This window comes from Callorhinus ursinus, unplaced genomic scaffold (genome assembly GCF_003265705.2).
Source record: "Callorhinus ursinus isolate GAN/ISIS: 27379988/994484 unplaced genomic scaffold, GSC_fseal_2.0 scaffold24, whole genome shotgun sequence".
NCBI classification, from domain to species: domain Eukaryota; kingdom Metazoa; phylum Chordata; class Mammalia; order Carnivora; family Otariidae; genus Callorhinus; species Callorhinus ursinus.
Genome location: NW_027397086.1, coordinates 27,539,622 through 27,683,800, shown reverse-complemented (window position 1 = coordinate 27,683,800; position 144,179 = coordinate 27,539,622). Strand labels below are relative to the sequence as shown.

The following is a 144,179-nucleotide window of genomic DNA, read 5'->3' as shown; positions in this document are numbered from 1 at the left end:
AAATAAATAAATAAAATCTTTAAAAAATGTTTGGCATACAGTACAATAGCATTTACAAGAAGAAGCCAGAAGTAATTTCTGTTATAAATCCTCTGTCAAAGGAGAAGTTTTAGATAGTAGAACAGCTAGATGTGATTAGTAAAAAATGCAAACGGCAAGCAGGTTAGTTTCAACATATATTCCACAAATATGTGTCAAGTGCCTTCTGTGTACCAGGCCCTCTTCAGTTTGCTGGGGCTACAGTAATGACCAGATCCGATCATCTGCTTTTGACATTTCACCTGGAACTACTTAACCTCTAGGTTAAACCTGTGTGTGGGCCTTACGTGGTCTGATGTGCTGAGATCACTTTATTCTGTTGCAGTGTTCTCTCTCATTGGCCAGTTGCACCACCAGCTTCATAAATAATCAGAATATACCATGTATGTGTATTTGGCAGAGAACTGTGTAAATCAGGTTGCAGGAAAACCATCATAGCCGCAGAGCTATGATGGACAGCCAGTGCTGGATAGGACTTTAGAGAACACCCACTTTAGCTTTATAATTTAGAGATGAGAAACCAACAGGGAGTAAAGGGGACTTGGCTAATGTCACCCATTTGATGTCAGAGTTGAGAGCAGTGCCCTTTGAGTTCCTAGATGGGATAGTGGGGAAGGCTTGAGGGCACCTCATAGGAGAGCCTCTTGACCATGAGAAGGTTCGGAAGAGATGTTGAAAACAAATGAGGAAGCTTTGCTTTTAGGTCCTCCTGTGTTAGTGGAAACCCAGGAAGCCCCCACTTTTGCTCTGAGCCACAATTTCCTCATTTATAAGAGGATTGGACTTTTAGTTGTTTGTTTTTTTTAAGATTTTATTTATTTGAGAGTGAGCGAGCGAGCATGGGGGGAGGGGCAGTGGGAGAAGCAGACTCCCTGCTGTGCAGGGAGCCCGACGTGGGGCTTGATCCCAGGACCCTGGGACATGACCTGAGCCCAAGGCAGACACTTAACCATCTGAGCCACCCAGGCGCCCCCTGGACTTTTCATTTTAACATGTTAGGATCAATGTCGCTTCGAGAAAATGTTGTTTTGGGGATTCTGAGTCAGGGAACAGTCAACAGGCCAGGATAAGAAATGGCTTTTCACCTCTTGAGAGCAAAATGGGTCACCCATAACGTGTTGCCTTCAGCTCACTCACACACCGCTATGCGTTCTTTCTCTCCGCCTTTCCCAAGTCCTGGTCTTCCTTTGCTCCAATGCTAAGTCTAATTCCAGTCTATTCTAATGGGAATTAAGGTTCTTAATCTAGATGCCCCCAACCCTGGAGTAGTGTACCCTGGGCACATCTCTGTCACAATGTTTATCACCCCGCCTTGTCACCAGCCTGCTCTCCAAGATGCTGTACTGTGTTAGGTCTTCATTGGACTGTGACCTCCTTGATCCTAAGGAATACCCCTCTCTGTGGTTCCTGCGCAGGGTGGGAGCTCCTGGATCCTCTGCTTCTTCTGGATGCCTCCCCCCCATGTGGACACATACACACGTCCTGGTAATTCCTCAATTTGAAATAGTCTCTTGTGTGCTCCTCCTGTCCATTAACATTGCCACCACTCAGCATCGAGGCCCTTCTCAATTATTTATCTGAATGATCTCCTTCAACTCTGTGTTCATATCCTATACATTCTTAAAGATCTAGCTCAGATGTCCTCTTGTTCACGAAGAATGCAAATTACGCTCTTCCTCCTCTGCCCAAGGTGCTTTGTCCTCTTTTGTGGTGTCTGTTTCAGCGTGCTTCCCTTGTAGTTAGCAGTGTGTGCAGGCCAGCTCGCTTTCCAGGCTATCACGTTCAGCTCGTTTTTGTGTCTCCCACATAGTCTAGGACAGTACAGAGCCTTTGGCAGTTTCATGACACATCTGTTGAATTGTGCATCTATGCAGCGAGAGCCAGTAAGTATCTTGAGTATGTCTTGTAGATAGACCACTAGGGTATTTTTGGAAGTGTTTTTTTTTTTAAGATTTTTATTTATTTATTTGAGAGAGAGAGGGAGAGAGAGAGAGAGCCCGAGCGGAGGGAAAGGCAGAGGGAGAGAGACAGGTCGACTCCACACTGACCGTAGAACCCGACACGGGGCCAGTCCCAGGACTCCGAGGTCGTGACCTGAGCCAAAATCAAGAGTCGGACGCTTAATCAGCTGAGCCACCTAGGCGCCCCGGAAGCTGTTTAATATGGGTGGGACGGGTAGGAAGAACTAAAATTTATTGAAGCTTTAGTCTGTGCTTCTTCTTTACTCAAATTGCAGGGTAGTTGTGCAGATGGAGTAAGACTAGTAGGAGGTTGTGGCCTTATTTTACAGATGAAGCACTGGAGGTTAATTGATTTGGCCAAAGTCACAAGGCTCGGTGAGTGCTGAAGTCAGGATTTGAGCCCAGGTTTTCTGCATTTCTTGGTTCACTTCACTTCACTTCATGAGCAGGAATTCATTAAGGTTTAAAAGATCCTGACACCTGCCCCAGGTCTCAGCACTACCCATCTCCAGTCACGGTTCCTGTTCTGAGTACTGACTTCAAAGAACTCCTTTTCCATAAAAGGCAATAAAAGTAAAATCTGGCCAACTTGCTCTAGTCTTTGCTCAAATTTTAGGACTTAGATTGACCCTTGGTGGACTTAAAATATCATTAGATGGTGTATTAGTCAGCCTGGGCTGCCATAATAAAATACCAGAGACTAGATGGCTTAAACATCAGAAGTGCACTCCTCATAGTTCTGGAGGCTGGTAAGTCCAAGATCAAGGTGCCGGCAAGGTAAGTTTCATTCTGAGTGAAGCTGCCTCTCTAGGCTCGTAGCTTACTGCCGGCCCTCTGTGTGCTCACGGGACCTCTTTGTGAGCCCTTGGGAAGACGGAGAGGGGAGAGGGCAGGAAGGAAGGAGGGAGAGATGAAGGGAAAGGGAATGTTCTCTGACGTCTCTTATAAGGACCCTAAATCCTCTTGAATCAGGGCCCCACCTTCATCACCTTATTTAACCTTAATTACTTCCTTAAAGACCCAGTCTCTCAGTACAGTCATCCCAGGGATCAGGACTTCAACATACGAATTTTGGGGGTGTGCAAGCATTCAGTCCATAACAGATGGGTTTTTGTTTTAAAGTGGTATCAGATGTACTTACTACAGTCTCTGGTGGTTTAGTCAGTGTTAGTGTTTGGGAAATTGTGCTGTTTCCTCTGTTCTTTTTTGGTATTGGGTTCATGCTCTTACTTAGTCCTGTCTCTGAGTCTTTGCCTGGCCCAAGGGGAGTTTTCATTGCATTTGGATTTTGTTATTTTTTTTGACCATTTTTACTTTAATGCAGCTTTTGATGTACAGACTGTTATCAGGTATGATACTCATTCTGTGCATGATAGGCAGTTTGATGCCTATATCAGAATGTATTCATTCATTAAATGTTTAATGAAGGCCCATGACTGTGAGGGTCACTGGGCTGTTAGTTGAACCACAACTTGCTTTAGGACTGGTAGCACTGTTGTCTAGCACAACAGTGGACAGAAAAGATGATCTGTATTGAGCAGAGTTGAGGGGCGGGGAAGGCCCGTCTTTCTCTAACAAAAGCTGATGCAGCAGGAAAGGCTTATTATGTTGTCATCTATAACCAGTTATGGACATTGCTGGGTAGTTTTAAGCTAGAATGTGCTTTCTGGCCTCAAAGTTTCTATTAACAAGCTTCGCCTGGAGATCTCTTTGAGAAGTGTTTGTTTACTTAGGACTGTCAGGTGCTCAAGCAGAATGTCAGTGTTCCCCTGAGGCATGGACCATCTTGAAGCTATGTATCATCTCAACAGTACTTCTCAAACATACATTCTTATCAGATCAACAGCAGAAATTATTTCAGAGCTCTGGTTAGAAAGAGAGTGGTTCACCTTGGGGCGGGGTGGCTGTGGGCCCTAGGTTTGAGACATGGAGGCTGAGGTGATGGGGGGAGGTGAGGGGAAGAGCGAAGAGCCGCCAAAAGGAGATGGACAGAAGCAGGAACAGCTCCTCATAAGTAGCTCTACCCTAGGAGCTTTCCCTGCTGACAGATTGCTGATTGACATGTAATTTGAGCAGGGACAGGAGCGGCAACCAGGTCCCAAAAAGGAGAGCTAAGCAGGGTGAGGACATTGGATCTGGGTTTGAATCTGGTTCTGCCACTTACGTTTTGTGTGGCCACAGGCAGGTTACTGAGCCTCACTTTTCTGACCTGAGAAATGGAATTGGTTAGTGGGAATGAACAGCTTACTTCATGAGGCTGTTGGGAATCCATAGGGGACCTTTTGGGTACACTGCGTCATACCAGAATTCTTTTATAGCCCTGCAGAATGCAACCACATGGCCCAGCGACACCTACTGTTCTACAAAATTAAGCAAAGTAAATTGGTAACTCTGGATTTACTTAGCTAGTGATTAAATAACAGTTTAGTTAATAGGCTATTAATGGTCCCCAGGTGTTGGTAATTCTGAGTATTTGCTTTTGAGAGCAGTCGGTACTTTAATAAAGTTTTTTTTTTTAGCAGAAAATACTGTAGTGTAACAAATGGGGTCTCGGGGACTATTTTTGGGAGGATTAAATGATATAGTGCATATTAAGCACTTAGTATAGCGTCTGACCCACAGTAAGGACTCAATAAAGGTTATCTGCTATTGTTAACGGCAGTTACTAGAGACTCAACTGGTCACACGGGTCAATATACTCTCCACGAGGTCACCACCACCTGGTGGCAGCGAGTGGTACTGCATACATTGTAAGGTAGAATCATTTAATTGCTTGAAATTAATTCCATGGAATTTCAGCTCCACCAAGTATCACAGGGACTTTGTTCAGAATGTGACTTATTTGCCTGAGAGCAGGAATTCATATTTCGTTAAACAGTGAAGTGACATTTTTCACCTTCATAGTTGGCATAGAATAAAAAAAATGTTAATAGCACCACTAAACGAAGTAGGGAAACAGAAGTGCTCATGCGCTATTAGTAGGAATGTGAATTGGTACACCATTTCTGGAGGACAGATGGTGATGTAACAGAAGTCTTAAGTGATTCGTCTTTTGTCTTTTCTAGGAATTTATCTTGAAGTAAAGTTAGAAAAAAAATCTAGAAAGAAAAAGTATATAAATAAATAAATACATAGAAATAGCATTGCCTATATTGGAAAAACATAGGGAACAATTCCTTTTTCATTTGCGAATCAGATTTCTCAATCTTTATAGCAATGATTTTTTTTTAAGATTTTATTTATTTAAGGGGGTGAGAGAGAGAGAGAGCACACGAGTGGAGGAGGAGGGGTGAGGGGCAGAGGGAGAAGCAGACTCCACGCTGAGCAGGGAGCCTGATGCGGGGCTCTATCCCAGGACCCAGAGATCATGACCTGAGCCGAAGGCAGACCCTTAACTGACTGAGCCACCCAGGTGCCCCTTTATAGCAATGATTCTTAAAAAGAGTGAGAGTGTAAGGGAAGGTAGGCATATTGACATCTCCTGGTGCAGAGGAGCTGGGATGGGAGGATCAGAATTTGTTCTAGAATCTGTGTCGTTTAAGAACATTCAGTTGGGCATAGATATCTTGGTAGAGTTAGAAATAGTACAGAAGAGCTGTATTGTAGCAGGTGTATAGTAATAAATTTCTGTTTAGGGAATGTTGATTTATAGGGAATAAGAATATTGATGAATGCAAAAAATTTTGGACCTTTGGGGAAGAAGGGGCCTGGATTGGGTAATTGTAGGGACATTAGACCAGTATGATTGAAATACAGGCCTGGGACTTTAGGGGTGCAGAGATATATACCCAAAGATAAATTTCTCCTTGTTTAGCTTTGTCCAAGACCTGAGGGTCAAAGAGCCTTGACATATATCTAAATCTCTTGATCTCTGATAACTGATATTCCCCACAGTGAGTGTGGGGCAGGGTACCTGGTATTCGGAGACACTAGTCACATGAGTACTTCATTCTAACCTTAACTTTGGGGATGAGGTGGTGCACAGTGAGAGACCCTAATTGGGTTCTCTTGCCTTCATGGAAAGCCCATGCTCCTTGGCCTCAATCTCAAGGCTCTCTGATATCGCCTGGTCCTCTCCAGCTGCAGGTCTAACAGATTTCAGCTCTTCACAACTATAGTAACCCCTCCCCGGGCATAGTATGCGAATAGCTGGCTTGTAATAGTGTGATTTTAAATTAGTATACCATTTATTTAAAAGTCACAGCCTTTTCCCCTAACTTTTTATTGTGGAACTTTTCAAACATACACAAAGATGGAGAGAATAATTTAATGAATGTTTGTGTACCTGTCACCCTTGTTGATGTTCAAATGTTTCAAGTTGGTGCCTTTCAAGTTGGTTCCTAATTCTTTTGATATGAGTTGATCAGTTTTAAATGGACTGCATCATCAGTATCTTGATGCTTACCTGTTATTCCAAAAAATCAGAAGCTTTGGAAAATATAAGGACTGATGTGTTGGCCCTTTCCACAAAGGGAAACATGCAACACTCATTTTATTGCTGTATTCAGTGTTGCTTAGTGACATTCTTGCCAGAATGTATTTGAGAGATTAATTGCATAGGAAACTTCCTGTGATTAAGAGATGTGGGAAACACGTGGGGTCACAAAACGCACATAGGTTCAGGGGAGTAAGACATTTACTAAGCATTTTTTGTGTGAAAGATGCTGGCTCAGTACTGGGGAGGATGGTAAGATGACCTAAGGAAGTCATGGTTGTTGAGTAGTTTGGAATCACCCAAGGTGAGAGCCCAAGAGATAGTTGTGAAATGATACTGAGAATACTAGGGTATTTGAACTGCTAGCGGCAGCAGATTGTAGAACACAGGTTACCAGAGAGTGAGGACAGAGGTGGGGGAAATGGGAAGATAATAGACAAAGGGTCCAAAGTTGCAGTTACGTAGGATGAACAAGTCTATGTCTATAGAGAATAATACTGTATCGAATACTGGAAATATGCTGAGAGAGTAGGTTCCAGGTGCTCTTAGCACACACACAAAGATGGGAACTGTGTTGGGGTACCTGGCAGCTCATCGGTAGAACATGTGATTTTTGATCTTGGGGTTGTAAGTTCAAGCCCCACATTAGGTGTAGAGATTACTTAAAAAATAAAATCTTTCAAAAGAAAAAAGGTAACTATGCGAGGAGATGATACGTTAATTAGCTTGACTGTAGTAATAATTTCATTATGTATATGGCTATCAAATTAAATTTAGGTATATTAAATATATTTTTCTTTTTTTAAAGATTTATTTATTTATTTTAGAGAGAGGGTGGGCAGAGGGAGAGGGGGAGGGAGAGGGAGAGAGAATCCCAAGCAGACTCCCCACTGAGCAGGGAGCCTGACATGGGGCTTGATCGCATGATCCTGAGATCACGACCTGAGCCGAAATCAAGAGTTGGATCTCGAGCGACTGCACCACCCAGGCGCCCTTACATATATATTTTTAAACTAAATATATTAAAAGGTATGTAGACTTATTCTTAAAATGGAGAAATATAGTATTTCAAAAATTATAATATATAATTGATAACTTATTATATGTGAACAAAGACTTTAAAGGAATATCCGTAATAAAAATGAATATTTGGTGTGTTAAAAAAAATACCAGATTATGGGGATAGTCTAGATTCTTGACCCCCCAAGGTGCCATCTTTGTGATCTTGGAAAGTCTACTTACTGGCCCTTAGTTCCCTCAATTGAGAAAAGGGCTGTTGGCCCTTTCACCTCTGAAATTGTATGAATTATTTACATGGGACTGTACACGTAAAAGTGGCCCTCAGACCTTAGGGATCACAGACTCCAAGCCCTCATTTTAAAGATGAAGAAACAGGTTCCTCTAGGAGCATGGCCCTGTCCAAGGTCACAGACATAGTGATGGAAATGTCAGGTCTTTTGGGGTGATTTCTTGATGATTCTGAAATCTCAGTGCTTATGTTATCCATCCCATTTGGTTACACTGGCTTTTCTTGTCCTCAGCTGTGACAAAACTTTGAGAAAGCTGTTTAGTTGAAAAGCTGCCTAACATTATGAATGTGGGGAATGATCAGTTCTCTGACATTGAGCAGAAATAAATGAACAAAGTAAGAGTTCCTTTTAGATGTTCAACTTTTCTTTTTTGCGGTTACATACAAGATATTCTCAGAATGGCCAAGACCTACAATAAAGGACCTGCTTGAAAATCTTCTTTGAAGTAAAACCCCACTTCTAGTGACCTTCTGAACGTTTTTCCTGAGACTATCCTAATTCAGCATTAATGGGAGAGAAAGTCCTGCGTTTCAGGCAAGGGAATCATGTCAGGGATTAAGCTGACGTGATTTGCGGCCATTTTCCTTGCTGGAGTTAGTAATGATTGTTCCAAACTTCCTTTTCAGGATCGCTAACAGCCAGGAGAAATAGAGTGGAAAATGCAAAACAACGAAATCATAAAACCTGCCAAATACTTCTCGGAATTGGAAAAGAGCATCCTGCTTGCTTTGGTAGAAAAGTACAAATATGTGCTGGAATGCAAGAAAAGCGACGCGCGAACTATTGCACTCAAGCAGCGCACCTGGCAGGCGCTTGCGCACGAATACAACTCTCAGCCGAGCGTGTCACTGCGGGATTTCAAGCAGCTGAAGAAGTGCTGGGAGAACATCAAGGCTCGGACCAAAAAGATTATGGCCCATGAGAGGAGAGAGAAGGTGAAACGGAGCGTCAGCCCTCTTCTGAGCACCCACGTCCTGGGGAAGGAGAAGATCGCCAACATGCTGCCGGAGCAGCTGTACTTCCTGCAGAGCCCTCCCGAAGAGGAGCCCGAATACCACCCTGACAGCGCGGCCCCAGGTATTGGCTCCTGAGGCCAGCCTGCGTGCGTGTTCTCACCGGGTACCTGCTGGGCGTGTTCGTTTTACAGTCTCTTAATTCTGAGGGTGTTTATTAAAGAGAAGCTCTCATGTCAAACTTGATTCTTCCCAATTCAAAATCTGCAGGTTATCCAGAACAGGCTAGTCCTAGAAGTACAGAACGACAAAAGGCCTTGTTGCTATCCTTGTTCTCGAGGTCTCTCTCGCCTTTATCATGAAGAATAAAGGAAAGATAAGGGGCTGTGTTAATATAGTTACGAATGAAGTACCTCAGTTGCTTATCTCAACCTATGTCATCTCTATTAAAGAGAATTTCTTTGAATATTTATATTCATTCATTCAATCTTATTTTTTTTGTTTTTGTTTTTAAAGATTTTATTTATTTATGAGAGAGGGAGAGAGAGAGAGAGAGAGAGAGAGAGAGAGAGAGAGAAGCAGAGGGAGAAGCAGGCTCCCAAGGGGCAGGGAGCCCGATGCGGGACTCGATCCCAGGACCCTGGGATCATGACCTGAGCCGAAGGCAGATGCTTAACCATCTGAGCCACCCAGGCGCCCTCAATCTTACTATTTTTAAGACTTTATTTATTTGACAGGAAGAGAGAGAGAGAGGGCTCACAAGCAGGGGGAGCGGCAGAGGGAGAGGGGAAGCAGACTCTGTGCTGAATAGGGAGCCCGATGTGGGGCTCGATCCCAGGACCCTGAGATCATGACCTAAGCCGAAATCAAGAGTCGGGTGCTTAACTGACTGAGCCACCCAGGCGCCCCGTCACTCAAACTTATTTTTTACAAAAACTGTTTTTTAGGACCTATTATGCGCAAGTCACTCAGAGGCCACATTAAAATAGTGAACTATTTCAAACTTGAGAATTAAGTACTAAGACAAATATAGCAAACATCTGTTCGCATTTACCCAGATTAAAAACCAGCATTTCGACCCATTATAATATTGTGATCCACAGTTTTGGTTTGTGGCACTCTAGCAAAGTTGAGAAATTCTGGGAAAAATTCATTTTAGTTTAATATATTTTCATTGAAAACAAGAAAAAATACAGAATTTTTAGGGAAGGAAAAGACTGTCATGGAATCAAGGGTGTTGTGTGTCATATGATTATCATAGCTTGGAAAGGTTGGAATGAAGGGGCTGTTGAAATGTCTCTAGGCAAGGGGAGGGTGGTAATGTGTATAGATAAATTGCCAATAATTCTTGCCTCCTTTAAGGTAGGAATGGCCAGTTTACATAATGATTCATTGTAGTTTGCAGAAGACCCACCTTAAAGCAGAGGAATATTCCTGGGGAGGCCAGAGGGCTGCTCCAAGGACCCAGCAAGCATTTGCTTAGGAAAACCATGAACTTTGGCTTGCAGGAGGAGAAATTAGTGTCCCCAAACTAGATTGAGCTTTGTGGGAGTGGTTAGTTATAAATGACAAGAAACTATCTAAAACCAAGAATGTTATCCATATAGAGTGAAAAAGATAATAATAATAACCAAGTGAACCAAATACATGTTTTCAATTAGCACATTTTTTTTGCACTGTAGGCAGATCATCCTAGGAAGCGACATTATAATCAAAAATCTGTTTGCTGATCATTTGACCAAGATTAAGCACAGGGAGCCATTTGGATGACCATAGTGTCATGAACCTCACGTATTGTTTTCCAGTGTAGAAACCCTGCGTGAGTTTTGATTCTTGAGTTCCCAAGCCAGGGTACCTCCCAGTAGACAGTGTTGATATGGACACTGTCCCCTCTCTCTCTTACCCTTCCTTGTTAACTTCTGTTGTGGATGGGACCCTCTGCTAATTGACAGCATCCATCTCCTGGCCTCAGAGTCATTCATGCTTCGTGGGCAGTGAAGGGAGCAGTGCTGAGGGAGGGAGGCAGGTGAATCAGCAGGGCTGTTTTTCGAATTGCTCAGTTCCCTGGGAGATGTTGCTGAGGAAGATGCTGGGATAGACTGCTTTCAGTTAACATTGCAAATCTTTGATCTGGACTATTGTGTATCAGTTTCATAGGGTTATTCTAAGGGGATAGTCTTATTTCCCCATTTTCAAATTCTAGAGTAGGATCAAGCAAATTCATTACAAAAACTTTTTTCTTTCTTTTCAGAGGAAATGATGTAATTCATCTACTCATAAACATAATTTATAATTTCCAGCAAGAAGGGAATAAATATGGATTCTCAGTGTCCTTCTGTGGTGACATTTCTAGAGACTCATACTTGTAAAAGAGATTGATTAAATTGATTAAATTGTGTGTACCTATATGACATGGGAGACTTCTCTTTTTGCTGGTGATGACCAAAGCACAGCCTATGCTGACTATTCCTGTTTCTAGGTCACATCTGGAGGGCGGTGGAGAACCTTGGTGCTTTGTCAGTTGGGAAGTGTGTCCAAAGTAATCTGTTAACACTAGTAGTTAAGGTACTAGAACTCTCTTTATACATTAAAACAGCCTTGAGGTTACCTCATTTTGTATTTCAACTTACTTTCGAGAAAGAGGAAGAAAGCTGTAATTGTCAGTTATCCCTTCTGGGTCTTGGTGGGGGAAAAAGCTGAAAACTTGCAATAGGATATGGCTTTCATTTTGTGGTGTGTATTTTGTTTGACACATAGACTGTGTGTGTGCGCGTGTGTGTGTGTGTGCGCATGCTTTAATTTAGTATCTCTAACCCTGTGCTGTCTAATACAGTAGCCACAAGCCACAAGAGACTAGTAAGCACTTGAAAATGTGGATAGACTGAATTGAGATATGCTCTAAGTATACACACTGTATCATTAAGACTTAATACCAAGAAGAGAATGGAAAATCTTACTAATAATTTTTATTTTGATTACATGTTGAAAAGATAATACTTTAAATATATTGGTTAAAATATATTATTAAAATTAATTTCACCTCCATTTACTTTTTTAAGGTGGCTATGAGAAAATTTTGAATTACAGAAGTAGCTGGTATTATATTTCTATTGGACAGTGCTGTTCTAACACCTTACAGAGTGCCTGTTACAGAGTTAGGTGATTAGAGATTTGTTGAAATTTGTTGAACAGGATGGAGCCTGGCAGTATTCCACTAGAGGCCTCCCTCCAACTATTTCTTGTGTGAGATGGTTTCAGCTGTGTCATCTTGATCACCGTCCTCTGGATATTCTTAGCTTTGTCCATGACTTTCTTGAGATGTGCATCTGTATTTTTGAACACATAGTCTTAAAATTTAACACTAAGGAATGCATTTGCAAAAAACCCAGCATTTTCCCCTTAAATATATTGAAACAATTTGTATCCTATCAATTTATATTATGTGGTCATTTGGCTAACCGGTCTTTCCCATTATCTTGGGGGAACAGGTTTGCAGAACAAACTAAGGGAGCCAACAAAATGTGCTAGGGGTGGGAAGGAGGTTAAGCTGACCAAATGTCAAATACAGTTAAGAAAACTAAGCTTTCAAAAAAAAAAAACAAAACTAAGCTTTCAAGTAGTATTCAACTATCTTAAGAGAACTTATATATAATTTCATATGCTATTATATAATAGCTATTATTTCTCTATTATAAAGCTACAAGCAAATAATGCAAACATGGGTACACAAAACTATAATTAAATAATGTAAATATTTATTAATAAATTCATTATTAATCACTTTTTAATCCAATCCTCTTCTTTTGGGGTGGGAACTCCAGTACAGAGACTGAGTTATACTTCTGGTCATGGCACATTAACATCACTGGGCTGTGAAAAGCCCCTTTTTTGTGTTACTTATATGTTAATTCCCTTGTTATTTATCACCGTTAACCACGTTCATTCTTTTCTTCTGCCTCCTAATCATTCCAGTGTACTTATGTATTCTCTCACATGTTCTTGAGAGCAGACTTTGGTGTTTTGAGTGCATGTATTTTAAATTTACATAGAGTGAAAATTGTGCTATAGATACCATTCCTTTTTTTTGGCTGTTTTTCATTTAGAATTTTTAAAAAAGACTATTTAGGGGAGGCAGGGGGAGAGGGAGAGAGAGAATCTCCAGCAGACTCCCTACTGAGTGCAGAGCCCATCATGGGGCTCAGTCCCACGACCCTGAGATCCATGACCTGAACTGAAATCAAGAGTCAGATGCTTAACCAACTGAGCCACCCAGGCACCCTTCATTTAGAATGTTTTTAAGATCTAGTCCCATTTCAGTGTGTAAATCTAATTTGTTTGTCTTAGTTGACGCACGATACTCTGTAGTATGCACTCACTGCATCTTGTTTACCCAGTCAGTCCTCTTTCCTTTGTTGTGTGGAGAAGGGCTGGGGTTCGGCCTGTACACAGTTTCCTTTCCATCCGTATACTGCCACAGTAGATATTTCCTGCTGATATTAAACTTACTCCAATTGCCCAAGTTGAAGAATACCTCTTTGAGTGTTCTCTGCTCCCGGGAAAGCCCTTAGGCCTTCTGATCCATTTTGTACAAGATTGAGTTGTTTTCTACTTTGGGTGGCTTTGTTTTACCTGTGAGAGAGATTACATGGTGTGTGTTTGCAGGAGGTTACCATTCCCAGGATCGTCTTTCCAATTAAGAGAAGATTCTCCCCATCTGAACACTAGCTTCCATTCATTGAAGCTAATATTTGTTTGAAAGTTAATTAACTACTCCATCAGGCTCCTCTAGTTTTAAGCCCCAGCTTCTGCCAGAGTTTTCTTAAGAGGCCGGGATTTTTTTTTTCTTCAAAACTTATGTTAGCACACATTCAAACTAAAAAAGGATAGTTTGAAAGTAGGGTCATTTCTCTGCTCCCAGACATGACCATGCTTGTCTTCATGTTCACAGCTCTATAGAGACAAATTTGGAGATCAAAATTTGGAATAGGTGCCCATATTCCCAATAATAGAGCCTTTTGTGGGCACCTGGGTGGCTCAGTTGGTTAAGCAACTGCCTTCGGCTCAGGTCATGATCCTGGAGTCCCGGGATCGAGTCCCACATCGGGCTCCCTGCTCAGCAGGGAGTCTGCTTCTCCCTCTGACCCTCTTCCCTCTCGTGCTCTCTATCTCTCATTCTCTCTCTCTCAAATAAATAAATAAAATCTTTAAAAAAAATAATAGAGCCTTTTGTAGTGGATACGACTTGGAGGCAGCATTTTTAAGATGCATAAGTGATCAGCTGGGCAAGTGAAGTAGAGAGAGGCTGGGTGTTGTAGTAGTTGAGCTTGGATTTTGGAGTCATGCAAGACCTGGATTAGAGTCCTGGTTCTTTCAATTAGCCAAATGACTTTGGATATTGTGTTTGGTTTTCTATAATAATACCTCCCCCTCAGAAGGTTGTCTTACAACCTTAAATGAGGTGATGGGCTGCAAAGCACTAGCCTCGTGCCTGGTTCGCTACTCAGAAAATGGTAGCTGCCTTCATCATCATCATCATCATCATCATCATCAGACTCCTAAAGCCTGGAATAGTTGAGATTAAAAATGAGAATTTAGAAACGGGGAGAGATGAGCAGCATCATGAAGGCATGAACTTTTTTTTTTTTAATCTAAAAGATTTTATTTATTTGACAGACACAGCGAGAGAGGGAACACAAGCAGGGGGAAGTGGGAGAGGGAGAAGCAGGCTTCCCGCTGAGCAGGGAGCCCGATGTGGGGCTCAATCCCAGGACCCTGGGATCATGACCTGAGCCAAAGGCAGACGCTCAGCTTAATGACTGAGCCACCCGAGGGCATGCACTTCCGAGATTTAGAAGAGCATACAAAGCTCTCCTCTGGAAGGGAATCACGGAAAAAAGAGGCTAGAGGTATCAAAAAATGTCTGTGTCCAGCCTTCAAAGAAGACACTTTCAGATCTAGGACTAGATGGGAAGCAGATGAGGTAATCCTCTTTACAGTTGTTTACATCTGAGGGACCCTATTCTTAGGGCGAAGCCTTTCCCATTCCCTTATCCTGTGCCTTGGCTCTCCACTCAGAACACTGTCCTGTCTACACAGTTGTGCTGGGTTCAGTGACCCACTGAGACCAGTTCATTCCCACACATTTCTGACATGGCCAGCAGTGTCCAAGCCCTGTAGTGGGTTCTCCGCAGGGATGAGTAAGAGCCAGGTTCTGTCTTCAAAGTGTTCAGAGACCCGAAGGGGAGGTAGTTAAGCCACCAGTTTTAACAAGTGCTCTGCCAGAGGTAGGCTCAGGAGGCAGCAGGAGAGTGAAGGAAGGACAGCTAATTAAGGCCACAGCCCTCGGAGTTGGGAAAGATTCCTAGGCAGACATCTTCACTATCTTCTGGATGACACAGAGGTACTTTTTTTTTTTTTTTAAGATTTTATTTATTTATTTAATTGACAGAGAGAGAGACAGTGAGAGAGGGAACACAAGCAGGGGGAGTGGGAGAGGGAGAAGCAGGCTTCCTGCTGAGCAGGGAGCCCGACGCGGGCTGATCCCAAGACCCTGGGGCCATGACCTGAGCCGAAGGCAGACGCTTAACGACTGAGCCACCCAGGCGCCCCAACACAGAAGTACTTTTAACCTTCTCTTTCAGAAGCGAGACTTCTACCTTTCCTTTAATCTTAATTAGGGACTGGTTATGGTTGTTACCTAACCCCTTGGAGTGAAATAATCTAAACAGTAGCCATTTTCCTTTTATTAACAGAGTATTACGAGTTAGGTTTCCCCCAGTAGCCGTTAACATTCCCGGCATCCCATCTTCTGGAATAATGGAGTGGACGTAATAATGTAATCAAGTCCGTTAATAAATTGATATTATTTTTCTCCAAGGAGACAATTCTCATTATTGGAAACATAAAGCTTCCCAAGAAAGTCTTGGAGTCACAGCAGGAAGACCCCATGGGTTAGTGGAGTTAGTGTCTTCCTTATTGAAACTCCTTAATTGATAAAATGTCATGGCCCCATAAAAATACTAGTGCAAACGTATAAGCTCTTCTCCCTTTGTGTTCAGAGCTTCGGCCAATAAGTATTTACTAGGCATCCTCTGTGTACCAAGCAAAATAATTGGTGCCCAAGGATAAAAGAATGAAAAGAAATGAATAAGGCATGGTCCCAAAGTAATACTGGGATGCGGTAAGTGCCATAACCGTAGAGTACTTGTAGAGAAAGGAGAGATCTGGGGTTTCACGGATCCTGAACAAAGTACGGGTTGGGGGGAGGCTGAAAAGGAGAGTCTGGAGTAAGAGCACAGGTTTGAGCAGGTGTGGGGTCTGGGGTGGGGAGGGAAGACAGATGAATAGTTAGCCCAGCCTCAGGCTGAAGGAACAGAGACAGAATTGTGAAAAAGAGCTTGGCCTTTATTTTTTAAATATTTTAAAAGGTTTTATTTGTTTATTAGAGCGAGCACAAGTAGGGGGTAGGAGCAGAGGGAGAAGCAGACTCCCCTCTGAGTGGGAAGCCTAATGCACACTCGATCCCAGGACCCTGGGATCATGACCTGAGCCAAAGGCAGATGCTTAACTGACTGAGCCACCCAGGTGCCCCATTTTTTTTTTTTTTTTAAAGAGAGCATGGCCTTTAAAGAATGTGAAGTTTATGGTAGGATTGTAGGACGCCCAGGGTATTTTGAAGAGTAAGTCAAGAAGGATAAAGAAAGGCCAGAACCAGATTATGAGTGTTACTTAGGGTGCAATGAAAACAGAGCCAAAGATGGGAACCCCAGGGGAATATTAAAGGTGTGAGGAGGAGTGGGTGAAGCAAGAGTCTGAGTCCTGGAAGGAGGGTCGAGAAGGAGCAATCAGAGGGGAGGTGCCGAAAACTGAGCAGAGAGCCATGGTACAGAAGCTAATAAATTTCAAGGATTGTCAAGTGCTAGGGAGAGGTTACATAAGAGGGGCCCTGAAAAGTGTCTTTGAGATCTGAATATTGACCCCTAGATGGCAGTGCTAGAGGTAACAGCCAGATATCTGAGATTGCAGATGAATGGTGTGCTAGGAGGTTAGGCAGGGGAATGTAGACTCCCCTTTCTGGAACATCTGTAAGATGGCTATCCAGGGTTAAGACCTGTGACCAGGAAACAGAGCAGCGGGACCCCCGTGGAGATTGAACATAATACAACTTCACAGCTGGATGAGAGACTGAGAGAGGGCGATCAGACTGAGGGAGAACTTAATCTGAAAACCCACTGTTGGCCTCGAGTGTGGTCTTCTGCTTACTCTGAGTTGTGCACCCTTCCGTTAAGAACTTGGATCAACCTAACAAGGTCTCCAGTTCTTTATCAGCACAGTCTCGGACCACTGTTCCCGGAGTTCACAGTTATAGACATGACAGGACAAAACCCTTTATCATGACTTTTGAAGGGAACGTTGGTTTTAATTTGAGGGTTTTTCAAAATCCAGGCATGGTGCCCGTAGACATGCAGGCCAGTGCAGACGCCGTTTTGGCTCCATCCTGTGACGGGGGACCTGTCATTTGAAATAGGATCGATTTACTCTCTGCCTGTAAAATCTTTGAACGTATGTTTTCTGCTACTGTTTTTCAGAATCATTTGCTGTTTCAAATAGAGAACTGTGCGATGATGAGAAAGAGTTCATACATTTTCCAGTGTGTGAGGGGACCTCTCAACCTGAACCCTCGTGTTCAGCTGTCAGAATCACAGCCAATAAACACTACAGGAGCAAAACCTCTCAGGAAGGTGCTTTAAAAAAGATGCATGAGGAAGAACACCATCAACAAATGTCCATCTTACAGCTGCAGCTGATACAAATGAACGAGGTGCATGTGGCCAAAATCCAGCAGATAGAGCGGGAGTGTGAGATGGCAGAGGAGGAGCACAGGATAAAAATGGAAGTTCTCAATAAAAAGAAGATGTATTGGGAAAGAAAACTGCAAACTTTCACCAAGGAGTGGCCTGTCTCCTCATTTAACCGGCCCTTTCCCAATTCACCCTAAGACTGCGGGGGCGGCTCCCCTGTAACCGATCCGGAACGTGAACTCGCGGTCAGGAACTCGTAACAGAGCTACAACTAGGAAACTTAGAGCAGTAGTAGTCTCGTATTTAAGAATACATTCAGGTGAACAGCCGCACCCTGTGTCCCCCGTCAGTGGCAAACAAGCTGTTCCAGTCTCCTGAAAATGATCCCTTCCAGTGCTAGAATTCTGAATGTAATGTATCTTAATTAGAATTCATACAAGAACCATGTACGAGTGTTGTTGTTGTATTTTTTTAATCAGATTGCAAGTGTGACTATTAAGAAGTGTGGCTGTTTTTTTTTTGTGGTTTTTTTTTTTTTAAGTAGACAGCAGAACTTTTCTATCCAAATGAACAGGCTGCTGTTGAAAGCGGGTGAAAGACCTGGGAGGCCGCACGTTGCTTCTGCGGTGGTGGGGCTGTTGCTCAGAGCTCGCTGGAGGTCTTTAGGGGACCTCCCTGAGAGCCACGCACACAGCACCTCTTATTTTTTTGTTTTGTTTTTGTTTTCCAGTGGCGTTCTTTGAGTGGCTTTCCCGATTTTAAACAGTCCAGTATTTGGAAGGATATTTTCTAATGTGGTTCATAAGCTGCCTTTGAAGCCCTTTCCCCAAATAGTGGCTCCAGCAGTGGTGCTTTGGTGGAACTAAAGCTGTAACTGCTTTGAGGGAGACACGTTCATTTAGATTTCTATGATCTGTCATGTCGCTTTTATTAAAAGATAAGACTTGCAATTTTATAGTCACACAGCATATGTTTTTTAAAGGTGCTGCCTCCCCCACTCTGCTCGTTTTTTGCTTTCCCTCTGTAGTGTCCTCCCAACTTTGTGCTACTGAGTTAATGGTGCCCTGTTTTTAATCTCCAGCCACCTAGGGAAAGGCCCTTCCTTCACCGTGCTCATGGTGCTACCCAACAGTAATGCTGTGTAGTTTGCATTGCACAGTTAGCACTGGGCTTCTTAAGAACCCATTACCAACATATTCGGAAATATGGATGGGCAAATGGATATTTTGGTTGAGTTGTGATAGAGCTTCTCCTGTAGCCTAGTGTTAAAAACAGTTCTGGGATGTTGGGCACGGCAGTTGCTGGAACAAGCAAAGTGACACCATGTGCCAAGGCAGGTCAGCAGTTTCTGAGTGTGAAATGTCAAGGCCGTGTGGTGGGGAAAGAGAAGTATGTGTGGCAGAGGCTATGTCGGGAGTGTAGGGCTAGGAGTCAGGGCCTGAATTCTGATCGTGGCTCTGCCTCAACTTGCTATGTGACCTGGGGTAACTCCTTTGAATCCGTGGCTCTGGTCTTTCCTGTCCAAACGACAAGGGAGTCGGTCTGGATAATGTTCCGAATCTGCTACAACTCCTTGACTGTGGTATGGTATGGTCTGCATAGCCTTGGATGGGTACCGCTAGTATCACAGTTGTCCAGAGGGTATGGGTCAACAGGGAAGAATTGATTACTGCATTGGCTCAGCTTCCAGCCCTCATAATTTTGGAATTTGGGTCCTGGGGACTGTAAGTTCAGTAAGATAAACATACACATGTTATTGATGCACTGCATAAAACTTAAGTGGATATCAGTTTATTCTCTCCTCTGATATTTTAAATATCTTAGAGGAACCAGTGATTTGAAGGAAAGGTGTGAAGACTAATCTTTGAAAGGAAGGATCCTTCTGAAAGGATTTCTGTTCTTTGTTTAGTTTTTACCAAATGGACCCTTTAGACAAGACACATCTGGATAAAGTCCCAAGCTTAAATGGTTTATGGGAGACAGGACTTGACCTTCATGCCCTCCCACTCCCTCCGGATTAGGGCAGGGAAGAGCAGGCCCTCAACACAGATGTGAACTGAGAAGTTTTGCTTTGCTGCACCTACTGATCCATCTGGAAATCTTGTTAATATGCGGCTTCTAGAGTGGGACCTGAGATTTTGTATTTCTTACAAGCCCCCAGGTTATGCCAGTTCTGCCTGCCTGGTCACCACACTTCTGTGTAGCAAGGTTTCAGAGGACTCTCTGAAGTTTTTACTTCTTCTCTCCCCCCGCCCCAAATTGGGTTAGGTATACTTTGTGTACAGCAGTGTGCCCGATATCCTCTCTCAGAATTTATCACTTAAGCACACAACCATGCAGAACACAACACAAAACATGCTCACTCACATAACAAAACTATAAAAACATGGAACTGATTCCTAACCAAATAAAGGATAATGAAACCAGAAGCCTAAAGCACCTTGCTCTACTGTTAATGGTATTTATGAGTTTATAACAGTAGTTTTCAACCTGGGCTATGCATTAGAAATAGTATTTTATAAATAATTAGTCCCACCTGGTCCCACTCCCAGAAGATTCTGATTCTGTTAACCTGGGCTGGGGCCTGGTTCTGTACATTTTTTGAAAACTTTATTGGAGATTACATCATTGGGACTGAGAACTAGTGGTGTAGAGCTCACAGATATGTCTCGTTTGATCCTTAATCTTGTGAGGTCATGCAAAAGTGAGGAAATGATGCTCAGAAGAATCATCTGGTACCAAACCAGTAGCTAGTAAACGGCAAAGCAGAAGCTCAGTCCCAGGTCTCTCGACTCCAAAACAAATAGTCCCACCTGTCTGCCCGTCCCATCCCTCAAAGTTATATCAAGGATTTGTTTTATCCTGAGAGCCAGATCACACCTATAGTGTACTTTGGTGTCCCCATTCATGGACAGGTACATGTTCATTTCACTGTTGAGCAGCTCCTTGCCTGAGGTGGAAATGCAAAAGCATTTCTTGGTAGGTGCTTTAGGGAACAGACAAATTTTAAGACTGTTCACCATCCCCCACCCGGCCAAATCATGGACACAGCCCAGTAAGGGAGGTGAGACTTGTACACAGCTGTCCTGTATGCCATTAGTGCATGTCTTCAAGTGCATCTGCAGCTCAGAGCAAATGGCACTTCCTTCAGGAGGAAGGAAGACTTCCTGGAGGAGGAGCATCTGAGCTAAGTTCTTTAGCGCTGGCATTTGGACAGGCGCGGATTCAGAAAGAGGAGAACCTTTGCTAGACGCAAGGTCCTGTTGAAGATTCAAGATGATGAGACCTATAACCGGGCGGCAGTGAGAACATGGTGAATTTCCAAATTGGGCAGTGGCATGACCAACACTGTGCTCCAGGAGGAAGGTGAGAAGGTGCAACTGAGTTCAGAGAGGACTGGAGCCCAGAAGATGAGGTAGGAGGCTCTGGCCCTGGTTCGGACGAGATGATAGGAGGATCTAGAGGAGGCTGTAGTCAGACTGAGGGAGACCAATCGTGAAGGGCACTGCAGAGGTGGAATCTGTCAGCCTTGGCAGTTGATTGCTTTTGTGGGAGAGGAGGGGCGAGGTGTTAAAGCTAGACGCCTGAAAGAATAATGTTGCTGGTTGAAATAAAGGCAGAAAGGATGCATTTCTGGCTCTGACCCAACCCAGGAGAGGCCGAGAGATGAACGAATGCTGTTGCCTGCCACTCAGCCTCCAACGCGAGCGGCTCCACCCATCTCTGCTTTGCTTGTCCCCTCTTTGCTCTGACTTCTGCCTAGCTTCTCCCTGTCCATCCAACACTTTAGCCCCTCCTTGGGTCCTTGTCAGCCCCCTCATTTGGTGCTGCCTCTGCCCCCAGTACCTCCCTTGCAGCGGGTGGTGCATGTCACCATCTCTTAAAATGGCTTTGCGCTAGAAAGATCAGAAAAGGTTCTTTCCTTAGTGTCCCATGTTGTATAAAGGGGCATTGGCTGATAGGGGCTGGCAATCCCCATGTATGCCTATCACAGACCCTTTACAAAAGTCAAACATGGAATCCTACCCTGTTGTGCAGCAAAATTTTAGGGGATGTTTTAGGAATTTTGCAGAGAGAATCTTAAAATGCATTGGCTTTTTTTTTTTTTTTTTTTTAGAAGAAGAAGAAAGAGAATAGAGGGAGGGGCGCCTGGGTGGCTCAGTCATTGGGTGTCTGCCTTCAGCTCAGGTCATGGTCCCAGGGTCCTGGGATTGAGCCCCGCATCGGGCTTCCTGCTCTGCGGGGAGTCTGCTTCTCCCTCTCCCACTCCCCCTGCTTGTGTTCCCTCTCTTGCTGTGTCTCTGTCAAATAAATAAATAAAATCTTAAAAAAAAAAAAAAGGAAAGAGAATAGAGGGAGAGAGGTTGTGTGGTGGCCCAGTGCATTTGAATTGTCAACAGCCTCTGCGGTGTCAGGTCAATTACATCAGCACTTGGTCTGGACCAGGGGAAAGGAATGGCTCTGCCTCCTGGGAATGTCAGAAGGACCTGATAATTTTATTTGGCAAAGCCACCAGGAGTGGTTCTGTAATGTCATTGCTAAGAATTACCCTTTTAATAGCATTTCTGGGTGTCTGAGCTTTTCAGATGGAGTGACACTTCTTTTTTGCCGTGGGTTTCCTTTGTGTTGGGCTGCTTCCAGCCGGTCCTCCTGTTTTTCCTCACCCTTGCATTGATATCAGTTCATATTTTCTGTCTCTTGCCTTCCCGGCCCTGTTTGTCCAGCCCCTCCTGCACCCACAACAGCTCCCATGCTCCCCTGTTTTAGAGGTGGAGTCATGTGAGAACCTGTGTGAGGGAAACACCTGCCAAAGGGCAGCACATTCAACATCTGGTATCAACAAGGTAGAGCGTAGCCTTAGACTAGCCAAACTATGGACAACCTGCTTCCAGGCTGCATCTGCTACTTTTGTGTTGGTGGGACTCAGAAGTCATGGGAAAGATCACCAGTGATCCGTGACAGCAACAAATTCTTTTCCTAATCGTGCCATATATTATGCCCTTCAACACAATTTACTAGTCTTTGCCTCCATTTCTCCATCTGTGAAAGTGGTGTAATACTTATCTACCTCCCTTAAATGTTGTGAAGATTAGTCTATGTTAGTAAAGCACTTTTGAAATAAAGAGTGATGTAAAGCATTTTAACATTGTTGTCATTGTGATGTGGATGCCCTCCTGTAGAGAAACTGCCTTCTAGGGCAAGTACCCCAGGTATACTGTGGTTTAGGCACACCCAGTATAGAGAACTTCCATAATGGATCCAAGAGTGGGATTATTTTCTTTGTGAAAAATTTCAACATGACATTTTCTTCAACAGCCCTTTGGTGCATTTAGAATGAGATTCAATTTATAGAAGAGTGACTGAAGTAAGATTTTTAAAGAACATATCTATTGAACCTCCATTACCCACTATAACTGTTGGGTTTGCAAGCTGATTGTTACCCTAACAGTGCAGTTTATCATCACTGGGTAGAAAACTTCTAATCCTACATTCTCCAGATATCCAGATTATGTGTGAAGGTTTTCTCACTGTTGCCACTCCTTGGAATGAACAGAATGGTGATCCTGCTGTTTCTGAATGAGAGGATCAGAAACTCTAGTTTTACTTGGAAAATGCTCTCAGAGCACTGTGCGCGTGCGTGCGTGTGTGTGTGTGTGTGTGTGTGTGTGTGTGTGTGATTAACCATGTACCTTCATTAAAGCGCTCAGAGTGGGAAGTTCTCTATCCATAAACATGGACTCCCTTTCTTAACTCCTGGTGACTGCCAAGAGCTTTAATTGGGTTCTGGTTTCAGTTTTCTTTTTATGGGTTTGCTGGGGGGAAAAATTCCAAACCCTGTTATTTGGGAAGTTGGTTCTTTTTGGTAAAAAGGGTACTTGTTACAGAGAAAATACTGTAAGTAGACATAAAAGTTAAGGTTTCAGTTTTTTGTCCCATTTTCTGGTTCAGCTTCCAGAGTAACCAAGAAGTAAGCTCAGAGGTTGGCGCTGTGCTGGTGAGGTGCATATGGATCTAGATTCTTTTTTTTTTTAATATTTTATTTATTTATTCATGAGAGACAGAGGAGGAGAGAGAGAGGGAGAGAGAGAGAGAGAGAGAAGCAGAGGGAGAAGCAGGCTCCCAAGGAGCAGGGAGCCCGATGCGGGACTTGATCCCAGGACCCTGGGATCATGACCTGAGCCGAAGGCAGACGCTTAACCATCTGAGCCACCCAGGCGCCCATGGATCTAGATTCTTACCCTTGAGTCTCCAAGAGTATCTTTGGATGGGCTAGTATTAGATCCTCTGCAGGACTGGAGGGTGGTCAGTCCAGCCACTCAACCACTGGGAAGTCTGGGGGGTAGCTGGGCAGATCTACTCTAATGTGGTCACTCTGAGCCCCAGGCTGAAGGGGCAGGAGCTATTCTTCAGGGGAAGATCTTCAGATCTTCTCATTGTGATGGCAGAAGTACAAGAAGACAAGCCCAACTGTGGAAGCACATATCAAATTTTAGTGTTAAATCTGCTAATATTTCCTCGGCCAAAGTCAAGGGGAGGAAAGTAGACGTCCTCCTAAGAAGGTGAGGGGAAGGGATGAATATTTTGAACAACAATCTAATCTGCCACAGTGTCAAAGGGAACCCATGGAATACGAAGGAGTTGAAGTCACAGAACAGAGCATCTAGGAAGAAATACATCCCTGTTTTTCATCTTCTCCTGAGGCACCCCTTCCTTCGTTTCTCTTTTGGGGGAGAAGGCTTTAAAACAGTGATGATAATAAGTAATAGGGATGTTGGATTAAATGAGTAGTATGTGTTTAGTTCTGTGCATTTAGAACAGAGCCTGGCACATAAACACTAAGTTTTAGCCATTATTTTTTCTCTCTCAAGTTTATATGGCTTCTAAATGGGGCCATAGAGATTTGAACTCAAGTGGCCTGGCGCTGGACCTCATGCTTTTAAGAATCACAGTACACACGGGGCGCCTGGCCGGCTCAGTCAGAGGAGCATGCAACTCTTGATCTCGGAGTTGTGAGTTCGAGCTTTGAGTGCAGAGATTACTTAAAAATAAAAAAATCATAAAAGAATCATAATAGACTTTCTGTTCAGAGCCTGTGTTCAAATCTTAGTTTTGCAGAGTGTGACCTCCTGAATATCAGACTAATCATCTGTATAATATCCCAATAATGTCCCAAGATTGCTATGATTATATGAGAATACGAATATGGAAGAGCCATATAAACTATAAAATTAAAAGTTAAAGAAAGTCCCTAAAACTCTCTTCTGATATTCTGTGTTCCAAGAGAATCTTAGACTCTCTTCTGACATCACAGAACTTCATCTTAGTTTCTCCTTCCAGCCTCCCCTCTCCGACACCGACACTCCCTGAGTACACTCATCAGTCTCTGTTTCAGAGCCTGGCTCAGTGCATTACTTCCATTGATCTCTCTAGCTGGAGTGCTGCCAGCCTCTCTACAACTCCTTCCCATCACCTATGCTGCTGAAGTGTCACCCATTCTTCAAAGTCAAATGACACAAGGACACACTCCTGAAACCTGGGCTGTGGTCCCAGGTTTGCTGGTAACTCATCATATGAGTGAGGACAAGTTACTAGGTCTTTCTCAGTATTAATTTCCTTGTTTGTAAAATAAGGATGTTGGAGGAGAGGATTTCTAAATTCCCTTCCCCTGTTCTCATTAGTCTAATTCTCATGTTAAACTAATCTCTTCAATTTACTGCATGTAACCCAAATTTTCAATTTAGCATTCTCTTTAACAGATAACCTGCACATAAATGGAATTCAAATACTGCATCCAAGGTTGAAAGCTCCATTTGTAAAAGTTACTGATATTAGGATAATGATTGTACTTAAATTCTTTCTAAAACAATCTAAGTACAGGGGCGCCTGGGTGGCTCAGTTGTTGAGCGTCTGCCTTCGGCTCAGGTCGTGATCTCAGGGTCCTGGGATGGAGCCCCGCATCGGGCTCCCTGCTCTGCGGGAAGCCTGCTTCTCTCTCTCCCACTCCACCTGCTTGTGTTCCCTCTCTCGCTGTCTTCTCTCTCTGTCACATAAATAAATAAAAATAAAAAAATCTTAAAAGAAATAAAAATAAAACAATCTAAGTACAGTCAATACCAGAGCTTCTATATAATGGTCACAAAAGGGTTGCTGCTGCCCAAAATGTAATTTTCCCAACAAAATGTAATTCGGTACTGTTTCCTTTAGCTTTCAAGTTGCCCAATTCTATAGATGATAGAATACTTCTATTTTACAAATTGCCCTCTTCTAAGGCAATAATGTGTAGACTTTTGCATATGTTTTTAAAATTCCTATCAGTTGATTTCGGGAGATGACATCCCTTGTAAAACCAGGCGTGTCTGAAACCTACTTCAAGTGAAGGAAGGAAGGGAGTTAGCATTTATTGGACATATTCTGTGGGTCTAGGCACATTTGTATATTATTTCATTTAATTCTTAAAGTACTCTGCAGGAATAGGTAATATCTTCTGTATTTTATTTTTTTTAAAGATTTATTTATTTGAGCGGGGGAGGGGCAGAGGGAGAGGAAGAGAGAGAATCTCAAGCAGACTCTCTGCTGAGCACGGAACCCGACGCGGGGCTTGATCTCAAGACCCTGATATCATCACCTGAGCTGAAACCAAGAGTCAGATGCTCAGCCATCTGAGCCACCCAGGTGCTGCTCATCTATATTTTGAATGAAATGAAGATTGGAGAGGTTAAGTGATTTGTTAAAATCATATACCTTAACTGTACACTTAAAAATGGTTAAAATGGGGGATGCCTAGGTGGCTCAGTCAGTTAAGCATCTGCCTTCAGCTCTGGTCATGATCTCAGGGTCCTAGGATTTAGACCCTCGTGGGCTCCCTGCTCAGTGGGGAGTCTGTCCCTCTCCCTCTGCCCCTCCCCCAATTCATGCACGTGCTCTCTCTCTCTCTCTCTCAAATAAATGAATAGTCTTTTAAAAATGGTTAAAATGGGGGCGCCTGGTGGCTCAGTCAGTTAAGCGTCTTTCAGCTCAGGTCATGACCCAGGGTCCTGGGATGGAGCCCCACATCGGGCTCCCTGCTCATCAGGGAGCCTGCTTCTCCCTCTCCCCCCTGCTTGTGCTCTCTCTTGCTATCTCTCTTTCTCTCTCAAATAAATAAGTCTTTAAAAAATATAAAATAAAATATAAATAAAAATAAAATGATTAAAATGGTAAATTTTATGTCAGCACAATAAAAAAGAAAAACCAATTACATAACTAGTAAATAGCGCAACTGGGTTTAGATACCTCAGTATGCTTTGATTAGTCTATTTACAGCATGGGAGAAAATAAGCAACTTTGGTTATGTTTATCAAATATCTGCCGCCAGTGAGGAGACAGAAACAAAGAGAAGCAGAGAGAAGAGCTAAATAAGGTTAAAGGTGTCAGCAACAGCAAGGGTGGTAGCCCAGTTCTGTCGGCCAGCAAGCTGAGAATCAGGACCAAGGCAAGAAAGAGAGGTCACCATGTAGATTAGTGTTTCCCAGATATTAATGTGCATGGGAATCACCTGAGCATCTTGTTGAAATTGCGTTCTGATTCAGTAAGTCTGGGGTGGAGACAGATTTTGTATTGCTAACAAGCTCCCAGGTGCTAGTGATGTTGCTGGTCCATGGACCAAACATTGAATAGCAAGGATTTTAGATCATAGTAACCTCCATGACAGCTCTCTTAAGTGTGGTTTTCAGATCCCTCACACCAGAGAATCTGGGGGTGTCCTCACAAAGCAAATTCTGGGCCCAACCCAGACCTACTGAATCAGAATCCCTGCAGGCTGGACTGGAAATCTACACTTTTAACAAGTTGCTTGTTAGGTATAATAAAATTCCAGAACCACTGCTAATAGGACATCACCATGGCGTGATAACACAAATCACTTCACATGCATACTCGTTTCCAGTTGATAAAGCCTTTTCACATCCTGTTTCTCCTGTACCTGTACAGCAGGATGATGATGGCAGTACCATTAGCCCCACAGTGCTGACAAGGAATCTAACATACCCTGTGGTTAAGTGCTGGACCCAAAGGTCCTCTGACTCCTAGAAAAGTGTTCTTTTTATTATTTTGTGGCTCTCTCTCCCACTTTACCATATCTTCACTTATACTCCTATACAAATTAGAAGTTCTTTTATGTCTAAAAAGCTTTGCAGAGCAATTTTCTTGCTATGATGCTTTTAAAGATTTCAATCTAATTTAATTTAGCACATTAAGAAGCACAGTTTATGCTTATAAGCATAAAGCTACCCAAGGTCATGGCAAAAAAACATGTTTGGTGAAGTAATGAAGAAATAGACTGCATTGAGTTTTTTTAAAAATCTTTTTTTTTTTTACTCTCCACCTAGATTTACCAATTGTTAACAGCTTTTCTCTCTTTCAAGCACTTGAAAGCTGCAGATATTATGACATTTTGCCCCTAAATTATTCAGCATGCATGGACTAAGGATAAGAATATGCTCCTACATTACCACAATCCTATTATCACACCTAAGAAAATTGATATTAACTCAATAATATCATCTATGTGTAGTCTACATTCAAATTTCTCTAGTTGCCTTAAAATGTTTTTTATTGCTGTTGATTTTCTTAGAGTCAATCAAGGTTTATTACATTTGGTTGTTTTTGTCTTTTTAGTCTAATTTAATCTAGAACTAACTTCTCTTTTTTTGTTTTTTCATGACATTAAATTTCTTTTAAAGTCCAGGCCTTGTCAATGTGCCTCACATGCTGGATTTATTTGATTACTTCCTCATGATTAGATTCAGGTTAAGCCTCTTTGGCAAGACTATCATGTCGATAATGTCATGTACTTCTTATTACATAATTTTGGGAGTCACGTGGTCGAAAGCTGCCCCACCATTGGGGAAGCTAAATTTGATCACTTGGTGAAGACAATATCTGCTAGATCTCTCCAGTGTAAAGTTATTTTTTTTCACTCACAGTTAATAACTTATCTGTGGGTTGATACTTTAACACTCTGAATATTCTGTCCCCAACACACTTCCACCCAATGGTTTTAGCATCCATAAATGATCATCACTCTGATTAGTTATTTCATGGGGAGGGCAAAATTATGATTAAATCAGTCTTGACCATTTGCCAGCATTCATATGGAAAGAAGGTATGCCAGATCTGAGAAAAATCTGAATTTAGTTCACACTGGCTACTCAGAGAGCAAAGGGTCCCCTTTGCCCCAACCTTTGTATGGAGCTATCTTCCTTAGAACTCTTCTGCTGGAGGTGCGTAGTAAGAGGGGTAGTTTTTTCTTTTTTTCCCCCCGCCAATGTTAATAAATGCCCACCTGAGAGAAAGGGCTCCTAACTTCCTTCTCCTAAGCACTCCTGCTTCAGGTTGCTTCTCTGGTCTCTGCCTCTGGTGCTATGGATCTCTCCTGGGAAAAACACATGTTTTCTCTCCCCTTAACATCTGTGACCACTCTTCCCAAATCTGACCCCAAATTTCTCTGTAGTAGGGACTTGGCCAGTAATCTGGCTACGAGGGAAGGCCAGGGTACTTGATTTGAAGCAGTGTCTATTACATATATTGCATGTTTTAGATCAGTTAAAAAAAAGTAACTTTGTATAAAAGATAGGGAGAATGCAATTGCCCACATCAACGATGGTGACGAAGATTGGGGTAGAAAGGCTAAGGGGGAGCTGATGGGGATCACAGTGGGGCCATAGCTGCCTTAAGCTACCTTTTGACCCAGCCACTCCCCCGCCACCATCCCCACTGCACCCCTACCTTCCTTTCTCTTTGGAGAACATCAAAGCCAGGATCCAGGAATTTCCTCGATATCTCAATACCGTATCTACAAACGCACACTCAAGTCAGCCTATATTCTCTCTACCTTCCCTCTTATTGCAAAGAAAGTGTCTTCTCTTGAGTCAATCCCTCCAGTCTCTGCTTTGAATTCCACCCCTTCCTGTCTTCTCAAGTATCTTGAAATCATCCTCATCCTACTACTGATTATCTTTTACCCTGTGTTGGGTATTCAACTGCCCCCACCCCACTGGATCTTTATCATCATTGGTTTTTTGTTTTGTCTTGTTGTGTTTTTTGGAAGAGAGAGAGGGAGTGTGAGGGGGCAGGGAAGGGCAGAGGGAGAGGGAGAGAATCTTAAGCACACTCCATGTTCAGTGTGAGCCCAACCCCGACACAGGACTAGATCTCATGACCCTGAGATCATGACCTGAGTCGAAACCAAGAGTTGGATGCTTAACTGACTGAGCCACCCAGGTGCCCCATCATCATCGTTTAAATATTGTACAGTCTCATCTTAAAAAGTCCCTCTTCCACACAAAGTCACCTCTAGCTTTGTTTCTCTTCACAGCCAAGCTGTCTAAATGTTCTGTATTCACTTCCTACTGCCTACTTATGTCTCAACGTGCTCTAATCTGGATTCTACCCTTACCACTTTACCATTTAACAGGCTCTTGCTAAGATCACTGAGGACTTCAAGTGGATATATCCATTGGAGACTGTTTAGTACTCATATTGCTTGATTGTTCAGCAGCATTTGACTAGTTGACCACATCCTGCTTCTTGAAACACTTTTTGTGTTTCCCCATTTTCCTCCTAATTTTCTGGCAGTTCTTTCATAGTTCCTTCCACTGGAGTTCCTCAGGGCTTCTGCCTAGGCCTTCTTCTCATTTCATAGTATCTCCTACACTTTTAAGTCATCACACCCACTTCCATGACTTCAATTAATTTATCCTCTAATGACTCCCACACTTCTATGTCCAGTGTAAATCTCTTAAGAACACCAGACTTACAAATCCACTGGCTCGATACAGATGCCTCACTGGCCACTCAGACTCAGTGAGCCTATAACTGAACTCATCATCCTCTCTCCAAACCTGCTTCTTCTTCAGAAATGGCTATTTTAGTAAATGCCACTGAACCAAGGGATAACCCTGGCTTGACACTTTCTTCCCACATCTAGTCAGTCACCAAATTCTGTTGATTTCCCCCCTTAATCTAGTTCATTTACTTGTTCCCGTCTTCCCTAGTCCAAGCCACCATCATCACTCACCTAGACCACTGCAATAGCTCTCCCATGGTTTTCTCAGGTACACGGTGCTTTTCTAGTCCACTCTGTACACTGCAGCCCAAGTGATTTTTTTCAATAGTATCCCTGAGATATAACTAACATACCTTACGGTTCACACCTTTAACTAAGTGATCTTTTTAAAAACACAAATCTGAGCAGGAAATTTCCTGTTTATAATCTTAGGATGGATTCTTGTTCTGGCTTGAAAGGCCCCATGTGATCTGGCCTGTGCTTCCCAAAGTCTCCAACCTCATTCTTCACGTCATTTGCCTCCTCACTTTCCAAAGCTTCAGCCACAGCTGCCTTCTCTGCTTCTAAACTTGCCATATTCTTTCATTGTTACATGTTGAACTTTCTTCATGGAATACTGTTCCCTTTCTACCCCCTTCCAATTCTTCAGTCTTCCAGCCTTAGCTTACATATCACTTCTTTGGAGAAGCTTTCCTTGATACCCTCCACCCCTGGTGTGTGAGGGATCCCTGTCTGATGCTTTCACACATGCTTTGCAAAAACCCTTCACAACTGTAATTGTTTGTTTAAACAACTGACTCCCTGTCAGACTACAGGACAGGGACTGTGTCTGTCTTGTTCACCTGTGCATCCTCAGTGGCTAACGTGGTTGCCTGGCACATAACAGGCAATCTCTAAATACTGGTGAATGAATGTGGGATGAATGGAGTTATGTCACCACTCTCCATACCCTGCCCTGCTCCCTGCTCCCACTGTTGTTGAAACCACCACTACCAGAGCTGTCCTAAGTCTCCTCATGATTGCTCTGTGTTGAGAGAAACAGCTTCAGAATGTGGTCTTTGTTTCACTTTTATAAATTCCTTAATTAGGAACCCAGGCTAAGTGCCAAGTCCAACTGTATTGACCCTGATACAGAGTCCCGAGGCCATCAGACTGTAGGAAATAATTTTCAACTAAGAGCCAAGGAAGAAGAATTAGAAAACGGTTGACTCCATTTAAGCTCACACGTACACATACAGATGAGTTGCTATATACAGTGCATAGATACATACATGTAACTGTGCATGTACAAACACAGAGCCCAGCTGTCACACTCAAATATGCATACATATGCACTCTCACAGAGGCAACCTGATATATATTCATTCCTTACATACATACACAGAGAGTAAAATGACATATGCTTGGCACTTTTGCATGTGTACAGAGGCAAGCTGATATACTTACTACATATGTACACACACAGGCAAATGACATATGTTCCGTACATATGTATACATACAGAGGCAAGCTGACGTACTTAAATATACAGTGGTAAAATTACGTTCTTTAACTCCACTGGACTCACTCTAATTCCTCTATGTACTTAGCTCTTTGCTTTATCTCTCTTTCATGCTGCTTAGCTCAGTGGATGCCATTCTTAAGTTCCCCGACTCTTGGCTGTAACCTCGTGTCCTTCCCTTTGACCCACCTGGCTATTCGTCACCACTTTTCCTCCCAGTAGCTTGACTGCTTCTCCCCATCAGCAGGCTGCCCTCCTGCAGGTCTCTCTAGCAACCAGCCAGCTCACACGAACTGTTTTGACTGCCGACTTTAACTCTTTGAGTTTTGTTTTAGATCATAGGCTTTCGCATCAGACAGACCTTGACTTGAGTACCAGTCTCACTGCCTACTCACTGTGTCACCTTAGGCCGATTATTCAACCTCTCCAAATCTCAGTTTTCTCAGCTACAGAATGAGGGTAATAATAGCACCTTCCTTATTAGGCTTTTGGGAACATGACATTAGATAATACACATGAAGCTCTTAGCCTAGTATATAAATGCAGTTAATGGCTACTACCACTAATAATAGCACTTATTATGTGCTTACTTTGCCACTACTTTTCCTACCCAACTATTTACTGAGTACTTACAATGTACAAAGCATGATTCCAAGTATTTTACCCATACAAACCCAATTTATCCTTACAATAACCCTATGAAGCAGATAGAAATTTTATTTCCATGTTACAGATTATGAAACTGAGGCAGAGAGAAGTTAAGTAACTTGCCCAAGGTCATAGCTAACAAGTGACAGAGTTAAGATGCAAAATCAGATCGTTTGGTTCCAGAGCTTACACTCTTAATTACTATGCTATACCTCTTACTACCATTTATGTGTGATTGTCTTTGTCAGAGAAGGTATTTCTTTGGTACAATCCTTTATGAGTTAAACCCTTGGAGAAATTTTTGAATTGCAGCTGAAAATTTCCATTTGCTGAAAGATGGAGAAAAATCTTTATTCTGTATTCAGAGCAATACTGAACAATTGAATGACAAGAAGACCTGCAGGAAAAACCCGGCAATGCCTCCTCAGTCTCCCTACCCACTCATAGGGACTGTTTGGGTGAAATGCTTTTCAAATTGGCAGAATTACAGTGGTGAAGCCTGTTCTTCTCCAGGCAGAGTGAGGCTACTTCTCTGGATTCCCATAGCACTTTTTGTTCAGATAGATATCTGTAACCCTTGCCTCTTTGGCTTCTGCCCATCTACGTAATTGAGGACCATTAAGGGGATGTGGGTAACAATCATAGTGCTTTCAACCAGAGTAGTAATTACAAGCAATGTAATCACATTACTGTAATCCCTGATTGATCACAAGAAGACAAAAGTCTCCTGATACGCTGGCAGGGGGCTCAGGATTGTTTGTGCACACTCCTTGGTGGCCGCCGTCCTAGTGGTGACAAACTTTGCTCCATTTTGTATCAGATGATGACGCTTCTCTAGCAGCTGGCTCATGTTAGTGATGTGGTGGAGCTCTAGAGTCAGAGTCTGGTGACTCCAACTTTCTAGCTTTGTGGTTTGAGTTGTCACTTAACCTCATAAACCCCAGTTTCCTGTTACAAAGTGAAAATAATGCCTACCAACAGGGTGGGTGGGAAGATTAGTGACAACAAATACGAAGTGGCTGGCAATACCTGGGATGTGGTAGGTCTTCAGTGAGTTATAGTTGCTATTATTATGGCCTGATCCAACAATTATTCTCTCCTACCAGTATTATTGTTATGGGGTCTTTTCACTAGACTATAAGTTTCTTTTTTTTTTTTTTTTTAAGATTTTATTTATTTGACGGAGAGAGACACAGCGAGAACAGGAACACAAGCGGGGGAGTGGGAGAGGGAGAAGCAGGCTTCCTGCCAAGCAGGGAGCCCGATGCAGGGCTTGATCCCAGGACCCTGAGATCACGACCGGAGCAGAAGACAGGCGCTTAATGACTGAGCCACCCAGGTGCCCTTAGACTATAAGTTTCATGAGAAGCAGGGACTTTGTTTTGCTCACTGCTGTTTCTCTGCATCTAGAACAGTGCCTCCATCATAGTAGGTCCTCAGTAAATATTTGTTGAATCAATGAATGACATTTAAAACAAGCTGACCTTGTTCTCTGTCTTTACCACACTGGCTGGCATTCAGACCCTTTTTTTTTTTTTTTAAACATTTTATTTATTTTTTGACAGAGAGAGACACAGCGAGAGAGGGAACACAAGCAGGGGGAGTGGGAGAGGGAGAAGCAGGCTCCCTGCTGAGCGGAGAGCCCGATGTGGGGCTCGATCCCAGGACCCTGGGACCATGACCTGAGCCGAAGGCAGACGCTTAACGACTGAGCCACCCAGGCGCCCAGACCCTTTTTACTCATAGGCATTTGCTCAGGATATTCCCTCTACCTGGAACACTCTCTTCACTTAGTTAACTTCTACTCAACCTTCTGATCTTAGACAAGTGTCACTGTAACAGGTAAACCTCTGACCTTTCCCTTCATAGCATTTATCAACATTGTTGCAATTTCACTTTTATTTGTAAAATTGGTAAATATTTGACAGTAGACTTCCATCAGGACAGGAACCAGGTCTGTTGTGCTCGCCATTGTATTTTCAGGGAGGAGTAGGAGTTGAGTACAAACTTCCTAAATGAATGAATGACTTCACTCATTCTTTCCATTTTTTGAAAAGACTGCTTACTCTAGGAAGGGGGGGTCCAATTTCTCAAGATGGGCCAGAGGTCAATCCCAGGCTTGTGTCAGTCCTGAATCATAAATCATTCCAGGTTTCTGGACTGAGCTCAAGTGCTGTGACTCTCTCCTACCAGGGCCAATTTGTCAGTCCCCAAATTGTCTCATTATCATTTATCAGGGCTTCATTATGCAGCTAGACCCTGCAGCAGGAGGTCCAGAAAAGCCAGAATTTTGGCCAGCCTGTGAGTGTGGAGTAGGAGTAGGATTTGCCATTTACTCCTCCTCCGCCCCCATGCTCCATTTCTATTTGGTGTTTATCACACTGAGGTGTAATTGTTAATTTTCAGAGGTCCTCTCACTCTCCCCCCAAGACAGCAAGGCAGAATTATCTCTTGCCCCCCAAGGCTACTGTGGTGCCTAGCATACAGTGGATGCTCACAAAGATTTCTTGAAGGAATGCAATGTTTTCCATGAACTAAGCCTTACTGAAGACAAAAATTGACTCATAAGAGAGGGCACTACCTTTTGCTTTTAAAAAGTTTAAAAAAAAATTTAAATCTGTGCCAATAAACATCTTTTTTTAAAAGATTTTATTTATTTATTTGACAGAGAGAATGAGTGAGAGAGGGAACACAAGCAGGGGGAGTGTGAGAAGGAGAAGCAGGCCTCCTGCCGAGCAGGGAGCCTGATGTGGGGCTCCATCCAGGACCCTGGGATCATGACCTGAGCCGAAGGCAGATGCTTAATGACTGAGCCACTCAGGCGCCCCAATAAACCTCTTTTTGAGTTAATTTGGGTTGGGTTTTCTGTTACTTAGAACTGAAAACATTCTTTTTTTTTTTTTTTTAAATAGAGAGAGGGAGGCATGGGAGAGAGGCAGAGGGAGAGAGAGAGAATCTTAAGCTGGCTCCACACCTAGTGCAGAGCCTGACCTGGGGTTCGATCCTACAGCCCTGAGATCATGACCTGAGCTGAAATCAAGAGTAGAACGCTTAACCCACTGAGCCACCCAGCTGTCCCAGAACTGAAAACATTCTGTCAGAGCATAAAATAATGGCATTCAAGTAGAAGATTTCTGATAGATCATTGTTCAAAAATATTCACTCCCTATTCACTCCCTCTCACTCACCTCCAGAAGAATAGAGTTCCCTACCCCTTTTCTTTGGGTTCACCTATGAGACTTGATTTAGTCAGTGGGATGTTAGCAGACATGTACAAGCAGGGGTATGAAAAATGCTTGCACAGTTGGGCATGCCCCCCTGAACCACTGCCAACTTCATAAGAGTTCCCCCTGGGCAGCTGCTGTCCCTTCAGTTGGGGCCCCCAAAGAATAATACTGGAGAAGATCAGAGCTCAACCTGCACACAGGAGTGAAGCCCAGCTGGACCTCCAGCTTGAGGCAGAGCCATTCAGCCAAGCCTAGCCTAGATTCATCAACCCCCAGACCTGTGAGAAATGAATGCTTATTGTGGCACACTGCTAAGGATTTATGGTTGGCTGTTATGGAGCAATAACTGACTGATCAACGTTAGGTCAGGGGTTTCCAAACTGTCAGTGCATCTGAGTTACTAGAGAACTTTAATATAAATAAGAGGTACTTGAGCACCCTCTCCCTCCAAGCATGTCTGGAGTGGTGTTCACAAATCTACATTCTTTTAAAACTTTATGGGTGAGGGTGACTGGGTGGCTCAGTTGTTAAGCGTCTGCCTCCAGCTGGGGTCATGATCCCAGGGTCCTGGAATCGAGCCCCGCGTCGGGCTCCCTGCTCAGCGGGAAGGCTGCTTCTCCCTCTCCTGCCCCCCCTGCTTGTGTTCCCTCTCTCGCTGTCTCTGTCAAATAAATAAATAAAAAAAATCTTAAAAAAAAAAAAAAGAGTATGGGACTCGCTACATGAAAATCACCCAGAGGGTTTTTTTTTTTTTTTAAGATTTTATTTATTTATTTGACAGAGAGAGAGAGACAGCGAGAGAGGGAACACAAGCAGGGGGAGCCGGAGAGGGAGAAGCAGGCTTCCCGCTGAGCGGGGGGAGCCCGACGCGGGGCTCGATTCCAGGACCCTGGGATCATGACCTGAGCTGAAGGCAGATGCTTAACAACTGAGCCACCCAGGCGCCCCAGTCCCATACTCTTTTGCTATCTAACATTTTGGGGTCACCAATATTAAAGCATGTGATGGGGGTTGTATTAGATGACCAGTAAAATCTTCTTTCCTCTCTGAGACTGGATGATTGAAGTCAGAGAAATCCTATTTCTGAAGTAGAGTCCTTTTCAATTTGACAACTTTTGAGAAATCTGAGCTGAATTTTTCCTATCTAATTCGGAGAAAGATGCAGATGTAAATTAATTTGTGATTTATGGCTACAGGGTTTTTGCTTTTTATTTAAAGTTTGTCTCTTCTTAGTATTTCTGCTTGGGCTATGGTTAGCAATCAAATGAAAATTAAAGGCAGAATACTGAGGAGTGGGAGAGCCAAGTCAGAGGGCGGGAAAGAAGCATAGAAGTCAAGATGAGCAGAGAAGCTGTTGAAGAAATGCTCTAAGAAGGAGCCTTTAGCTGTGGCTTAGCAGTAAGAACCCCGGATCACACCTGAATCAGAAGCCAAAAGCTGAATTTTCATTGTCACAATTGCCATGCCACTGCTAACAGTTTAGAGGTTTGAGGCAAATCTTAACAAAATGTTAACATATGAATTTATATAAAAAGCACGTTGAAAATATAATTTAAAAGAAAATAGTTTTAAATTATAACAACAAAAATTTTCATTGAAAAAAATTCAGACAATACAGAAAATATAAAGGAGAAGTGCCAATTACTCAAAAGCCCACGTTTCAGAGATAGTCACAGTTAATATATAGCTGTATATTCTTCTTGACTTCTTTCTTAGGGATGTATACACACACACACATATATATTTTAGAAATATAGGATTTTCTTTTTTTAAAAGATTTTATTTATTTATTTGACAGAGAGACACAGCGAGAGAGAGAGAGAGAGAGAGAGAGAGAGAGAGAGAGAGAGAGAGAACACAAGCAGGGGGAGTGGGAGAGGGAGAAGCAGGCTTCCCGCTGAGCAGGGAGCTGGACGTGGGGCTCGATCCCAGGACCCCGGGATCATGACCTGAGCCGAAGGCAGACGCTTAAAGACTGAGCCACCCAGGCGCCCCAGGTTTTGTTAATTCTTTAAACTATTGTTAATCATGTTCAGGAAAAAAAATCTTGTGGTTTTAATCTGCCTTTTATTACTAGTGGGTTTAAATGTCTTTTCATATATATATATAGTCTGTATTTTATGTTAAAAATGACAAGTCAGTTTCTCATTTTTCTGTTATGTCAACTTTTTCTTCCTGATTTATATTCTTTATATTAAGTATATTGTCTCTTATTCACATTGAAAATATTTTCCCTGATGTGGTTCTGCTTGTGGTGGCTTTTCACGCATTTTAAAATTTTGAGTCAAATTTATCAATTTTTCAATGAGATTAAAAAAATTCCAAGGTGAGAAGCAGCATAATCTATGAAAAAGGCAGAGGACCTTCGAACAATTCAGTCCAGAATCTTACTGCCTGAGGCTGGGTCTCATCTATCATGATGTGATAGGAAGAGCACTGGACTGGGAGTCAGATCACTTTACCTCTCTGGGTCCCAACTTCCTCATCTGTGGAATGGGGAGAAGTATGAAAACTCCTTTGCAGGGCTGTAAAAAAGAATTGGAGAGAATGCTCATAAAGAGCTTCGTCTAGGTCTTGCATATGGCAAATCCTGTCTCTGTATTAGTTGTTATTAGTGGGAATGGGCAATGTAGACTTTTTAAAACCGTATTTTAAATTCAGTTGGTGTATGTAAGAAAGGGGTGGGGGCGAGGAGCCTAGAAATTTAGCCATTTACCTCATCTCTAAGAATTGCACAGTTGGGAGTCGGAACTTGGGTTCCAATTCGAGTCCTGTCCATTTCTTGGTATGCGACCTTGGGACAAGTCACCTTCACCTCTCCGCGGCTCAATTTCTTCACCCAGAAAATAGATGTATAATTGACCACCTGCCCTTCTTTCCCAGCCCGGCTGCTGGGCGAAGGAAATGCTTCAAAACCACTTGCAAAGGGCGGCAAAAATGTCTGTCAGGGTAGTGCCTACGGAGCATCCCCAGCGCCCGCCAGCCCCCCGCGGCCCAGCAGAGGAGCGCCCGCGACCCCCGCCCTCGGCGCTCCCGCCCCGCCGCAGGAACAATAGCTCCCCCGGAGGCGGCGCCGGCCGCGGGCGGGGGCGGAGCTGCCGACGCGGGCGCTGGGGGTGTGCGCGGGGCGGGGTCGCAGCCACCCCTCCCGCCCGCGGCTCTGTCACGCGCCCCTCACCGGGCGGGCCGGGGTCTTTGTGACGCGGTGGCGACAGCCGCGGACACAAAGGGAAGGCGAGCGGCGAGTGAGGGGCTGGGCCTGCCCCCGCCCCGCGACCCTCGCCCGCCGCGCGCGCGCCCGTTCACGCCCCCAGCCTCGGTCTCCCCCCTACGCGGGCTCGCACCCTCGCGCGCACCCTCGCGCGCCCGCGACCCTCGCACGCGCCCGGACTCTCCGACTCCGTCCCGAGCGCGGCGGGCCGGGGCCTGGCGGGCGCTGCGGGTGGGACCGGGATGCTGAGGGGCTGCTCCCGGGCGCAGCGGCGCGGCTGCTAGGAGGCGCCGAGGCAGCGGCGGGGCTCCGGGCGCGCGGCTGGATGCCCCGGGCCTGCGGGTCCCTGTGCTTCCCGCCGTCCAGGGGCGCTAGCCATGGGCGCCGCGGCCGCTGAGGCGCCGCTTCGGCTGCCAGCCGCGCCCCCGCTTGCCTTCTGCTGCTACACGTCGGTGCTTCTGCTCTTCGCCTTCTCTCTGCCCGGGAGCCGCGCGTCCAACCAGCCCCCGGGTGGCGGCAGCGGCGGCGGCGGCGGCGGCGGCGGGGACTGTCCCGGTGGCAAAGGCAAGAGCATCAACTGCTCAGGTAGGAGCGGCCGGAGCCCGCCCCTGCGGCCCCTCCCTCCCTCTCTCCGCTGCCGCCGCCACCGCCGCCGCCGCCCTCCCCGTCCTGGTGGCCGCGCTGGGAAAGGCCCGGGCGCGGGGCTCCAGGAGAGCCGGGCCCGGCGGGGAGCGAGGGCGGAGGGCAGGGCGCGAGCGTGCCTTGCGGGCTCGGGGCCCGGCGTTGGGCATGGGGAGTGGCCGTGCGTGCGACCATGTGTGTCGAGTGTCTGGGCGAGAGCGGCCCCGCGTGCGGTGAGGTGGTGGGGACGGGACCCGGCGAGGCGGCGGAAGCCGGCCGGGGCTCCTGCTGTGACCGTGGGTGTGCACGCGGGAGCGCTTGTTTGTGTTGTGAAGGCTCAGGGGAGGCAGGGATTGTGTGTGTGTGTGTGTGTGTGAGAGAGAGAGAGAGAGAGAGACAGAGACAGAGACAGAGACAGAGACGGTGAGGGGCTGGGGCGGGGGGAGCCGAGCATGAGAGCGAAGGGAGTGACCATGTGCTGGGGAGGTTCTTAGGACACTGGGGTCTTGGAGGGATCCTGTGGGTAAAGGGAACGGGTGGCCCAGAGGACGTGGATTGACTGTGGTAGAAGTGACCCTGTGTGTGTGTATGTCCTTTGGGTTCAGAGGTGGACTCTGGGGACTTGGAGTGACCAGCGGGGTCTTGGATGTCAGTAGGGAAAAGTCTCGGGGCCCAGAAAATGACCCTGTGTATTTGTGCGTTCTGCATGGGGCTCGGGATATAGGGGGTATGCACTGAGGAAGAAGGATGGAAGTCCTGGAGTGAAACCCGTTTGTGTCCATTCAGAGAGAGGGAGTTAGGGTGTCATCCTGTGTAGGGTTTGGGTATAGAAAGAGGTAATTAGATCTTAGGAAGTGCCTCTGTGTAGCTAGGTGTGACCCTGGGTTTTTAAGGTGGTGTGGAAATAGGGAACCGGGTCAAAGATAATGATCCTGTGCGCGTGTTTGTATGTTTTGCGGGAGGGCCTGGAGACTGGCAGCAACGGGAGCAAGGGAGTGACCTCTCCTCTTCTACAAGCCCCCCCACCCCCCGCGCTCTTGGAAACAAAGAGCCTGCTGGGGCTCTAATGGAAGTGATTGGCGGTGAGGGTATCTGGGCAGTAAAGTTCCTTCTTCCTTTCAAAAGGGGTCCCAGAGAAGCCCTGGGGCAAGGAGAAGCTTCCAGGTCTGATTTAGGGGTGGGTGGGTCCTCCTGGAGCTGGCCTAGCAGATGGTAGTGATCATAAGCCACAGCCTTGCTAACTTACCCTTTTATCAATTCTTAATTCTCCACTTGTCTTCTGTAAACCAAGGGGGCGGAAGAAGAGGCGTGGTGGGGAGGTGGGAGGGGAGGGGGGGAAAAGGGGATGGGCTTCGGGCCCCGGGGGGATCCGCTGGCCTGCCAGCCGGACAACCTTTGTACCCTTGGGCTGTTGAAGGGGCATTGTTTCTGGGGGAGTGAGGAGGGAGCAGGAGGGAGCAGGAGGGCCTCAGCACAGATGCTGCCCTATGTGAAGAAAACCTTTGGCTTGCTCTTTAGATTTCAAGTTGTAAAATCTCTTAGTAATTTTCATAATGGTGTATTTTATAATGGGGGAGGGATTTTGAGCACTGTAAACAATGGCATGGCCATTAAAAGCTTTTCCGTCCATGTAGTAACTTTCACTTTATTTTTCTAATGTTAAGTGGGATATGGGATAATGCTTTTAATAAATAATCACATTCATGGTTAAGAATAAAAATCATTTGTATATTGGAGTACCTTTTTGTAGCAAATACTTGTTGTTATCAAACTTGTAAGTGATCACACCATGTCAAAATATTTTACTGGCTAATGTGCTGTGATTATTTGTTCTTGCTAAGCTAATTTGTCCTTAGCAAAATACAGTGTGTGTTGATGGATGTTTTTGTGTATGTTTTCTAATTCTTTAGTGCAAAGTACAACTTTTAAGAAGGGACACAGAGGGCTGAAAACCCACATGGTGTAGGAAAAGAGGACTCATTTGGAGATCATGGTGCTTGCTAAGTAGCTGTGCTATTTGGAGCAAGTTAATTTTTCTGAATTACCTCTTCCATTAAGAAAGGGACTTGAATTTGATAATATCTAGCCTTTCAAGGACATATTGATATACATGTCAATAAATTAGGCTTATCAAATAAAATGTTTTCTAATGCTAAGATTCATGTGAATAACTCTGGGTCTAAACCTAGAATTTTGGGGCACCTGCGTGGCTTAGTTAAGCATCTGTCTGCCTTTGGCTCAGGTCATGATCCCAGGGGTCCTGGGATTGAGCCCCGAATCAAACTACCTGATCAGTGGGGGAGTCCGCTTTTCCCTCTCCCTCTCTCCCTGCTCTAGCTCTCTCACTCTCAAATAAATGAAATCTTTAAAAAAAATAAAGCTAGAGTTTTAACTAAAACTCTATTTGTTAATATTTGTAGATTCTTGTTATAGCTGTTTCTGGGATGAAAATCCAGGAGTGATTCATATGGAAAAAGATAATTTTTTAAGAACTATAGTGTGTATCTATTAATGCATCTTGAGATTTTTACATAGATTTTTTTTTTGTAGTCGCTTTTATTACCCAGGTATTTCCCACATAAACTGAAGTTTATTCCTTTATTCCTATATTTGAGTTTCAAAATCTAAATGCTGGCCTTGACTTTGTTAATTAAAAAAATTTTTTTTAAATTCAATTTAATTAACATATATTGTATTATTAGTTTCAAGGTAGAATTTAGTGATTCATCAGTAACACACAATACCCAGTGCTCATTACTTCAAGATTACTTCAAGTGCCCTCCTTAATGCCCATCACCCAGTTACCCCATCCCCTACCCACCACCCCTCCAGCAACCCTCAGTTTGTTTCTTATAGTTAAGTTCCTGTTAATTTTCATTTTTATTTTTGAATCATCATTTCAGCCTCCTCTGACCTTTCTGGAGTCTGACTCTGTCAGGCTTTGTGTGTTTTGGTCACTCACAGCATTGTGGCCCTTGCAAATCTAAAGAGCAGGTCTATGGCTTTATTAAATTAATAGAAGTCTAGATCATGGAAAAGGATGAAACTCTGATATTTTACTAGAGACTTCCTAGTGAATTGGTTGATGTTGCTACATTAATCAACCAGATGTTCAACCAGCTATGCATTCTCCTTATAGAGTTTAACAGATTTTTGAACTTCTGCTGTTCAACATTTTCCCATTTTGTTCACTAGCCTATTATTTAAAGATTCTGTCAGATCATCTTGTTAGAATCGGTTATGTATATGTCTGTATCATTCTCCTTTTTTCCATTTTAGTAATCCTATCTAATAGCAAGTGTTGTATAATCTGCCTTAATAAAGAGCCCAAGTGGCTTTTACTTTTATGGCAAGTTTACCCCTAGATGTTTTCCTGGATTGGCATTTGTCCTTTTTTGAAAATTGAGCATGCATTCCTTCATTGAGCATGCATTCCATCCTCTCTTTTGTTTCTTAAATTCCACATATAAGTGAGATCATATGGTAATTGTCTTTCTCTGACTACTCAGCCATCAAAAAAAATGAAATCTTGCCATTTGCAACTGTGTAGATGGAACTAGAGGGTATTATGCTAAGCGAAATAAGTCAGTCAGAATGCAGATTCTTTTGAACTAGCTCTGTATTCTGTTACTATCCTTTCTTCATTCTACTTACCTGAGATCTTAGCTTCCTTTTATCAGAGTTCTACCCTTCAAGATCAAGCTCCTGATGAAGATTACCAAAGCAAAGAAGAAGCTGAATGGGTCTGTATTTGTCCTTATCATCTCTTGATATTATAACATCTTCCCAAAGCAGTGAGTCCTTTTTTTCTTTCTTCTTGTTCTAAACAAGCCTTTTTTTTTTTTTATAGTCCTCATGCCTCAGCTCTCCAATCATTCTGGACTTTATAATTATTGCTTTGGTGTTTTATATCTTATTTGTACTTATTCTTTTAAAATCTAACTTTTTTTTTTTAAGATTTATTTATTTATTTGACAGAGAGAGAGTGAGAGAGCACAAGCAGGGGGAACAGCAGAGGGAGAGCAGGGAGAGGGAGAAGCAGGCTCCCTGATGAGCAGGGAGCCCGATGTGGGGCTTGATCCCAGGACCCTGGGATCATGACCTGAGCTGAAGGCAGACGCGCAACCATCTGAGCCACCCAGGTGCCCCTTAAAATCTAACTTATTAGAAAGCTCCCTGTTCATCCAAAGAGAAAAAAAGTTTGGAAATACATGATTTATGTGAAGAAAGATGAACTTTGAACCTAAGGGACGAGATGACCTTAAACGTGGCATTTTTTTTTCTCATTTGTAACATGAAGATAACGACGATGCTTCTTTCTGACTCTAGGTTGTTTGAAAAGAACAGATGAGGCTAAATATGTGAGCATTTCTATCTTAGGGAATGTGGTTAAAGAAGTGGGAAAACCTACTGAGAGACCAGTAAGTGACATTTGGTGATAGATATAAGGTGGAGAATTTGAACAAGGTTTTTTTAATGTCGCATTAGAAGTGGGTCCTCTGGCTTGTGATACGGTGGTAAGGATGGTACAGTAGTATAAACTTCATATTAAGAGACATGCCTTCTTAGTGGCAATTCAGGATTTGGGGGACTAAAAAGTGAATTTTTCTTAATCTGTGTGGAATCTCGATCAGGACTTCTAGATCCCTGGTATGTAATATGTGGGTATTTATTTATGAACCTTGATTGAGTACCTGCTTTGGGTACTCCAGTATGCTAGATGTTAAGGGAAATAAATGAGAGGCCTTTCCTGCCTTTAGGGGCTTTATATTCTAACAGAAGTAGTTAGCCTCTTATAAATCTATATGAAGAAATCTCTAATACATCTGGGCTTTCTCTCAACACCTCCCCACCCCCCATAAGCATGTATTGAACACTGACAGCATTGGAATTTTTATTTATTTATTTATTTATTTTAAAGATTTATTTGAGAGAGCGAGAATGAGAGAGAGAGAGAGCACATGAGAGGGGGGAGGGTCAGAGGGAGAAGCAGGCTCCTTGCCGAGCAGGAAACCTGATGCGGGACTCGATCCTGGGACTCCAGGATCATGACCTGAGCCGAAGGCAGTCGCTTAACCAACTGAGCCACCCAGGTGCCCAGCACTGGAATTTTTAAAAGGTGTACAATTAAATATAGTCACGAAGTTGTACATCCATCTTGACTATCTAATGACAGAACATTTTCATCACCCCAAAAAGAAACCCCATACCTATAAGCAGTCACAGTCACTCCACGTTCCTGTCTCCCCACAACCACTGGCAATTGCTAATCTACTTTCAGTCTCTATGGATTTGCCTTTTTGGACATTGCATATAAATGGAATCAAACACCATGTGGCCTTTTGTGATTGGCTTCTTTCACTTAGTATAATGTTTTCAAGGTTCATCTATGTTTTAGCATGTGTCAGAACTTCAATGCTTTTTATGGTTGGTTGCATAATATTCCATTGTATGGATAGATACCACATTTTGTTTAGCCATTCATCAGTTGATGAACATTTGGGTTGTTTCCACTTTTCATCTACAATGAATAATACTGCTAAGAACATTCATGTGGGTATTTTTGTGTAGACATATGTTTTCTTTTTTTTTTTCCTGGAGGGTCTTGACTTTATTTCACATGAGTGGGAAATTGATTAAAGGCTTTGGAAATTATATGTGAACCAGTTTCTGTTAAAAACTATTAATCATATTTTCATCAGTGATTTTATTTTTTATTTTTTTAAAATTAATATGTATTGTTTGTTTCAGGGGTACAGATTTGTGACTCATCAGTCTTACACAATTCGCAGTGCTGGACATATGTTTTCAATTCTCTAGGGTGTATACCTAGGAATAAAATTTCTGAGTCACGGGTAACTCCATGTTTAACATTTTGAGGAACTCCCAAACTTTTTTTTTAAAAGATTTTATTTATTTATTTGACAGAGAAACACAGCGAGAGAGGGAACACAAGCAGGGGGAGTGGGAGAGGGAGAAGCAGGCTTCCCGTGGAACAGGGAGCCCGATGCGGAGCTTGATCCCAGGACCCTGGGATCATGACCTGACCCAAAGGCAGATGCTTAACGATTGAGCCACCCAGGCACCCCCCAAACTGTTTTCTAAGGCAGCTGTACCATTGTACATTTTCACCAGCAATGGGGGTTCCAATTTCCCCATATCCTGGCCAATACTTGTTATTGTCTTTTTGATGATAGTCATCCTTGTGGATGTGAAGTTGTATATCAGTGTGGTTTTGATTTGCATTTCCCTAATGACTAGTGATCTTGAGCACATTTTTATGTACTTATTGGCCATTTATATATCTTGTTTGGAGAAACGTCTATTCAGATCCTTTGCTGGGCTTGATTATAACATTTTGGATTAGACATTCCCTTAGTTAGTAAACCATACTAACCAATTCCTATAGCACACAGATGCTTAAGCTGGTAGGTTAGCTCTAGTTTGCTTGTGTTTCGTTTATTTCTCTGCTTACCAAGAAGAAAATCATTTGTGTTCTCAAACTGATTTATACCACTGGCCCTTTGAGTATAAATTAATAAAAATTACTCAGATTGGTGCAATATTAATGCAAAAAGTTGTTTTTTATGAAATGCTTTGGAAAGACTTAAAGATTAGAGGCTGAGAGAATTGCCTTTCAATGAATCTGAAACAGATTGGGGAAACCTTATAAATCTCTGGAAGGATTCTGCTCTTACAAAAATTTCAAGTATTTTTAAGTCTCCCTTTTACTTTAAAGGAAAGGAAAATGGACATTGTAGATAATACGTTATAGGTGTAGCTTATCCAAGAAAGGAGGGAACTGCATTTAGTAGACCCAAAGGTTTTGGTGCTACGTGAGGAAATGTATGTATATGTGTGAAGTTCAAAATGTGTATATCTCATTTTTAAATGATTGCCTACCTGACTCCTGATTAATTGATCAGTGGTCACTCATACATGCTTGAAAAGAAAGTTTTCACTATCCAGGTGACCTAAGGAAGATACAAATACAGTGTTGAGGGAATGATTAATTTTGATTTGTAGGAATCAAAAAACAGTCCCTGAGTAAGTGGCACTCAGTTGGGCCTTATAGGCAGAGTAGAATGTTAACCTGAAACACTAGGCACACTTTTGCCTGAGGACTTTGCTGTTGATATTCCTTTTGCCTGGAACCTTCTTCTCCCAGTTATTTATCCCCTCAGCACCTTCAAGTCTTTAATGTCACTTTCAAAATAATGCCTTAAAATTTCAGCCTTTTCCACCTTCCATCCCCTCTGCCCCTCTTCCACCTTAATCTTTCTTAATGCTTTTTTCCTGTTCCAAAGCACCTTTTCCTATGCGACCTACTCTACATGTTGTTATCTGTCTCCTCTGTAGCTCCGAGAGGGCAGGGAGTTTTGTTTGTTTTGCTCACTTCTCTATTGACTATGCCTAGAATAGCGTCTGGCACAGAATTAGGTGCCCCTTACATATTTATTTGTAGAGTGAATAACTGAATGAACATAGAAACTGAGGAGAGCTGGGAAGGGTGGGTGTTCGCCGCCGAGGGAACGGAGATAGAAAAAGCACAAAGGTGGGGCAGCAGAGGGAATCTTTTGGGATATTAAGGTATGGGGATTAAAGCAGGAGATGAGTCACAGTCACACGTTGCCACATTAGTGGAAGGCCTTGAAGGCTGCACAGAAGGTTTGGTGCTTGCTTTGAAGACGAAGGGAAACTTAAAGGATTTGAGTGACATCATGGTTTTGGAAACCAAAGTCTAGCTTTGGTGAGGGTGATCGGGAGAAGAAAAGAGACTGAGAGCACAGTGACAGAGAACAACAGTGGATGTGGGGAGAACTGAGAGCCATTGCTTGGACTGCACAGTGTTTTTAAAAAATTGCATTGGTTACTAACCATTAAAAATTTGGAGGTTTCACTTAAAAGTCTGGATTATGGTCTTCCCTTCTAAACTGTGGAGGTATTGGCAACATTGGGCTCTTGTTTCTGCATGGCAAAAGTCAGCCATAGCTGTCCACTGGGGCGTGAGCACTTCGCTTTGCCAATCCCCGCCCAGCTAGGCTTTCATTGATCTCTTTCTCCCTTAGTTTGTGGATCTTGTGCTGTGGGAGGTGGTGTGAAGTGTGATGCTTTTAATTTGAGATGGAGAGCCTGATTGGAGGAGAGTCAAATTGGTGTATATTTCTTTCCTCATTCCTGTTATTCACCATGACCAAATTGGATGCAAATCCTTATTTCTGCAGTGCCCAACCCTGAGCACCTCTCCTGCCAATGCTCCTTGCAACTTCTGTACTTCATTCTTTTCCCTCTCAACCCTTTCCTTGAATCCACCTTCTGCCCCTTCATATTTGAAAGCTACCCTGCTATTTCTGATTTTACCATTTTCCTTGAAATGTTCTCTAATGATGTTTTTAGTATATCTATTTTTGCTTTATTAATTTTATATCTTAGTACTACCTTTCCCCCTCAACTTTCCCTTTTTTCCCCTCTTTCTACATTCTTTAGGTGGCAGCTGATCATTACGTGTCTTTTTCCTTACCATGAGAGGCATTTCAGATAAAATTCCTCTCATCATTGTTATAAAACATGTAAGTGTGGATATGTTACAGATACTTTGTTTTGTGGTTTTACATTATGATTTAAGAATGGGTCATAGAATTTGTAGCTTTTTGTATTAAAATTAGGTGTTTCTCTGCATCCCAGTAGAACAGATTTTGTGTAAGATCCTTGTAGTCCAGGAAAGAAAGTGTTACATCCTTGGCTTCTTCGTCCCCTGTTATGTAACTATTAATTTTACTTAAAATTTTTTTATTTTGACTTAATTTCAAACTTAGAGAAAAGTTCAGTAACATACTCAGGTTTCCCAGTTAAGATTTTACCACATTTGCCTTATCATAGTCTCTTTCTGTATCTATCTCTATGTATCTGTCTGTCTAAATCTTTTCTCCTGAAACTGATTCTGCCAGGTTGGGTCCTACCCAAGGGAATAGTTTAATTTATGCTTTATATCAGTTCCATACTTTTTAATTCTTTGTTTTGTCATCTCCAGTTAATGAAATAGTGAAGCCTCCAATTACAATGATAATAGGTTTATTTTGCATAGTTTTTCAGTTTTTCTTATATTTTTGTTATTCTGTTTGGGACATATGCATTGAATTTTATTTATTTCATTTCTTTTCTTGTGCTTTTATTTTTGTGTAGTGTGGATTTAAAGTGTCTCCTGTAGGGGCGCCTGGGTGGCTCAGTTGGCTAAGTGTCTGACTCTTGATTTCTGCTCAGATCATGATCTTGGGGTTGTGGGATGGAACACCCTGTGGGGCTCCACACTGAGCGTGGAGCCCGCTTCGGATTCCAACCCCTACCCCACTCCACCCCAGTCGCATGTATGTGCCTTTTCTCTCTCTCTCTCTCAAAAAAAAGAAAACAAAAGTATCTCCTGAAGTCATAATGATGTCCATCCTTTTTTAGATTTGTGTTTGTCTTTTAGTTTTTAAATGTTGGGATTTGTTTCCCAATACAGATATAGACTGTTTTTATAAGCATTCACCCACTTACATTAAATGAAGTAATTATGAAATTTGTGCTACCCTCCATCATCATCATCATTTGTTAAAGTGTATAATTCAGTATTTTTTAGTAGTATGGACACAAGATTGTACACCCATCAGCACAATCAGTTGTAGAACATTTTCGTCCTACTCCAAAGAAACTTCATACTCTTTAGCGTCACTCCCCAAACCCCAGTCCCCCAGCTCTAGGCAGCCACTAATGTACCTTTTGCTGTATATTTGCCTATTTTGGACATTTCCTATAAATGGAGTCATACAATATGTGGTCTTTTGTGATTAGCTTCTTTCATTTAGCGTATTTTCAAGGTTCATCCATGTTGTAGCATGTGTCCGTGTTTCATACCCATTTTATGTTTGAATAATATCAAATTACATGGATACATGTGCATACTACATTTCGTTTATCCATTTATCAGGTGATGGACATTTGGGTTTTCTTCTTTTTGGCTGTTATGAATAATGCTTCTATGAAAGTTTGTGTACAAATTTATGTGTGGACATATATGTTTTCAGTTCTCTTATACCTAGGAGTAGAATTGCTGGGTCGTATGGTAAACCCTACGTTTAACATTTTGAGGACCTGCCGAACTGTACTCCAAAGTGGCTGCACCATCTTACATCTTCACCAGCAATGTGTGAGGGTTCCAATTTCTCCACATCCTGTTCAACACTCATTACTGTCTTTTTTTTTTTATTATAACCAACCATTTCATTTTTTTAAATCCCTCATTTCCCCTGTATATGTAGTTTCTTTAATGGAATTTACATTCTTAGTTTCTTTTAAGCTGGATTGGGAGGTAATGTCAACCCATTTATCCCCTCCCTCCTTCTCCCCTCCCCCCCTTTTCATTGTTAGAAACATTGTTTTAACAGAACTATTTTCATTATTCCTACAATTCGTTCCATTATTAGCTTCTCTCATGGGATAAACGAGGCATTTAGGAGTTGGCATAGATTCTTTTCTCATGCACTTTGAAATTCTGTTTAAATCTTAAAATTCCCTCCGTATTTGCTTTCAGTTTATTAGATGCTTTACAGTTAATCCTTTGTTACTATTTGAATCAATTTCTTTTTTACAGGTGTCATGTATTTTTCATGGCTCAGTTGTCTCATTTTTTGAAAAGTCATTACAGGTTCTGAAGTTCTTAACACATTCTTCTGCCTTCAGAAACTTTGGCAGGTATTATGTTTTCAAGTACAGTTCCATTTCTCTTATTTTTGTGCAGACATTGAGTTTTTCTCTTCCATGGTTAAAAAGAAAAAAGAAAAACCCACACTTTTTTTTTTGTTGTTGTTATAAAGGCAGTATTTGTTCGATGTAAAGAACTTGAAGACTATGGGGCGCCTGCGTGGCTCAGTCGTTAAGCATCTGCCTTCGGTTCATGTCATGATCCCAGGGTCCTGGGATCGAGCCCCGCGTTTGGCTCCCTGCTCCGCGGGAAGCCCTCTCCCACTCACCCTGACTGTGTTGTCTCTCTCTCTCTCTCTGTCAAATAAATAAATAAAATCTTTTAATAAAAAAAGGAAAACAAGAACTCGAGGAATATGTAAAAATACAAAGAAGAAATCTGTGATGATTGCCATTCTCCCCGGTAATATCTTTTTTTTTTTTGGGTTCCCCAAAGAGCCAGCATATTTATTGATGCTTGTTCAGGTTCTGCAAGCTTCTTGGTCTCACTTTTTGTGAGGGAAGGAGGCCCAGCCAAGGCAGTACAGGCTATAGGCGGTACCCCCTAGACAGAGCCCCATGGTCACTCGGTACAGGATGTTGTCGGTTCCCCCGCCCTTCAAGTGCACCGGAAGGTCATTGTCCGCCTGGAAGAGTTTCTGTTTCTCAGCCACTCGGTTCTGGAAGCGGTTCCGGGCGGTTGAGCTGAAAGAGCGAACCAGCGCCTGGGAGACCCGCAGGGCCCTCGTTCTGCGTCCTCCTCCTCGGCCGGAGTCACCTCCCCTCTCCCCGGTAATATCTTTTTAAAGATTTTTTTTTTTTTTTTTTTGAGAGAGAGAATGAGAGATAGAGAGCACGAGAGGGAAGAGGGTCAGAGGGAGAAGCAGACTCCCTGCTGAGCAGGGAGCCCGATGTGTGGGACTCGATCCCGAGACTCCAGGATCATGACCTGAGCCGAAGGCAGTCGCTTAACCAACTGAGCCACCCAGGCGCCCTCCCCGGTAATATCTTAATCTTTATGCTGAAATTGTTTCATTTTATCCCACAAAAATTTTGAACTTTTTTCTTTTTTTAAATATTTTATTTATTTATTTTTGCGAGAGAGAGAGAGAGAGAGAGAGAGAGAGAGAGAGAGCGCACGAGCAGGGTGGGGGAAGTGGCAAAGGAGAAGCAGACTCCCCGCTGAGCAGGGAGCCCTGGGATCATGACCCAACCTGAGGGCAGATGCCCAACCAACTGAGCCACCCACCCACCCCTCTTTTGAGATTTTTAAGTTTATTTTGCCTTGTTAGCTTTAATCTAATACTGTTTTGCAAGTGAATCTAAACCGCTGATATTCTGTATCAGTTCTCTTGTTTATAGCCTAAATGATACATTTAGATTCCTCATTGTTCACGAGTCGTTTTAGTCTGTGTTTAGTGTCCTTTGTTCATTTTTTTCATATTTTTTTTCTTTAAAGTGGTTTAAGGTTTTTTTTTTTTAGGTGGTGCTGTGTGTTTACCTTTATTGGTCCCTTCTTTAAGTTCAGATCATAAGTATTTCCTAATATTGCTTAATTAGACCTAGGGATTCTTTTTTTTTTTTTTTTTTTTTTAAAGATTTTCCATACCTTCTCCAGTGCTGGTGTAATAAAAAGCTAACAGTTTGGCACTTACGATGTGTCATGCAGTGCTCTGAGTGCTTTCCATATCTTTATTCTCTGCCAACAATATGAGATAAGTACTTCTATTGTCTCCATTTTACAGATGAGGAAATAGAGGTAGAGAATGGTAAATTACTAAGGTCACAGAGCTGGTAAGTATAAGAGCCAGGGTACTGGTCTAGGCAGTGTTGTCCTAGGGCCTGCTTCTTAGACATCAAATGAGAATGCCTGTTCATTTTTCTTTGTTTCATTTTTTCAAAATTTAATAGGGTTTTAGCTGATTTTAAAATTATTTTTGCTCTTTATTGAGACATAATTCACATAATGTGAAGTTTACCATTTTAAAGTATATAGTTCAGCGGTTTTTAATATATTCAATATGTTGTATAACCATCACTGCTCTCTACTATATAATTATAGAACATTTCCATCACTCCAAAAAGAATTTCTATACCTATTAACAGTCAACCCCCATACTTCTCTGCTCCCATGCTCTGACAACCATAGAGAGACTCTGCGTCTTAATGGATTTACTTATTCTGGACATTTCATATAAATGGAAAAATACAATATGTGGCCTTTTGTGCCTGGCTTCGTTCACCTAACATAATTTTTTTCAAGATTCTTACATGCTGTAGCAATACTTGTTTTATCTGATTTAAAAAATAAGACAAGTTCATTATAAAACTCATACAATTCAGAAAAATACAGAATGAAGAAAGTTCAAATTCCACCAAGAGATAACTGTGGTTCATATTTTCATGTATATACTTTTCAGATTTTTGCATATAGGCATTAAAAAGTAGTTTGTGTCATACATTTAAAAAAATCTGCCTTTTAAAAAATGTGTTATGTCAGGAAATATGGAGATTCTTTATCAGTCTTTTTAATAACTGCAATATAACAGTTTATGGATCTGCAAGAGGAAAAACACAGGTTTGCCAAGACAGAAAAAGAAGAAGGAGAGAGTATTGCAGTTTGGAATCTATGATTAGGACTAGATAGGACTGGGAAGACCCTGAGTACCTTTACTACCCAGCTCGGGATCTGGGTCTTGCCTTCTTTCTGATCCTGCAGTAGACCATCCTCCCCATCACCTTGCCTGAAGCAGAGGTATTTGGGATGGAGGCAGCAGGGAATGATTGTAGGTGTTGGGTGGAGGATTGACACTTTCAAAGTGGTACTTAACAAAGGGTAGCTTGGCAGTAGTATGTGTAGCATGGGATGAAAAATACCAGAGTCAGATAATTGTGTGGCATATGTGAAATTTTTTTGTTAAATATAGCTTAGAGAGTTTTAGTCATCTCTGCCATTAATGCTTTTTAATATTAATGTAAACTACTTTTGGTTTTATATCATGAAATACTGAGTACAGTTTATTTTCCCTCTCATATCTTTATGGTAGAGGATAACTAATATAATATGGTTCATAAACAAGTTGAAGATAATTTAATTTCTAATTCCTCTCATTGCTTAGACTCAAGTCAATATTTATTAAATCTACTGTTTGATTTTTACCCTGAAATGTATTTTCAGTGATTTGTGTCATTAAAGGTGTCCCTTAGATTGGTCTGGAGAAAGAAAGTAAATTTTTGTTGTATACCTACTTTTTCTGGGCACTGTTGCTTTTTAGTACATATCTAATCATTATAATATCTAGGGAAGGGAAGGTGTAATTATTCTAAAGGTGAAGAACTAGCATGTGAACCTGACCCTTGTCCACCCTCAAACTAATAATGCTTTGTTCATTATATAGCAAACTGTCTTTGGGATTGTGTTTGAAATCACATTTTTTTTTTCCCTGTTAAAGATAACCAGTATAGAAACTTGAAAAGAGGAAAAAATCATCATCCATTGTTCAACTGGTGTAAACACAGTCCCTTTACCATTTTGGTTTTTTTCTGGCTGGGTTTTCCTATATGTGTTTTTTATACGTAATCTTAGTGCATGTGTATAGTTTTGTTTTCTGCTTTTTCACTTGACATTTATAAGCATATTTCTATATCACCCCATATTATATACAACCTTTTAAATAGCTCTACAGTATTCCTTGGCTGTACCACACCATTTTCTGGTGTGGGATATTTTAAATATTTAAGTATTTCAAATATTTCTGCCGTTCTCAGTGTAGAGATTGGGGTCCTGTCAGTTTGGATTGGTGTGTTTTTCTAAAAAAGGGAAGGTTTTCCCAAATACTGTGAACATCTAGACATGTGTATAAACCCATTGAAATGAGGTTATTCTTAAGAACTAAGAACAAGGTAAAGAGTTTGAACATGTCCTGTGGGGAGTCAATAAGGAATCAAGTAAAGATGAACTAAAGATTCCCACGTGTTGATAAGTACTTCGCATTCATTATAAGACTTTCCCCCTGTAGTGCTCTGAGGACTAGAAATGGCAGATGAGATGGCTTTAATATGGTTGGGGAAAAGCAGGTTTGAAGACTCGAAGTGGTGCAAGTGGATGAGAATGCGGGGAGAGGAAGCAAAATGGGAGGACACAGTGGGATGGCTGAGGGCAGAACATTTTTATACATAGTAGGAGCCCTCTTGTCTTGGTGCCTTAAGATTCTTGTAGTTAGTTGGTTAATCAAGAGTTATTTAAAGGGGGAGTCACAAAAATAATTTATAAATGTATGTAACATTTTATTTGAACTTAAAAACATAAATAAATATATAGATTTATTAAACACTATTTTAGTTAAAAAAATTTTTTTTTTATTTTTAGGGAGAGAGCAGGGGTGGGGGTGTGGGAGAGGGAGAGAGAGAATCTTAAGTAGGCTGCATGCCCAGCATGGAGCTCGATCCCACAACCCTAAGATCATGACCTGAGCCAAAATCAAGTGTGAGACACTTAACCGACTGAGCCACCCAGTCACCCCTATTAAACACTATTTTGAAAGAGGGCCCAGATTTTTTCTTTGAGAATAGTTGGAATTTCCTCTTTCTTGAATAAGCATACATTGGTTACAAATTCCAGTTTTAATCTCTTTAAAAAGGAACGTAAAGACTTGTGGATGCAGAATTCTAGATTTTTCTCTTGCCTGTACAAGAGAAAGCAGCTCACCTTAAGTCTTGCCATAGCATTCAATTTTGTTTTCATAACAGTTTATTTTTATTCTTAACGAAATGTTGAAACCACCTAATTCCAATAACAAATACATGGTTTGGATGAAGCATAAGAGCAACTGCCCTGCTTGGAGCTACAGTCCTGATGAGTGTTCTAGAGAGTGGCCTAGTAGCCTTGGAGATTCACTGTGCCATGGGCATTGGTTGGTATGTTTTACAGAGAATAGCATACTTTGATTTCTCTGGAGAGTTGGTTAAGTTGGAGATAAGTTCTCCAAGGGCTCTGTGGACATGGACTGAGCAGTAAGAGAAGGAAAAGGAGTGACTAAATGAGAAGTGATCAGAGATTTGGGGGGATAATCAAGATTATTAGGTTGGAAGGGGAGGCCAGGAGTATCAGCTTCTGTAGAAAGGTCAATAAAAGAGTTGGAAGGCTAAGAAAAAAGTTATGGAATCTTTAAAAGAGGAGGTTCTGTTGACCTTTGATAGAATTTTGATAGGAAAGGGGAGGAAGCCAGGCTCCCTACAGGTTGAGGCATTATTAAAGGAGGGGCACTCACTCTGAGTCAGGATTTGACATAAAATGGATACAATATATTTGGATCCCTCTACTGAAATGAAAAATAGCCATGGCAGTGTGCAGAGATCTTGGAGATTACTGTTTATTTGATTCATTTTCTTCATAGTGATTATGTTAGAGAATTAAATGTAAAGCCTTTAGTCAAGGCCTTGGTCATCTTTGATAGTGGTTCTCAGCGGAGGGTGATTTTACTCCCCAGTGGACATTTGGTAATGTCTGGAGACATTTTGGTTGTTACAGCTGGGATGGGCCTGCTGACATCTAGTGGATAGAGGCCAGAGATGTTGCTAAACATCCTCCAGTGAACAGGATAGCCCTATGATATGCGTCAAAGAATTATCTAACTCAAGATGTCAGTAGTGTTGAGGTTGAGAAGCCCTGAATTCTATTGTAACATCTTGCAAAGTTTTTTCACTTTTGGCTCTCCATTGGTGTTAGCTATCTCATAAGATTCCCCAGACTACCTTCTGTTTAATGGAGGGGTGGTAGAAAAGTCATACCATTCTGGAGGGCTAAGGGAGTCTCATTTTGAACTATAGCCCGAACCTAGTTAGTGCTGCTGAAAGTTAGGGCTTTGGGCAGCTCAAGTTCACAGTGTGTAGGATTCCTTCCTCTAGTGTGTATTGTTTCCCAGCTTTGAGATCTTAATGAACATGGAGACAAGTTTTACATTTAGAAAATTGTGTGATGGGCACATTTGCAACCAGAGCAAAATATTTTTGTTTTGAGCCACTGTTCTAAGTGCTTCTTTGTGTAAAATATTTCTATTTGGAGAATTGATTTTTGAGGGCCTTAGTATGGCTCATCTATTTTGCTGAGTTTCCATTTTGGGTTCAGGAAGGCAGCTGTGTAATAATTATCATCATCATTGACAGGTAGTAGAGTGCCCTCTTGATACCTGGTACTGTATTGAATACTTGAAAAGAAATAACATTCAGAAGATGATCCCAAAATAGAATTCCTTTTGTACTGAGTTTGAGCTAAGGCATTGGTTTTCAAATTTGTGAGAGAAAGAAGAATACCAGGAAGTCATGATGCTCTTGATAAATGTATCATGTGAATGGTGATGTAGCACCTAAATTTTTGTGCAATCAGTATGTCAGGTTTGTGTTTTACTATACATATCGGTGACCTGACCAATAGTGGCTTAAATGATAAGGGCTTTATTTATTTATGTGTTTGTTTATTTCCTATAACAGTGAGTCTGAATGGGTGATATCCAGGATAGACATGATGATTCTATAATTTTTCTCTGCTTTCCATACTCTTGCTCTGTCCTTCTGGTCTACCAGCTTTAGCCTATAGCTGTCATCTTTGTGCATGTGAGACAGCCACTACAACCTTAGGCAAGAGTTTTACTCTCCAGGCAGGACAGAGAGTGGAAGAATGAAGGAGGAAGGGACAGTGCTTATGTATGAACTGTGGTACATTGCAGGGGGGTCTGGGAAATACAGATTATTTAGCTGAGCACCTTCCTTCCCTGAATAAAACTGGGGTTCTCTTACGAAGTAAGAATAGATCCAGGATAGGCAATTAGCTGTGACTGCCACAGTAATAAAACAATTTAAAATGTACATTCATGAGCTTGTGTTCTCATAAAACACTTGGAATTTTCCTGTAATATTCTTTACTTATTTGTGGAACATTAGTTTTGTTGATAACTAGCAAGGAAGTAATCTCAGATATTGAAGGTTTAAGAAATATGTGACAAAAACTCTTAAAATGGAAAATTCTTTCCATTGACTTTTTTCCCTTGCAAATGAGAAAATGAAATTCTTATTTGATTTTAATGAAGGTACACTCTAGGCCATCAGTTTTCATAAGGAGCATGGTTAGGAACCACTGATAATTAATATTTATGTATACTATTTATCTACTTGTGTCTCTACTTTCACTTAAATTATTTTTCTAGATAAGAATATTCTCTTTCAGTATTATATGTTGTGGGCAATTAAAACATTCTTTACTTTTAATTATTTTTATTTTTTTTTAAAGATTTTATTTGGGAGGAAGAACGTGCGTCCGCACCTGTACATGAGTGGGGGTGGGGGAGAGGAACAGAGGGAGAGGGAGAAGTAGACTTTCCACTGAGCATAGAGCCCCATGTGGGGCTTGATCCCAGGACCCCAAGATCATGACCTGAGCTGAAGAGAGAACTTAACCGACTGAGCCACCCAGGTGCCCCTAAAATATTCTTTACTTTTAAATGTTTCTAAATTCTGGGGCGCCTGGGTGGCTCAGTTGGTTGGGCGACTGCCTTCGGCTCAGGTCATGATCCTGGAGTCCCAGGATCGAGTCCCACGTCGGGCTCCCTGCAAGTCTGCTTCTCCCTCTGAACCTCTTCCGTCTCATGCTCTCTATCTCTCATTCTCTCTCAAATAAATAAGTAAAATCTTAAAAAAAAAAATAAATGTTTCTAAATTCTGTATAGTGATCCTATATTAGTTTTTTTAATCCTCTATCAGTTTTATAATCAGCCAAAAAGTCTTACTAATTTTTCCAAGTCAGTGTAAGTCTTGCCATCTTTGATACTGCATCCTCTGCTTCAAATCCATTTTTATCTCCTACTTCTTGAAATTCCTAGAGCAATCATAGCCTGTACAACAGCATTTTCTCCTTATAGATTATATTGAATTCATCACTAATTGTTCCATATGTTAGCAAGATCATAGGCTCCCTGTTATATATTTTTCTGTGTGTCCCAATTTCTTAGCATAGAATTAGATATATAGTAGATACTTGTTTCCTGATCAACTAAATAATCACATTTAACACATTAATACACATGAAAATAGCATGAATTTAATAATAGGATAGGCATAAAATAAAACATGACTAATAACCAGTGTAATCAGAATTTCATGACTTTTACCCGTATCTATTAATGTAGGACCTCTAGCTCCCCCAAATTGCCCCCACCCAAGTTTATTCTTGGAGTCACCAAAGGGTGTTTCATGTGGGCTCACTAATGTATTCTGGCCACTGCCACATAGCACGTCTTTTTCTTCCTGCCATGTTGCAGCCCCTCGATAACAGGTGTATCTCTGTGCCCGATTATCTCCTTGGCCTTGTGCTGTCCTGCCAGGTGTAATGCTGATGCTGGGGCTGTTGAGGTATCCCAGCCTCTTTTCTCCCCCGCTATTATATATTGTTGTGTGGACATCAAAAAGAGCTCTTTAATCTTGTTGCTTCAAAGCTTTCAGTGAAAGCTGTTATTTAGTTTCTCACTGTAGCTCTTCTGTTATGATGAGCTCTTGGGGCTGGGCTGGGGGAGCAGTCCAAGTGATAGACACCAACCTGTGCATGTGACCACTCCTCCTGTTCAAGCTTTGTTTATTGTACCAAGCTTTTCTGCCTCTCTTTAGTAAGGATGATTATTGTCCCAAAATGTTTCTTAGTCTGACCTCATGCAGACAGATGCTTTGAACAACTCTCAGTCTCCAGAGATGTGTGAATCTTGGTGGCAGGGATGTTTTAGGTTCTAGACTGCAGTCCCGTTGTACTTTAAAAATACAATAGGTAAGGGCGCCTGGGTGGCTCAGTCGGTTAAGTGACTGCCTTCGGCTCAGGTCATGATCCTGGAGTCCCGGGATCGAGTCCCGCGTCGGGCTCCCTGCTTGGCGGGGAGTCTGCTTCTCCCTCTGACCCTCGCCCCTCTCATGTGCGTGCTCTCTCTCTCTGTCATTCTCAGTCTCTCAAAATAAATAAATAAATCTTTAAAAAAAATACAATAGGTAAAACATACCTCAAAGAATCTCAAGCCCAAGTCATAAGTCAGAGCAACTCAGAGCATGATCTTGGCCCACAAATAGAATTAAAACTTTACTTATTCTTGTTTTATATGTCTGATTGTATTGGAACCCAGTGTGAACTTTAAGCCTACAAAGAAAAGGAGGAGAAATGCACTAAATTTTATTTCTTGAATTGTACATTTGTTTTTATTTCTATGACCCCTAAAATTGGCTAAGCCTGTGGTTGAACGAAGATATTATGCACTCTTATTCTCTTCTCCAGAGCAGTTCTTTTTTAATATTTAGTTAATCTTCCTTGAGTTTTAAGATGTGCATACATTAGACAGTAATTGGAACTGGACCTTGTGCAAGTTCCTAGTAGGAATGTGGGTAGATAGAAAAAAAAAAGGAAACTCCACACTTAGGATTGAGCCTCAAGTGCTAATGCAACTTGTCAAGGGCGAGAAGATGAGTAAGCAAAAATTGGGAGATGTGGGGATCCAAGAGCATAGAGCCTCCATAGCCAAATGGCCAAGGTGAAAGGAATTAAAAGATGATCATCTATGCCTGAAATAGCTGGAAACAGAACAACAAAATAACTCTAATAGTTTCCTGTTAAGTTTCAGCTCATGTCTTTTTTTTTTTTTTTAAACACCTGAGTTTCATTTAAGGAAAAGAAAAATTTTGTAACCTATAGTTACATAGATGTATATACTTCACCCAGTGCAGTGCTTGGTTGAGAGTGGTTATTCAGATAAATACTGTTGACTCAGCTCACTGGGTATTTAGGTACTTGACTACCGGTTCCTTGGAGGGTCAGCTAGGAGGAGTAGGAGACCCAAGACACCACTGTAGAGCAGTGAGAACAGGTAGGGCAGAGAGAGGCAAAGAAATGTCACCAAGACAGATGTCACTAGATACAGAACCTTATTGACTCAGTCCAGTCGGTCCTGCTTTGAAATCTGGAACTAGAAAACAACCAGGGATGGGAGGTTGCTGGAGAAATATTCCTTGAGATCTGTTTGCCCTGAGATCTGTTTGCCAAGGCCTCATCATGACCCGGGGCTGCAGGAGACCTTGTGCCCTTCCCAGAGTCCCTCAGCTACTGAGCGACAGAATCAGAAGCTAACTTAGGCCTTCCTGTTCCCATACTCATTTGTTCACCTCTACAATGGGCTGGGTTTTTTAAACAATCAATTTGTTCCTTGTTTGCTATTGTTGCTATCATTTTATTGTTTATTGTTTGTTGTTATATTTCTCATTCCCAATAGGGAGGATGTAAAAATTGCTTTATAGTGGTTTTCACTCAATTCTATGTGATTCTAGAAAGCTTAATTTGATAGCAAGACCAATGGTCTTGGAGCAGGAACGAAATGACCGCAGAATGATAGTATTGTTGATTGGCTCTGCCTCCTGTGGTAGAGTAGAATTAAATCAGTCATTTAAAAATTTTAAGAGTAAGATTTTTGATCTTTTTTATTCTGTGTACATTAATGCTCCATATATATCTATTGTATGAAATTCCAGTTTATAATTCTTTTGTAATTAAAATAGTTTGTCTAGAGTGAATTATGACCATCTGAAATTTATTTGGGTATCAAAAGAATTAAGATTTCTTTTAATTACTCTTATTTGTTCTCCTTAAAAGTAACTTAATCTCTAGAAAAATAATCTAAGGGAGTGCCTGGCTGGCTCATCCAGTAGAGCACATGACTCTTGATCTGGCGGTCATGAGTTCGAGCCACATGTTGGATATAGAGAATATTTTTTAAAAAATCTGTAAAAAAAAAAAAAAAAGATAACCTAAGATACTAAGACAATATAAGAAGACTGTCTTAAGCTCTTGGCAGGCCAAATAGAAAAATTCTGTAGATTTACCTTTGGGAATTCTGTGAAATCCTGAAATTTTGAGTTTTATTTTGGTTTGGGTTACTATTAGGCATACTATTATGCAAGATTCTCCTTGGGGAATTCTGAACATTTTGTGTCCTATGGGACTTGATTTTTGTATGTTATGTCTATTACGATACTTGTGAATGTGGTGATCAACACATTTTAAGGTGTTTTTTCTTTTATATATCTGCATTTGGGTACAAAAAGACATTTGAAACATTTTTTTCCCCTTCTTTTTCAGAATTAAATGTGAGGGAGTCTGATGTAAGAGTTTGTGATGAATTGTCATGTAAATATGGAGGAGTCTGTAAAGAAGATGGGGACAGTTTGAAATGTGCATGTCAATTTCAGGTGAGGAAACCAAACATTTTGAAAAATTTTTACATTTTTAATATTTTATCATTCTACATTCTTCAAATAAAAAGCTTAAAATACCTTGAACCCCAAAAGAAGTTGGCTTTAGAGCCCACTGATTTTTCTGTTGTCAGATGAAGTACTATTATTTGTACTTTCCATGCTTCTTTCCTTGAGTCAAGAGGACAGACTGGCAATAATAGGTATGAAGATGCTTTGAAAAAACGTTAAAGTTCTATTCAAATGTAAGTTCTAATTGTCCCTGAAAGGAAATGAATCTCTTATTTAAGATATTGAAATTTTGGGGCACCTGGGTGGCTCAGTCGGTTAAATGACTGCCTTCAGCTCAGGTCATGATCCCAGCATCCTAGGATCGAGCGCTGTATTGGGCTCCCTGCTCAATGGAGAACCTGCTTCTGCCTCTCCCTCTCCTGCTCCCTCTGCTTGTATGCTCTTTCTCTCTTTCTCTTTCTGTCAAATAAATAAATAAAATCTTTAAAAAAATGTTGACATTTTTGGGGGCACCTGGTTTGCTCAGTTGGTTGAGCGTCCGACTCTTGATTTCAGCTCAGGTCATGATCTCAGGGTCGTGGGATGGAGAGCCCCACGTCAGGCTCCACACATGCTCTGTGGGGAGTCTGCTTGAGATTTTCTCTCTCTCCCTCTGCCCCTCCCCCCCAGTTGGCTTTTTTTCCCCTTTTCTTCTCTTTGTAGTCTTTTTTCTGATCCATTAATTTTTTCTTTTTAAGTATAGTTGATCCACAATGTTACATTAGTTTCAGGTGTACAACATAGTGATTCAACTTCTTTATATGTTACACTCTTCCCTTCCATTTTTATTTGCTGGTGTCTCATCTTTTTAGGCCAAAGAACATGGCTGACTTGCTACCTCAGGAGTAGGTCAGGGTTAGAGATAAACTAGACAGGGGAACCTCAAACTATTATCTTTGCTTTTCAGATGCTCTTTTTTTTTTTTTAAAGATTTTATTTATTTATTTGAGAGAGAGAGAGAATGAGAGATAGAGAGCATGAGAGGGAAGAGGGTCAGAGGGAGAAGCAAGACTCCCCGCCGAGCAGGGAGTCCGATGCGGGACTCGATCCCGGGACTCCAGGATCATGACCCGAGCCGAAGGCAGTTGCCCAACCAACTGAGCCACCCAGGCGCCCCAGATGCTCTTTTAAGTTGTGATTCTGTTTCTTAAAAAAAAAACAAAAAAAAATAAAAAAGAAAAAGATGTGAAATGTGTTACATTCAATTTTTCTTTTTTATTTGCTGTGATTAAATTATAATCTGGCTTCAGAATATTGCTCAGGAGATGGTTTCTGATTCAGGATTTGAGATGAAACAAAGAAGAAACTAGAATTCTTTCCACTCATGATCTGATTCTAATTGTACCCACCATTTTGGATTTTAAGAGAAGGAAAGGGTACAGAGATTAGAGACAAAAGCATAGGACAATCAGTGTTTCTAGTAACCCTATAACCTCAGGAAGTTCCTGTATGATCCATCTGAAAAGAAAAGTCATGTTTCCTACCCTTTTTTATGATATTGTAATGAGAATCAAAATCAGCTTGCATATGAAATCTCTTTGAAAACTATAAAGTATCAGAGGAAGAGTAGGGAGTTATATTATTGTCCAGCTGGACAGGCTCTTTATAGTCAAGAGACTTTACAATCCACTATTTATTCACAATAGCCACCTTTGACATGGCTTTAGCTGACCTTGTGCCCACCCCTATATGGTTACTCATGCAATGAATGTTCTGGCTAGTGTGTTGTGTCTGGCTTCCCTGCCTGCACCCCAAATCGTCTTAAAAGGGATGGCAACTAAAGTGGGCTTCTTTCCTTAAAGATATTGGTGTACATAGTGTAACTAAGCCCTCATGGACTTTTACTTCTTTCTGTTCTTCACATTAGATAATTTTTTATGATCTTTCTTTAGGTTCCCTAATCCTTTCTTCTGTCCTCTCCATTCAGTCCATCCATGAGGTTTTTTTTTTTTTCAAAATTTTTTGCGGGGGAGGGGGTGGGAAGGGCAGGGGAAGAGGGAGAGATAGATAGAAAGAGAGAGAGAATCTTAAGCAGGCTCCACGCCCAGTGCGGAGCCCAATGCGGGGCTGGATCTTATGACCCTGAGATCATGACCTGAGCTGAAATCAAGAGCCAGATGCTTAACAGAGTGAGCCACCCAGGCACCTCTCAGATATTTTATTTCTAGACTTTATAATTTTGATTTCTTTTTTTTTATTTTAAGAATTTATTTATTTATTTTAGAGAAAGAGAATATGGCGGGAGGGCCAGAGGGAGAGGGAGAGCGAATCTCAAGCAGACTCCGTGCTGAGCATGGAGCCTGATGCAGGGCTCAATCTCACGACACTAAGATCATGACCTGAACTGAAACCAAGAGTCAGACGCTCAACCGACTGTGCCACCCAGGCACCCCTCTAGTTTTGATTTCTTGGCTGAGTTTTCCTGACTTTTTATTCATTACAAGCATATTTTCCTTGAGCATAGATACTATTGCTGCTTTAAAATCTTTGCTCATTTCAGCATCTGGGACATCTCAGGGATCATCTCTTTTGATTTTTCATTCGAGAATGGATTGTGTTTCTTTTTTCTTTGTATTAGAGTAATTTTGAATTTAATATACACATTGTGAGTAGGTTTTAGTGTTTGAATTCTGTTATGTTCTCCTGAAGAGTATTGTCACTTTTGAAACAGTTAAGTTGGCTGAACTCAAACTGCAGACTCTCTTCCCTGTTGTGGGAAACAACACAAATACTACTTCATTATTTTTAATCTTATCTGGAATACTTAGAGTCTGCCCCATGAGTGATTTGAGAGTCAGCCAGAAATTTGATCTGAATTTATATATGGAATCTGGGAGTCCCTTCTGACTCTCTCCTTTCTGGTTTTTTCTCTCTCTTTTTAGTGGCTCTGGTTGCCCTGAACTCTATCCTTTGGTGTTTAAGCCAGAAAGATTGTAGATTTCTTATTGGTGTTTTAGTCACCCCTGTATTGGGAAGACTGAAGCTGTTCCCTCTTCCAACTGTCTTAAATTTCTTTAGGTTAAATTCCTTGATGTGGAATTGTTGAGCAGTGGGATGCTCATGTGCAGATAACATTCTCACCAGTAGCACTATGTCTGACTGCTTGTTTTCCCTTGGCCTTTTGATGGTGGATTTTGTCAGTCCTTTTTAAATTTTGTAAATCTGTAAGGCAAAAAATTTTTTTTTAATTTTCATTTGATTATTAGAAGTTGAAAATGTGCCATATATTTATTGACCATTTTTTTGGTGAATCAATATTTCATATACTTTGCCCATTTTTGGGAGTATTTTCTTTTTACCTTGTGTTGATTTGTAGACATATTTATGTATGTACGAATGTGCATATACTATATACAGTACACTATTTGAGTACTTATATATTGCTTATGCTGAGCATTATATCCATTAACAGTTCTAAATATACATACATATGTGTGTATATTTGAGTATATATGTATGTATATATGTATGTATATTATGAGTTATGGAGCCTATAAAGTAGGCTAGAGAAAAGAAAATGCTATTAAGAAAATCATATAAAAGAGAAAATATATTTACAGTACTCTACTGTAAAAAATCCATGTATAAGTGGACCCACACAGTTTAAGCCTGTGTTGTTCAAGGGTCATACATATATAACTCTATAACTCACAAACTGTCATGAGAACCTGTGATGTAGGTACTGTTTTTATGTTTTTTAAAAGAGTAATATATGCCCATATTAAACAACTTGAACATTAAAAAGAAGATCTATAATGTAATGAAAAAATGTCTTCCTTTCACTCGAGACTACCAATTGCTCATCTCAGAGGCAACATCTGTTACTTGTATTTCCTTCTAGAAATATTGTGTGTTATATAAGTGTATGTGGTTGACCCTTGAACAACACAGGCTTAAACTGTGTGGGTCCACTTATACATGGATTTTTTACAGTACAGTACTGTAAATATATTTTCTCTTTTATATGATTTTCTTAATAGCATTTTCTTTTCCCTAGCCTACTTTATTGTAAAAATACAATACAAGTAACACACCAAATATGTGTTAATTGACTATGTTATTGATAAGGCTTCTTGTCAGCAGCAGGTTATTAGTAGTTAAGATTTGGGGGAGTCAAGTTATGCATGGATTTTTGACCGTGCAGGGGTTTGGCACCCCTAACTCCCATGTTTAAGGGTCGATCATAGGTGTTTTAATTTCTTTTTTAAGTACTAAATCACTCAGTAGTATTTACCTTAGAGAACGTTCCTTTTTAGTTTATAGATTATAAAAATGTTAAAATAGTCTAGCATCATTTTCATTTTGTTTATAATTTTTGACATAAAAAATTTTAAATTTTCATATCATATTTATCTATTTTTATCTTTGATTCTGCTTTTCATTAATTTTCCCTGCAACTCTAAGATTATAAAGAAATAGCCTTTTTGACCTTTTTAATGTATTTGGACAGCTAGAAAATCCTCTCATGATCTGTCAATCTCTTGCATTCTTACCTGGTGGCAAAGCAGGGAAGAGAAATAAAAGTTAGGGGTTGAGATCACTAGACATTTATCCAGTGTTTGCTTTGCGCTCAGTGCTAGATGCTGAGGATATAAAGATGTTTGAAGACAAGTTGCTTTCCCTATAGGAGCAAACTGCCTAAGGGCTTACGGCATGATTTGATCCTGCTGCTGAATGAACCTTCCTTTGACTACTCTGCCTTCTTATAATTTATAAATCTGTTCAAGTTAGACTTAGGTTATTGCCAGTTGAAGAAAATTCACCTCATAGGTCCATTAAACACTGCTACGCTGGACGCTTTAGCAGTATCTTTCAATTCATTTTAAAAACTTGCTTATGATTCAGCATGCTTTTAGTGTTAATATGAACTTTCTGGTATATAATTTAAACACATTTTAACAGATAATAACAGGAGTTTAGATAAAGTCTAAAATTGTTTTTTCAGTCTGCTAATAAGAGCTATTATATAAACAAAGCAACTTTTATACTGAGAAAAATGATCAAAATTGCATCTTTCCATTAAAACATGGGTTATAGGGGTAGTGCGGTCAGTTAAGCGTCTGACTCTTGGTTTCAGCTGAGGTCATTATCTCAGGGTCATGAGATTGAGCCTCGTGTTTTGCTCCGTACTCAGCGCGGAGTTTGCTTAAGACGCTCTCCCTCTCCTGCCGTTCCCGCTTGTGCTCTCTCTCTCTCTCTTTCTCTCAGATAAATAAATCTTTAAAAAAACCAAACCAAAACAAAACAAAAATCTTGGGTTATATACGAAGAGGAGGACCTATGACTTTTCCCTTATTTTCTTTCTTCCTCTTTGTTCTTTTCCCTGGAGTTCCCTGGATTATGTCTTTTTTCTGAATTTATCAGTGTCTCTTCTTGCTAGGTGTGATGCCCTCTTATAAAATCTTTGTATTAGGGTTCTCCAGAGAAATAGAACCAATAGGAAATTATTTATATTTATATACATATATATATATATAGAGAGAGAATATGAGGGGAAAAGGGAGAGTGTTTATAAGGGATTGGTTTGCTTGATTATGGAGGGTGAAAAGTCCCATGATCTGCTGTCTGCAACCTGGAGGTCCAGGAAAACTGGTAGTGTAGTTCCAGTCCAAATCTGAAGACCTTATAACCCAGAGAAAACTCATGTCCCAAATCAGGCAGGGAGAGCCATTCCCCTTTCCTCCACTTTTTTGTTCTACTTAGGCCCTCAGTGGATTGGATGATCCCACCAACACTGGGGAGAGCACTTACTCAGTCCATTGATTCAAATGGAAATTCATCCAGAAACAGCCTCATAGAATATCCAGAAATAATGTTGAATCTGGGGTCCAGTGTGGTTGGCACATAAAAACGGCCATCACAATCTTGTTATTTTCTTATTTATTGTATTCAGCATAGTTTCTGACACACAGTAGGTACACAATAAATGCTTGCATGGATGTGGCTCCAGAGTTGTACACTTTGCACCTTCCTAAACTATTTCGGATCACATTCTTCCAGGTAAATAGAAGGTATAGGGGAGATTTCTTTCCCCCAGCAAGGATGGCAGTATGGAGGCAGCAGACCTCAGGTAGAGCCAAGATCTTAGGTTAGAGTCAGTGCCCACGTCAGAAGTTGCATGTTGTTAAAATTGTCCAAATTCTTTCATGTGCCCATAGCATAGTGAGAGGCTCCTAAGAGAGACCCCTGGACACAGACTGACCGAGGAACAGTGGGTCTGCTTCTTCCATCTCATGCTCACTCCTAGGTATGGGCTCATTAGGTTGAATTTTGGGGACATAGCCTGCACTATTGTAAGCCCCCTGCTCACTACCACTGAGTGACACAGAGTAAAATCCTGCTGAATAACTAATGGGTAGTGGGTAGAGTATACACTTGTGAGAAATTGTAGGTTTCTTACTTATTAGCTATGACTCTGGGCAACTACTTAAGACTTAGAAATGATGAGAGCATAGCAAAACCAGCTAATATTTACTGAGAATTTAGTATGACCAGATATAAATGCTAAAGACAGATTTCTCTTATTTAGTCCTCATAGCAACTTTATTAGGTAGATGGCTATTATAATTACCATTTTACAGGTGGGGAAAATGGCGATGATACTAGTCCATAGTCACATGGATGGTGGTGGACTTGGAGATCATGTATTTCTTTGTGTTTCCTATAGTGTTCACCTTGGGACTTCACATTCTAGAGGTATTAAATAAATGAATTTTGATAATAATAAAATGACATTATATAACTAGTGCTTCTTAGCTTATTACAAACATTGCCAAGAATTTCCCTTTTACCTCACTGGATCTTTATAACAAGCAAATGAAGTAGGTAGCATGGGATTTCCATTTTCATTTTTATGGATAGTTGATAGTTATTTTCATTATTAATGTGAAAAGTGTGAGAAAGTGCTATAACTTTTTTTATTTTAATTTATTTTTTAAAAGATTTTATTTATTTATTTGACAGAGAAAGACACAGCGAGAGAGGGAACACAAGCAGGTGGAGTGGGAGAGGGAGAAGCAGGCTTCCCGCTGAGCAGGGAGCCTGATGCGGGTCTCGATCCAGGACCCTGGAATCATGACCTGAGCTAGCTGAAGACATATGCTTAACGACTGAGCCACCTAGGTGCTCCATAACTTTTTTTTTTTTAAACCAAATAAAAGAGCAAACTATTCTGTAGAAGTATGTCACAATACTATGGTATTACATTCATGAATATGAAGTAAACTATTAATATTCATGCCTAGTTTTGAGAATTTACTTTTGTTTCTTTTGCAGTGTCATACAAATTACATTCCTGTCTGTGGATCAAATGGGGACACTTATCAAAATGAATGCTTTCTCAGAAGGGCTGCTTGTAAGCACCAGAAAGAGATAACAGTAGTAGCAAGAGGACCATGCTACTCTGGTATGTGCGGTACTTTTCTGAATAAACATTAGAAATGATTCCACCGTGGTTTCTGAAATTTCCAGTCAGGAGTATATTCCCAGAACTGCTGTATGGATCAGTTGTGTGGGGGAGTGAGGGAGCTCTTCTTTTCTGCATTTCATGTTGTTGCTTTTTAACCCCAGATGGTCTAATACTGCATTACTTCTCGTATGTTGTTAACGCTTACGGTCATTTTTGTGGGAACTTTGCATATCTTTTTGCTTTATGGTGTAAATATTAGACAGAACAAGATTTGGCATGGGAAATGATATGGGATCTGTTTTGTTGATTTTTATTTTCTTGGCACAGGGAAGGGGTGGAGAATATCCATAGAAAGCCATTAGTGGCATCCCAGGATGTGTCTCTTTCCAAGCTTTTCTCTTTTTATATCTTCTGTCTTCTGTCTGCCAGTCCTTGTCACCTATCTTCCTCCAGTTTTTTGTATTTACTTCTCTTTTCCTTCCTGAATAGGTAGTGGTTAATTTTGAAAGGCACTGATTTAAGTTTCTTACTTGCATTTGTATTTGGGGGCAGGGATGCAGGTGAAGTGTTGTAATTAGAATTACTGTATGAAGATCAGCAGTAAAGGTGCAGACACTTTTTTTTTTTTAAGATTTTATTTATTTGACAGAGAGAGACACAGAGAGAAAGGGAACACAAGCAGGGGAGTGGGAGAGGGAGAAGCAGGCTCCCCGTGGAGCAGGGAGCCCAATGCGGGGCTTGATCCCAGGACCCTGAGGATCATGACCCGAGCCGAAGGCAGATGCTTAACGACTGAGCCACCCAGGCGCCCCAAGGTGTAGACACTTCTTATATGATACAGTGTATTTCTTTTCTTTCCTTCTATGTTACAGTGCCTGTGTTCAGAATTTTTACTGGGGCTCCATTACATAAGCATGAATGATCCATTGCCCATATGGTTGATCTCAAACTCCAGGTCCACTAATACCACATGACTGAAAGCCCCCACTCTAAATTACATGGTTGGTCCTTGTGGTGTGTCCAGCCTTCACCCTAGGACTGTTGAGTGTGGCCAACCCCACCTTAAGATCTGATATGGTCAGTACCCTCCCTAAATATTACACTTCTATCAGGTATGATATAGATTACCTTCCAGAAGCTGAGGGCAAAGACTGGACCTGTCTTTGGGGAGGGACAAATTCTTTTCCCTACACCAAATAATTAGGTGCTTGGTGAAATGATTGTGTTGTTAGGCCAATAGACTATCATTTTTGTGATTCTTGTACATTTCTCTAAGTACTTTGTATTTCACAGACTTGGTTTAGAAACTAAAAAAGAATATAGAACTCTTTATAATCCCAAATTAGAAGCAGGGTGTTAGATTGGAAAGAGCACTGCCCAGATTAAAAGACCGGATGTTAAGTCCAGCTCTTATTTACTATATGACCTTAGACAAGTCATATAGTAACTCACTTAGCCCCTCTGAACCCCAGTTACTTAAACTGTTAAATGGATATTATCTCTTGGGATTGTTAAATGAGGATTGAATCAGCTAAGCTGTGAGGTACTATATGGATCTTGTTAGTTGCTCGGTGGGCCAGTGTTGTTGATCTCATTTGGTCTTTTTATTGGTCCTGACCCCTGTGCTAGAGATAACATTCTCTTTTGTTTCCTTGAAAACTCCTTTCTTATGCTTTCAGGTTGAGCTTTAGCCTTTTATCCTCTGAAATTTTTCTTCCGTGGCATCTCCTGGCTGAGTTTGTTCACACTTTGTGCATGTCTCTCTGTATATATCCTACTGTATTTCATTTCTCTGACACATGTGTCTCCTGCTGGAGCAGTTGCTTTTCAACAGGAAAGCAGTATGCCCTGCCTGGGGAAGTGCATCATAGTCCCAGGGTTGGGGTGGAGTTGTGTGGACGGTGGAAGGCGTGTGTGCAATGAAAATATAATCTACAAGAAGAATGCAATCTCATTATCAAAGGCATCACAATATTTAGTTTTTTTTTAGAATTTTAAAGGACACTAAAGGAAGATATGATGTATTATATTTATTAAAATTGGACATGGCTTGAAAACAGGTTGGGAGTGAGTATCTCATGCACTGGGGCTTTCTTATTTATCAATTTATTCCTAGCATTTATCATGTTGCCTAGCACCTAATATGTACCCAGTTAATGTATGTAAAATAGAAGGAAAAAGGGAGTGTTTGCCTAAGAAAAGTTGGGTCATAAAACAATTTTAAATGGAGTTCCCTTCTTTCTTGTCTTTCTTCTGCTCTTTCACTCTTTCTTTTCCTTCTTACTTACTCAGATATAATTATTTATGACTGACTAATCAAAATTGAACACAATTTAAGACTATAAAATCCCATGAAGATTTTGCAGTGGATATTACAAAAAATATGTATTTTTCCAGTTCCTTCTGTTTCTACAATGTTTTGGGAATTCAATTATTGTCTGAAGGAGATTAAGGGGAAGAGAGTGATGAAGAACTGCAGTGGATTCCTGAGGATGTGGCTGCCCCCCCCCCCCCGCAAAAGTGCAGGATAAAGTGTGTCAAGTTCTTCACTTGCCATCTCTGCTTTTTTACTATACCATGGTGATGACACTAGCATTACCCTCTTTGTAACATGCTCTGCACCATATGTTGGCCTTTTTAGGATTTATGAAATAAATATTTCATATTAATTACATTTTAGGCTGACTTCTTGCTGGTAATATTGAGGAGGCTCTTTAATTTCATTAGTAATGAGTGTCTCACCTATACCTTGGTGAGAGTCCTTCTGGTTAGGTTTCCTAGAGGAAGCTAATTTTATCAGTAATATGAAAACCTCAGCTCTGAAGTTCTTTCCTTTTAAGCCTTGAGGCTTTTTCTTACCTTTTGGCTTTTGGCCTTTATCTACAGATTTCATTAAGATTTTTGGAGCAAGACCCAAAGCTCTTTTCCTCCCTTTCTAATAAAAGCAGCTTATTCATTATTCCTCTCAAGCTTTAACAAAATTGAAAATTTTTTTTTACCTTTTAAGTGAGTTAATTAAAATTATTTTTATATAGCCATTTACTTTACAGTATTTATTGGCCTTTACTCTGTACAAGGCACCTGCATATTTCCTGAATGGGCTACAAAAGATGTATGAGGTATAGATGATTGTGTGTCCAAGGACTTTCTATTTGGAGAAAGACATGGAATAGGTATATAAGAATAGTTTAGTCTAGTTCCATATCAAAAAAATAAGAAAAAGGCTACATGAGAATTGCTATCACAGTTTGATTTTTTAAAAAGATTATTTATTTGAGAGAGAGAGAGAGCCCAAACACTTGTGCAAGTGGGGGTTGGGGGGGGAGAGGCAGAGAGATAATCTTAAGCAGACTCCCTAATGAGCATGGCGCCCAGTGCAGGGCTCGATCTCACAACCGTGAGATCATGACCTGAGCTGAAACCAAGAGTCAGACGCTCAACTGACTGAGTCACCCAGGAGCCCCATCACAGTTTGATTTTTGATAGGAAAGTTTACCATTCGATAAGATGAAATTTCCAGCAAAAATATTTCTATTCACTATTTGTTTTTCTTCTCAGATAATGGCTCTGGATCTGGAGAAGGAGGTAAGTTTCAAGTACCACTTAAAGGACATTTGTTTTCTGTAATTTTTTGTTTTTAACAGCTTTATTGAGGTAAAATTCACATACTGTACAGTTTACTCATTTAAAGTGTACAATATGGTGGCTTTTGGTATAGTCATAGAGTTGTGCATTTATCACCACAGTCAACTTTAGAACATTTTCATTACTCCAGAAAAAGACTCTTAGACACCACTCCCAACCCTAGGCACTTTGTTTCATGCAGTTATTTTTCACTAAAGTTTTGTTGACACACAAAGTGGAAATGTTGTAGCTCCTGTTAAATTGAGATTGCATCAAAGTGCCTTCTCCTTGGGATCATCCCCACAAGTGATTTCGGGTTGGACCAGAATATTGGTAAATCTCTCATCCCTTGCTTACAAATTTTGCTCATGAGGAATTTTTAAGGTGCAGGGTTATAAAACTCTGGAGCGAGTTGTGCATGGCAAAGAGAAGGCTTGCAGAACAACTGTAGTGGAATCTATGTTTTAAATTTTATTTTACAGACATATAAATTACTTCTGTTTAAAAAAGTAATTTCTGGTAATAGCATTTAGTAAGAGTTTAATTGTCAGAATTAAGAATGACTAATTTATTTCAAGTCTAATGAAGCTGTACTTAGTGTCTACGGTATGCAAAGTAATGCTGGAGGTACTGTGGGGATCCACTCAAAGAAAACTTACTCCAGTAAAATTCACACTTAAATGAAAATTACAGTCATGATCCTTTCGATACTATCTGAAACCTTACTGCAGACTTCCACATTTCATAGATTCCTAAAATGTCAAGAGTTGGAAGGCACTTCAAAGGTCACTTTAGAGGATAGAAGAACCGTCTGGAGGAAGAAATTCAGGATGACAGTTTCAGGGGGAAAAAAAAAAAAAGATTAAAGCTATCCCACAATAGAATGTGATTTAAATGGACATGTTCAAGCAGAAGCTTCATGATCACGTGTGAAGGATTAGACCATCAATTCTAGACCTAGAGCTGAAAAGGGTTTTAAGAGGGATCATGTAGCCTAGTACCTGTAGTCAGATATTTGGTAAGGAAACGGTCATTGTTCTTATACTAAAGAACTGGAAGTTGATCTCAAGATTTGTGTATATAGTGTAAATACTGGATGTCTTGCTCTGACAGTTTCTTTTTAGGGAATATGAGTTTAGAAAGGCTAAGTGGTTTGCTCAGATTAGTACATAAACTTAAGTGAGCTCATGGTGGCTGTACCAAAGCCTCAGAAATACATAGGATTGTGATCCCCGGAATCTGGGAGTATTCATGAGAATTTGGGAAAAATTTCTACTTAAAGTGTAGACAGACACTACAAATGGAAAGTTTGGAAGTATTACCAAAGTATTACCAAACAGGTTTATGGACTTCTTCTTTTAATATCTTCTTTACTGATTGACACCCCTGAGTAAGGTGTTTTTTTCCAAACTAAAATGGGAGATCTCTTGAGTAAGCTGAATCCCTAAATTGGCCTCAGAACAGAGCTCCCTGCCCAGTTTGAGCTTATTAGGGTAGGATCCATCCTAGTTGAACCCCACAAATGTAGAAGCTCTTAAATGTGGGATAGGAGTTGGGGACTTAGAGGTATGAACTGGTTTTTTGTGCTGGATCATAGGAGACCCACACACTTCTGTATTCTAGGTATTTCTGGCTGTGCTAAGTTGCAAAGTAGAAAAAGAGGCAAGTCTTTTGTAAGGAGACCCTTTCCTTTCACAGATTTGGAGATAAATTATTTTTTTAAATTCTGGAATTAGTTGTTATGTAGTAAGAAAGGCAGGTATAAAACTGATGTGAAGAAGTGGTTATACTCTATCGCATTTAATCATTTATTTGCTGACCAGCATCACACAGGCTATTTCAGTAGGGTAATCACTGAACCAAATTTATCACCCATGTTTTATTTTCTCTTTCTTATTTAATGCTATGTGATAATTCTTATAAAGGCAATTAATTATCAAAACCTATATTGCACCTTTGTACATAGGTTAAGGGATTATTTTGCTTGCATCAATACTTGTTTTCCTTGTAGATTTTGTTGTACTCTGTATTGGCAACATTTTTGGGCACAAGCATTGATAGATTTTGGAAGTGATTGTTTTCAAGAGCTCAGGTACATTTTCCCTAGAAATAGGATAATGGCTGCTGAAAACGTGAAGCTTATCTGGAAAGGAACCCAACTTTTGGTTGAAAATTTAATTTTTCTTTTTAAACAGAAGAGGAAGGGTCAGGGGCAGAAGTTCACAGAAAACACTCCAAGTGTGGACCTTGCAAATATAAAGCTGAGTGTGATGAAGATGCAGAAAATGTTGGGTGAGTTGATTGAGGGAAAGGGATGCACTTACTTGGAGGATAATCATCAGCACTATTATGTTGTAGAGAAGTATCTTTTAACCTGGTTCTAGATATTTTGTGTGTGCCTTCTATATTTTTTTTTGTTTAATGCAGATCTATTAATTTTTGTCTTATGTTGATGTAATATCATAGCTATTTAAAGTGTATTTTAGAATGAGAATCCATGTATAATCTTTTTAGGTTTACCTCTGCCTTTATTTTTATTGACAGTTTTATATAGTTTATCCTAAGTGCTAATTTTATTCCTCAAAGTACTTCTATTCTTAATTCTCCTACCATTATACTTTATACTAGTCTATCAATAATTTTCTCTTTTTCTTAACTTGGATTTTTATGCAAAAACTTTTCATGTATTTCATTGTAAGAAAAATCCAAAACTGCTTCAAAATTTGAGATATAGTAATTATGTAATGAGTAAAATATTTTTAGCAATCCCATTTGCACAGACTGACATTATGCTGTTTTATTTTCTCATGTTCAGCTTTCAGTAAGGTGGGTTTTGTAGCTGGACAGCATTGTCTGTCCAATTTTCACACGGTATGTGATGGAATAGCAAGAATATTTACATCATCAACACAGTCATGTTTGTTCCTTCGGGTTTATTTATTCCCAATCTCAACCTTTCATTTCCCTGTAGTGTTTGCTTTTTGCATAGTTGATTCTAAAAGCTTTAATGCTGACTTCAGGACAGTATGGCACAAATGGATCTTCACTTTCCTATACTGCATAATTTTTTTTTAAAGATTTTATTTATTTATTTCAGAGAGAGAATGAGAGATAGAAAGCACGAGAGAGAAGAGGGTCAGAGGGAGAAGCAGACTCCCTGCTGAGCAGGAAGCCCGATGTGGGACTCGATCCCGGAACTCCAGGATCATGACCTGAGCCAAAGGCAGTCGCTTAACCAACTGAGCCACCCAGGCGCCCGCATATTTTTTTTTTAATATTTTATTTATTTATTTGACAGAGACACAGTGAGAGAGGGAACACAAGCAGGGGGAGTGGGAGAGGGAGAAGCAGGCTTCTTGCTGAGCAGGGAGCCCGACACGGGGATCGATCCCAGGACCCTGGGATCATGACCTGAGCCGAAGGCAGACGCTTAACGACTGAGCCACCCAGGTGCCCCATAGTGCATATTTTAAAACACTTGTTTTATAGAGATTTGCACTTTCTTCCTTACGCTTATTTTCACTGTGTGTTTTCTGGTCCCAGGTTTTATTCAGCCCTTAAATACATATTCAGGTCTTTCACTGAACAGTGGTAATATGGTTTAATTAGCATTAATGCCCATAGGGAGCTTTACAAATCAGAATTGCACCATTTTCAGGATTATGTTTCAAAATCAGCTATTTGGGTGGTACATGGTAAAATTAATGTCATAATTTACTTGGTATATATTTTAAAGTTGGTGAGAATTGGCACAAGACAAGTTTAGTAAAAAGTGAATTTAGCAAAACTTCAGTTTGCTCTCTTTCTCCATGTTGATCACTTGGATTGATGTGTGTCCATCCATTTCAGTCAGAGTGATTTGATTGGGAAGTACATGTTTTCCAAAGTAGAGATGGGTCTGCAGAACAGGAAAGAAATGATGAGCGATACGGACTTGCAGAGAGAACAGATAATAGATGTTATGTTCTCTTCTTCTTGCTTTGTGCTAAAGGTATGGCATGATGAAGTACTGGTGTGTGTGTATGCGTGTGTGTGTATTTTTGTAGAGATTTAGTTCTTTTTAGTGTTTTGCCTCAGGACTGTCCTATAAAGGTGTTCAGAGTCAAAATAGTTGTCAGTGATTGATTGGCTTGGTCTGTTGCTCTGTTTTTATTCCTTTCATGGTACCTCTCTCCAGTCCTGTTTTAGACATTTCTCTGCTCTCATTTTTTATCCCTTAATTAAAAGAGATAGAGATCTTTTGCTTAGAAGTAGAACAGATTCCATCTAGTCTCAGAGGCAGCCCCACATATGACATCTGTATGGTAAAATATACATCTTTCTATGAACACCACCTCATGATATAATGTGTACCCTCTGCCCAGTCAGAGTAACTCCCTTGTAGGTACTAAATTCATTTTGTGCATCTATTTGAGAGCTTGCAGCCACCATTTTTGCAGATACAGGCTTTAAGCTTAAGAAGTGGGCACAGACCAGGGAAGAGCTTACCAGTAGAAAGGAGCATGCAGGCTGAGGAGCCAGCCGGGGAGCACATAGACTGGGAAAGGCAGCCAAGTCCAGGCCAGGAAATTGGTGCAATAATGGGAGAACATTGAGGAAGCATTTGGTACCTTTACCTAAAGGTAAGCGATTAAGCTAAAATGGCTTATCCTACTGTGGAAGGAGATAGAAAGAAATTTTAGGAACATTAATCTTTTAGTGTATAAAACACTTATTACTGATTGTAGTTGAGTTTAACAATTAGCCACACCTCAATGGTTATTGTAATTTTTTTTTTAAACTTTTAAATGGGCCATGGTACCAAGAAGTTATACGGAGGTTATTTAACTCCTTCAGCCCACCTTCTGTGTGCTTTTCATGATTACTTCCAGGTGAATAGTGGCATGTTTGCGTAAGGGTAATTCTGACTCAGCCAACTAGACCTTTTCAGTATGGAAAATTGAGAGATGCCCATAAGTGGCAATAGACACCAAGCCTTGATTTTTATATAAAAACCCATTATTTATTAGGACAATGTTATATAATTTTTTTATTAAAAGATAAAACTATAGTTATTAAATACAAAAGGTCTTAGTTATAAAACAAGTACTCATGTCATGGCTTAATTATTATAAACTCTACCAGAATCAGAAAATTTTAAGGTTGCGTAGGATCTTAAAATTTATCTTCTAGCCTAGTCCTCTCACTTTACAGATGAGAAAATTAAGGATTAAAGTCAGAGGGTTTTATGGGGCAGATTCTCCTAAATTCCATTAGGGTGTTTTCTCTGATATTAGCCTTTTTGATTCCTAGAAAGAATGCTGTTATCCTTTTCCTACTTCAAGGACTGCTGCTTGATGACTTTTTAAAAAACACTGCCCTGGGTGCCTGGGTGGCTCAGTTGGTTGGGCGACTGCCTTCGGCTCAGGTCATGATCCTGGAGTCCCGGGATCGAGTCCCGCGTCGGGCTCCCTGCTCGGCGGGGAGTCTGCTTCTCCCTCTGACCCTCCCCCCTCTCATGTTCTCTCTCTCTCTCATTCTCTCTCTCAAATAAATAAATAAATAAAATCTTAAAAAAAAATAAAAATAAAAAACACTGCCTTCTTCCACGTGGTCCCAGCTGAGATTTCTTTACTTTCCTTATATTCTTCTGGTCACTCTGAGTACTAGCTGCTTTTAAACTCCTTGTTTTTACACCTTAGCTGTCATCTAGAAGGTCACATGCCTATCTATCTGTTATGTATCAGTGACTTTTAGACGTTTTTAACTACAACTCCATGTAAGAAATAGATTTACACTGTGACATAGAATTCACATTTCAAAATTCTATGAAATAATACTTACCTTTATTAAATGTGAGGTACTCTAATACTTTCTGATTTCCTTAAAAAATGCCAGAATTATGACCTATAGTTTGAAAAATATTCCTCAATAATATAACTAATCAATATTATATTTCATGTTATATTTTTAGGTATGGGTATTCATTTTAAAAAATATTTTATTTTTTCTCAGTTTGAAATGTCTTTTCTGTTAGAAGAAATGCTTATACCCTATCTGATTTCCCAAGGGCAGCTGAAATCTTTGTCTTGCTTTAAAGCTCTTTGTCTTACTACCAGTTTAGAAAAAAAAAACAACACACCCTGGCATTTTGGGGGAGGGAATCAGGGGTATCATGTAACTTAATTCTTTGCTATTAAGAGAAGTGCTAATTTTTTATTTAGCCATTTAAATGGATATTTATTTAAATAGGTTGTCTTAGTGTTACATATTGTATAGTGTATTGTATTTTTCAGCTATTGTTACATAAATTGTTTTTTCAGCTCTTTATGGAAGTTCTGTCTGGTGGCAAGAAGTATTATCCTGATTTTACAGGTGAAGCTGGGCTCAGAAGAGGCTGAATGGCTTGCAGTTACCCAGAACACAGGTCCACTGACAAGGGATTTATCCATTGTGTTGTGCACACACATGTGTAATACCCTGGTGTTCTCTTCTCAGTGGTGGTTGTTTTGTCCCTAAGCTTAAGGCTGCATTCTGCTTTGTGTTTTGGGTTCTTCAAAAATAATTTTTCTTCTCACATCTCAGGCTCTTAGCTGCTGCTTCTGGGTGCTGTGTCAAGGTGCCTTGACAATGAACCTGAGTGTAGATGACCCCAGCTTTTAAATTTGCTTCTCTTCTTTCCCAGAATAGGAGATAATATACCTGTAGGAACTGTATCTAATGTAGGAATAAATTCTAAATGTAAAATCAGAGTAAATAGGTTCTTCTGAGTGAAGTGTATGAACTTTATTACATGTATTTTCTCTCTTGTCTGCTCAATGGCTAATTTATTTATAATTTAAATTAGTTTTAGCTTCTGAAAGGCTTTTTTCCCCCCGTCCTTTCTGAAGCACATTGTGCCTCTCCAGTGATACTCTGGTGTTCACATGGATTAGTGATAGCTATCTTCATTGATGCTTACCTTTTGAATTTAAACCTAGAGTTAGGTAGTGAGGTTGCAAGAAATTTGACTCCCACCTAAGTGAGGTTTCAGTATTCCATTGTGACCGTTATGAAGTATAGTGGATGGACTTTCTGCTTAGTCTTTTTTTGGTGTGGGGGGGGTGTTTAACAAAAGTTTATTTCTCATTCCCATAAAGTCTGTCACAGTTCTGTGGAACTCTCCAAAAGAGCTACTGTCCATGTAGGGGGCTCAGCATTCCACTTTGAGTTCCTGGCCCCTGTTTCTGTACGGGCTCCTAGGATGGAGGCGGGAAGAGCCCTAGAGTCTTGCACCAACAAATAAAGGCTTCAGCCCAGATCTGCTTAGTCTTAAAACTCGGAAATAGCATCTGCTTTACAGCACGTTATATTTCTTAAACCATATGTTTGTAGCAACCCCTCTTTTTTTAAACAGTATTTCTAATCTGGCCAAAGCTGAAATTATTGCTGCAAAATGTCCATCAGCTGTTTGTCTGGACGGTGGGACCAAATAATCCTAAAACTCCTTCACATCAGTACCCTTTATATTCCTGACCTAAATCTCTGCCCACAAATGGGGGAGGATTTGGTAAAATCATCAGGCATAATGTGTCAATACAGGTGAGTTATAAAAGTCCTCGACTGATTTCTTTTGAACTTCGTGTGTGATGCCCTTTGTGGAAATAGTCTCCTGCTCTTCTGCCTCTTTGATGTCAATCTCTCTGGAGCTGCTCTTTCCTTGAGTGATAGGAGATTTCAGAGTTGCTAAGAGAATCATTGTAGGTATGCAGTGTGACAGACAACACTGATAAACAGTTAATCTACCTGCTTGGACATCTTTGTCAATTGTGGGACCATTTTCTGTTTGACACAGATGGCTGGTCAGTGTCACAATCTGATGAGTCTCTCTCTCAGTAGGTACAATGAAATCTTTTTTCTTGTTTAAGCTGAGAGTGATGCTATACATGTATGTCCTCCATTATGTTCTCCTTTCTGGATGCCACATAGACTTTTTTTTTTTTAAAGATTTTATTTATTTATTTGACAGAGAGAGACACAGCGAGAGCAGGAACATAGCTGGCGGAGTGGGAGAGGGAGAAGCAGGCTTCCCACTGAGCAGGGAGCCCGATGCGGGGCTCGATCCCAGGACTCTGGGATCATGACCTGAGCCGAAAGCGGACACCCAACGACTGAGCCACCCAGGCGCCCCCCACATAGACTTTTTAAAAAAAGAACCAAAGAAGTACCTTTCCTACCATTATCTATTCTTTATTTCTTCCTAATCAGAGATGACAATAAGTTTTGTTATTTAGCATTGCCTTTCTCTGGGTATATAGAATATAGACTTTTAAAACTATTTAGGTTTAATAAATTCCTATGATGGCCCCTTAGATTATAATGGAAAAATAATTATATGCTCTTCTTTTTCTTGTAACAGGAAACAAGACTATTAAATATTAGTTTATACATAGTATAAGCCGGATGCTAGCAATGATAGGCTCCTTTGTCCAGAAATCCTTCCTGCTACAGTACAGTACCTTCCCACTACTACTACTAAGATGCCACACAGCTGCCAGGAAAGGTTTCCTCCGAGAGGTCTGTTTTTAAAATGGAGAACACTGTATCCCCATGACCTTTTGCAGTTTTCTGAATGCTGTGCTACTTACTCTTTGATAGTTTGCCTCTTATTTCTTCTGCCTGGAGTCCCATCTCTATTTATCTAGATTGTTTAATTCCTACTCTTCCTTCTCGACTTGGATGAGTGTGACTCAGGTCATAAGTCAGTGCCTCTTCCCAGAAGCCTCTCTGGCTCTCTTCCACAGTCCCCACTAGTTAGGTGACCTTATTCTGTGTTGATTCTTGTTCTTGAGAAACAACCTCTGCGTGGTATTTATGCTGTTGGGATCACTAGCAGATTGTTGGCTCCCTAAGGACAGGGACTTTGTCTTGCTGATTTCTATACTGGATGAATTTGCCATAAGGTTGGGTTGTAGTATCCCTCTGTAGGTCTTTGTGGAACTCATGGCTGTTCACACTAGGGCTTTATTATTCACTTAGAGCTGCACACAGGGTCATTGTATGGATTTACTATACATAAAACAACTGGTATTGTACTGAACTTTTTGCAGGCTTCATAGGTGTTTGTTAAATTTAAATAAGTTCATATGAATTAGTTTTTTTATGATTTTATTTATTTGAGAAAGAGAGCATGAGAGAGAGAGCATGAGCAGAGGGAGGGCCAGAGGGAAAGGGAGAGAGAGAGAAGCAGTCTCCCCACTGAGCACAGAGCCCAACATGGGGCTCCCTCCCAGAACCCTGAGATCATGACCTGAGCCGAAGGCAGACACTTAAGTGACTGAGCCACCCAGGCGTCCCCACATAAATTAGTTTAAGCCAGTGTTTTCTTAACTGCTAAATAAACTTACCATATCAAGGGGGAATAACACTTTCTATATAGAGTGAAGAGAAAGGAAGGGAAAGGAGAGATTTTTTTTCAATAATAATACTACTTTCAGATGTACATAGTATTTGATTTCAAAGGGCTTTTTGCAAAAGCTTATTTGGGGGCACCTGGGTGGCTCAGTCGGTTAAGTGACTGCCTTCGGCTCAGGTCATGATCCTGGAGTCCCAGGATCAAGTCCCGCATTGGGCTCCCTGCTCAGCGGGGAGTCTGCTTCTCCCTCTGACCCTCCCCCCTCTCATGTGCTCTCTCTCTCTCATTCTTACTCTCTCAAATAAATAAATAAAAATCTTTAATAAAAAAAAAAGCTTATTTGGTTCTTTCACCAGTATTATGAGGTATTATCCCTATTTTAAAGACTTAGAGTTGTGATTTGCAAAAATCATAGAAGTCATTTAATTTATTTATTTATGTATATATGCATTCATGTCTTTGAAATTTGTAGTGTTAGAAACTCAGAAGCTTTAAAAGGCTCCACAGTAAGAAGTCTGTTTCCTACCCCGGTTCCCCAGCCATTCAGGTGTCTTTACTAGAGGCAGTCACTGATGTTTATTTAATCTCCCAGCGATTATTTTATGCATGTACAAGCAAATATGTACACACATTCTCTTTGTTTCCTTTTTTAAAACTAATGGCAGTACACTATGCATATTTTCTGCACTTTCTTAAAACTTTTATTGTAAAATGTACGTTGGCATATCTATGTATGCAATTTAAAGAATACTACATCTGTGTACCTAACACCTAGGGTACAAAATAGAATATTGCCATATTACCAGTGTGGAACATTAACCCAGCCGTGGAAGAAAAGGACAGTAGTGCCATGATTACATGAAGGTTTACAGAAGAAGATACATCGAATGGTCTCTGAGTCAGAGTCTGGCTTTTAGTTTCCCAGAGAGTTTACAAGATTCCCCTCTTGGGACATCAGTGGGCAAGAGCATGAGTGAGTCCTGGGTAACCTAGGGCTCCTCACAGTGGAGACATCTGGCAGGATTCTAGTCTTGCCATGTATGGATGACTGGCAGGAATGTGGCCAGAGAAGGGCCTGCTCTGTGTTTTCTCCTTATCTCGCCATAGCTGACCTCTAGGTCTCAGGAGTCAATTAAATGAGTGTGCTCAGGGTGAGGCAGTAGGACATGGAGGGGAGAGGGGGACACTTCACCACCATATGGTTAAGATGAGCTAAGTATGGATCAGAGTCTGGAGCAGGCTTACCTGGGCATTCTGTCCCCTGGCTAAAAAGGGCATAGTGGCACTAGGCCTCTTGGTAATCAGTAATCACAGCCATCAATAGGACTGTGGAGAGTGGAACTATTTCAGTGTGGACTGGTTGCCCTGCACATCTTATACCTAGCTGTCACCCTGGGATCTTCCTTCAGTGTTGTATCTCTTCCAACAACAACCAGTTCTCTACTTCTATACCAACCAGCTGTTCCACAGTTCAGTTCCGTTCCAGCGCTCTCCACTTGGAGTTATAGCACAAATGCCACAGAATGAAGGCACAGACCCACAAGACACCACCTGCAAGTGAGGTTCCCTGTATCTCCTTCCACCATACTACTGATTCGGAGATTTCCACAACCTCCCCTTGGGTTTGATAATTTACAAATATGACACACAGTGCTATGCTTACTGTTTATTATGAAGGGTGCAAAAGATGAAGAGGTACATAGGGCGAGGGGTCTTGAGGAGTTTCTGTTCTGTCTCCATGGTATCAGGTGCACCAGCATGTGGATGTGTTCACCAACCTGGAATGCTCCTGTTCAAAGTTTGTTATTGCGGTTTCATTATTGGTTAAATTATTGGCCATTGGTGATTGAACTCCATCTCCAATCCCTCTCTCTTTCTCCCCTTCCCAGAGGTCAGGTGGGTTGGTGGGGTGGGGAAGTAGAAGTTCTGACTTTTCCACGGTTGATTTTCCTGGTATCAAACTGGTCCCTCCCTTCCTTCCTGCAATGAGCCATTTCCTTAGCATACAAAAGATTCTCCCATCTATCAGACAGTTCCAAGAGTTTTAGGTGCTCAGTGCCAGGAACAGGGGATGAAGACCAAATATATTTTTTGTTATACCACAAGTATCCTAGAAATTCATTTACCTCTCTTCTATATAGGATAGTTTGCTTCTTGTATTTTTGCCTTTAATTTCATGGTTTTACTCTCCCATTTTAGGCTATTTTTCAGTAGCTTCTTGAACAAGGGTATAAGATGTTAAAAAAAAAAAAAAGCCGAACTCTTTTGAGACTTAATACTTAAAAGTGTTTGTTTTTTTTTAAGGATTTTATTTTTACATAATCTCTACACCCAACATGGGACTCAAACTTACAACCCCGAGATCAAGAGTCACACGCTCCACTGGCTGAGCCAGCCAGGGGCCCCGAAAATGTTTTTATCCTACACCCAATACTTGATTTATAACTTGTCAAGTACAATTGTAGGTGGGAAATAATTTTCCCTCAGAACTGTGAAGGCATTGCTCTGTTATCTTCTTGTAGAAGCCTGAAGCCATTCTGATTCCTGATCCTTTGTATGTGATCTGTTTTCTCTCTATTGGAGCATATAGAATCTTTTGGTCCCCGGTATAGTGGAATTTCACAATATCACACCCTTTCTTAGAAAGTTACTTATTTCTGATTTAAGAAATTTTCTTCAACCTTTTTTTTTTTTTAAGATTTTATTTCTTAGTAATCTCCACAGCCAACGTGGGGCTTGAACCCACAACCCTGAGATCAAGCGTCACGTGCTCTGCTGACTGAGCCAGCCAGGTGCCCCTTCTTCAGTTAGTTCTTTGATGATGACTTCCTTTCCTCTCTTTTCTATTTGTATTTCTGTTATTCAGTTGTTGGACATCCTGGACTAGTCCTTTATTTTTCTTACCTTTTCTCCCATTTTCTATTTTTTAAAAATTTCATTGTGCCTTCTGAGAGATTTCTTCAACTTTATCTACCAGTCCTTTTTTGAGTTTTTTGTTTCTGCTGTAATTTTCTTTTTTTAAAGATTTATTTATTTGAGGGCGCCTGGGTGGCTCAGTTGGTTAAGCGACTGCCTTCGGCTCAGGTCATGATCCTGGAGTCCCGGGATGGAGTCCCGGGATCGAGTCCCGCATCGGGCTCCCTGCTCAGCAGGGAGTCTGCTTCTCCCTCTGACTCTCTTCCCTCTCGTGCTCTCTCTCTATCTCATTCTCTCTCTCAAATAAATAAATAAAATCTATAAAAAAAAAGATTTATTTATTTGAGAGACAGCAAGAAAGTGTGGGGGGAGGGGCAAAGGGGGGAGGGAGGGAGAGACTCTCCAGCAGACTCCTCACTGAATGAGGAGCCCAATGTGGGGCTTGATCCTGTGACTCTGAGGTCATGAACCTCAGCCAAAAATCAAGAGTCAGATACTTAACCAACTGAGCCCCCCAGGTGCCCCTATAATTTTAATTTCTAAGAGCTCATCTTTGTTCTCACGGTGCTCCTTTTTTTTTTTTTTTAAATCACATCCTGTTGTTGTTTTATGATTACAGTATCTGTGCCTGTGTGGTACTGGTTGGTGTTCTGTCTGCCGTAAGGATGAGATTTTCTTTTATTCGTTTTTATTTAGTGAGTTATAATCTGTTACTTTTGTTGATTTTTAAAATTTTTTATTGTTATGTTAATCACCATACATTACATCATTAGTTTTTGATGTGTTGATTTTTTTTTTTTTTTAAGTTTATGTGGCCTTGGAAAGTGAGTTAGGGAGTGTTCCTTCTATTCCCTGGATGTCTTTGTGAAAGAATAGAGTGATCTATTTATTGAATGATTGGAATGAATGTGTTCATAAATTTTCTTTCTAAAAAACACCTGGTTCTGAAGCTGTCTTTGAAGGCCTTTTTTTTTGTTTTCAAACAACCAATTTAATTTCTTTAATGATTAAATACCATTCAGCTTCTATGTCTTTTTTAGTTAAATTCCATAGTTAATATTTTTAAAAAGTTATCATTTTACCTAAGTTTTCAAATTTGCTATCTTAAAGTGGTTTATAATAACCCTTCATCATCTATTCAGCCATAATCCCTGCTGAATCTAGTCATTTTCATTCCTGATATGTTTTTCTCTCTTTCTGGATTTATCCTCCTTTATAGATTTGGAAGTCTTTTCAAAGGCCCAGCTTTGGCTTTATTGATCTTTGCTGTTGTAACTGTTTTCTGTTTCTGCTGAGATCTCTCTGTATATCCATATCTATATCCCCATGTATCTGTAGCCATTCCTCTGTTTTTTCCCTTCTTTTTTGTTTTCATTGGACTTATTTCATTGTTCTTTTTCTAACTTCTTGAATGGATGCCTGGTGATTTAATTTTCGGCCATTTTTTTAAGACTTGAGAAAAAACTTGAAGTGAGGGATTGAACCTGGTGGTGTCTGAGGGAAGTGTTCCAGGGAGAAGGAAAGCCCTGAGTCAGGAGTATCCCTGGTGTGTTTGAGAGAAAAGGAAGGCCAGTTTAGTGAAAAGATTTTTCATGATAAAAATATGGAAGGGGCGCCTGGGTGGCTCAGTCAGTTAAGTGTCTGCCTTCAGCTCAGGTCATGATCTCAGGGTCCTGGGATCGAGCCCCGAGTTGGACTCCCTGCTCAGTGGGGAGCCTGCTTCTCCCTCTCCCTATGCTCCTCCTCCCCGCTTGTGCTCTCTCTCTCTCTCAAAGAAAGAAAGAAAAAAAATTTTTTTTAAAATATGGAAAATGCTTACCTCCTTTCATTTGTCACTTTCCATGCAGAGATCTCTGTTTTACACAACAGCTCTAATGAGTAGAGAGAACACCATCCCAGCCACTTTATGTTTTGTGATCTTAGGCTTTTTAACTTTGTTCATATTCATCTTCCCTTTTTATAATTATTTGTTGTCAGGATTAAATAAGGCAAATGTGAGTATTCCCACACAGTAGGTGCAGAGTAAATGGTTGTTAAATGTTTTGAATTTGGCATATTTACTGAAGTTATTTCTTTCCCCCCTAGTGTACACTCCTATGCTTTGGGCATCCTGCCCTCTGTACCGCTGCCAGTGTGCATAGCTGTCATCCCTGTAATCGGTAATAGCAGCAGGCTCTGGAGTCTGATATTTTCCTCTTCTGCTCATGGTTTCACTAAGCTGGACTTTCCTAGGCATGGTAATTTCATTTTCTTTCCTCATGTGCCATTGAGAACAGTAGCCGTGGTTTTTTCTCACAGCTCTTAGTCTGACAGTGGTACCATCCTACCGAGGAATGTTGACTTTCTCCTACACTTGCTCACAGGTGTGCTCAGTGCGCACTGCCGAATCACTTGTTTCTCCTTGCTGAATTGGTACGGTATCTTGCCTTTGTTGTTGGGCCTTTTCTTGCTCCTGAAATAGCTTTATAATCTTTCATTAGCCACCTTTTCTCTTGTATTGCCATTGCAATTTTGCCCACTTATATCCCATCAAGCTGGGGTCAGCAAGGATTTTCTGTAAAGGTCCAGTTGACAAATATTTTACACTTTGCAGACCAAATGTGGTCTCTGTCACATTCTCTCCCCGGCCCCCCTGCCGAAATGTAAAAGCCATTTCTGACTTTAGTAAATATGAATTGTTAATTTTTTTTCTGGTGCCTTAATTTTTAAATTGTGGAATAGAGTATATATTTAAAAGTGCATGAAAACTTACACACTTGGTTTAATGCACAAAAGTGAAACAGTTTTGTGAATCCTACCTCCCAAGCCAGAAATAGAATATTATCAATACTTCAGAGCTGCCCTCCCATGTTCCTCCTTGAATGTATTTTTCCTCTACCTACCTGATATCCTGCATTTTCTTTGCTTTTTAAAATAGTTTTACCATATATGATGGATCTCTTAACTGATTTTGAGTTTTGTATAAAATGGAATCATCTCTATATGTACCTTCTATTGCTTAGCAATTATGTTTTTGGGATTCATTCACATTAATGCACATGGTTCATTCAATATCACTGCTTACTGAATTTAATTTTTGGACTATACCACATCCTTTTACAGTGCATTTTACTATCGATGGACATTTGGATTGTTTCCAGTCTTTTGTTCTCATGAATAATGCTGCTGTGAACATTCTTAACTTAAATCTGATACAAATGTATATGAGATTTTTTTAAAGATTTTATTTATTTATTTGACAGAGAGAGAGAGAGAGACAGTGAGAGAGGGAACACAAGCAGGGGGAGAGGGAGAAGCAGGGCTCCTGCCGAGCAGGGAGCCTGATGCGGGGCTCGATCCCAGGACCCTGAGATCATGACCTGAGCCGAAGGCAGACGCTTAACGCCACCCAGGCGCCCCTGTGTATGAGATTTTAAGGGACCTTACCTAATAGTGAAATCGTTGGGCCCTTGCAAGGCTAGCTTTATTAACGTTACCTACATATTTATGCTTTTGTTCTTCATTTGCATTTACATTTCAGATTTTCTTTATAAGATCATTGTTCAACTGCCTTTATAATTACCTTTACTGATAGCCAGCAGGTGACAAACTCTTAAGTTTTTACTTCTTCGAAATTACTTTTATTTTACCCTCATTCATGAAAGGTATTTCTCTTTATATAGAATTCTCTTTTGTCTCAGCACATTGCAGGCATTATTCCACTGTCGGGCTAGAAATAAACAGTTTGGCTTCAGTATTGCTTTTGAAGACACTTGTCTCTCTTATTCTTGCCTTTTTGAGAGTAATCTTTCTCTTCTTTCTGGCTGCTTTTAAAGTATTCTTTTTTGATGTTGCTATTAAATTCCACTGTGGTATCTCTGTGTCTAGATTTCTCTTTAATAATCCTGTTTGGAATGTATTAGGCTTCTTGGATATTTAGATTAGTATCTTTTTTTAGCTTTAGAAAATTTGACGAGGATTGCTGAGAATATTGCCCTTGCCTCATTCCTTTTACTCCTTGAGGTCCAATTAGAGTTTTTCCAGATTCTGTCACTTCTGTCTTCCATGTCTCTTCCTCTTGTTTTAGATTAAAAAGTATACCGCCTCTTTGACTCTGCTGTGGTTTGAGTAATTTCCTTTTATCTATCTTCCAGTACCCTAACTCACCTTTCATTTATCTGATCTGCTGTTAAATCTGCCTATTGCATTTTTTATTTCTTTTTCTTTTTTTCTTTTTCTTTTTTTGTGAGAGAGAGTGTACATGCCATGGAGGGGAGGGAGCGGCAGAGGGAGAGAGAATCCCAAGCAGGCTCCCCACCCAGTGCAGAGCCCGATGCAGGGCTCTATCTCATGACCTGGAGATCATTACCTGAGCTGAAATCAAGAGTCAAATGCCCAACCAACTGAGCCACCCAGGTGCCCCCAAATTTTTATTTCTAATAATACATTCTTTATTAGAAGTTCTGTTTGGTTCACTTTTTTTTTTTCTTTCCTTTCCTTTCTTTCTTTCCTTTTATTTTAAGTTAATTCTACCACTGAGAGTCACATGCTTCATAGGCTGAGCCAGCCAGGTGCCTCTGCTTGCTTCATTTTCAAATCAGCTTGTTCTACTCATGGTGTTTTATTTCCTTATTTGTTGTAGATATATGACTGAGTGTGTGATCTGCTTATTTTTCTCACAAGTGTATCTTGGAAAATGTTTGAGGTCAAGGATAATAAAGTTGGTTTCTCCAAAGGAGATTGCATTTGCTTCTGTCAGTTGCCTATGGCCCCTTCCAGTCCTTGGCTCTTAAAATAAATTCTGGGCTTAAGGTTTTTCAGAACACCCAAGTAGTATTTTAAGTTGTAATTACCCATGTGAGGGCTGGCTTGTGGTTTTTAATTCTCAGGGGAGATGTTTTTCTTCCCTCTCTTCAATGCCATGGCTCAGGGCAGCATTTTTTTTTTTTCCACTTTAAATAGTCCCTGTGGAATATGGAAACTCATTTCTAGTTTACCCTCATGCTGAGAGTTGTAGCTTTTTGAGCTAACAGCTTTTCCAGGGTCTTCAAACTCCCCATCCTAGGTAGGTCAGTATTGTTTGTCTTCTGTTTCCAGAGGCCTGCAAGGCTATAAAAGTTGATAATTGAATTTACCCAATTTGGTAAACACTTTCAAGGTGAAAATCAGCTTTAACCAACTCAATTGACCTTTCTGTATTCCTGTCTTCATTTAACTTTTGTTCTGAACATTCCTTATTTCTTGTCACCTTATGAATGCATTTGAGAGAATATTTTAAAATACGTTTCCTGTAATTTTTGTTGTTTTCAGTGGGAAGCTTAGCTTAGTTTCTGAGTCTACAGTGTTGCTGGAAGCAGGAGAGTCTCTTTTTTATTTTTATATTCTCATTTAGATTTTACTGTTCTTGGGAGGAGTGACCATCCCTGGGACTCCTTGTGCAGTCTCAGTGTTGGGTGGACACTCAGCGATATAGGTAGATGTGCAGCTAGAAACACTTTGGAGGGCTTTCATTTTACATGTTTTATTTCAAATTATGTTTTTTAGTCTTCCTAGTTATTTGGTGAGGGTCGGTATATTATTTTAACCTCTATTTTACAGATAAGTATATTAAGACTTAGGAAAAGAATCTGGACACAAATCTTAGTAATTAGTTGGGCTGGGATTTAGATTCATGACTTTTGACTCAGTTCTGTGTCCTTTCCACTATGGCATGTTGCTTTTTAATTAACATTGTTGACATTTGGCATCTCTTGATTATTGTATCTAGATAAGAAAATTCTGGGGAAACCACTGGATTAATATCTAGATGAAATTATCTCTAAATTCTCACCTGAAAGAAATTGTTAGCTGAATGTTCACTTTGCTTAATCTTTTATCAGTGACTTAGAACGATATTTTGACTTCTGTTAACAGAAAGCAGAAAAGAAGAAAGTGAAATACAGTATTGTGAAATACTTTTGTTGTAAAATATAGGTAATTTTTGTCTTTTCCTACAGGTGTGTATGTAATATAGATTGCAGTGGCTACAGTTTTAATCCTGTGTGTGCTTCTGATGGGAGTTCCTACAACAATCCTTGTTTTGTTCGAGAAGCATCTTGTATAAAGCAAGAACAAATTGATATAAGACATCTTGGTCATTGCACAGGTAAAATCCATTCTACTCATCCAGAGACCTGTCTGTAATATTCTCTGTCTGAAATCTTACTTGTCATTTTGGTAGTGTTCCATATTTGTAAAATGAGAAGTCTTTGATGTTCTATTTGTTTCTTTTATTACTTTACATTTTAGAATTTCTTCTGTTACTAACTTAGATTTTGTTTCCATTTATTTTCATCTTCTCAAGATGCAAACCATGCTTTTTGGTTGATCATGTAGTAACTAAGCTCTTCCTAACATAGACTTGTAGACACATTTATAGTTCTTAAAGGTCTCAAATTTATAGCAATGATTATAGCTATTGAGTGATTAGTCAGCTTATTTTAATTACAGTAAAACTACAAGCATTGCCAAATATTCATCTTTTTTTTTCTAGAGCATAGAAGTTTACTTTGTTTTCTCATCTCTCTGTAGTTTTTGCCCCTACATATTATGTACTGTTAGAGATTTTGGTGTGAGGTTATAGAATGTAAGGAAAAATTATTACCTTCAGTTTAAAATTCTTATTGCTCTTCTTGCTTTTTGTCATAGCTTAGAGCCACGATAGCAACTAAGAATTTGTTTTAGTTTTCCATTTCAACTAGAAATATCCAGTCACTAAAGGTAGAACTTCTCAACCTTCTTTCTTTAGTAATACACATATGGGCTAGGATAATGTAATTAGTTCCTAGTAACGTACATCATACAAGAGCCAGACACATTGTCATGGACTTGTGGGTCTTTCCTGCTTACGAGGTCCATCCCTCCTACCTTTTTTGGACTTATTAAAGGGATATGTTTTTATCTAAGCTAAGGGAAAAGTGTTGTAAGCCAGAGTTTGGTACTTTATATTGGTAACAAATTATTTGTGAAATACTGCACAAAGGATTGCAGTATCTCTGGTCTAAGCTACCAGAGAATGCCCAAGAAGCTCATCAGAGGATTTCCATGTGGAGGTCAGATATGGGCGGGAGAGCAAACCATTTGCTGATAGAGACCCCTTGTAGGTAGACATACCACTTAGCCTTGATCTTAAAGAAGTGTATGGTTTGTTTTTCTTTCATAGAGTGGCATTTAGAGCCTAAGTTGAAACAGTAGCTTAGAGAAATAATACCTTTTATGAAGAACTGGTTCATGATTGAATGGTTCTACCTGCAATTTCAAACTTCAAGTTGGTCAAGCTTGAGAATTTTGTTAATTGAAATTCATGCCTATCTAGAATCCTTTGGAGTAGTTGGTCCTTAACTTTTATCTTGGTCCTCTTGATAATACTTCCATTCATACCTAACTATACCTTCCCTTTCCTCCCTCACTATGTAGTGGGAAGCTGAAAGCTTGTGCTTCTAACACCCATTTGTGGTTCATTTACAGTCTTTGCAGTCCAAATACAATTCACCAGTCTGGGGTCATTTCTATTGCAAGTTTTTTCTGATAACATAGCTGAGATTCCACTTTTATCTTAATCTGATATGTTTCCAAGGAAACAGTGGTAAGAGAGGTAAATCTTGAGACCATTGTCCCTTGGAGAGAGGGCTAATACTTTCCCTTTGGGGTATGTGTTATTTTAGTTTGCACAGGAAAGACTTTCTAAGGAGATGACATTTGACCTGAAGTCTAAATGATACCAGGTTGTCCATCTTGCAGAGTGTGTATATATTTGGGATGCCTTGAGGCCTGAGGTAGAAATAGCACAATAGATCAAGAGAATGGTGAGAAATGTGAGCAAGATAAGTGGATAGAGTTGGGAAGGACCTAGAGCATTTGGAATATTTGGGAGTTTCATGGTATGACTTAAACATTCTGTGTGTCTTAATTTGAAAACTTTTCTTTTGTAGACACAGATGACACTAGTTTGTTGGGAAAAAAAGATGACGGACTACAGTATCGACCAGATGTGAAAGGTACTGAATCATGATTTTCCAGATTTTGGCCAACTATTGAAATATGATCACTAGCTGTCCTTAGTAGTTCTATTTCCGTTATAATGATCATTCCAACTTTGCTCTCTGTAGCAATACATTATGGAATATATTATTAGTAATAATATTAAATGAAATAGCTAAGGTGCTTATTCTCAATTTATAGAGTACTCTCATATATGCTTTTTTTTTAATTAAAATTTTTATTGAGATAATTGCAGGTTCACATGTAGTTGTAAGAAATTATACAGAAAGATCCCTCATCTTTGCTTTTTAAATCCTCTTTACTTCTTTAGAATATACTATTAATGCTTGCCTTTTGTGCACCATCTTTGATCCTTGTTCCCTCTGCCTGGAACTTTTCTCTACCTAATATTCATCCTTTCAGTCTTAGCTTAGAAGTCATTTCCTTTTGGGAAGTATTCCTTGACCCTTAAGTCTAGAATTAGGTGCCTCTCTATATACCCTCCTATCCAAACATTTAACCTACTTTAATTATAATTGTTTTTTTTTTACTCATCTGTATTCACCTCTAGGCTCTGAGTTTTGTGAGGACAGGAGACTGTATCTGTCATGTTCACTTTTGCATTCCTAACTCTTGGCAGAATGTTTGGCACATACTTAGGTACTCCATACTTGTCAAAAGAATGGATGAAACTCAAAGAAACTGTAGGATTTATTTGTACACAGGCTTATATGTAGTAAAGGTCAGAGCAGCAGGGATTGGATTCCAGGTCTCTTGACCTTAAGTCCAGTGCTCTTTGATTTAATTTGATTCTTAACAACTACTCTGAGGCCTAAGGATCAAGGGGAACATTGAGGCTCTAGGACGTTCTATGTAGTGAACTGAAGCAGGTGTGGATCTTGGGACTCCCTAGTTTGAGACTTAAATATAATTGCTCTTTTTTTTTTTTAAAGATTTTATTTATTTATTTGACAGAGAGAGACACAGCGAGAAAGGAAACACAAGCAGGGGGAGTGGGAGAGGGAGAGGCAGGCTTCTCGCAGAGCAGGGAGCCCGATGCGGGGCTCGATCCCAGGACCCTGGGATCATGACCTCAGCCGAAGGCAGACGCTTAACCACTGAGCCACCCGGGTGCCCCTATAATTGCTCTTTCACACGTACATCTTCTACCCATTTGTTAAGTTATACTAATGAAGAATTGTTTTTAGAAGTGTGATCTACCTTTTATGCCTAATTTCTAAAAAATACATAAATGAGAATAATAATAGTACCTATCTCATAGTTTTATAAAAATTAAATAATACAGGGGTACCTGGGTGGCTCAGTTGGTTAAGTGTCCGACTCTTGGTTTAGGCTTAGGTCATGATCTCAGTTGTGAGATCGAGCCCTGAGTTGGCCTCCGTGTTCAGTGGGGAGTCTGCTTGAAGATTCTCTCACTCTCCCTTTGTGCCTGCCCCTACTTGCATGCTTATGCCCCCCCAAATAAATAATTAATCTTTAAAAAAATTAAATAATACATGTCAAGTGCTTAGAACAGTATATCTGACATACTCATAAGTGCTTAATAAATGATAACCGTCATTATCATTGAATAATTTGTTGTTTCTCTCACTGGAATCCTGTCACACCTGAATCATTTATATCCCATGAGCTCCTGAAATATCAGTTTCCTATGTTGATACAAGTGCTGTTTTTAAAATAGAAAATCTCCTGTATTCCCTTAGGAGACATAAGAGATTAGCCCCAGTTTTATTCTGTATACTGTTAGTACATGACCATAATATGAAGGCTGTTTTTCAGTAGGTTGAGACTCATACTTAAGGTAACTTGGGGAATTGTGTGTGCCCCAAGTACTTGTCTGCCTTTGATAAAATTAGAGGGATAATTTAGTGCCTAGGCCACTTTTGAGATACTGAAAATTCTTTACACATAAGAATTGGTCTATAACTCAAATGAAATTATCATAATCAGTAGATCTAATTTATTATGTGCCTACTTTATACTGGTCGTTTTATCAGACACTGTCGGTGGATAGAAAGATATCAAATACATGACATCCATCTTTAAAGAGCCTTTGATATAATAAGAAATGAATATAACCTTCTAACAAAGTAGAAGTTGGCTATTTTATAAATGTGGTTAAAAGTGCAATGGGAATTCAGAAAAGGGGATTACTATGTGGTGGAAGATAGTGAGGATCTGAGGAACTTAATGGAAGAGGTGTCTTGAATGCTATGTTGTCCTAGGAAATTTAAACTCTATTTGTAGGCAGTGGAGAATCATTAATATCTTTGAAAAAGAAAAGGCTGCAAAGTTAACCAGTTGAATGAATGGTACCTGGCAGGAACAATGTGCTTATTATTATATATATTGGACTGGAGGCAGGGAGATCAGTTAGGTAGACTCAAAGGGAATATAGACTCTGGCTTAGATCAGAGGGATAGAGAGTTCAGATGACTTGGGTGTTGGATCCTACTGAAAGAACTAAGGATGTTGGGAGGGGAAATGTGTTTGTGGTAAGGTAAGGGAGAAGTTGATGGTGGAGGTGATTAATTTTGGAATTTGAGTTGCTTGTGGAACTCTCCAGATGACTTTATTTAGCATAAATTTGCAAGTCAGTCTTTGGAGGTGATAGATAACTGAAGTCCTGAGAATGAGTAAGAGATTATAGAGCTGCATTGTTTAGATTCTTGCACACTTGAGATAGGGCTAGCCTGATTGAGAAACAAAACCTTTAATTTCATTTCAGTTAGTTTAAATTTAAATAGCCACATGTGGCCAGTTACTACTATATTGGGCAGCACAGACATAGAACATACTGAGAGTTGCACAAATTTCTGTTAGACCGTACAGGTATTACAAAGGAGAGGAGGCTTAGGATGAAGCAGAAAATGTTCCAGAAAAAACCAAGAAGACTGCAGTGGCACAGAAGCCAAAAGGGAGAGGTCGCATAAAAGTATCAGAGAGCGAGCATTGAATCTGAAGACAAGAGAATCATTGGTAATCTTGGACCAAGGAGTTTTTCCTAGAGTTATAAATATGAAATCCAAGTCGTGAAAGAGTTAAGAAATGTTCTAGTAAGGAATAGAGGTCAAAAGGTAACTATTTTGTATCCCCCCCCCCATTTGCTTCTATTTTTTGTCCTCACAAGCATTTGTAGGACGCCTTTAGTACATATTTGTGTCCCCAGTACACAACGAAGACTAGGTAGGTAGGCAGGCATCTAGGGGTGGAAGCTACAAAGTGAAAAGCAAGAACACAGCACCAGCAAGAAGCTGGACAAATTGGAAGATAGTGCTCAGTAGGGAAAATTTCTTAAAGTTGAGCTCTTGGAGAGTAGTGCTCATGGAATGGAACATTTGAATGTCCAGCACGGTGGCTGATTTAGTGCTTTTTTGGGCTGTTGGGAAACATGTGGTAAATATTGAAATTACAGTGTTGGAAGCTGTGTTGTAGATGTTGAAGCCATGCAGGGTATGATGGTTGAACATGAGGTATGTGGGAGATGGGTACGTGACATTTAAAAAACTTGATTATAGAAAATTTCACACTTATATAAACAGAATAGTATAATTAACCCTCATTTATCCAATACCCACCTTCAGCAGTTTTCAGTATTCTGTCATTCTTATTTTGTCTGTATACCTATACCCACTTGATTATCATTATTCTTATTTTACAGGTGGTTTTTTGAGGTCTAGTTTACATTCAGTGAGATACACGAATGTTAAGGTGTCAGTTTTGAAAAATGATACACCCCATGTATACTACATTTTATCGCAGTCTCTAACATCTCCATCTGCCACAAAGTTCCTTTGTGGCATGTGACATTTCAACGTGGCCGCTTTTATCCAAACGATATTTTCATATAGTCTAAAAATCTAACCATAATACTTTTTTTTTTTAAAGATTTTATTTATTTATTTGGCAGAGAGAGACACAGCAAGAGAGGGAACACAAGCAGGGGGAGTGGGAGAGGAAGAAGCAGGCTCCCCGCGGAGCAGGGAGCCCGATGCAGGGCTCGATCCCAGGACCCTGGGATCATGACCTGAGCCGAAGGCAGACGCTTAACAACTGAGCCACCCAGGCGCCCCTAACTGTAATACCTTTTTTATTTCCAAGACACTCTTGCTTCATTGCTGAGCTTCGCTTCACCCCAACCCTCACCCCATCTTTGGCCTCATCTTCTCAATAGTCTCTCCTCCTGCTGACCAAGGATACCAGAGATACTGAGATATTGGTATTATTATTCCCATTTCTTGGGAATATATATATATATATTTATATATATATAATATATATAAATTTCTCATTTTTATATATATATATATTTTAAGATTTTATTTATTCATTCGAGACACAGAGAGCGAGCATGAGCAGGGGGCGAGATAGAGGGAGAGGGCAAAGCAGGCTCCCCGCTGAGCCAGGAGCTGGATATGGGACTTGATCCCAGAACCCTGGGGTCATGACCTGAGCCAAAGGCAGACGCTTAACCATCTGAGCCACCCAGGCGCCCCTCGTTTCTATATTTTAACACAGCTCTTTCGATATGCCCTTTTTAAAGTGGTCTTGATAAAGTCCTGTCATTGAGCGGTAAGACTGAGCCAGTTGCTAAAATCTTGCAGGAAGTCTGAGAGTGTGTGCTGTGGAGCATGGTAGAGAGTCATGATAAGGACTTTTAGAAGGCCGTATGGGCAGATGGCACAGACCCCTAAGAAATGAAAGTCGTTGGGAGAGGAGAGTGGAATACTGATCTTTGGGTGACAGGTGGGAAGCACAGCAGGGGAAGGTGGAAGGGAAAGGGATGTAGGGAGTAATGTGGTCTTGGTCTATCAGGGAAATGAAAGGAGTACTTCTTAAGGGAATGGCTGAGGAGGTGGATAAGTTTATTCACATCAGAAAATGTGTTTCACTGGGCAGTGTGGAAAGGCTAGGAAGGGAAGAGTTAGGGTTTGTATGGAAAATGGGATTTAGGAATGAGAGAATGGGAGGTGTTGGAGGGAAGGTAGGCTTTTATACCTACATAGGTAATTCTTTGGGGTCTGAGGAGACTGGGGTTAGGGGAACCTTGTATGGGGGGATATGTTAGTGACGAAGCTTGGGGTGCCAGGGTAGTATAGGGGAAACAAGAAAGAATATATTGAATTTTTTTAACTGTAGGAATTTGTAGAAATGAGCCAGAGATTTACTGATGCATTATTGATGTGGTTTTTGAGGCCTCAGCAAATGACCTACCAGGTGCATGTCTTGGTTGTTAATAGCAACTCCTTATGCTTTATTTGGGTTGTGTGTTGATGGACCAGGACCGCCACCAATGGAACATGCCTTCGCAGATAGGCCATCTGGTGCTGGCCTTTCTCATAACATCATCCCTTAGAACCGTACTCTCCTTTGTATTTGAAAACCCTGCCGCTGGTGGTAGGTTTGTTTCTGAATGCCTCTGTGGGTGGAAGGAGCCACTGGGTGACCAAGTACACTTTTTATATCTCACACACACAGACATTGTTCAGAGATGAGCAACTGCAGCTGTTGTTCACGGAGCCTGTCACCACTTGCCTGAGGGCATTGTTTGGAGAAGACCATTCTGTGCCCAGTTCTTGCTGTGCGAGGCTCCATCACTGCTGTGGTTTCTGAAACTGTGCTTCATGACATCTTTAAAGCCTTTTTACATTTCCTTTTTGAAGTTAATCTAATTTACTTGGCCCAGAGAGCAGGTGCCTGGACATTCTGCTTTTGTCCATTCCCTACACATCTCCCAGGGTAGTTTGGTGAGATAATAGGGTGATGGTTCAGGGCTTGCTCTGTGGAATCAGACTTAGTCTACGCTTGAAGGCTGTGTGGCCAGCTATCTCTGAGCCTCAGTGATCATATCTATATAGTGGGGACGCTCATATCTACTGCCTAGGATTACTCTGATTATGAAATGCTGTATCACTGGATTTTTGTCCATGTTACTGTGGTGATTGTTGATACTTCTGGTTTCTATTTTCATTGTTGGTGGTCAAAGGTCTCACCATTGGTGAGTCTACCTATATCTACATCATGTTTAATGTGGTTCATGAGTGACATCAGTAGGATTCATCCATTCAGTCATTATTACTCATGTACCCTTCTGTGTGTCAGCTGCTTTCACATATTTGTGTTATTATTTGATCTTCATTACAACCATGTTATCCTCATTTTGCAGATGAAGAAGCTGAAACTGAATTTGTGGCTCATGTAGAATGGCAGAACAAGGACTAGAATTCAAGCTTTTCTGCCTCTAAGCCCTGGTGCTCTTTTTCTTGTACCACAACTATTCCAGAATTCTCTTCTGCCCCTTTACTTGCTTTCTTTACTTAATTTCCTTTAGAACTTTAATGTACTCTCAGCTGTCACCTTGGTGAACATTTGTTCTCTAGCCTTAATTTAGAGCTTAATCTTAAGCTCTAGTTTCATATATTCATATGTAGTACCTGGAACATAATAGGTGCTTAGTAAATACTTTCAGATGACTAAAGGTTTAAATTTGAACTCAGCTTACTGCATTTGGTCTATGAATATCCTGTCATTAGGCTCATATTTAGAGTCATTTTTTCCAAATTTTTTTTTATTTTGGTGAAATGTAAATAACAAAATTTAACCATTTTAATCATTTTTAAGTACACAGCTCAGTAGTAGTAAATACATTCATGATGTTGTGCAACCACCACGACCATCCATTTCTAGAGCTCTTTCATCTTTTTTCTTTAAAGATTCATTCATTCACGAGAGAGAGAGAGAGAGAGAGAGAGAGAGAGTTGTGTGCACATGGGAGGAGTAGAGGCAGAGGGAGAAAGAGAATCTTCAAGCAGACTCCCCGCTGAGTGTGGAGCCCCGTGTGGGGCTCAATTCCACGACCCTGAGATCACAACCTGAGCAGAAAAGAGTCAGATGCTTAACCGACTGAGCCACCCAGGGACCCCTAGAGCTCTTTCATCTTGTAAAACTGGAACTATACCCAATAAACAGTAGCTTCCCACTTACTGTTCCTCTCAGCCCTGGCAACTGTCATTCTTTTTGTTTCTCTAATTTTGGCTACTCTAAGTACCTCATATAAGTGGAATACTATAGTGTTTGGCTTTTTGTGACTGGCTTATTTCAGTGAACATAATGCCCTCAAGATTAATCTGTATCATAGCATAAGTCAGAATTTCCTTTTTGAGGCTGAATAACATTCCATTGCATGTATGTACTTCATTTTGTTTATCCATTCTTTCATTGATGGACAGTTGTGTTGGCTTCCATGTTTTAGCTATTATGAATGTTGTTGCTGTGAAGATGAGTATATAGCTATGTCTTTGAGACCCTGCTTTCAGTTCTTTTGCATATGTCCCCAGAAATGGAATTGTTGGATTATATGGTCATTATGTTTTTCATTTTTTGAGGAACCACCATTTTGTTTTCCACATTGGCTATATCATATATTCTTTTTTTTTAATATTTTATTTATTTATTTGACCCAGAGAGAGAAAGAGAGAGAGCAGCAGAGGGAGAGGGAGAAGCAGGCTCCCTGGGGAGTAGCAGAGGGAGAGGGGGAAGCAGGCTTCCCACAGAGCAGGGAGCCCGATGTGGGGCTCGATCCCAGGACCCTAGGATCATGACCTGAACTGAAGGCAGACGCTCAGCCAACTGAGCCACCCAGGCGCCCCTATCATATATTCTTATCAGCAGTGCACAAGGTTCCAATTTCTTTGCATGCTTGCCAACACTTAACTATTTTCTGGTTTTTTTTTTTTTTTTTTGGATAGTAGTCATCCTAATGGGTGTGGGGTGCTGTCTTAGACTTTTGATTTGCATTTGCCTAATGATTAGTGATGTTAAGCATCTTTCATGTGTTTATTGACCATACTTTCTTTGAATTCATGCATATTTTCTTTGGAGGAGAGTCATTTTGCGTAATTCTGTATTAAAACCATATTCAAAGGATAGTTCTGTTCTGCTAAATGCCTAAAGTACATCGAAGGGGCTAGTGCTGGGCACTACTTGTAAAGATGGTTGTTGCAAACTATCTAAAGAATGGGACTGGGGAAGTTTGACCTTAAGAAAAAAAATTGTTGGGTGGGGGGTTAGGGGGCAAGCAGATGTGGGGAAATCAATAGTTAAAGAGAGATTTCATTCAACATAAGGAACATTTGATAATATTGGAATTAATTGTGTTGAGTTCTTCACCTTCTGGAAGTGGTAAAGTAGAAACAGGATTTCGGGGTTGCAACTAAAGGGATTCCTTCATCAGACCAGATGGCCCTCAAAGGCCCTTCTAGCTCTGAGTTTCTGAGAGCTCATTCTGAAGCATCTTCAAGCTGTATTTATTTTTTCTCTATCTCTAATATTTATTCCTATTGCTAAGCTCTAGCTTAGCTTTTCATTGCCACAAGTAACTTCCTAATTGGTCACCTGGTCTTCCTAGTTCCCTGGTCTCTTTATCTTGCATGCTGTTATCCAATTAAATTTTTTAACAGCTTTTTGAGATACAATTTACACACCACTAGGTTCACCTGCTTAAAGTTTGCAATTCAATTTTTTAAAAATGATTTCTTGATTTTTATTTGACAGACAGCAAGAGAGAGAACACAAGCGGGGGGGGGGGGGGAGCTGGAGCAGGAGAAGCAGGCTCCCTGCTGAGCAGTGAGCCAGACGCAGGGCTCGCTGTTCAGGTCATGATCTGGTCCTGGGATTGAGTTCCACATCGGGCTTCCTGCTCAGCAGGGAGTCTGCTTCTCTCTCTCTCTCTCTCTGCCGTTCCTCCTGCTTTTGTTGTCTCGCTCTCTCTCTCTGTCCAATAAATAAATAAAATCTTTAAAAAAAAATAAAAAAAATATTTTTAAAGTGATCTCTACACCTAACGCGGCCCAGAGACCAAGAGTTGCATCCTTTACTGACCTGGGCCAGCCAGGCGCCCTCAATTTAATTTTATTTTTAAAGTATATTTAGGATTGTACAAGCATCATATCAGAATCAAATTTTAGGCCATTTTCATTACTCCAGAAAGAAACCTCACACCTATCAGCAGTTACTCCCCATTCCCCCAACCACCAGCTCTTGGCAACCACTCTCTGTTATGTAAAACATGGCTTTCATTGTGTTACTCTCCAGCTGGGAGGCCTTCAGTGTCTTCCTTATCCATATGATTAAGAAAACATGTCTTGGGGTGCTTGTGTGGCTCAGGTGGTTGAGCATCTGACTCTTGGTTTGGCTCAGGTCATGATCTCAGGGTTGTGAGATTAAGCTCTGTATCTGGCTCTGCATTCAGTGGGGAGTCTGCTTGAGATTCTCTCCTTCTCCTCCCCCTACTCAAATAAATAAATCTGTAAGAAAACATTTCTCACCTGGAGTTCATATTTTTCTATAATCTGATTTCAGCTTATTTTTCCAATTTTGACTTACACTGTTCCCCGGTTTGGATATACAGCTCTTGCTAAGGTTTATCTGTTTCTTCTTGTTGAGAATGCTGTGTGCATTATACCTTCCTTTTGGTTTCCACTCTTCTATCTAAAGAAATCTGTATATGCTTTGAGACCTAACTTAAGTCCTGTTCTTTCTGTGAATCCCTCCCTGAGTAATATCACCTATAATGAGTTCACCTTTAAACTTGAACTTCCCATAGCAGCCTGTATTGTAAAACCTTCTTTTGGCATTTAATTGTTAACTATCATGTGGGACCCCTTCTGTTGTGTTATTCAGCTTTTTGTGTGTGTATGTGTTGATTCCCTGAATTGATTATAAGCTTCTTAAGGGCAGGGACCATGTATACTTTTTCTTTATATCTTCTGTAGCTTAGCTGAGCATATGGTTGTGCACAGAAATAGTATGTAAGAATAATGGAATGAATAGAGCCGGCATTGAGCAGAATGCTAAATTTGAACTCTTTTGACAACCGCAGACTTCAAACTCTTACTGGACTTGTCCATGTTTTTACCAACTGAGCTATCCAGGCTCACACATGTCCATGTTTTTAGATGGCTTTGCTTTGTCTAGAACCTGATACCACATTCTTTCATTAATTCATTCAGTAAATGCTACTGGTGCTATACTTTGTTTACTAATTTCTCAAAACCCTGTTCTTGATTTAGTTAACTTTCTCTTATTGCTGTGATGTAGCTGAATTCTGATAGCTTTCAGTTCTGCATCATCATTTTTGAAATCTCCTTCTGTTTCTAGGACTTTCTTATAGTAGATTAGTACATTACCACAGCCTCTATAGACCTATACAGTACCATTATTACACGCATTATAAGATCTTATTATTATAGGTTGGTACATAACCTCAGTCTCTGTAGTCCCATTATTATGTACTTTGTGTTGTAATACACCATGAAAATATCATGTTCTGAGAAGTTGCAGGATGATGAGTGCTTTGGGAGACAGTTGCATTCCTCAAGTCACTTATGGGTTGATTGCAAATGTAGAATAGTACTTTTAATTTGAAACCATAACAAGAAAAGTACTATGTTCTAAGTGTTAGGAGTCACACAGAAATTAATAATAAAAACATCTAGATTCTTAAGGAGCTCACAGTCTCATGGTACCAACTGAGTTTAAAAACCCAAATAGTTCTAAAACAGTATCATGAGTATTGTAGTGGAGAAGTGGGTGCTCGGGATGATAGCAGCCCTGAAGGGAGGGTTTGATTTCTTCTGCTATGGCAGAATTATAGTTTGAGAACTGGAGGAGACCTTATGAGTCCTTTGAGGACAGGATATTTTTCTGTCCCCATCACCTAGCAGAGTGCCTGGCATATGGAAGGTAATCAATAAATGATAAATGGTCATCTATACTGTGTGGTCTTACATGGTAGATATTGAGTACTTGAAACATGGCTAGTTGGAATTGAGATGTGCTGTGAGTGTTAAGTACTCACCAGATTTTAAGGACTTATTTAAGACAATGTGTAAAAAAAAAAAAAATCACAATTTTTTATATTGATTATATGTTGAAATGATCCTTATTTGATATTAGATTAAATATGTGATTAAAATCAATTTACCCATTTCTTTTTAGTTTTATTTTTTATTTTTTTAAAGATTTTTATTTATTTATTTGAGAGAGAGAGAATGAGAGAGAGAGAGCACATGAGGGGGGGAGGGTCAGAGGGAGAAGCAGACTCCCTACCGAGCAGGGAGCCTGATGCGGGACTCGATCCAGGGACTCCAGGATCATGACCTGAGCCAAAGGCAGTCGCTTAACCAACTGAGCCATCCAGGTGCCCTCTTTTTAGTTTTAAAAAATATGGCTACTAGAAAATAAATTACATGTGTCTTGTATTATGTCAGACAATGCTGATCTTACTCAGCTGCCTTAGAGAGATGCTGTGATTTGACCAAGGTCACAAAATAGCAGATACCTTAAAATTGAGAATTTACATGTTGAATTTCTTGACTTCTGGTTCAGTTTTCCTTATAGCCCTAAATTAGTACAATGTAAATACATAAATTTTGAGGTAAAATGACATCAGTTTGGTCTTATTAGGGATGGCCCGATCTCCCTGTAATTCTCAAAACCACATGAAGTATAGGTTCTGTTATATTAAATATAGGTTACAGTTATGAAATCTCAGTCTTAGGGTGGTACGTTCAAGGTCACACAGCTAATAATGCACAGAATTTAAGGTAGGACTGTGAGAAACGACAGGAAACCTGGGAATTTTTCCTACACAAGGACAGGCCTATAAACACTGGGGACTCTTGAGTCCATAGAGGATGAATGTGTTAATGTATATGCCTGAAAAAAAAGTTTAAAAATCCATTGCAGAACATGAGGTTATGTGAATGAGTATATGTTTATGCAAGTACATGAAAGAGACAGAGAGACAGAGGGGGCTGGGGAGAAAGAGAGGGATAGAGAGAATGGATGATGAAATTGATTTTATTTATTTATTTTTAAAGATTTTATTTATTTATATGACACAGAGAGAGAGACAGCAAGAGAGGGAACACAAGCAGGGGGAGTGGAAGAGGGAGAAGCAGGCTTCCCGTGGAGCAGGGAGCCCGATGCGGAGCTCGATCCCAGGATCCTGGGATCAGACCTGAGCCAAAGACAGACGCTTAACGACTGAGCCACCCAGGCGCCCCTGTGAAGTTGATTTTAAAGACTGGGTCCTCATGCCAGCATCTTTCCTGATCCTGCCATCTTTCTTTCCTGATTCCCTTCCCTTCCCTTCCCTTTCCTTCCCTTCCCTTCCCTTCCCTCTCCTTCCCGAGAGAAAGAGGAGGGGGAGGGAAAATCCCAAGCAGGCTCCATCCCCAGCCCAGAGACTCACATGGGGCTCATTCTCACGACCCTGAGATCATGACCTGAGCCAAGATCAAGAGTCCGACGCTCAACCAACTGATCCACCCAGGCACCCTTTCCTTCCCATTTCTGACACTGAAATTACCATATTCCCATTTTCTTTATTCAACTCAGTTCAGTTCAAATCAATGTACCTAAGTCTAAACAGATGTTTATCAACATTTTTACAATGGTTCTCTTTGGATAGAGGGGTTTCAGGTGATTTAAAATTTTGTTTATTTGTTCTCTATATCATTTGAATTTTTTTTTCAATAACATAAACTAAGAAAAACCAGATTTGAAAAATAGCAAAACTATTTTCATTTGGAAGAAAAAATCAATATGCTTACTAGTTTTCATTCCAAAAATAAACCTTTCACCCTAAAATTTCAGTCGCATAACTTCCTCTCTGCTATTCCACTCTTTATTGGCTTCGATTTCATAGTCCCCAGGTGAATGATTAGATTAAGTCTCCAAAGGCCAGTGCTGTAATATACCATCTCTTGGTCATAGAGATGAGCTTTCTTGTAGAGGTAGCATTTATTTCTTTAGCTAGGATGTTTATGTTTTCTGGGGACAGACTGTTTGTAAACAACAGTAGCTCAGAGTGGTCATATCCTGCAACTATTTTTAAATGCTTTCAATCTAAACAGTCTATTTGCTGTGTTTATGTCATAATGAGACCTTGGTTGTTATTCAGCCCCTATCTGATAATTTTCTTTTCCAAATTACCCTGCAAATGTATTTGTCCCTGCAAATAGGGACTTTAATAAGTCCCTATTTTTTAGTTTCCTTTTCACTGCTTATTGACATGGTTTATGTTCTTTTAAGATGCTAGTGATCAAAGAGAAGATGTTTATATTGGAAACCACATGCCTTGCCCTGAAAACCTCAATGGTTACTGCATCCATGGGAAGTGTGAATTCATCTATTCAACTCAGAAGGCTTCTTGTAGGTAGGTCAACACCTCCAGGTCAGAGGTGAGGAATTTTTTCCTTCAGTCACTGCTCTACAGAAAGCAATGAAATACGGATTAAATATTATCAAAAAGTAATATTTATTTGCAATTGAGTCAAAAAATAAATTAGTGGCACCATTTGGAAAAAAACTGATAAGTATAATATGCAGAATCAACACCAGGTGTCCTATTAGGGTTTTAAGATTATGGACTTAACATTTTTTAACACATTTTTCATATAAAAATATGCCATATTCCAGCACTATTTTGGTTTTTAGACAATCTGTCACAAGGTGATTTAGGGACTAAAGAATGTGTTAAGAACAGAGAACATGTAACTCAAATAAAACATACACTAAAATAGATTTCTAAAAATAAGGGAGTGGGGATGTGGAACCAGGTGTGAGGAGAGAAGTGGAAATGGGAAAGGTGTAAATCTTCAACTGTCTGATGCCAGAGAGGTTATGTGACTTGTTCAAGGTCAGCAGCAGCAAAGCTAGATCTCAGATTTCCTGACTCTCAGACTGATGCTCATAATGCTTTTTGCTGTTCTGTGTCTGTTTGTTGGTGGCACTTCTTGCTGCTGCTGGGAGCTCATCCTCTACCTCAGGCTGGTCTCATGAGCTGGGTAATGTTTCCATAGACAAGGGGAGATTGCTATCATTCTGCTCACTCCTGCCTTCTGCAGTTTGGCAGAATTCTTTTTTCTCTTTCTTAGTAAAAATATCAAAACATGGACAAATGTTATACTTTTCTTTTGTTCTGTCAACCTAGAAGCCAGTGGATCTTTCTCTCCAGAAAGTTGAAGCAAGCCGTTGGAAGTCAGGTCTCCTGGCCCCTCCACCCCAAGCTCCCTTCTCCTTGCTTTTTCTTCTTCCTCCTCTCCTCCGGCTTAAAAAACAAAACAAAAATACTATAAACTGTTAATGGCTAAACAATTTTTTGTTAAGCTTTTGGCTTTTTCTTGATTGAAAGTGCCGCTGGACTTTAACGGAGCTGTTGCTCTACTCCCACCTCCCCTTTCTCGAACATTAAAAAAATGCAACTGTGCAAAGGGGAACAGGCCAGTTTTAAAATCATTCCACGGATTCCTCATATTTGTCCCATGGTGGCATACATACCTTGATAGAAGTTCAGATCGTGTTGTTCTCTCAGGATAGGGCATCTTTCAAGATATCTAAAAGTGAGGAGGACAATGTCCTGATGATGAAGTGGTACCAGGTCACTTTGCAGTATTTACTTTTGCAGTAATTGACAGCAAAAGGATTGAATGGTCTAGCGGTTAAAGGCTTTGGAAGCAGGAACACCAGATTGGCCAGTTATTGACTGTGCCCTTCAGAAGTTACTTAAATGTTTAAGCCTCATTTTCTTATTTCTAAAATTATAATAATAGTACCTATCTCCTAAAATTGTTGCTAAATTTAAACTGTTGCTAAAATTAAATGAGATAATATATGCAAAGTGCTTAGCACAATAGCTGGTCCTCAGTATGTATTTGATAAATTGTGGTTGACGTTAGTAGGTTCTAAGTGCTGTTCAGTTAGGGATTCTGTCTTCCTAACCCTGTCTTCCCAGTGCCTAGGGTGGGACCTAGCCCAGTAGCTACTCAGTAACTATTTTTTGAATGCCATGTGATGATGATCAACTTTTCCTTCTTCTCCAGACCAGAGTTGTTTCTTAAATGCCAAAGAATCTCTTTTCTGCACTACTATAACTCCTAAAAAGCAGTAGATCTTTTTGTCTAAGCATTTGCAAAGTCTACAAGAATCAGGCCATAACATCACATGTACTTCGACTAGTAGGTGGATGTGTTTGGGTAGCAGTAAGCAGGCAGGGATGAACAACTGTTAGCCACAGTCCTATTATTAGGTTAGAATTTTCTAGCATTATCCCACCATTAATTTGTTTGTTTATTTATTACTTACTTTGTATCAAATTCTTCCTGGCCCTTGGGTCTCAAATTCAAATATGACAGGGATCCAGGGATCTTGGCTTCCAAAAAAACCCTACCATTTGGTAGAAGAGACTAATGATAAAGCAGTTAAAATATAATATGAAAAATGCTGCCATACATAGATAGATATACAGGAGATGATTTGGGACTTCAGACAAGGAACTTGAACCTGAAGAGGGCAATCGACATCATGAGAAGAGGCGCAGGTCTTACACAGGAAGATTTATGCCAGCCCAGGAGCTTGCCCTTTGTTTTAAAGGTAGTGAGAAGCCACTTAAGGATTTAAGTTAAGAAAGTTGTGATCAGATCTGAAAGCCACTCTGGTGGTTTTGTGGAAAATGGATCAGGAGACTGAATGTTAGTAAGGAGTGAGAACCTGAACTAAGTAAAGGAGTTATAGGGGCACTGAGATCGGCAGATGAATTGCAGAGAGAAGATGGGGTGATTCAACCCCAAGTTTTGGTGACCAGTTGGGTATGTGGGAGCTGGTGGCGGGTCATGGGAAGGAAGAGTCAAGAGCATCTCCTGGGTTTCTGGCTAAGGCAGAATTGAGTGGAGAAAGGGAATGGGAAGAGGGAGGAGCTTTGGGGGGAAATGATGTTCAGCGTAATATGCTTGGTCTCAGATACCTGTGGGGGATCCACTTATGGAAGTCTAGTAGGCTGCTGGATATGTATCGGTTTGAGAATTCATAAGACAGATGCAGGTTGAAGGCCTGTGTTTGGGAATCATTCTACCCTAGCATATCCCTTATAGCTCCTACCCAGCCTTGCTTCCATGCTTCTAGGCCTCCAGTTTATCAATTTTATTACCTTTTCCCCGTCCCTCGCCCCTTGCATGTCTTCATCCCCTCCTTATCCAGCTTAAACTCCATGGTTAGTCATGGTAGTTCCTCTCTTGCTTTATCATACTCACTTGACAAAACTATAATCCTGATTCATGCCTTCCGACCTGCTGTATACGTATACAGCTATACTGCCTACCCATCCGGCTGAACGTGGCTGTTGAAAAGCACACCACCAGGTTAACGCATCTCCCTGATGTTTATACTCAAAGTGGGGCCTACAAGCTGCCAAGTTGGACTTGTGAACTGCAGTCCATTCATTCTCCTTCTGTTCTAGATGCCAGCTTTCTACTGTCACCCTTCTCTTCAGATTGTCAGTACCCCCTCATCCTTAGCTGATCATCTTGTTTCCAAGTTCACTCAGAACACTGAAGCAATATGAAGAGAACTCCCACAGACTTTTTACTCTCACCTCCCAGAAATACTCCCCCCCTTTTCTGTGTTTCGTATATTCTTTTATATATATATATAATTTATATATATTTATATTTATTTATATTCTTATATGTATATATAATTAAAATGTATATTTTCAAAAAATGTATATTTTCATTTCTTCTTTCTTGGAAAAAAACCCTCACTGTCCTACCAGCGACGATCCCATTTCTTTTCTTTGTAGAACTCAAAAGAATTGCCTGTGCTCTGTCTCCAGGTACTCACTTCCCATCTCTCTTGAATCCACCCGAATAAGCTTTTCAACAACCAGTAGCATTTGATATGGTTGATTGCTCCCTCCTGTGTGATAAGCATTTCTTCACTTGGCTCTAGGTATTGCATTCTCTCTCTGTTTTCTGCTGCCTCACTGGCCATTCCTTTGCATCTTCTTGGTTAGTTCCCCTTTGCTCCCTGACCTCTCCATGTTGGAGTGCACTGGGGTCTAGTCCTGGTCCTCTTCCTTCATGATGCCACCCAGCCTCAAGGCTTGCCATGACATATGCTGATGACTCCTAATTTGCATAAATCCCAGACCTCTCTCCTCAACTTGAGACTCATAGACTCATAGACTCTCCCTCTTTGACATTTTTGCATGGATGTCTTGACTCCTCAATTTCAATAGGACCTAAGCTGATATCTGATCTGCCTTCCCTCCCCTAAACCTGCTCTACCTGCAACCTTCTTCATCTCTGTTGATGCCAACTCCACCTTTTCCTTTGCTCAGATGAAACACCTCTGATACATCTTTGACTTCTCTCTCTCATACTCCATACCCAGTCAGTTGAGAAATCCTATTATCTCTATTTCAGAATATATCCAGAATTTGAGTTCTTCTCACGATTGCCACTGCTATTCCTAGTCCAGGTCACCATTTTTTCTCTCTGGCATTATTGGAACAGCCTCCCCGATTGTATCCTACAGTTCATATTCAACACAGCAACTGGGCAGAGACTTTTCTTTTTTTTTTTTTAAAGATTTTATTTATTTATTTGAGAGAGAGAGAATGAGAGATAGAGAGCACGAGAGGGAAGAGGGTCAGAGGGAGAAGCAGACTCCCTGCCGAGCAGGGAGCCCGATGCGGGACTCGATCCCGGGACTCCAGGATCATGACCTGAGCCGAAGGCAGTCGCTTAACCAACTGAGCCACCCAGGCGCCCTGGGCAGAGACTTTTCAAATGAAAGTCCGTTCATGTCATGTCTCTGCTAAAACCTTCTCAGTGGCTCCTCCATGTCACCGAGTGCAGAAGCCCTATACAGTTTGGCCCCTTCATCTCTCTGTCTTGGTCCCCTGCTTCCCTTCAACTTGCCCACTCCATGCGAGCCACACTTGCTATTCTTGGACACGCCATGCTTCATGCCCCCTCCTCAAGGTCTTTGCACAGACTCTTCCTTTCTCCGCTGTGTTCTCCTTCCTGTTGTCCGCATGGCAGGTTCCCTCAACTCCTTCACGTCTCCACTCACACATTACCTTCTTAACAAAGACTACCCTGACCATCTTGTTTAAAATTGCAACCCTCCCTTCCTGGCCTATAACTGACACTCATCATGTCCCTTAACGGACTCTCTTCTCTTTGTGTAGTACATATCAGCCTCTAAGAATACCATTTAATTTACTTATCATGTTTATTGACCCTCCCTCCCCCAATTAGAGGTTAACTGGATCAGGGATCTTCATTTGTTTTGCTCACTGATGTATCCCAAATATCTACTACAGTACTTGGCACATGTCAGATGCTCAGTAAATAGATGAGTGGATGAATCAGCACATGAGGCCGTGGTGGTGGATGAGATTATTATGGACGGCGTGTGGGATGAAAGAGTAGAGGGTGTAGAGGACCAAATGCCTGGATCTGCCTTTAGTCAATAATAGAAGAAGTAGTAACACCCTAGAAGTTATTACTTCAGATATTTGGAGAGTATAACCCAAAATTCTGTTGCAGAATATAATATCCAAAGAGGATTGCCTGAATAATATATGGCCTATACATTCTTTTTGATATTCTGATTTTAATCTTTGGATTAAGCTCAACTGTCAGAGAGCTGCATATCTAGGACACTGTTACAGCTCCCCATGGAACTGTTTATTTTATTGAGTTTTGACTTTTCACCATTAGCCTACCACAAAAGGCATTATTTTAAAAAATCCTATAAGATTTCATTATATTGTTGAATTTATTACAGCTATATTATTGAGGTTGATGTTCTCTGTATCAGGAAGTGCCCTCTTTAAATCAGGACCAATGAGATAAAATCCCGTTGAATCTAATAATGATAGTCACTGTGGTTCTTTTGAACAACTGGTTTGATTTTATTTTGTGGAGATTGTATTTTATGTTAATGATTTTACCACTTTTTAAATTCTTTTTCATTTTTTTTAAAAGATTTTATTTATTGATTTGAGAGAGAGAGAATGAGAGAGAAAGCACATGAGAAGGGGAAGGGTCAGAGGGAGAAGCAGACTCCCTGACGAGCAGGGAGCCCGATGAGGGACTCGATCCAGGGACTCCAGGATCATGACCTGAGCTGAAGGCAGTCGCCCAACCAACTGAGCCACCCAGGCGCCCCTTCATTCTTTTTTTTTAAGATTTTATTTATTTATATGAGAGAGAGAGTGTGTGCGTGAGCAGGGGGAGGGGCGGAGGGAGAGGGAGAAGCAGATTCCCTTCTGAGTAGGGAAGCTGACTCGGAGCTCCATCCCAGGATCTCAGGGTTATGACGTGAACTGAAAGCAGATAGATGCCTAACTGACTGAGCCACCCAGGCGCCCCTCTTCTTCTTTTTCTTTTTTTTTTTTAAACCAGTGGGTTTTAGTATTTAGTGTTTTTTTCAGTTTTGCAATCCCCACAATCAATTTTAGAACATTTCATCACCCCCAGAAGAAACTCTGTGTCCTTTAGCTATTATTCCCAAATCTCCCTATCCCCCTTAGTCTTAGACAATCACTAATCTGTTTTGTCTCTATTGATCTGCCTGTTCTGGACATTTCATTTAAGTGGACTTGTAGAACGTGGTCTTCTGTGTCTGGCTTCTTTCACGGAGCATCATGTTTTCAAGGTTTATCCCATGTTGTAGTGTGTGTCAGTGCTTTGTTCCTTATAATACCGCATTTTATAATCTGCTTACCAATTGAATATTTGGATTGTTTCCACTTTTTGGCTATTAATGAATAATGCTGCCCTGAATAATTGTTTGCAAGGTTTGTGCAGACTTGCATTGCTTTCAGTTAGGTAAGTGTCCAGGAATGGAATTGCTGGGCCAAATGGTAACTCTGGGTTTAACTTTTGAGGACTGCCAGACTATTTTTCAATGTGACTTGGCCATTTTTCACTCCCTACAGTATCTTTTCCAACAGATATTATCTGACTTTCTGCTTCTGGCCATTCTAGTGGGTATGGAATGGTATCTTATTGTGCTTTGATTTGCAGTTCCATGATGGCTAATGATGTTGCTGTCTTTTCATGGGCTTATTTGCCATTTGTATATCTTGTTTGGAAAAATATCTATTCAGATTTTTTGCCCATTTTGTAATTTTTTTCTTTTTGTTAATGAGTTTGTAATAGTTTTTTAATGTATTCTAGATACAAGTCTCTAATCAGATAAATAATTTGCAAAAATGTTCTCCTGTTCTTTTGGTTATCTGTTCACTTTCTTGATAGCATCCTTAAACAAAGATTTTAATTTTGATTTAATCCAGTTTAGCTTTTTTGTTGTTGTTGCTTGTGCTTTTGGTATCATATCTAAGAAGACATTGCCTAATCCAGATCATGAGGATTTATTTCTTTTTTTGTTTTCCTAAGAGTTTTATAGTTGTCGCTCTTATATTTAGAACTGTGATGCATTTTGAATTATTTTTTGTGTATGCTGTGAAGAAAAGATCCAGCTTCATTCTTTCACATGTGGATGTCCAGTTGTCTCAGTAGTTTTTGTTGAAGAGATTATTTTTTCTCATTGAATAGTCTTAGCACCCTTGTTAAAAATCAGTTGACCATAGATATATGGGTATATTGCTGGGCTCTCAATTCCATTCCATGATCTATAAATCTACCTTACTCCTTTTTTTTTGTTTTGTTTTGTCTGCTAGTAAACTTAGAGCTCAATGTGAAACTTTCTGGCAGGTGTATAGGACTCTCAGGGATGAGATTAGTGGACTCACATCACCCCTGGCTTCCTATTTCCCTACTCCCGGGTTTCTTTATGTGTGCTCTATTAAAAAATCTTTTTTTGAAATGAAGTGTGGGATGTTAATAACTACAGTATCCTTACACTTCAGAGGTTTTATTAATCAGCTCTTACTGAAGGCTGGCTAATTTATACCTACACTTCTGTCAGCTAAAACATGTGAAATTTCTGTTAAATATCTTAAATGTTTCCCCCTGTCAAATTATTATTATCAGCTGATGTTGTTGTCTTTTTATTTACTTTTACTTGGAATTCAGATAATTTCTAAGATTAGCACCTACTTGGCTGCTTGGCTCTGTTTCTGTCATTAATAACTTATTATTCTCCCTCCTCCCCACATCTTAAATGATTATATTTATGTATACTGAAAGTGTGTTGAATATAATTTGGTGCTATGTTCAGAGAACTGTAAATGTTTATACCTATTTATTCAGTCATCCCATTTCCAAGTACCTAGCCTAAGGAATAACACTAAATATAGAAATGTGCACACTTAACAAATGTTTGCCCTACCTCATTCATAATTGTGGAAAATGGAAAATAACTGGTTTATGTCTTAGAGTGAGGGAATAGATGTTACCTATATTCTAGCCACTGAATGTACTAGTATGTACCTATTTTTAAAATAAAGGTAATAAAGACCATTCAGCAACTTAAAAATTAATGTCCTATAATGATAGATAAAAGAAGCACTATGCGAAATAGACGTATTGAATAGAGTTTAAGGAAATATGTAAATGACAATGGTTTTTCAGTATAAATTTATCATTCTTATGTTTTTAATTTTAAAACCTAGAATTATTGAAATTTGCAATTCTCATAGGAATCTTTCTCGCCCCTCCCCTTTCAGATGTGAATCTGGTTATACTGGACAGCATTGTGAAAAGACGGACTTTAGTATTCTCTATGTTGTGCCAAGTAGGCAAAAGCTCACTCATGTTCTTATTGCAGCAATTATTGGAGCTGTACAGATTGCCATTATAGTAGCGATTGTCATGTGCATAACAAGGTAGGTAATGACCTAAGAAATACCAAACTTAAATTAGAGGTGGGTAAATAGCTGTTAAATTAAAGAAGAACCTTGAAGCACACTCAAAATCATAGGTGCTTTAAGTTCTCCAGTCTATTAGGAAAAAAGTCCTAGGATCAGTTGCCTAAGGTTTCTATGTGGGTCTGACCTCTCCTTATCTTGCTTCTTTAGAATATGGGCAAGAACTCATTCTCAGGGTTACAGGTATAGCTGGGCTGCATGCAGATGGAGCATGAGAATATTCAGTAGCGTAAAGGAATTTAAGGATCTTAGAACTGCACTCAGGGATGATGATGGTAATAGCAGGAGGACCATGCCGAGGTTTTTAAAGCTCTGAGGAACTGGAAGGTGTTTTATACCCCAAGAATATACTTTATCCATAGTAAATATACTAAGAAAGGAAGAAACCAGAGATTAAAGAAAACTGCTTTTCTTATTATATCGTTGTCTTAACATTACTTCATTTCCTGGAATACAATCATAAGTCATCTCTAAAATTCTCCATCATAACTAAAACAATTGGCATTTATCATAACCAAACTCCAGATGAAAAGACATACTTGGATTACAGTGAGCATAAAATGGGTGTTTTCCAAACTGAGTGGAAATATATAATTCCAATTCTGGGCCCAAGAAAAGTCAAACTAAATCCAGTTCATATTGTCTTTCTGCTTCCCAGTGTCATGTCTTTTTTCTTGCATGGCTCTTCATACCTCCTTTAAGATTTGGTTCAGAAGTCCCATCAACATCATCTCTGCACTTTCTGCATTATTCTGGGCAGAGGATCGGAGCATATCAAGTACAGATATTGGCAGGCCATAAGGGATTTATGACTCTTCTCTCCAGGATCTGGCTAGAAGCCAGACCTTCAATACTCTCAGCCATCTGGAGCTGAAATGATAAAAAAAAAATGTTCTCTGAGTAACAGGTACTTTTCATAAAATTTAGGTGCTGAAGTCAGTGGACTTTATTTTTCTTTATTTAATTTTAAATTGGTAGCTTTTTTTTTTTAAGATTTAATTTACTTATTTGAGAGAGAGAGAGACAGAGATAGTGAGAGAGAACAGGAGTGGGGAGGAGAGGGAGAAGCAGGTTCCCCACTGAGCAGGGAGCCTGATGTGGGGCTTGATCCCAGGACCCTGAGATCATGACCTGAGCCGAAGGCAGACACCCAACAAACTGAGCCATCCAGGTGCCCTGCCAGTGCCCTTTATTCCACAGAACAGATGATCTGCCCTTAGGCAAGGCTACTGAGTATAAAATTGGGCAGTAGATGGGGCACCTGGGTGGCTCAGTCATTAAGTGTCTGCATTCGGCTCAGGTCATGGTCCCAGGGTCCTGGGATCGAGCCCCACATCGGGCTCCCTGCTCCGCAGGAAGCCTGCTTCTCCCTCTCCCACTCCCCCTGCTTGTGTTCCCTCTCTCGCTGTGTCTCTCTCTCTGTCAAATAAATAAAATCTTTTAAAAAAAAATTGGGCAGTAGATTAAAATAGGGATGTAATGATTAAAAAATAATGACAACAGAAAGGGCAAATAGAAGAAACCCATGTAATAGTAGGGCCATTTAATATAGGCTTAGAAGTTAAGTAATTTGCCTGTGGTCATCCAACTAGTAAGTGGAAGTGCCTGGATTTGGATTCAGTGCTGCCTTATTTCCAGAGCATTCCTCTTTACACTGAACCTTCAAGAGGAGGGTCCATGTTGAGTCATCTCAGGAAATATATTTGCCAGGTATGACCATTGCATGGGAGCAAGGTTCAGACTTGGTTTTTGAACAGTCAGGGGAACGACTTGGTATGAATCATTTTTTCAGAGCGTTGATCTGAGTGTCATCTGCAGAATTTCACTGGAGGTCAGGGGAACCATATAGGACATTATTCGAGGAAAGCTGGAATGGAGTAATGAATTATATGGAGGGTGAGAGAAAGAAATAAGGTAAAGATGAGGGAGGCTTTTGAGGCCCGGTGATAGTGTCATCTTTAAGAAGATCAAAGGAGAGTTGAGTCAGCAGGAAGCAACTTTGAGTCAACCCCTTCCGTTCTAGAGAAGTAAGGAAACTTGAGGGCCTGGATGGGGGAAGCACCTTACTCAAGATCAGGGAGATAGTTAAGCCCTTTTACAAATCCTAATCCAGCCTTTTATCCTGCTCTTTGCTTCTGTTCTCAGTGTGCTATAATCTTCTAAATTCTAATTCTATTCTACTAAGTTAAAATTACCTGACAGATAGTTTTCAAGGGCGTGCCTTCTAGCTGATATCCCAGATCCATTCGCTACCTTCACAGACACTTTGAACATCACAGTGTTTTTGCAACCGTGTTACACTGTCTTCACTGCCCACTGTCTCTGTGACTGAAGGGCCATCTCGCTGAATTTATCCTACATTTCTCCTTGCAGTCTGTCTTCTTACTGTTTTCTCCCCTCAAATGTTTTGCTTCATGAATTTAGAATATTATAATTATGTACTTGGGCTTAGCTCCACTGAATTTTTAAGGAGTGCCTCTCCCACACAGTCCATTATGGGACAACTGTTCACTTATCCTGTGGTGGCTGTCCCATATGAGGAATCTCCCTTTAAAAGGATGTTCCCACTGACTCACGTATCAAGACTGCATGAGTAAAACTTTCTTCTTTTATGCTTGGAATTTTCTTTCATATTTTTACACTCTTAGTATGATAGAATAGCAGGGACCTCAAGCATTACCCTAGCCAAACCCCTTTTTTTTATAGATGACAAAACCATGGCCCCAGGGAGTTGGAACTCTTCCAACGTCATGGTGAGTTGGTGACGGTTAAAGAGGTTTGCTTGGCCTCTCAACCATGAAATGGAGATGATTCTATCACTGTTTCCCTCAGAGTGTTTTTAGTGAGGATTAGTGAGATAAAATTTATGAAATACAGTATATGAAATGAAAGTGTTACCATCAAAACTTTTTAATAAGTCAAGCAAAGCAGTGCTTTTTGAAACTGAATTAAAAACATGGAACTTTAGGAGCACTCCTTGTTGCAAGACTTTCTTTCCATTAGATTATAAATTCCTTGCTGGCAGGGATCTTAGAGGTTGGTTCAATTTTTAATATTTCATATATGGGAAAAGGGTGTTGCACAGCTAGGTTTTAGCAGAGCCCGAGCTCAAAATTACCAGATTTGATCCCAGTGCCTTTGTTCCACACTACATACCACAGCACTCGTGTGTTTGCATTCTAGTGGGCAGACACAAGAGCGGGTACAACACAATGAGATTTATACCACCATGGAGAAACAGGTACGGTAAAATGAGAGCAGAGTCAAGGACTATCCCTTATCCCCGGCGTGACAGTTCTGTATTGGGTTCTGTGGTTTGCTCAAGCAGGCTGTGGAACAACTTCTTTTGAGTCATTGTCTAAAATCACTAAGCATTTCCTATGTATTCATTCCTGTGCATGCACACTTCTTCTTAATTACTCCTTTATCCAAGCTGTTCTTGTCAGTTTGGGGGTGTCCTGATGCTCAGGAAAAGCACACAGGCCAGGATCCTTTCTACTGTCCGAGGTTTATGTGTTTATCAGTCACTGTGGCTAGGGAGTTGTCAGGTCAGAAGAAGGGCGGGGATTCCTCTCAGGGAGGCATATGCAGCAGTAGAGACCCAGGAGTGAGCTTTGCTTGTGCTCACACCTGCATCCCGTACCTAACCCTCTCACCTCCCAGCTGTGTAGGGAAGACAGCAGTCTGACATGTTGGTCCTCAGCTTGTCTTGCATCAAACAGCATCCTCTTGCCCAATATGGCTTTGTGTGTGAAACATGTATTACTTTGGAAACATTTGAAATCTCTTAAACAAAATGACCTTTTTCTTTTCTTTATTTTTTTTTTTTAACTCAACAGAAAATGCCCTAAAAACAACAGAGGAAGACGACAGAAGCAAAATCTAGGTCATTTTACTTCAGATACATCATCCAGAATGGTTTAAACTGATGACTTTTATATGTACACTAACCATGTGATGTACATTTATTATGTCTTTTTTTAAAGAATGGAAATATTTATTTCAGAGGCCTTATTTTTGGACATTTTTAGTGTAGTACTGTTGGCTCGTATTTAGAATATTCAGCTACAACAGTTTTGGACTGTTCAGTAGTCTTTGTTTTATGTTTTTAAATACAGAAATTGATTTCACAAATTTATACCACATGGTAATTCTAAGACTTGTTCTTTACCCATGGAATGTAATATTTTTGCAAAGATGGACCACTTCACAAATGGTTATAAAGTCATACCCACTTCTTCCACAATGACCACAACAAATGACCAAGCATGAACTAAAGGTAAAGATGTTTACAGATTACTTTTCTTACAAAAAAAAAGATAAAAAAATCTAGAAGACACTGTGTTTAAATAGACATTTAAATGTTTTTGAGATTTAGTAACTGATTTTTTAGACACTGCCTATCGCATGAACTGTAAAGTTGTGTGTGTTAGATGTAAAGTATTTATAAGTTGTATGGATTGGAATTTGATTATTCCTCTCTTTGAAAAAATAATTCTGATAATTTGGAAAAGTATCTGGTAGCAAAGATGGAACAGATCACTGGAAAGTAGATTTTTAGATATTGTGAAAATAGTCTGTTTAACAAACAGATTGGAATAAAGCCTTCTCTATCAGTTAAACTACTTTAATACACGTTTGTTTTTAAGAAAATATTTGTTTTAACATAAATAAACAAAGTGTATCTGTGTTTGTGAATAAAATGCAAAAATGATTGTAAATGATTGGTGCTCTTAGGTGAGCTTAAAAATTATCTAAGACCTCTATCCAAATTTGTCCTGTAGTAATAGCTGTATTAATAGATCGTTGGTGTTTAGAGATCTGAAATGTGAGTAGAATGTATTCAGCTGTTTAACTTGTAGTTTAGATTATGCATGTAGAATTTAAGAATATGTTCAAAATTAAATATTAATTTTAATATTTGGTTTGGAAAAGCATGTTATAATATAATGTTTTCACTATATGGCCTCTGTTTTGGTGTGTTTATTTACCACATTCTTTGCTATTGATAAATCAGTACATTTAATACGTGACGTAAGTAGGAAAAGATTTCAGTTCAAAATTCCCTTTTGCTTTTGCAAATACTGCTTGAAATTATCTAAAGACAGAAGCTTTGCCCAACATGCAGCATTTGCTTTTCTGGTCATTTGGCTTCTAGGCTTAATATTAGTAACGTGGCAGCTTTGGGGAACTTTTTTTTTTTTTTTAAAGCTTTCCTCTTCTCTCCACACAGACTTATTTGAGCCCATTAGTCAGTCGCCAAGCATGTTTGGAACAGTACCCAGTGCTCTACAAGGGTTCATGTTGCAGAACAGTCACGTGTGGGTATTTGTAGTTATAAATACTTGACCAGTCTCCAGGGGTGGGGTTTCCAACCCTTTAAACAACCCTGTTGCCTGTTACCAAGCTAACTTTTTACTCTTAGCGCCAGAACTGATCGTGGCGGGACATCTTTCACTGAGAAATAACTAAAATGGAACATAATGGGTCAGCTTCAAATGCTGATAAAATCCACCAGAATCGCCTGTCAAGCGTTACAGAAGATGAAGACCAAGACGCTGCTCTCACCATTGTGACCGTGCTGGACAAAGTAGCCACCATCGTGGACAGCGTGCAGGCGAGCCAGAAGAGACTAGAGGAGAGACACAGGGAAATGGGAAATGCCATAAAGTCCGTCCAGATTGACCTGTTGAAGCTTTCACAGTCACACAGCAATACAGTCTATGTCATTAACAAGTTGTTTGAGAAAACGCGAAAAGTCAGTGCTCACATTAAAGACGTGAAGGCCCGGGTAGAGAGGCAACAAATTCACGTGAAAAAAGTTGAATCCAAGCAAGAGGAAATAATGAAGAAAAACAAATTCCGTGTGGTAATATTCCAGGTAAGCTTGCCACCTGCGTTTGGTCTGATTACTGCAAAATCTTAACATCCTTGAATTGCCAACCAGTCATACGAGAAGTTTCCGGCATCACATCCTAACTATTGTATATATTCATGGAGTGGAGTTCTTTATCAGCGAGAATCCCAGGATAAAGCCATTTCTGTGTTGACTAATGTGCTATCCTATCAGTATGTGGAGTTTCTCAACTATTTTGTGTAATAGGAACTGTGGATCATAGCTGAGGCTATTTCTTGCCTTTGAAACTTAATATTGGTACGACTCTTTCAGTATATTAGCCATCTCAGCATGGTGCCCTTTTGGAGACTGAGAATATTAGTTCTAGAAGAGATCTAAGAAGACTCTGGTTTAAAACACCTCTTCGTTGTATAAAAAAGAAACCGAGGACCCATAGTCCCACAGTGTCGTTTTCCCCTTTATCATGGAGAGCCTGAAAAGCTCTAAACAGTAAAATGTAAACTCTTTGGAATATTATTTGTCTGTTGGAATTTTTACATGTGGTAATATGTAGGTTACAGAAAAACTGTTTCATAATGAATAATCAGGCAGGTGTTTTTATAGTTGTTATAGTTTTACAAATGTTGGAATCATAGAAGTAATTGCTTCTGTTTGATTTCAAAGTCTTTTGACTCCACTTAGTTAATATAGTTGTTTCAGTGTGGCATTGTGCATTGCGCTATGTTCCTATATTACTCTGCGTTTGGCATTCATATTTTTTGAAATAGGAACACATCCATGGCGAAATGCATGGTATCTGTAATATATTTTAGGACTCTTACAAATCAAAAGGGAAAAGTTGAACTCTTCCCCCTGTGGTAGAAAACCAGGAAAGTCATGATCAGACTGTTCATAAAAGACAAAAGATCAGAATTCCATTTTTGCCTATTTAAGTATTTTCAGTTATTAAAACATATACTCAGAGTTTAAGGGTTAAAAAAAAACAAGCACTTTCATATTCTGGTGGGAATATTAACTGGCACAACATTTCTGGAGGGAAGTTTTGGTAGTATGTTATTAAGAACCTTCACAAACCTTCACAAATGGCCCCAAAATTTCATGTCAAAGAATTTTTCTAAGCATAAAATCAGGAATGTGTGCAGGGATATTCACTGTATACACACACACACACACACACACACACACACACATTGTCACAGTGTATTTTTAAAATGGATGGATACCCCTATGCATGGGAGAAAACCTTCGAAGAGTAAAAACAAAATGAAATGGGAACACAGTTGGATTATGTAGGCAGATATTTATAAGACACGAGGGATGTGGGCCATAATTCTCCACAGCATTGTCTACACTTGAAGTCTCCATTGTGCTCTGTTGACTGATAAAGTTACACTGGGATGGCAGAGTAGTATTTGGGATCTGTTTTTAAAAACCTGTTTTATTTAAGAAAAAGAGGCCAGTCCCAGGGTTAGTGTATATAATGGGGATCTAGATTTGGTACTAGAGAATGTAGGATCCATTCTTCAGTTCACCTTCCAGGGGCATTGGCAGGAATGGGTTATATTGCACCCTTCACTTGCATGGGGCATGCCAGGAAACATTCTTGGTATCTAGCATTTCTCCTGAGAACCTTTGTGCAGAGTGGACCAGGTACCAATCAAGATCTACAAAGTCTAGAGGAAAGAAGTTTCTGAAAAGTTCTAATCGACTCTTGTCTATAGACATAATTTTTGTTTTTTGTTTTACAGTTAAAATTGTTTTCTATATTCACCTATTTATTCCCTGAAACTTGCTTTTTTTTTTTCTGAGTTTCTGTAATGAGTTGAATAAGTAGAAGATAGTATGAAAAAGCTACTGAGAGGCGCTAATTTAAGTCAAATCTTGTTCTTTGTAAGATACAATGCTGTGAAGGTTCTATGAAATTAGGTGGTTGAGGGAGCAGTAAGTTTGTCTATAAGCAGCTGCTGTCCTTTATAACCGTAGAGCTTGTAGAGAAAAGATGAAGGCAAATAACAATGGATTTGATGATTCATGAGCTGTTAGAACACTGTACAGTGTGCACATGGTTATATTTAGTTAAAATTCATTCTTATACTTCATTCTCATAGTTAATATGTATAAGTGGTTATACTGAGATCACCTGTCCTACTAAAATTAACTTGAAGCTGGAGTAATTCAGCTGTAGTATACTTTCATTTCCACTTGGTTTTTCCTCAAAAATTTTTCCCTGGATACATCTTTTCGGGGCAGTCTTTATTGGCATTTTATCTCCCACAGGAACTTTCACCTAATCCTGGACATTGGCATTAAAAAAAATTATCTGCTCTTTTTCATACAATTATGATTTCTCTTTGAACATACTTTCACCTTAATGACCTTCTCATGAGAGCCAGCAGTCATACCATCTCTTCTAGCAATTTTGCTTACAAACCACATGCCTGCAGTTACCAAATGAGATGTTTGGCCATTCCCTAATGATAAGCCTTGGACTTCTCTATATTCAAAAGTCCCCTAGCTAGGTTACTTTGATACTCAATAAGAGCCACTTTACTCTGACCATAGTACTCGCTTTGTTACAAAAATTGTTTTACCTGGACTTTTACATAAAAAGATATGTAATAAGGGGCGCCTGGGTGGCTCAGTTGGTTAAGTGTCTGCCTTTGGCTCAGGTCATGAACTCAGGGTCCTGGGATTGAGCCCCTGGTTGGGCTCCCTGCTCAGCGGGGAGTCTGCTTCTCCTACTCCCTTCCTCACAACTTGTGTTCTCTCTCTCAAATAAATAAGTAAAATCTTTAAAAAAGATATATAATAATTATTTGAAAATCAACTGTAACTCAACCCCATAATCTTCAATTATTATTACAGTATATTCATCATTAACTCATGGTATCTCTGACTCAGTAGGAATTGCAACAAAGAGATCCATGTAACAAGTACTTTCTCTGACTACCTGTTTTGTTTTTAAGTGTGATTTTGTATAATTCATGCAATTGAAAAAAAGGGTATATGATTTCTGAGTTAAGCTATGTCTTATTCCTTCATAGCGAGATTGTGAGGGTTTTCCCCCTACTAAGCAGTAATTATTCTTTGGCTCCTTCTTATTCTAATTATACCTTCTCAGGCCATACCAGCCCACTTGGTATTGCTGAAGCTACTCCCTGTAGCAGGTGTCAGGAAAGGAGAGGAATAATTTTGCTGCTTCTCACTGATTCATCAGAGAGTTATGAGACGCCCACCTGCCTTTTCTTCTTTTTTAAGCTGCTAGACTCTCTAATCCTGTAGCCAAAGAATTTAATTTTAAGCAAGTATCCAAAGAAATAAGGTTCCAAGGACCTTCTTGACTGTCAGGCTGATGGGTTTTGGAATAAACCTATTTCTTACATATTAATTTTTTTGATTGAACAGATTTCATCTGGATCTCAAATAGGAGCATAGTTTCTTTTAGAAATTTTAACTCATGGGTTCCCTTAAAAAAAATCTCATCATCCTTAAAGTTTTGCCTGTTTAGTTTTGGAAATAATCCCTAAATATTTGGGTTTCTTTAGCAGCTGTGTTTCTGGGCCGGTTTGCAAGGGTGTCCAGTGTCTGCCTTGTTCCCAAATCAAATTCTCATCCTTATCCTTTGACACATCTGATGTAGTTGGTCTCTCCCTCTCTTCTTGAAACTTCTTTTTCCTTGGCTTTGGGGGTGCTGCTCTCTTCAATTTCCTTCTGCTTCGCTGCCGATATTTCTCCTTTTTGGTTCTTTCTCATCTCTTCCTTTTTATTTACAGGTTCAAAATCCATTTATCTGTCTAAACCCCAAAATCCAAAAATTTCTAAAAAAAGTTTCCATAACATACTGGGTAGCAAGACCTAGGGTTGACCTGAACCCATTTGGTGACAAAACTGATCAGAAATAGCACAAGGCTGTTTATACTCTTTATCCTACCTTAGAGTGAATATTCATAATTATTTCACAGAATTGTTTCTTCCCAAGGTCTGACTGGAAATGTAGTGTAATATATTTTTTCCCCAAATCTGAATATTCTGAATTCTGAAATTTACCTTGGCCCCAAGAAGTTTGGATAACATTGAGTGTTGACCCATTCACTCAGTCTCTTAGGAGTCTCCTTCATCTGGTTTCATGATTTTTAGTTCTTGACATTAATGATTCCTAAAGTTATATCTCTAGTCCAGACCTCTTTCCTGAATTCCAGGCTTGTATACCCAGCTGCCTACTTGACATCTTGGATCCCAACCTTACCCTCCAGTCTCTTCATCGTGCTTTCTTCCCCATGTCAGTTAATGGGAAATCCATCCTTCTGCTGCTCAGGTCATGTACTTGAAAATCGTCCTTGACTCTGATACTCCACATACAAATCTAGCAGTAAGTCCTGTTAGCGCCTACCTTCCCAGGAGATCTGGAATCAGACTGCTTCTCATCATGGTCTCTACCAGCATCTTCATGCATCTCTCAACTGACTTACCTCAGGGGTTTCCAGGCACTCTCCTTGCTTCTTATCTCACCCCCTAGGGCCTGTTTTCACCAGAGTGATCCTTTTACAGCATGGGTCAAATCATGTCACTATTCTCAAAACTTTTAAAAGGGCTTCCTATTAGGGGCGCCAGTTTAGTGAAAAGAATTTTCATTATAAAAATATGGAAGCAGGGGCGTCCGGGTGGCTCAGTCGGTTAAGTGTCTGCCGTCTGCTTAAGCCATGGTTCTTATTATTGGATACAGAACCGTACATGAGCTGGCCCTCCCACTACCTCTCTTAACCTCTTTCCTCCTCTTCTTGCCCCTTGATCTCTCTGCTCCTGCCATACTGCCTTCCTTGCCCATTTTGGTTTTCCTCCCAAATATATGCATTACCTTCTGGTCTAGGCCAGGATGTCATCTTATCAGTGAGGACTTTCTAAGCATCTTCCTTAGTCACTGCATATCCCCCTTCCCTACTTTATATTTCACCTTAGCATTTACCACCATTCAACAGACTATATATTTAACTTGTTTATTTCTCTCTCTTCAAGAATATAAGCTCTTTTACTCTTTTCTTCTCAGGAGGTTCTCACTTCCTAGAACATTGACTGGTGCTTGCTAGGTGCTTAGAAACTGTTGAACAAAGGTGTATATCCTATTTGATTGAACAGTCATTTATTGAGGATAACTACTATGTACAAGGCTCTCTGATAGATACTGGGTGTAAAACATAGGACGCATCTCTGCTTTCATCAAACCTATTATTTAGTGAAGGCCTCAGTATATAAATGAATAGACTTCAAATTCAATTCAAACAGTGATTAAGTATTCTAAGTAGAGGTGTGTACATGTCATTCTGGTGTGAATTGGAGAAAGAATTAGCTTCTTGGGGGGAAGTTGGGGACATTTGAATTGATTCTTGAAGATTTTGTTGACAGAGCTGAAAAGGGGTGAAAGGCATTAAAAGAAGCAAAAAAAAAAAAGTAGTAAAAAATATACAAAGACATAGAGAGATGAAAACACTGTGTTTGAGGAGCAGAGAGTGGTTGTGTGTTGCTGGACTAGAAAGTAGGTTTAGCTCAAACTGAAGAGCCTTCTAATCATATTAAAGAACTGACTCTTTCCTGTGAATATTGATGAGTTCCCAAAAGTTTTAAAGTAGAAAAAGGATGTGATCAGAGCTATGCTTTAGAAAGTTTTCCCAGGTTTTGATTTGAATTTCCCTGATGGCTAATGATGATGAACATTTTTTCATGTGTCTGTTAGCCATTTGCATGTCTTCTCTGGAGAAATGTCTGTTCATGTCTGCCCATTTTTTGACTTGATTATTTGTTTTTTGGGTGTTGAGTTTGAGAAGCTCTTTATAGATCTTGGATACCAGCCCTTTATCTGTAGTGTCATTTGCAAATATCTTCTCCCATTCTGTGGGTTGCCTCTTTGTTTTGTTGACTGTTTCCTTTGCTGTGCAGAAGCTTTTTATCTTGATGAAGTTGCAAAAGTTCATTTTTGCTTTTGTTTCACTAGCCTTTGGAGATGTATCTTGAAAGAAGTTGCAGTGGCCGATGTCAAAGAGGTTACTGCCTATGTTCTCTAGGATTTTGATGGATTCCTGTCTCACATTGAGGTCTTTTCATCCATTTTGAGTTTATCTTTGTGTATGGTGTTAGAGAATGGTCGAGTTTCATTCTTCTGTATATAGCTGTCCAATTTTCCCAGCACCATTTATTGAAGAGACTGTCCTTTTTCCATTGGATATTCTTTCCTGCTTTGTCGAAGATTAGTTAACCATAGAGTTGAGGGTCCATTTCTGGGTTCTCTATTCTGTTCCATTGATCTATGTGCCTATTTTTGTGCCAGTACCATGCTGTCTTGGTGATCACAGCTTTGTAATATAGCTTGAAATCAGGCAGTGTGATGCCCCCAGCTTTGGTTTTCTTTTTCAACATTTCCTTGGTGATTTGGGTCTTTTCTGATTCCATACAAATTTTAGGATTGTTTGTTCCAGCACTTTGAAAAAATGCCCTTGGTATTTTGATCAGGATGGCATTGAAGGTATAGATTGCTCTGGGTAGCATAGACATTTTAACAATGTTTATTCTTCTGATCCATGAGCATGGAATATTTTTCCATCTTTTTGTGTCTTCAATTTTCTTCATAAATGTTCTGTAGTTTCTAGAGTATAGATCCTTCACCTCTTTGGTTAGGTTTATTCCAAGGTATCTTAAGGTTTTTGGTGCTATTATAAATGGAATCGATTCCCTGATTTCTCTTTCTATAGTTACATTGTTAGTGTATAGGAAAGCAACTGATTTCTGTGCATTGATTTTGTATCCTGCCACATTACTGAATTGCTGCATGAGTTCTAGTGTTTTGGGGGTGGAGTACTTAGGTGATGCTTTGGAGGTAGACGAATTATTGCAAAAGTTCAGGCTTGAGATGACAGAGACCTGAATTATGACATTGGTAGAGGCAAGAAAGAAGGAGGAGGGGCAGGAGTTATTAAGCAGTGTTATCGATGGTGCTTGGTGACCTGCTGGATATGGGATGAGAAGGAGAGGAAATAGTTGGGTTGAAAATTCTGAGATTTCTCTTTGGGTGGCACCTAGAGGGGGGTTGGTGCTGAGAGGCCCAGGAAAAGAAGCAGCTGTGGAGAGGATGCTGTGTGGACCTTAATTTTTGGACATTTAAAAAAAATTTGTATTTGTTTATTTTTATTTTTATTTATTTAATTAATTTATTTTTAAGTAGGCTCCATGTCCATCATGGAGCCCAATGCAGGGCTTGAACTCATGACCCTGAGATCAAGATCTGAGCTGAGGGGTGCCTGAGTGGCTCAGTCAGTTAAGCATCTGCTTTCAGTTCAGGTCATGATCCTGGGGTCTTGGGATCGAGCCCCGTGCTTCTCCTTCTTCCCCTGCCTCTCCCCCTGCTTGTGCTCTCTAGCTCTCTCTCACTTGCTCTCTCAAATAAATAAATAACATCTTTAAAAAAAAAAAAAGACCTGAGCTGAAACCAAGAGTCGGACACTTAACTATCCGAGGCACCCAGGTGCTCCTGGACATGTTAAGTTTGACATGTTAAGTTTGAGGTGTCTCTGTTACAGGGAGGTAACATCTGTCTGTCATTTAGAATTGTGTCTTCATCTTAGGAGAAGGGGAGAGGTGAAGATAAAAATTGGTGAGTTTGCTTAGCATTGGATCTGAAAGCGGAGGAGTGGAACAGGTTCCTCCAATTGAGCTTGGGAAATGAAGCAATGAGGGACAAGGAGAGAGAAACCCTGAGAAAAACCAACAGTTAAGGAGCAGACAGAGGGTGCACAGCCCATGGAGGAGATGGAAAAGTCATGGCCAGAAGGTAAAAGAACTGGTATCTAATGTGCTTTCTTTTTCTGTCCTTCAGGAGGAGACTCGGTGTCCGACATCCCTGTCTATTGTTAAAGACAGAAGCCTAACTGAGAATCAGGAGACCGATGATGATGTCTTTGACCCTCCAATAGATCTGTCTTCAGATGAAGAATATTATGTCGAAGAAAGCAGATCTGCCAGGCTTAGAAAGTCAGGCAGGGAGCGCATTGATAATATCAAAAAGGCATTTTCCAAAGAAAACATGCAGAAGACACGGCAGAATTTTGACAAGAAAGTGAACAGAATTAGAACAAGAATAGTGACCCCAGAGAGGAGAGAAAGGCTAAGGCAGTCGGGAGAAAGGTTAAGGCAGTCGGGAGAGAGGCTGAAACAGTCAGGGGAAAGGTTTAAGAAATCCATTTCTAATGCAGCTCCCTCAAGGGAAGCTTTTAAGATGCGTAGCCTTCGGAAAGCTAAAGACCAAACTATGGCTGAAGATGCGGAGGAGGTCAGGGAGATGGGTGTGGACATCATTGCCAGGAGCGAGTCTCTGGGCCCCATCAGTGAGCTCTACACTGATGAGCGCAGTGAAACAGACCACAGGGAGGCCAGGGCGGTGTATCCTCCCATAGAAGGAGGAGAGATCCCCACCCCTGAGCCTTTAAAAGTTACTTTTAAACCCCAGGTGAAAGTGGAGGATGATGAATCTGTTTTGCTAGATTTAAAGCAATAATCATAAAGAGGAACTAAGCATAATATAAGTATAAATCTCTTAAATCACAAGCTTCTTGTTTAGTCATTTACATTTATAAAATAGTTATTTACATTTGTTCGTAGGAAAACATGAATGATATGGCTGGTTTCATTTCTGATGTTTAAAATCTTAAAGATAACACAAGTATTCTATACATTTCCTTATAACTTCCTTGGAAATTCCTTTTTCTCCCCTGGGCTTATATGATTCTATCAGCTTTCTAAGTCATTCTTATGGCAGCTGTGGATTTTTAAGTTCTTTTCTCTTGCCCAGCAGGAAAGCAGTTTCTTAGGGAGGGCCAGTTAGGTGTTTGGTGTCTAAAACATAGGAAGGGCAAATTTGTAGCCATCATTTGCAAGTGAACTCTCAAATTTGGTCTAGATGGGTGTTGTGGCCAAGCTCAAAGGGGAATTACCCATGTGTGGATTATGTCATCCATATGTTCAAAGAGATTAGTCAATTCATTAGTCAAATAGATTCATTAGGTGTAGTCACACATCTTTTTGATGCTTTTGTGTAAAAAATAGGAAGTTCTGCACTTGAGCATTTGGTTCTGGCATTATAGCTTTGCTTATACCAAGCCACTTGGCAGATCACCTGCTAGTAAACTCATCAGTAAAATGGAGAGGGTTTGTCTATCCCATCTCGGAGGACTGTTGTGAAGGCCAAAGGAAATGTTACACATTCTGGGGGAACAGCACATCCAGAGGAAAACAAACCCCACTGGTTCCTCAGGAACAGAATTGAAATAATTATACCTTCTGAAAAAGACTTGAGCGCCAAGCATTGAAGACCTAGGTTGGACAGAAGCTAAAGTTGGTCTTCAGAAGCCTTTTCACAGAATAAGGAATGAGAAATAAATGTTCGACATTTTTTTTTGTCAAAGATTAAAATCCAACCTTGGGTAGGGTCTTAAAATGTTTCCTGGAAACTCCTTTTCTAATTTTCTTTTGATTTAGAGCTATAGTAGACTAGAGCCATCTTTGAGCTGCATGAAGCGTAAAACTAAGTGTGTCTTCAAGAGGACTTTCTAAAGTCTTTCCTGATGCAGTGGGTTTGGAAATGACCTTATGTTTCTGTTTTCCAGAGCGAACCCCTCAGGGCCTGTCTGTCCAAAACAGTGATCATAGGAATTCATTGTAGCTGGTTTGGGAGGAAGCCAGACTCCACTTAACCATTAGCTTTAGATCTAGCCAATCTGGACCAATCTCTTCGAATGAGAGAAATGGTCATACTGGTTCTGCACTTCTGGTATGTTTAAATCTTCTGGTTTTATAATGGGGAAGAAATGATGGAATTGTTGAATTTGAAGAGTTTAGACAGGCAGCTTTCAGATGAATTTGGGGTGCTCCTGTAGTAGTTAAAATTTATAATAAATATACACAGATAGAGACAGACACACATATCAGCGTTAAAGTATTTGATTACCCAGATATTTGGGTTTGGGAGTTTAATTCAATATCATTCCCTCTTCATTCTGCAAGAATACATAAAGTCATGAATTGTGCATCTCAATTATCTTTTTATATTGAAAACTAAAGTGTTTACAACAGTCTTTGGAAAGAACAATTTAAAAAAATTTTTGTAGTTTAGAAAGAGCTTGGATGCCTCGTCACATATTTCCTTAAACCATAATAAATTTGAATTTTAAAAGGATAATATTATAAAGTTTGATGTTGGTATCCTATTTGTAAATATTTTCACTAATCAAATAACATGGCATGAATTTGATATAGTAACCCTTCTCATAATAGATATGTTTCTAAGTTAAGAAGAATATAAGAAGTTGTAAGCTTTTTCTTTTTTCTAACCCTACGCAGAGTAAATGTCAATTGGGCTAAAATATTTTTCTGTAAATATTACTGTCAAGGAATTTTTGTAAAGTTTGTTTGCTTACTGACCTATTATATCACCAGACTTGACATTATGGAACATTTCCCATATAGATATATCTGAATTTTGATGTGGAAAGCATTATAACCTGGTCAGCTTTTCATCCTGATAGACTTTGTACACCCCAGAAACACAATTGAATGTTACCAGAGTTTCACTGAAACCTTATACTGCTTTCTTGGTACTAGGATTTTTCCCTTCATATTGCTTCTGTCTCTTGACATTTTCCACCATATTTAGGGTATTTCTCGATTCTCCATTCATAATTTTTTCCCTTTTCACCCCATTTTCTTGATGAGTGTCTATTTATTATAGGCTGTAAAATCACACATCGCCATTTAATGCAAAGAATATTCTTGTCAAGGTCCCTTAGTTCAGAAGTTTCAGACAACACAGAACAGACTTTCTGATTCTCAACAATTTATTCAATAAAAACATGAGCAGGATTTATCTTTTTTTCCTTTTATGGGGCAAAATCGTGCAACATCCATAGACACCAAGGGCAGGGAGCCTCGGTGGTGTAGTTCTGTCTTCTACTCATGGCAGATCCAGGGGCTTTCCTCTGAGAGTTTATGGTGGCCTGGTTCTGGCTTGTTCGTTAAAACAGGCCAAATGTACAGTAGTGATGAGAGGAGCATGAAAATCCAGCTTGCTGGGAATGTGTTGGGGGGTGTGTGTGTGTGTGTGATCTCCTTTCGACAAGTTTTCATAAATTAAAAATACAAACTGAAATACAATATTTTCATTTTGACTCCATTCTTTGCCTTTTATGCACATTTAACGGTTTGGTTTAGAACGAAGCCTGAAGTTCATTGTCACTCTTACCAGGTAAAGAGCATGGGTTCTGTTACATAAAATATTTCACAGAATCATTGTTAGCTGTACAATTCCATTCCAGGCCCAAATTACTGAGCCTTTTTTTTTTCTGAGACATATTTTCTACAGCTTCTTTTATTGAATCTTACTAAAAAAAATTATAGTTTACATTCCCAAAATAAATTGCTCTGGCATATTTGAGTCAAGACTATGGGGAATGATGACTATGGTCTTATCCTCAATTCTATTTGAATTTTGGGCATGCTATTACCTAGTTTGAAAGTGAATGAAAAATGAAGAAGCCTTAGTGCTGAATTTTGTATATGATTCTTGGGACCAACTACCTCTGAGTTATGTGATGCATGAGGATTTGTAGCTGTCCTTACCAGGTCAGAATTTTTCAGTGTATTTCATAGGTAGATAGGGGACCTAGGATAAGTACCTCTTCACTGTGAGTCTACTAGGATATCCAAGGATCCCTGAGAGGATGGAGTGAAGTGGTAGAATGTACTCAGGCTTTGAATTTACTTTGTGCATTTTTTTAAAAGATTTTTATTTATTTATTTGACAGAGAGCACAAGTAGGCAGAGCGGGAGGGAGAGGGAGAAGCAGGCTCCCCGCCAAGCAGGGAGCACGATACGGGGCACAGTCACGACCTGAGCCGAAGGCAGACGCTTAACAGACTGAGCCACCCAGGCGCCCCCTTTGTTCATCTTTTTAAAATCAGCTGTGCTTGTCCAGCCTCTCCCCTCCCCCAACCGCTCTGCCTCTTGATGCCTTTGCTTATGCCATTTGTCTCCCTGTCATTCTGGGTGATGACTTTCAAGTTCAGTGATAATGTCAATTTCCTCATTTTAGCTTTCTTTGGTCACCTCCCACCCCTCAGGAAGGGTATGCTTAATTACTCCGTATATTCAATATATACAGCACATTTATATGCCAGCTTCTATGTCAGGCACTGAGGATTCAAAGATGAATAGAACACAGTCTGTGTCTCCCCCTCCCCTCCACTTTCCCAATCCTTATCCTGGGCTTACAGTGTTCTGGGAGACAGTCAAGCAAAAATTCAGCAACGTGAGTAGTGCTGTGTATAAGATGATGGAACTGTAGGAATGGAAGATGCTTTGTATAGAATTCTGATCATACATCTTTTGTAGCACTTACATTGTATTCTAGTTTATTTGTTTAACTGCCTTCTAGACTAGACTATGCTTCTCAAGGGCAGGAATTGTATTTTATTCCTCTTTGGGTCACCAGCACTTGGGGGAGCCTCCCATGTGCTAGCTATCATTAAATATCATGAAGGACATGGTTCTTGCAGTTAAGGATTTCTTCCCCTGGTGGAGGAGTTAGGTAGCCCAATATTGGTTTATTTTATTTTATTTTTTATTGTTATGTTAATCACCATACATTACATCATTAGTTTTTGAGGTAGTGTTCCATGATTCATTGTTTGCGTATAACACCCAGTGCTCCATTCAATACTTGCCCTCTTTAATACCCATCACCAGGCTAACCCATCCCCCACCCCCCTCCCCTCTAGAACCCTCAGTTTGTTTCTCAGAGTCCATAGTCTCTCATGGTTCATCTTGCCCTCCGATTTCCCCCCCCCTTCATTTTACCCTTCCTATCTTCTTTTTTTTTAACGTATAATGTATTAATTTGTTTCAGAGGTACAGGTCTGTGATTCATCAGTCTAACACAATTCACAGTGCTCACCATAGCACATACCCTCCCCAATGACTATCACCAATATTGTTTTGATAGGAGCCTCAGGTTTAAGAAAGGATGATGGGACCACGGAGGAAAAGGATCTAACAAGCGGGCTAGGGGCTGCCAGGGAAAGCTAGAGAAAATGATGCTTCAGTTGCCATTTGAAGACTAATGAAGAGTCAGCTAAATAACAGAATTCAAGGCAAGATTCAGTTATGGAGGTTGTGTGAAGGTGTTTTGGGTTTTATGTCAAAGGCCACAGAGAGCCATTGATGGATTTTAAGCCATGGAGTGCTATGATTTGTTTACAAAAGGATGCTCTTATTACCATACCAGAGGCAGGGAGACCAGTTACTAGGGCCTTTATGTTTTCCTAGGTGAGAGAGTAGCACCTGCCCTATAGCATTAACAGAACTGTGAACGGGGGTGAGGGGGAGTGGGGGGGCGCCTGGGTGGCTCAGTCATTAAGCGTCTGCCTTCGGCTCAGGTCATGGTCCCAGGGTCCTGGGATCGAGCCCCACGTTGGGCTCCCTGCTCAGCGGGAAGCCTGCTTCTCCCTCTCCCACTTCCCCTGCTTGTGTACCCTCTCTCACTGTCTCTCTCTCTGTGTCAAATAAATAAAATCTTAAAAAAAAAACAACTGTGAACGGTATAAACTTGGATGTGGCTTGTGATGGGGGAGAAAATGATAACTAGAACTTGGGCAAGTAGCTTTGCCATTCACTGAGATAGGAAATAAAATATTCTGTCCAGGGATGTTAAGACCACATTCTCCCGATGCTCCTCTTACTCTCTGCTCCGATAACCTTGGTTCCTGGTTCTTGGCCTGAATGCCAAAGGAGAGCCATGCCTGTACTCCATAAGTTCCTAAATTAGACGTCTGCCTAATCAAGCCGTTAGGTTCTCACTCATGTTTGAAGCAAAGCCTGATTTCCTGGCTCTAGCGAGTGTGTTGTCCTAGCCACTAGGACTCCAAAGTCCTTGAGAAGCAGCATTGTCTTTCAGGTTTAAGGCAACTGTGAGAACTTCTCCCATCTATGTCTTTGCTCAAGGCCAGATTTCTGCTTGCTCATTGTATGGTCCAAAGAAAAGCTTCTCCTGATTCTTAGAATGGATGTGTTTTGTTTCTTTTTTCCTAATATTCGTTGTTTGGCACCTGAAGATTCCATTTAGAGCTGTGATTGACAGTGTCAAAGCAGCTGACATAGTAAAAACTGCTATAACCTGGTACAGTGACCAAGGCCAATTACCCAGTTTTATGTAGCTACTCCTATCAGCTGCCATGGTTCAATCTCATTGTGGCTACTGTGGTTGCAAATCTAATTCCTTGGTGTCTTTGGTGTTATGTCGGAGTCATGGCCTCACAAATGTATTAGGGGTTTGAAGATGGGGTCTGATGCAACCCATTTTGTTTTCTCCAAGGTTCTGGCTGATAGAAGAGTTCATATGAGGATTGTCAGCAAAATGGAGACCAAGGTGTCATTATTACTGGCTGGCAAAAGTCCAGTAAATCTCTCAAATATAGAGCATCTGGTAAATTCTGTTGGAAACTGTGACTTAGACCTAAGACAGGAGATTTTTTTTTTTTTTTAAAGATTTAATTTTTTTATTTGACAGAGCAGGAACACAAGCAGGGGGAGTTGGAGAGGGAGTAGCAGGCTTCCCGCTGAGCAGGGAGCCCAATGCGGGGCTCAATCCCAGGACCCTGGGATCATGACCTGAGCCGAAAGCAGACACTTAACAACTGAGCCACCCAGGCGCCCAAGACAGGTGATTTCTGTCTGCCTGCCTGCTCTAGGGTGGCAATCGGGAGAGCAGCAAGGTTTGTGGTGTGGAAGCAGAGTTCATTTTATCAGCTAGTAGTGAAACCCACAGGCCTGCCTCACATGCTTACCCACAGGGAGCAGCAGGAATGGAAGACCTCCCCTCAGGTTAGCAGGTAGCAAGGAGACGAGAGGCAGAGAGACTGGGGGTCCTAGGCCATAAAACCCACCACACCAGAACGTATGGTCCAATTTGAAGCCACAGCCTGGTTTGTGCTGTTGAGGCCTTAAGTGCAGAGTTAAACAGCCCCGTGAAGGTAGCTGCTACTCCTCATAGGCCTAGTTTGGACACACTGAATTGAGGTGCTCATCTCCTTGGTAGGACCAAGGGGAGGGTCTCAGGCAAGTAGGTCATAGTCCAGAGGAGAGGGCTGGAGAAACACGGTTGTTAGATAAAGTACAGAAAAGTGAAATTGTGTGTTTTTATGACAAAATTGGGGCAGTTGGACTTCGAAGGAAGAAGTTGGCTACCTTCTAAATTAAGCTATTTTCTGAACAATTCTTGGGCTCTCATTTCAAGAACAATTTTCTCATCAGTCTGTGACCGTCATTACCTTTGTAAGAGCAGGAATTCTCTGTCCTCAAACATTGTCTGGTTTCTAAACCTTCCTAATATCATTCACTTAAAAATAAGAGAAACAATTAGGTATTGTTCTAAGCTTAAATTTAGAACTAGAATGAGCGCCACAATCTGGGGGGTTTGGTTCACTTTCTTGCTGTGAGTCCATTAAGGTATTACTCCTGGCTGAAATTTGCTTACTGCATAATGCTGTAAAGCAGCCAAGTTATCCTTGAAATCTTGTGGGCTAATATTCATAACTTATCAGAGTCTCATTAGGCCTTTTATCTAAATAAGCTTTAAATTCCCAACAAACTGGTTATGTAAATATATTGTTTTAAGGTAAAGTAAAATCCATTGAAATGAGTTTGCCATTTTAATTGTATCAGCACCTTTCAAGTGGCCACATTTATTTGGAATGTTTCCATAAGGAGAAGAAATAATAGGATTATGCATGGGATGTGCTTGGCTGTAGTTCAAAGCAATGGAGAAGATTTCAGAGGGAAACATTCATATGCTTGTTGGCTGTAAAGAAACACGACTAAATTTTCTTAAACATGAGAGAAAATATCCAAATAGATCACATGTTGTAGATCCATAGGAAAGTGCACCAAAATGTTCTCTATTTGAAACTCCTACATATTTCTCATATTAAACAGCAGCATTACCAGTAAAGCTGTGTTGGAGAGTAAAATCACTTAAGATTTACTTAAATGTATTTCTTAAAAAATCATCATTTTCCAGTGATAATTTGCTTAAGCATCTCCCTCCGCACCCCCCCCCCCCCCCCCCCGCCCAGAATGACTGCATTTGTGAGGGTAGAGGGGCTGGAAAGAAGCTAAATAATTGGTTTGGGTCCAGAGGAGCCTGAATTTACTCCTAATGGTTTGATGGAACCTACACCATATGCATATGGTGGATTATTTTTCTTGGCTTCCGTTTTTTTTTTTTTTTTTTTTTTTTGCAGAAAGGACAATGATTATTTTTTTCCCAAGGGCATGAGGTGTAGGAATGAGAGAATGGACATGGAAATCATGAAACTTAATTGAGTCTTCCGGGCAAAAATACAACTCAGCTTTGAATTAAAGATCAAAGCCAGGAACACCTTTAAATAGTGCATATTGAATAATCTGGAGAAAGGTAATTGGGTAGTTTTTATTGTTATTGAGGACAAAGCAAAATAAGTGGGTTTCAAATGCAGGGGAAGGGAATTGGGTTACCCACAAAGGCTCCTACTCTGCAGAAAACATCTTTCAGGAACAGTTTAAGAATTGAACAATCTATTTGGAGGCAGGGTAGTAAATATGCCTAAAGATGAATGCATGCATCATGTTTTTGTTGTTCCAGTTTTCCACAGTGGGCAGCCATGATTGTCATATAGTTCTTTTTGTAAAACCTTTTAGATATTGAGCATGCATTCTCTCTGAGATGTTACAAGAGCAAGAGACTTTGCTTCTCATCAATAAGATAATGTCTCATACTTCCCACAATTCAATGCCTTCTATATATTAGGTATTTAATAAGTATTTACTGAATGAAAACAAATGACTCTGAAGTATGAGATCTTTTCTGAGTATCTTTGAGTTAAGGTAATCCATTTATATGGTATTTAATTGAGCACCACCTATAAGCCTGGTACTATTCTAGGCTCTGGGAATAAAGCAGTGAATAATACAAAAGTTGCTGCTTTCAGAGAGCTAACATTCCAGAGAGACACTGACAGTAAATGTAATATTTCAGGTGATAAGTATTATGAAGAAAAATAAGAATGGGGAGGGGGTAGGGCATTATGGGTGTTGTGGTGCAAGTTGGATGCCATTTTACAAAGGGTTGTCTGGGAGGGCCTCTCTTGAGATGGTGGCCACAGTGTCCTGATTCGGTGGGTTCAGGGAACAGTGTGGCTGAAGTGGGTGAGGATGGGAATGGAGGAGTGGGTGTCATAGGCTGTGGTAAGGAGTTTGGTTTTTATTCTGAATGAGAAGGGAACTGGACCTTGCTGAGCAGAGAAGTGACACGATCTAATGTATTGATCTAATTATACTTGTTGAAAAATCAAACTATGGTGTTGGTAAAAAGAGCTAACTACAATTACACTGCAAAAAAAAAAAAAAAAAAAAAAAGTCACCCAAACTCCAAACGTTTTCCAGTTCATGCTCCCTCCTTAATAGCTTACTCCTTGGTCCCATCCCAGTAAACCCCATTGCAGCTCAAGGCTGACATCTAGTGGATACTTTCATAACTTTATAAACCTATGGTTTGGGAAACGTAATAGCTCTCGATTAGGAATAGAGGGTGAGCTTTAACAGAATCAAAAACAGGATAATAAACAGTTATTATTAGGACAAGACTACAGCAGATTTGCCTTCTTGTTTTTCTTTGGCTCATATTCAGGTGAGTTTGTATTTTTCTAGCAAATATTTTTTAAAGCTGTTGGGTTTAGCTGCCAGAAGATTGGAGCATCCAAATCATAGGCTGGTGAGGAGGGAATAAGTCAGGACCAGTGAAATCAACCAGGAGAAAGTGCTCTGGTTCTAGGGGTGGCCCTCAAAAGGTAGGCTGTGGTTTGTTGTATGGGGTTTTGTGGACACTGATTTACAAAATAGGTCTGATCTCATGAGTTGGGCATGATGGGAGGAAGTTCAAGGCAGTGTGGAAATACTCATGTGAGGTTGGATGTTTCCAAAGCTTAGGTAGGGTATTTCAGTGTATTAGTCAATAGCTTTAGCTTTATAATTAGACATCTGGCTTCATGTCTTATTCTGCCATTTACTGGTTGCGAGAACTTATACAAGTTGCACTCTGTATCTCAATGTCTAAATAGTACCCACTTCATAAAGATGCTTTATTAAGTCATTTAATTTATATAAAGCACTTAACACACTGGCATTTAGTAATCAGTCAATAATAGCTAGGAGTTACTCTTCAGAGGAACCATAAGTAGCCATTAGAAGTAGAGAAACAGCCTATTGTAATAATATTATCTTCATTGAATATAGCAGAATGTAGCTTTTAACACTTTTATATATCTATATGATCCATTTTATCTACATTAACAGGGGTGGTTGAATATTCTGCTTAACTAAGGTACATCATTTATGCTACACAGAGATTAAAACTGTTCATTGGCTTTCATTACTTGTAGGGAAAAAAGGCCCAAATATCTAGCTCTGCATGACCTGGTTTCTGCCTGCCTCTTCATTTTCATCTCTTACTGCTCTTCCCTCTCAGTTTCTGCGTGGCAGACGTGCTGGTCTTTCAGGTCCTCCAGCTCCTTGTCCCATCTGTCACAAGACTTTGCAAAGGCAGTTTCCTTATCTTGTCCACACCTCTCCACTCCCTTTCCAATCCAATAGCCATGCATGTACCTAGTAAATCCCCACTCGTCTTTGACACTTCTTCAGGGAAACTTTCCCTGTCTCCACCCTAGTACTCTGCTGGGCAAGCCTCCTTTCTTGTAAGATCTCATAGCATTCTGTTATTTATTTATTTATTTATTTATTTATTTATTTATTTATTTATGGTGATGTTGCACAATTCTGGAATTCTGCACTTTTAATTTTTCTTCAGAACACGTATCATAGTTTTAAAGTATATATTTGGAGGATTGTTCACTTCCCAACTTGAAAGCTGAAACTATGTCTGCTTCACCCATTACTTTGTTCCTGCCACAGTGCCTGGTGCATTTAGACACTCAAATATAAGTATTTTTTGAATAGTGAAGAGAGTAGTCTAAAGAAGGAGGGATCTTGCTTGCAATTAAAATGTAGAAATAGGTAAAACTCTTGGTGGCTGAATATGGGGATGTAGTGGGTACTGTGGTGTGATGCCCAATTTTCCTCTTTTAGAAAAGGCTCTCGTCCCTCCAGATGCTGAGAATTTTGATGGCTGATGCCTCTCTCAGCTTAGACCCTCTATAGGAATTGCCCTCAGCACAGAGAGCCACCCACCTAAGGCATACACCTTCCTGAAAGCAGCCCACATCCAGTGACAGGTTAATTGGGGGGTTTGTGCTCCACATTTTGCCTCAGTGTGGAACAATTCTGAAAGGCCATTCCAGGTCACCATGGGATTGGCTGAGGGCACTGTCTGAACTGCATTAACTATTCAACTCCCTCCACCTCAGCCTCCCTCCCTCAGTCCTACAGGTGCTATTCTTCAGAGCACCCCCTCCCAACCACCGGCACTCAAGTCTCAAGAGTCTTTTTCCTAGGGAACAGACCCACAACTGGGCATGAGGGCGAGGGAGGAGTCTATGGTAGCTGCTCCATTTTTGGCTTGAGACAGCACATGATGCCATCCACTGAGATGAGGAGCACAGGAAAACGATAATATACAGAAATTGAAGCAGGTTTGCTGAAAAAGGTAAGTTTTAGAGATGTCAAGTCTGAGGTTCCTGTGGGATATCCAAGAGTCTGAAGCTCAGAAGAAAGATCTAGGCTAGAGGTATGGAATTAGGGTCATTGACACTGCAAAACAGTGACATGAAAGAGTTCACCTATGCAAAGAGAGTGAAAGAAACAGGACTGGTGTGACCTGGGAACCAGAAGAGGGAGGCAGGACAAGGAAGACAAACTTATGGCCGATAAAGAGTTATTACAGGTAGGAAAACGAGAGGAGTGTGAGCATTATGGATACCATTGGGAGCGCAGAGGGGTTTACAGAGATTTCATGCAGACGTGTCAGGTGTGGAGAGTGCAGCACGGAAATGTTTGTTCATTGTATCTAATGGCACTTGCTGGGGACAGTTTTAGTGGAGTGGGTACAGGAAGCGAGGTTCCAGTGAAGTAAATGGGGTAGGAGGGAAGAAGAGATGGATATGGTAAACTTTTACAGTTTTCATGAGATAGGAAGAACGAGGAGACGTAGAGACAGCAGTGAGAACCCAAGACAACAGAAGGATATTTATATATAAATGATGGGGAGATGGGCTGAAAGAAAATGTGCAGTTAGAAAAGTATAAAGTGGAGGCTACAGGAGTGACTAGAAGTTCTTGAGAAAGTGAAAGAGGATTGAACACACAAGATAAATCTCGGAGAAGTGGAGCCAAATTACTAATACGGAAGGAAAATGAGTAGACATCGAGGGAGGTAACAGTAGCTACAAATTATTTATGCTCTTTAAGTATCAGGAACTTTTAGTAATTTCTTTAACCCTCACAACAAATCTTCAAGTAGATTACCACCCCACCTGTCCGGAGCAGGTGCTGCGAAGGGGGCGGGACCTCGTTTCTGATAGGCTCCCTGCCTTCCTGGAGCCCTGCCCAGTCCCACAGGTAGGCGGGTAAGCACACGCTTCCAGGCAGGCGGGCCGTGGAGGGGAGTGCTCTCCAGAACCGGGTTTGTTCCAGATGCCACCCCTCACCAACTTGAAACGGGTTCTACAAGGAAGCAGGAGGAGTGAAGACTGCATCTCTCGAAGGAGGCTACAGGAGTGGAGAAGATGGACGCGGAATACGGGCTGGATGACGCATGCGCGCTGCAGGAGCGACGGAGGGGGGGGGCCCGCTTCAGTGCGCAGGCGCCGAGATGCGGCAGGGGGTTTGTCTCCCGAGCGTCGGGATACTTGTTCTGCGCCTGACTGGAGCCCCGTGTGACCCCGCAGTTTGATTTGTAGAAATTGTGTTAATAAAAAATTGGTGGCGATCTAACCATCCACCAATAGGGAATTCGTTAATTAAAATATAATTATGTACTTATACTGGAACAGTCTGCGGTTCCACCCGTGCAACCCAGAAGTTTGGAGAGTGTGTTGGTCTGTTTACAGTCTACCAATATTTTCTTGAGCTGGTATTATGGCTGACAGCCACGCTGTTAATTCAAAGCTTTGTGCGTAGGCAAGAGCAGTTACCTTCCTATAGGTGAAATTAGATTTAGGAACCGGTTGCAGTTATGAGGAGAACAATGATGAATGAGTTCTACCTGCGCCAGGTGGGTCTGTGGTAGGGAGCCGGCGTGATGGTCACTTGGATAAGAACTCTCCTAAAGGGCCTTTCTCAGGGGTAAGGGGTCCTCAGCAGAGGGGGCAGGAGCTGTACTGTTAGATGCAGAAGTTGAGCGGCTTGCTGGAGGAGAGGCATTGCAGGAGAAACCTATGAAAGTGCTCCATAAGAAAAAGAATCAGCCCTGAGGGTTTGCTGGAAGTCACCATTGTTTCCCATATTTCCCAGGTGGGAGTCAAGACAGTAATACACTGCGACTCCTCAACTGCAAACTCTCCGAGGGATCCTGCGGAGGTCCCCTCCGCTAAGCTTCAAGTTAGAGGCAAGCCTCTCATACCCAGCACCTTTGGTTGGGAGATCAGCAGGGCTCCAAAGAAGTCCTCCACCCTCTTCCAAACTATACTCTTCTTACCCTTTTATATCTTCTTTATGGGCAGGATGATGGTTTCAAGGTTTTTAGCCAAGTCCTCCTTTGCAAACTCACCACCAGGATGGTCTGTTTCACTACTGATTCATGCCTCCAAATATTTTGATATATTGGTCAATGCCATCAAAATATGGTTTTGATGCTACAGCATTATCAGAGTCAATCTGCAGGGAGCAAGGAAAACTTTCATGGAATAAAGGAGCTTGGTCAGCTCTCTGTCAGAAACCAAGGCTATCCCTAGATTCAGAGTTGTCCAAATCCCAGTTCCACTGAATAAGCAGAGCTCAATTCTTTTTTTTCTCCCAAGTTCTTATTTAAATTCCAGTTAGTTGTTAGTTTCAGGTGTAGAATTTAGTGATTCATCACTTACATGCACTACCCAGTGCTCATCACAAGTGCTCTTACTAGCAGAGCTCAATTCTAAACTAGCTCTTTTTCAGTGTACTTCCTGTGGGTGCCCTTACATCGAGAGAGCTGAGATCAAAGAAGTGCCAGCAGAAGGACACTGTGTTCTTTTCCCACAGATTATCTCAGGCATGTCTTAGAACTTCTTTAGCCACTCTCAGATAATAAAAAGTCCTTGAGTCACTTTCAGACACAAGAGTAATCTTTGAGTAATTAAAATTCCAGTCCAGTGTTATATAATGACTTTACTCATCTAAAAGCTTCTGTCCATCTTTATTTCAGGCCTGGTGAAAAAAGTATCAAACCACGTAGAAGGGTTTATTACAAAATTACTGCCCCACTCCTCTCCCCTACCCAGTTCTACTCCCCAGAAGGAGCCATTATAACTCCTGTTTGTTTTTGTTTTTAGTAAATTTTAGCTTTGACAAATTTACTTCAACCCTGGCTTCTCAAGCAGTATTCAAGTTCTACCAGCTGGTGATATTAATGCTTCAGAGAAGTGAGGAGTGACTCCTTACAGACAAGCTGTGGCACTTTACCCTCTTCACCTGGACCTTGCCCCCCTGATCTTGAAACAGCAGGTGAATTGAAAGCCTGTATGAAGTGCAGAAGACCAGGCTTGCTGTCTGTTAAAATAATAATAATAATAATAATAATAATAATAAATCATTCATTTAAAAGCTTTTTAAAAATAGGAATGATGGTTTGTTACAAATCATACTCACTTTTCTCTAGTAACTTTTTAGACCTAAAGGCCTGCTTTGGCAAGTGTGGCTGTGGTAGTGTTTGCATGGATTAAGTGTAGGTTGATTGTACCTGATGTGTTTGGTAAGCCTGGCAAGTCTGTCTCTTGGGAGCAATACTACTCCTGTGCCTTTTGTCTGCAAAGAATTGCCTCAGTGCAGCTAATGCTGTCAGTCTCTTGTCTTAGGACCCATGACAGCTGACCCTCCTTGCTCTCTCAGCCATGCTTACTAAGGCAGCACTTCTGCAAATCCAGTGAGCACAGGGGCATAAACCACGCTATTTGGTGTCTTTTCTGTAGTCCATGGTGGAACACACTAGTGTATTCCATTTTTTTTAAAGATTTTATTTATTTATTTGTCAGAGAATGAGAGGGGACACAAGGAGGGGGAGCGGCAGGAAGAGGGAGAAGCAGGCTCCCTCCATCAGGGAGCCTGATGTGGGACTCCATCCCAGGACCCTGGGATCATGACCTGAGCCCAAGGCAGACGCTTAACCGACTGAGCCACCCAGGCATCCCCATACTAGTGTATTCTGTCCAGCACCTTATAGGTTATTATCGCGTTCTCCACTCTCTCTCCTCCTCTCTCTCTACTACTTAGTACCTCCTACACTGGCCTATTTGCTCCTCTTTTAGAAGGCTCTCCACATAGAGGCCAATCAGCTTCAGATCCACTGTGCATTTGTAACTGAGCCAACTGAAAGTTTGTCAGTTCCATGCACAGTGAGCCAATAAAGGACTGACATCAAGCTTTTATAGTGAAGAAAGATAGGCTATATATTGGTATGGAGAATGAGGGACTAAAGTTCAACGTCCCAAACTCCCCAATGGCTTACAAATGAGG

At 40.6% G+C, this 144,179-nt stretch overlaps 4 protein-coding genes across 7 annotated transcripts in view; 3 read left to right on the top strand and 1 right to left on the bottom strand.

The window, feature by feature from the left end:
- Positions 1-17,944, top strand: part of MSANTD3 (Myb/SANT DNA binding domain containing 3) — a 23,131-nt gene extending 5,187 nt beyond the window's left edge. For 2 of the 3 annotated variants that reach the window (XM_025888514.2, XM_025888515.2), the window contains exons 2-3: positions 8,372-8,822; positions 17,287-17,944. In XM_025888514.2, coding sequence (XP_025744299.1) covers positions 8,405-8,822; positions 17,287-17,696 — 828 coding nt within the window. In that variant the 5' untranslated portion in view covers positions 8,372-8,404 and the 3' untranslated portion in view covers positions 17,697-17,944. Of the gene's footprint in view, positions 1-1,473; positions 1,525-8,371; positions 8,823-17,286 lie in introns of those variants that run through there. The other variant, XM_073876660.1, reaches the window with a different exon arrangement.
- A 20,946-nt stretch (positions 17,945-38,890) lies between these two features.
- TMEFF1 (transmembrane protein with EGF like and two follistatin like domains 1) lies at positions 38,891-119,562 on the top strand. Its single transcript, XM_025888511.2, has 10 exons — positions 38,891-39,497; positions 61,408-61,517; positions 68,847-68,976; positions 72,538-72,564; positions 74,799-74,895; positions 90,868-91,016; positions 92,842-92,907; positions 106,010-106,133; positions 114,399-114,557; positions 118,439-119,562. Exons 1-10 carry the CDS (start codon positions 39,290-39,292, stop codon positions 118,521-118,523), a joined length of 1,155 nt encoding a protein of 384 aa, XP_025744296.1. The 5' UTR covers positions 38,891-39,289; the 3' UTR covers positions 118,524-119,562.
- LOC112836628 (cytochrome c oxidase subunit 7A1, mitochondrial) lies at positions 50,683-51,917 on the bottom strand. The gene is made up of 2 exons (XM_073876742.1): positions 51,908-51,917; positions 50,683-51,051 (listed from the first exon to the last, which is right to left on the bottom strand). Exons 1-2 carry the CDS (start codon positions 51,915-51,917, stop codon positions 50,759-50,761), a joined length of 303 nt encoding a protein of 100 aa, XP_073732843.1. The 3' UTR covers positions 50,683-50,758.
- On the top strand, positions 118,740-131,746 carry CAVIN4 (caveolae associated protein 4). Of its 2 annotated transcripts, XM_025888518.2 has the most exons (4): positions 118,740-118,878; positions 119,833-119,920; positions 120,025-120,480; positions 128,318-131,746. In XM_025888518.2, the coding sequence occupies exons 3-4, from the start codon at positions 120,073-120,075 to the stop codon at positions 128,993-128,995; spliced, it is 1,086 nt and encodes a 361-aa protein (XP_025744303.2). In that variant the 5' UTR covers positions 118,740-118,878; positions 119,833-119,920; positions 120,025-120,072; the 3' UTR covers positions 128,996-131,746. The 2 variants fall into 2 exon arrangements, with proteins under 2 accessions (XP_025744303.2, XP_025744304.2); XM_025888519.2 differs by lacking the exon at positions 119,833-119,920 and having other exon boundaries at positions 118,781-118,878.
- The last annotated feature ends 12,433 nt before the right edge of the window (positions 131,747-144,179 follow it).

Coding starts and splice junctions, on each gene's coding strand:
- TMEFF1 (XM_025888511.2), top strand. CDS start 39,290: ATGGGCGCCGCGGCCGCTGAGGCGCCGCTTCGGCTGCCAGCCGCGCCC. Junction 91,017..92,841: donor ACATCTTGGTCATTGCACAG/GTAAAATCCATT, acceptor TTTCTTTTGTAG/ACACAGATGACACTAGTTTG. Junction 92,908..106,009: donor GTATCGACCAGATGTGAAAG/GTACTGAATCAT, acceptor TGTTCTTTTAAG/ATGCTAGTGATCAAAGAGAA.
- CAVIN4 (XM_025888518.2), top strand. CDS start 120,073: ATGGAACATAATGGGTCAGCTTCAAATGCTGATAAAATCCACCAGAAT. Junction 120,481..128,317: donor TCCGTGTGGTAATATTCCAG/GTAAGCTTGCCA, acceptor TCTGTCCTTCAG/GAGGAGACTCGGTGTCCGAC.